Raw genomic sequence first — 144,179 nt, forward strand, 5'->3', positions numbered from 1 at the left:
ATTGATATATCACGTCTCATGCTATAGGAAGGGCCTCATGATTGGAATGGGAAGGAGTTGGATATCACATCTCATGTTATAGGAACGGACTCAGGTTTGGAAGGGGAAGGATTTGGATATCACATCTCAAGTTATAGGACGGGTCTGTGGTTTGGTATTAGAAGCATTGAGATATCATATCTCATGCTATCGGAAGGGTCTGAGGATTGGATTGGGAAGAAATTGGATATCACATCTCATGTTATAGGAAGGGTCTCAGGATTGGAATGGGAAGGACTTGGACATCACATCTCATATTATAGGAAGGGTCTCAGGTTTGGTATTAGAAGCATTGAGATATAACATCTCATGGTATAGGACGGGTCTCAAAATTGGAATGGGAAGGAGTTAGATATCACATCTCATGCTATAGGAATGATCCCAGGTTTGGTATTAAGAGCATTGAGATATCACATCTCATGCTATAGGAACTGTCTCAGGATTGGTAGAAGCATTGAGATATCACATCTCATGCTACAGGAAGGGCCTCATGATTGGAATGGGAAGGAGTTGGATATCACATCTCATGTTATAGGAAGGGACTCAGGTTTGGTATTAGAAGCACTGAGAAATCAGATCTCATCCGTTAGGAAGGGAATCAAGTTTGGTATTTGAAGGAGTGAGATAATAAATCTCATCCTATCGGACGGGTCTCAGGATTGGAATGGGAAGGAGTTGAATATCACATCTCATGCTATAGGAAGGATCTCAGGTTTGGTAGAAGCATTGAGATATCACATATGCTATAGGAAGGGTCTCAGGATTGGAATGGGAAGGAGTTGGATATCATCTCATGCTATAGGAAGGGTCTCAGGATTGGAAAGGGAAGGAGTTGGATATCACATCTCATGCTATAGGAAGGGTCTCAGGTTTGGTAGAAGCATTGAGATATTACATCTCATGCTATAGGAAGGTCCTCATGATTGGAATGGGAGGAGTTGGATATCACATCTCAGGCAATCGGAAGGGACTCAGGATTGGAATGGGAAGGAGTTGGATATCACATCTCATGCTATAGGGAGGGTCTCAGGTTTGGTATCAATAGCATTGAGATATCACTTCTCATGCTATAGGAAGGGTCTCAGGATTGGAATGGGAAGGAGTTGGATATCATCTCATGCTATAGGACGGGTCTCAGGATTGGAATGGGAAGGTGTTGGATATCACATATCATCCTATAGGAAGGGTCTCATGTTTGGAATGGGAAGCATTTGAATATCACATCTCTTGCAATAGGAATGATCCAAGGTTTGGTATTAAGAGCATTGAGATATCACATCTCATGCTATAGGAAGGGTCTCAGGATTGGAACAGGAAGGAGTTGGATATCACATCTCATGCTATAGGAAGGGTCTCAGGCTTGGTAGAAGCATTGAGATATCACATCTCATGCTATAGGAAGGGCCTCATGATTGGAATGGGAGGAGTTGGATATCACATCTCAGGCTATCGGAAGGGACTCAGGATTGGAATGGGAAGGAGTTGGATATCACATCTCATGCTATAGGGAGGGTCTCAGGTTTGGTATTAATAGCATTGAGTTATAGGAAGGGTCTCAGGATTGGAATGGGAAGTAGTTTGATATCACATCTCATGCCATAGGAAGGTCTCAGGTATGGTAGAAGCATTAAGATATCACATCTCATGCTATCGGAAGGGTCTCAGGATTGGATTGGGAAGGAGTTGGATATCCCATCTCATGCTATAGTAAGGGTCACAGGTTGGAATTGGAAGGAGTTGGATATCACATCTCATGCTATCGGAAGGGTCTCAGGATTGGAATGGGAAGGAGTTGGATATCACATCTCATGCTATAGGAAGGGTCTCAGGTTTGGTAGAAGCATTGGGATATCACATCTCATGCTATCGGAAAGGTCTGAGGTTTGGTAGAAGCATTGGGATATCACATCTCATGCTATAGGAAGGGTCTCAGGATTGGATTGGGAAGGAGTTGGATATTGCATCTCAAGTTATAGGACAGTCTCAGGTTTGGTATTAGAAGCATTGAGATATCACATCTCATGATATAGGGCAGTCTCAGGTTTGGTATTAGAAGCATTGAGATATAACATCTCATGATATAGGACGGGTCTCAGGATTGGAATGGGAAGGAGTTAGATATCACATCTCATGCTATAGGAAGGGTCTCAGGTTTGGTAGAAGCATTGGGATATCACATCTCAAGTTATAGGATGCGTCTGTGGTTTGGTATTAGAAGCATCGAGATATCATATCTCATGCTATCGGAAGGGTCTCAGGATTGGATTGGGAAGGATTTGGATATCACATCTCGTTATAGGAAGGGTCTCAGGTTGGTTATTAGAAGCAATGAGATATCACATCTCATGTTATAGGACAGTCTCAGGTTTGGTATTAGAAGCATTGAGATATCACATCTCATGCTATAGGAAGGGTCTCAGGATTGGAACGGGAAGGAGTTGGATATCACATCTCATGCTATAGGAAGGGTCTCAGGCTTGGTAGAAGCATTGAGATATCACATCTCATGCTATAGGAAGGGCCTCATGATTGGAATGGGAGGAGTTGGATATCACATCTCAGGCTATCGGAAGGGACTCAGGATTGGAATGGGAAGGAGTTGGATATCACATCTCATGCTATAGGGAGGGTCTCAGGTTTGGTATTAATAGCATTGAGTTATAGGAAGGGTCTCAGGATTGGAAGGGGAAGTAGTTTGATATCACATCTCATGCCATAGGAAGGTCTCAGGTATGGTAGAAGCATTAAGATATCACATCTCATGCTATCGGAAGGGTCTCAGGTTTGGATTGGGAAGGAGTTGGATATCCCATCTCATGCTATAGTAAGGGTCACAGGTTGGAATTGGAAGGAGTTGGATATCACATCTCATGCTATCGGAAGGGTCTCAGGATTGGAATGGGAAGGAGTTGGATATCACATCTCATGCTATAGGGAGGGTCTCAGGTTTGATATTAGAAGCATTGAGATATCATATCTCATGCTATCGGAAGGGTCTCAGGATTGGATTGGGAAGGAGTTGGATATCACATCTCATGTTATAGGAAGGGTCTCAGGATTGGATGGGAAGAGTTGGATATCACATCTCATGCTATAGGAAGGGTCTCAGGTTTGGTAGAAGCATTGGGATATTACATCTCATGCTATAGGAAGGGTCTCAGGATTGGAATGGGAAGGAGTTGGATATCACATCTCATGATAAAGTAAGGGTCTCAGGTTTGGAAGGTGAAGGATTTGGATATCACATCTCAAGTTATAGGACGGGTCTGTGATTTGCTATTAGAAGCATTGAGATATCATATCTCATGCTATCGGAAGGGTCTCAGTATTGGATTGGGAAGGAGTTGGATATCACATCTCACGTTATAGGAAGGGCTTTAAGATTGGAATGGGAAGGACTTGGATATCACATCTCATGTTATAGGAAGGGTCTCAGGTTTGTTATTAGAAGCATTGAGATATCACATCTCATGTTATAGGACAGTCTCAGGTTGGGTATTAGAAGCATTGAGATATCATATCTCATGGTATAGGACGGGTCTCAGGATTGGAATGGGAAGGAGTTGGATATCACATCTCATGCTATAGGAAGGGTCTCAGGATTGGAATGGGAAGGATTTGGATATCACATCTCTTGCAATAGGAAGGGTCTCATGTTTGATATTAGAAACATAGAGATATCTCATCTCATGGTATAGGAAGGGTCTCAGGATTGGAATGGGAAGTAGTTTGATATCACATCTCATGCCATAGGAAGGTCTCAGGTATGGTAGAAGCATTAAGATATCACATCTCATGCTTTCGGAAGGGTCTCAGGATTGGATTGGGAAGGAGTTGGATATCCCATCTCATGCTATAGTAAGGGTCACAGGTTGGAATTGGAAGGAGTTGGATATCACATCTCATGCTATCGAAAGGGTCTCAGGATTGGAATGGGAAGGAGTTGGATATCACATCTCATGCTATAGGAAGGGTCTCAGGATTGGAATGGGAAGGTGTTGGATATCACATCTCATCCTATAGGAAGGGTCTCAGGTTTGGAATGGGAAGGTGTTGGATATCACATCTCATGCTATAGGAAGGATCTCAGGTTTGGTAAAAGCATTGAGATATCACATATGCTATAGGAAGGGTCTCAGGATTGGAATGGGAAGGAGTTGGATATCATCTCATGCTATAGGAAGGGTCTCAGGATTGGAATGGGAAGGTGTTGGATATCACATCTCATCCTATAGGAAGGGTCTCAGGTTTGGAATGGGAAGCATTTGGATATCACATCTCTTGCAATAGGAATGATCCAAGGTTTGGTATTAAGAGCATTGAGATATCACATCTCATGCTATAGGAAGGGTCTCAGGATTGGAAAGGGAAGGAGTTGGATATCACATCTCATGCTATAGGAAGGGTCTCAGGTTTGGTAGAAGCATTGAGATATCACATCTCATGCTATAGGAAGGGCCTCATGATTGGAATGGGAAGGTGGTGGATATCACATCTCATGTAATAGGAAGGGACTCAGGTTTGGTATTAGAAGCACTGAGATATCAGATCTCATCCTTTAGGAAGGGACTCAAGTTTGGTATTTGAAGGAGTGAGATAATAAATCTCATCCTATCGGAAGGGTCTAAGGATTGGAATGGGAAGGAGTTGAATATCACATCTCATGCTATAGGAAGGATCTCAGGATTGGATGGGAAGGAGTTGGATATCACATTTCATGCTATAGGAAGGGTCTCAGATTTGGTAGAAGCATTGAGATATCACATGTCATGCTATAGGAAGGGCCTCAGGATTGAATGGGAAGGAGTTGGATATCACATTTCATGCTATAGGAAGGGTCTCAGATTTGGTAGAAGCATTAAGATATCACATCTCATGCTATAGGAAGGGCCTCATGATTGGAATGGGAAGGAGTTAGATATCACATCTCATGCTATCGGAAAGGTCTGAGGTTTGGTAGAAGCATTGGGATATCACATCTCATGCTATAGGAAGGGTCTCAGGATTGGATTGGGAAGGAGTTGGATATTGCATCTCAAGTTATAGGACAGTCTCAGGTTTGGTATTAGAAGCATTGAGATATAACATCTCATGATATAGGACAGGTCTCAGGAATGGAATGGAAAGGAGTTGGATATCACATCTGATGCTAAAGGAAGGGTCTCAGGTTTGGAAGGGGAAGGATTTGGATATCACATCTCAAGTCATAGGACGGGTCTGTGGTTTGGTATTAGAAGCATTGAGATATCATATCTCATGCTATCGGAAGGGTCTCAGGATTGGATTGGGAAGGAGTTGGATATCACATCTCAAGTTATAGGAAGGGTCTCAGGTTTGTTATTAGAAGCATTGAGATATCACATCTCATGATATAGGGCAGTCTCAGGTTTGGTATTAGAAGCATTGAGATATAACATCTCATGATATAGGACGGGACTCAGGAATGGAATGGAAAGGAGTTGGATATCACATCTGATGCTAAAGGAAGGGTCTCAGGTTTGGAAGGGGAAGGATTTGGATATCACATCTCAAGTCATAGGACGGGTCTGTGGTTTGGTATTAGAAGCATTGAGATATCATATCTCATGCTATCGGAAGGGTCTCAGGATTGGATTGGGAAAGAGTTGGATATCACATCTCAAGTTATAGGAAGGGTCACAGGTTGGAATTCGAAGGATTTGAATATCACATCTCATGCTATCGGAAGGGTCTCAGGATTGGAATGGGAAGGAGTTGGATATCACATCTCATGCTATAGGGAGGGTCTCAGGTTTTATATTAGAAACATTGAGATATCACATCTCAGGCTATCGGAAGGGATTCAGGATTGGAATGGGAAGGAGTTGGATATCACATCTCATGCTATAGGGAGGGTCTCAGGTTTGGTATTAATAGCATTGAGTTATAGGAAGGGTCTCAGGATTGGAATGGGAAGTAGTTTGATATCACATCTCATGCCATAGGAAGGTCTCAGGTATGGTAGAAGCATTAAGATATCACATCTCATGCTATCGGAAGGGTCTCAGGATTGGATTGGGAAGGAGTTGGATATCCCATCTCATGCTATAGTAAGGGTCACAGGTTGGAATTGGAAGGAGTTGGATATCACATCTCATGCCATAGGAAGGTCTCAGGTTTGGTAGAAGCATTAAGATACCACATCTCATGCTATCGGAAGGGTCTCAGGATTGGATTGGGAAGGAGTTGGATATCCCATCTCATGCTATAGGAAGGGTCACAGGTTGGAATTGGAAGGAGTTGGATATCACATCTCATGCTATCGGAAGGGTCTCAGGTTTGGAATGGGAAGGATTTGGATATCACATCTCTTGCTATAGGAAGGGTGTCAGGTTTTTTATTAGAAACATTGAGATATCACACCTCATGCCATAGGAAGGTCTCAGGTTGGGTAGAAGCATTAAGATATCACATCTCATGCTATCGGAAGGGTCTCAGGATTGGATTGGGAAGGAGTTGGATATCCCATCTCATGCTATAGGAAGGGTCACAGGTTGGAATTCGAAGGAGTTGGATATCACATCTCATGCTATCGGAAGGGTCTCAGGATTGGAATGGGAAGGAGTTGGATATCACATCTCATGCTATAGGGAGGGTCTCAGGTTTTATATTAGAAACATTGAGATATCACATCTAATGCTATCGGAAGGGTGTCAGGATTGGATTGGGAAGGAGTTGGATATCACATCTCATGCAATAGGAAAGGTCTCAGGTTTGGAATGGGAAGGGTTTGGATATCACATCTCTTGCAATAGGAAGGGTCTCAGGTCTGGTATTAGAAACATTGAGATATCACATCTCATGGTATGGGAAGGGTCTCAGGATTGGAATCGGAAGGAGTTGGATATCACATCTCATGTTATAGGAAGGGTCTCAGGTTTTGTATTAGAAGCACTGAGATATCAAATCTCATGCTATATGAAGAGACGCAGGATTGGAATGGGAAGAAGTTGGATATCACATCTCATGCTATAGGAAGGGACTCAGGTTTGGAATGGGAAGGATTTGGATATCACATCTCTTGCAATAGGAAGGGTCTCAGGTTTGGTATTAGAAACATTGAGATATCTCATCTCATGGTATAGGAAGGGTCTCAGGATTGGAATCGGAAGGAGTTGGATATAACATCTCATGTTATAGGAAGGGTCTCAGGTTTGGTATTAGAAGCACTGAGATATCAAATCTCATGCTAAATGAAGGGACGCAGGATTGGAATGGGAAGGAGTTGGATATCACATTGCATGCTATAGGAACGGTCCAACTTTGGTATTAGAAGCATTGAGATAGCACATCTCATGGAAGGGGCTCAGGATTGGAATGGGAAGGAGTTGGATATCACATCGCATGTTATAGGAATGATCGCAGGTTTGGTATTAAGAGCATTGAGATATCACATTTCATGCTATAGGAAGGGTCTCAGGATTGGATCGGGAAGGAGTTGGATATCACATCTCATGCTATAGGAAGGGTCTCAGGTTTGGTAGAAGCATTGATATATCACGTCTCATGCTATAGGAAGGGCCTCATGATTGGAATGGGAAGGAGTTGGATATCACATCTCATGTTATAGGAACGGACTCAGGTTTGGAAGGGGAAGGATTTGGATATCACATCTCAAGTTATAGGACGGGTCTGTGGTTTGGTATTAGAAGCATTGAGATATCATATCTCATGCTATCGGAAGGGTCTGAGGATTGGATTGGGAAGAAATTGGATATCACATCTCATGTTATAGGAAGGGTCTCAGGATTGGAATGGGATGGACTTGGACATCACATCTCATATTATAGGAAGGGTCTCAGGTTTGGTATTAGAAGCATTGAGATATAACATCTCATGGTATAGGACGGGTCTCAAAATTGGAATGGGAAGGAGTTAGATATCACATCTCATGCTATAGGAATGATCCCAGGTTTGGTATTAAGAGCATTGAGATATCACATCTCATGCTATAGGAACTGTCTCAGGATTGGTAGAAGCATTGAGATATCACATCTCATGCTACAGGAAGGGCCTCATGATTGGAATGGGAAGGAGTTGGATATCACATCTCATGTTATAGGAAGGGACTCAGGTTTGGTATTAGAAGCACTGAGATATCAGATCTCATCCGTTAGGAAGGGAATCAAGTTTGGTATTTGAAGGAGTGAGATAATAAATCTCATCCTATCAGACGGGTCTCAGGATTGGAATGGGAAGGAGTTGAATATCACATCTCATGCTATAGGAAGGATCTCAGGTTTGGTAGAAGCATTGAGAAATCACATATGCTATAGGAAGGGTCTCAGGATTGGAATGGGAAGGAGTTGGATATCATCTCATGCTATAGGAAGGGTCTCAGGATTGGAAAGGGAAGGAGTTGGATATCACATCTCATGCTATAGGAAGGGTCTCGGGTTTGGTAGAAGCATTGAGATATCATATCTCATGCTATCGGAAGGGTCTCAGGATTGGATTGGGAAAGAGTTGGATATCACATCTCAAGTTATAGGAAGGGTCTCAGGTTTGTTATTAGAAGCATTGAGATATCACATCTCATGATATAGGGCAGTCTCAGGTTTGGTATTAGAAGCATTGAGATATAACATCTCATGATATAGGACGGGTCTCAGGATTGGAATGGGAAGGAGTTAGATATCACATCTCATGCTATAGGAAGGGTCTCAGGTTTGGTAGAAGCATTGGGATATCACATCTCATGCTATAGGAAGGGTCTCAGGAATGGAATGGAAAGGAGTTGGATATCACATATGATGCTAAAGGAAGGGTCTCAGGTTTGGAAGGGGAGGATTTGGATATCACATCTCAAGTTATAGGACGCATCTGTGGTTTGGTATTAGAAGCATCGAGATATCATATCTCATGCTATCGGAAGGGTCTCAGGATTGGATTGGGAAGGATTTGGATATCACATCTCGTTATAGGAAGGGTCTCAGGTTGGTTATTAGAAGCATTGAGATATCACATCTCATGTTATAGGACAGTCTCAGGTTTGGTATTAGAAGCATTGAGATATCACATCTCATGCTATAGGAAGGGTCTCAGGATTGGAACGGGAAGGAGTTGGATATCACATCTCATGCTATAGGAAGGGTCTCAGGCTTGGTAGAAGCATTGAGATATCACATCTCATGCTATAGGAAGGGCCTCATGATCGGAATGGGAGGAGTTGGATATCACATCTCAGGCTATCGGAAGGGACTCAGGATTGGAATGGGAAGGAGTTGGATATCACATCTCATGCTATAGGGAGGGTCTCAGGTTTGGTATTAATAGCATTGAGTTATAGGAAGGGTCTCAGGATTGGAATGGGAAGTAGTTTGATATCACATCTCATGCCATAGGAAGGTCTCAGGTATGGTAGAAGCATTAAGATATCACATCTCATGCTATCGGAAGGGTCTCAGGATTGGATTGGGAAGGAGTTGGATATCCCATCTCATGCTATAGTAAGGGTCACAGGTTGGAATTGGAAGGAGTTGGATATCACATCTCATGCTATCGGAAGGGTCTCAGGATTGGAATGGGAAGGAGTTGGATATCACATCTCATGCTATAGGGAGGGTCTCAGGTTTGATATTAGAAGCATTGAGATATCATATCTCATGCTATCGGAAGGGTCTCAGGATTGGATTGGGAAGGAGTTGGATATCACATCTCATGTTATAGGAAGGGTCTCAGGATTGGATGGGAAGAGTTGGATATCACATCTCATGCTATAGGAAGGGTCTCAGGTTTGGTAGAAGCATTGGGATATTACATCTCATGCTATAGGAAGGGTCTCAGGATTGGAATGGGAAGGAGTTGGATATCACATCTCATGATAAAGTAAGGGTCTCAGGTTTGGAAGGTGAAGGATTTGGATATCACATCTCAAGTTATAGGACGGGTCTGTGGTTTGCTATTAGAAGCATTGAGATATCATATCTCATGCTATCGGAAGGGTCTCAGGATTGGATTGGGAAGGAGTTGGATATCACATCTCACGTTATAGGAAGGGCCTCAAGATTGGAATGGGAAGGACTTGGATATCACATCTCATGTTATAGGAAGGGTCTCAGGTTTGTTATTAGAAGCATTGAGATATCACATCTCATGTTATAGGACAGTCTCAGGTTGGGTATTAGAAGCATTGAGATATCATATCTCATGGTATAGGACGGGTCTCAGGATTGGAATGGGAAGGAGTTGGATATCACATCTCATGCTATAGGAAGGGTCTCAGGATTGGAATGGGAAGGATTTGGATATCACATCTCTTGCAATAGGAAGGGTCTCATGTTTGATATTAGAAACATAGAGATATCTCATCTCATGGTATAGGAAGGGTCTCAGGATTAGAATGGGAAGTAGTTTGATATCACATCTCATGCCATAGGAAGGTCTCAGGTATGGTAGAAGCATTAAGATATCACATCTCATGCTTTCGGAAGGGTCTCAGGATTGGATTGGGAAGGAGTTGGATATCCCATCTCATGCTATAGTAAGGGTCACAGGTTGGAATTGGAAGGAGTTGGATATCACATCTCATGCTATCGAAAGGGTCTCAGGATTGGAATGGGAAGGAGTTGGATATCACATCTCATGCTATAGGAAGGGTCTCAGGATTGGAATGGGAAGGTGTTGGATATCACATCTCATCCTATAGGAAGGGTCTCAGGTTTGGAATGGGAAGGTGTTGGATATCACATCTCATGCTATAGGAAGGATCTCAGGTTTGGTAAAAGCATTGAGATATCACATATGCTATAGGAAGGGTCTCAGGATTCGAATGGGAAGGAGTTGGATATCATCTCATGCTATAGGAAGGGTCTCAGGATTGGAATGGGAAGGTGTTGGATATCACATCTCATCCTATAGGAAGGGTCTCAGGTTTGGAATGGGAAGCATTTGGATATCACATCTCTTGCAATAGGAATGATCCAAGGTTTGGTATTAAGAGCATTGAGATATCACATCTCATGCTATAGGAAGGGCCTCATGATTGGAATGGGAAGGAGGTGGATATCACATCTCATGTAATAGGAAGGGACTCAGGTTTGGTATTAGAAGCACTGAGATATCAGATCTCATCCTTTAGGAAGGGACTCAAGTTTGGTATTTGAAGGAGTGAGATTATAAATCTCATCCTATCGGAAGGGTCTAAGGATTGGAATGGGAAGGAGTTGAATATCACATCTCATGCTATAGGAAGGATCTCAGGATTGGATGGGAAGGAGTTGGATATCACATTTCATGCTATAGGAAGGGTCTCAGATTTGGTAGAAGCATTGAGATATCACATGTCATGCTATAGGAAGGGCCTCAGGATTGAATGGGAAGGAGTTGGATATCACATTTCATGCTATAGGAAGGGTCTCAGATTTGGTAGAAGCATTGAGATATCACATCTCATGCTATAGGAAGGGCCTCATGATTGGAATGGGAAGGAGTTAGATATCACATCTCATGCTATCGGAAAGGTCTGAGGTTTGGTAGAAGCATTGGGATATCACATCTCATGCTATAGGAAGGGTCTCAGGATTGGATTGGGAAGGAGTTGGATATTGCATCTCAAGTTATAGGACAGTCTCAGGTTTGGTATTAGAAGCATTGAGATATAACATCTCATGATATAGGACAGGTCTCAGGAATGGAATGGAAAGGAGTTGGATATCACATCTGATGCTAAAGGAAGGGTCTCAGGTTTGGAAGGGGAAGGATTTGGATATCACATCTCATGCTATAGGAAGGGTCTCAGGTTTGGTAGAAGCATTGGGATATTACATCTCATGCTATAGGAAGGGTCTCAGGATTGGAATGGGAAGGAGTTGGATATCACATCTCATGATAAAGTAAGGGTCTCAGGTTTGGAAGGTGAAGGATTTGGATATCACATCTCAAGTTATAGGACGGGTCTGTGGTTTGCTATTAGAAGCATTGAGATATCATATCTCATGCTATCGGAAGGGTCTCAGGATTGGATTGGGAAGGAGTTGGATATCACATCTCACGTTATAGGAAGGGCCTCAAGATTGGAATGGGAAGGACTTGGATATCACATCTCATGTTATAGGAAGGATCTCAGGTTTGTTATTAGAAGCATTGAGATATCACATCTCATGTTATAGGACAGTCTCAGGTTGGGTATTAGAAGCATTGAGATATCATATCTCATGGTATAGGACGGGTCTCAGGATTGGAATGGGAAGGAGTTGGATATCACATCTCATGCTATAGGAAGGGTCTCAGGATTGGAATGGGAAGGATTTGGATATCACATCTCTTGCAATAGGAAGGGTCTCATGTTTGATATTAGAAACATAGAGGTATCTCATCTCATGGTATAGGAAGGGTCTCAGGATTAGAATGGGAAGTAGTTTGATATCACATCTCATGCCATAGGAAGGTCTCAGGTATGGTAGAAGCATTAAGATATCACATCTCATGCTTTCGGAAGGGTCTCAGGATTGGATTGGGAAGGAGTTGGATATCCCATCTCATGCTATAGTAAGGGTCACAGGTTGGAATTGGAAGGAGTTGGATATCACATCTCATGCTATCGAAAGGGTCTCAGGATTGGAATGGGAAGGAGTTGGATATCACATCTCATGCTATAGGAAGGGTCTCAGGATTGGAATGGGAAGGTGTTGGATATCACATCTCATCCTATAGGAAGGGTCTCAGGTTTGGAATGGGAAGGTGTTGGATATCACATCTCATGCTATAGGAAGGATCTCAGGTTTGGTAAAAGCATTGAGATATCACATATGCTATAGGAAGGGTCTCAGGATTGGAATGGGAAGGAGTTGGATATCATCTCATGCTATAGGAAGGGTCTCAGGATTGGAATGGGAAGGTGTTGGATATCACATCTCATCCTATAGGAAGGGTCTCAGGTTTGGAATGGGAAGCATTTGGATATCACATCTCTTGCAATAGGAATGATCCAAGGTTTGGTATTAAGAGCATTGAGATATCACATCTCATGCTATAGGAAGGGCCTCATGATTGGAATGGGAAGGAGGTGGATATCACATCTCATGTAATAGGAAGGGACTCAGGTTTGGTATTAGAAGCACTGAGATATCAGATCTCATCCTTTAGGAAGGGACTCAAGTTTGGTATTTGAAGGAGTGAGATAATAAATCTCATCCTATCGGAAGGGTCTAAGGATTGGAATGGGAAGGAGTTGAATATCACATCTCATGCTATAGGAAGGATCTCAGGATTGGATGGGAAGGAGTTGGATATCACATTTCATGCTATAGGAAGGGTCTCAGATTTGGTAGAAGCATTGAGATATCACATGTCATGCTATAGGAAGGGCCTCAGGATTGAATGGGAAGGAGTTGGATATCACATTTCATGCTATAGGAAGGGTCTCAGATTTGGTAGAAGCATTGAGATATCACATCTCATGCTATAGGAAGGGCCTCATGATTGGAATGGGAAGGAGTTAGATATCACATCTCATGCTATCGGAAAGGTCTGAGGTTTGGTAGAAGCATTGGGATATCACATCTCATGCTATAGGAAGGGTCTCAGGATTGGATTGGGAAGGAGTTGGATATTGCATCTCAAGTTATAGGACAGTCTCAGGTTTGGTATTAGAAGCATTGAGATATAACATCTCATGATATAGGACAGGTCTCAGGAATGGAATGGAAAGGAGTTGGATATCACATCTGATGCTAAAGGAAGGGTCTCAGGTTTGGAAGGGGAAGGATTTGGATATCACATCTCATGCTATAGGAAGGGTCTCAGGTTTGGTAGAACCATTGGGATATTACATCTCATGCTATAGGAAGGGTCTCAGGATTGGAATGGGAAGGATTTGGATATCACATCTCTTGCAATAGGAAGGGTCTCATGTTTGATATTAGAAACATAGAGATATCTCATCTCATGGTATAGGAAGGGTCTCAGGATTAGAATGGGAAGTAGTTTGATATCACATCTCATGCCATAGGAAGGTCTCAGGTATGGTAGAAGCATTAAGATATCACATCTCATGCTTTCGGAAGGGTCTCAGGATTGGATTGGGAAGGAGTTGGATATCCCATCTCATGCTATAGTAAGGGTCACAGGTTGGAATTGGAAGGAGTTGGATATCACATCTCATGCTATCGAAAGGGTCTCAGGATTGGAATGGGAAGGAGTTGGATATCACATCTCATGCTATAGGAAGGGTCTCAGGATTGGAATGGGAAGGTGTTGGATATCACATCTCATCCTATAGGAAGGGTCTCAGGTTTGGAATGGGAAGGTGTTGGATATCACATCTCATGCTATAGGAAGGATCTCAGGTTGGTAAAAGCATTGAGATATCACATATGCTATAGGAAGGGTTTCAGGATTGGAATGGGAAGGAGTTGGATATCATCTCATGCTATAGGAAGGGTCTCAGGATTGGAATGGGAAGGTGTTGGATATCACATCTCATCCTATAGGAAGGGTCTCAGGTTTGGAATGGGAAGCATTTGGATATCACATCTCTTGCAATAGGAATGATCCAAGGTTTGGTATTAAGAGCATTGAGATATCACATCTCATGCTATAGGAAGGGCCTCATGATTGGAATGGGAAGGAGGTGGATATCACATCTCATGTAATAGGAAGGGACTCAGGTTTGGTATTAGAAGCACTGAGATATCAGATCTCATCCTTTAGGAAGGGACTCAAGTTTGGTATTTGAAGGAGTGAGATAATAAATCTCATCCTATCGGAAGGGTCTAAGGATTGGAATGGGAAGGAGTTGAATATCACATCTCATGCTATAGGAAGGATCTCAGGATTGGATGGGAAGGAGTTGGATATCACATTTCATGCTATAGGAAGGGTCTCAGATTTGGTAGAAGAATTGAGATATCACATGTCATGCTATAGGAAGGGCCTCAGGATTGAATGGGAAGGAGTTGGATATCACATTTCATGCTATAGGAAGGGTCTCAGATTTGGTAGAAGCATTGAGATATCACATCTCATGCTATTGGAAGGGCCTCATGATTGGAATGGGAAGGAGTTAGATATCACATCTCATGCTATCGGAAAGGTCTGAGGTTTGGTAGAAGCATTGGGATATCACATCTCATGCTATAGGAAGGGTCTCAGGATTGGATTGGGAAGGAGTTGGATATTGCATCTCAAGTTATAGGACAGTCTCAGGTTTGGTATTAGAAGCATTGAGATATAACATCTCATGATATAGGACAGGTCTCAGGAATGGAATGGAAAGGAGTTGGATATCACATCTGATGCTAAAGGAAGGGTCTCAGGTTTGGAAGGGGAAGGATTTGGATATCACATCTCAAGTCATAGGACGGGTCTGTGGTTTGGTATTAGAAGCATTGAGATATCATATCTCATGCTATCGGAAGGGTCTCAGGATTGGATTGGGAAGGAGTTGGATATCACATCTCAAGTTACAGGAAGGGTCTCAGGTTTGTTATTAGAAGCATTGAGATATCACATCTCATGATATAGGGCAGTCTCAGGTTTGGTATTAGAAGCATTGAGATATAACATCTCATGATATAGGACGGGTCTCAGGATTGGAATGGGAAGGAGTTAGATATCACATCTCATGCTATAGGAAGGGTCTCAGGTTTGGTAGAAGCATTGGGATATCACATCTCATGCTATAGGAAGGGTCTCAGGAATGGAATGGAAAGGAGTTGGATATCACATATGATGCTAAAGGAAGGGTCTCATGTTTGGAAGGGGAGGATTTGGATATCACATCTCAAGTTATAGGACGCGTCTGTGGTTTGGTATTAGAAGCATCGAGATATCATATCTCATGCTATCGGAAGGGTCTCAGGATTGGATTGGGAAGGATTTGGATATCACATCTCGTTATAGGAAGGGTCTCAGGTTGGTTATTAGAAGCATTGAGATATCACATCTCATGTTATAGGACAGTCTCAGGTTTGGTATTAGAAGCATTGAGATATCACATCTCATGGTATAGGACAGGTCTCAGGATTGGAATGGGAAGGAGTTGGATATCACATCTCATGCCATAGGAAGGTCTCAGGTTTGGTAGAAGCATTAAGATACCACATCTCATGCTATCGGAAGGGTCTCAGGATTGGATTGGGAAGGAGTTGGATATCCCATCTCATGCTATAGGAAGGGTCACAGGTTGGAATTGGAAGGAGTTGGATATCACATCTCATGCTATCGGAAGGGTCTCAGGTTTGGAATGGGAAGGATTTGGATATCACATCTCTTGCTATAGGAAGGGTGTCAGGTTTTTTATTAGAAACATTGAGATATCACACCTCATGCCATAGGAAGGTCTCAGGTTGGGTAGAAGCATTAAGATATCACATCTCATGCTATCGGAAGGGTCTCAGGATTGGATTGGGAAGGAGTTGGATATCCCATCTCATGCTATAGGAAGGGTCACAGGTTGGAATTCGAAGGAGTTGGATATCACATCTCATGCTATCGGAAGGGTCTCAGGATTGGAATGGGAAGGAGTTGGATATCACATCTCATGCTATAGGGAGGGTCTCAGGTTTTATATTAGAAACATTGAGATATCACATCTAATGCTATCGGAAGGGTGTCAGGATTGGATTGGGAAGGAGTTGGATATCACATCTCATGCAATAGGAAAGGTCTCAGGTTTGGAATGGGAAGGGTTTGGATATCACATCTCTTGCAATAGGAAGGGTCTCAGGTCTGGTATTAGAAACATTGAGATATCACATCTCATGGTATAGGAAGGGTCTCAGGATTGGAATCGGAAGGAGTTGGATATCACATCTCATGTTATAGGAAGGGTCTCAGGTTTTGTATTAGAAGCACTGAGATATCAAATCTCATGCTATATGAAGAGACGCAGGATTGGAATGGGAAGAAGTTGGATATCACATCTCATGCTATAGGAAGGGACTCAGGTTTGGAATGGGAAGGATTTGGATATCACATCTCTTGCAATAGGAAGGGTCTCAGGTTTGGTATTAGAAACATTGAGATATCTCATCTCATGGTATAGGAAGGGTCTCAGGATTGGAATCGGAAGGAGTTGGATATAACATCTCATGTTATAGGAAGGGTCTCAGGTTTGGTATTAGAAGCACTGAGATATCAAATCTCATGCTAAATGAAGGGACGCAGGATTGGAATGGGAAGGAGTTGGATATCACATCGCATGCTATAGGAACGGTCCAACTTTGGTATTAGAAGCATTGAGATAGCACATCTCATGGAAGGGGCTCAGGATTGGAATGGGAAGGAGTTGGATATCACATCTCATGTTATAGGAATGATCGCAGGTTTGGTATTAAGAGCATTGAGATATCACATCTCATGCTATAGGAAGGGTCTCAGGATTGGATCGGGAAGGAGTTGGATATCACATCTCATGCTATAGGAAGGGTCTCAGGTTTGGTAGAAGCATTGATATATCACGTCTCATGCTATAGGAAGGGCCTCATGATTGGAATGGGAAGGAGTTGGATATCACATCTCATGTTATAGGAACGGACTCAGGTTTGGAAGGGGAAGGATTTGGATATCACATCTCAAGTTATAGGACGGGTCTGTGGTTTGGTATTAGAAGCATTGAGATATCATATCTCATGCTATCGGAAGGGTCTGAGGATTGGATTGGGAAGAAATTGGATATCACATCTCATGTTATAGGAAGGGTCTCAGGATTGGAATGGGAAGGACTTGGACATCACATCTCATATTATAGGAAGGGTCTCAGGTTTGGTATTAGAAGCATTGAGATATAACATCTCATGGTATAGGACGGGTCTCAAAATTGGAATGGGAAGGAGTTAGATATCACATCTCATGCTATAGGAATGATCCCAGGTTTGGTATTAAGAGCATTGAGATATCACATCTCATGCTATAGGAACTGTCTCAGGATTGGTAGAAGCATTGAGATATCACATCTCATGCTACAGGAAGGGACTCAGGTTTGGTATTAGAAGCACTGAGATATCAGATTTCATCCGTTAGGAAGGGAATCAAGTTTGGTATTTGAAGGAGTGAGATAATAAATCTCATCCTATCGGACGGGTCTCAGGATTGGAATGGGAAGGAGTTGAATATCACATCTCATGCTTTAGGAAGGATCTCAGGTTTGGTAGAAGCATTGAGATATCACATATGCTATAGGAAGGGTCTCAGGATTGGAATGGGAAGGAGTTGGATATCATCTCATGCTATAGGAAGGGTCTCAGGATTGGAAAGGGAAGGAGTTGGATATCACATCTCATGCTATAGGAAGGGTCTCAGGTTTGGTAGAAGCATTGAGATATCACATCTCATGCTATAGGAAGGTCCTCATGATTGGAATGGGAGGAGTTGGATATCACATCTCAGGCAATCGGAAGGGACTCAGGATTGGAATGGGAAGGAGTTGGATATCACATCTCATGCTATAGGGAGGGTCTCAGGTTTGGTATCAATAGCATTGAGATATCACTTCTCATGCTATAGGAAGGGTCTCAGGATTGGAATGGGAAGGAGTTGGATATCATCTCATGCTATAGGACGGGTCTCAGGATTGGAATGGGAAGGTGTTGGATATCACATCTCATCCTATAGGAAGGGTCTCATGTTTGGAATGGGAAGCATTTGAATATCACATCTCTTGCAATAGGAATGATCCAAGGTTTGGTATTAAGAGCATTGAGATATCACATCTCATGCTATAGGAAGGGTCTCAGGATTGGAACAGGAAGGAGTTGGATATCACATCTCATGCTATAGGAAGGGTCTCAGGCTTGGTAGAAGCATTGAGATATCACATCTCATGCTATAGGAAGGGCCTCATGATTGGAATGGGAGGAGTTGGATATCACATCTCAGGCTATCGGAAGGGATTCAGGATTGGAATGGGAAGGAGTTGGATATCACATCTCATGCTATAGGGAGGGTCTCAGGTTTGGTATTAATAGCATTGAGTTATAGGAAGGGTCTCAGGATTGGAATGGGAAGTAGTTTGATATCACATCTCATGCCATAGGAAGGTCTCAGGTATGGTAGAAGCATTAAGATATCACATCTCATGCTATCGGAAGGGTCTCAGGATTGGATTGGGAAGGAGTTGGATATCCCATCTCATGCTATAGTAAGGGTCACAGGTTGGAATTGGAAGGAGTTGGATATCACATCTCATGCTATCGGAAGGGTCTCAGGATTGGAATGGGAAGGAGTTGGATATCACATCTCATGCTATAGGAAGGGTCTCAGGTTTGGTAGAAGCATTGGGATATCACATCTCATGCTATCGGAAAGGTCTGAGGTTTGGTAGAAGCATTGGGATATCACATCTCATGCTATAGGAAGGGTCTCAGGATTGGATTGGGAAGGAGTTGGATATTGCATCTCAAGTTATAGGACAGTCTCAGGTTTGGTATTAGAAGCATTGAGATATAACATCTCATGATATAGGACGGGACTCAGGAATGGAATGGAAAGGAGTTGGATATCACATCTGATGCTAAAGGAAGGGTCTCAGGTTTGGAAGGGGAAGGATTTGGATATCACATCTCAAGTCATAGGACGGGCCTGTGGTTTGGTATTAGAAGCATTGAGATATCATATCTCATGCTATCGGAAGGGTCTCAGGATTGGATTGGGAAGGAGTTGGATATCACATCTCAAGTTATAGGAAGGGTCTCAGGTTTGTTATTAGAAGCATTGAGATATCACATCTCATGATATAGGGCAGTCTCAGGTTTGGTATTAGAAGCATTGAGATATAACATCTCATGATATAGGACGGGTCTCAGGATTGGAATGGGAAGGAGTTAGATATCACATCTCATGCTATAGGAAGGGTCTCAGGTTTGGTAGAAGCATTGGGATATCACATCTCATGCTATAGGAAGGGTCTCAGGAATGGAATGGAAAGGAGTTGGATATCACATATGATGCTAAAGGAAGGGTCTCAGGTTTGGAAGGGGAGGATTTGGATATCACATCTCAAGTTATAGGACGCATCTGTGGTTTGGTATTAGAAGCATCGAGATATCATATCTCATGCTATCGGAAGGGTCTCAGGATTGGATTGGGAAGGATTTGGATATCACATCTCGTTATAGGAAGGGTCTCAGGTTATTAGAAGCATTGAGATATCACATCTCATGTTATAGGACAGTCTCAGGTTTGGTATTAGAAGCATTGAGATATCACATCTCATGCTATAGGAAGGGTCTCAGGATTGGAACGGGAAGGAGTTGGATATCACATCTCATGCTATAGGAAGGGTCTCAGGCTTGGTAGAAGCATTGAGATATCACATCTCATGCTATAGGAAGGGCCTCATGATTGGAATGGGAGGAGTTGGATATCACATCTCAGGCTATCGGAAGGGACTCAGGATTGGAATGGGAAGGAGTTGGATATCACATCTCATGCTATAGGGAGGGTCTCAGGTTTGGTATTAATAGCATTGAGTTATAGGAAGGGTCTCAGGATTGGAATGGGAAGTAGTTTGATATCACATCTCATGCCATAGGAAGGTCTCAGGTATGGTAGAAGCATTAAGATATCACATCTCATGCTTTCGGAAGGGTCTCAGGATTGGATTGGGAAGGAGTTGGATATCCCATCTCATGCTATAGTAAGGGTCACAGGTTGGAATTGGAAGGAGTTGGATATCACATCTCATGCTATCGAAAGGGTCTCAGGATTGGAATGGGAAGGAGTTGGATATCACATCTCATGCTATAGGAAGGGTCTCAGGATTGGAATGGGAAGGTGTTGGATATCACATCTCATCCTATAGGAAGGGTCTCAGGTTTGGAATGGGAAGGTGTTGGATATCACATCTCATCCTATAGGAAGGATCTCAGGTTTGGTAAAAGCATTGAGATATCACATATGCTATAGGAAGGGTCTCAGGATTGGAATGGGAAGGAGCTGGATATCATCTCATGCTATAGGAAGGGTCTCAGGATTGGAATGGGAAGGTGTTGGATATCACATCTCATCCTATAGGAAGGGTCTCAGGTTTGGAATGGGAAGCATTTGGATATCACATCTCTTGCAATAGGAATGATCCAAGGTTTGGTATTAAGAGCATTGAGATATCACATCTCATGCTATAGGAAGGGCCTCATGATTGGAATGGGAAGGAGGTGGATATCACATCTCATGTAATAGGAAGGGACTCAGGTTTGGTATTAGAAGCACTGAGATATCAAATCTCATCCTTTAGGAAGGGACTCAAGTTTGGTATTTGAAGGAGTGAGATAATAAATCTCATCCTATCGGAAGGGTCTAAGGATTGGAATGGGAAGGAGTTGAATATCACATCTCATGCTATAGGAAGGATCTCAGGATTGGATGGGAAGGAGTTGGATATCACATTTCATGCTATAGGAAGGGTCTCAGATTTGGTAGAAGCATTGAGATATCACATGTCATGCTATAGGAAGGGCCTCAGGATTGAATGGGAAGGAGTTGGATATCACATTTCATGCTATAGGAAGGGTCTCAGATTTGGTAGAAGCATTGAGATATCACATCTCATGCTATAGGAAGGGCCTCATGATTGGAATGGGAAGGAGTTAGATATCACATCTCATGCTATCGGAAAGGTCTGAGGTTTGGTAGAAGCATTGGGATATCACATCTCATGCTATAGGAAGGGTCTCAGGATTGGATTGGGAAGGAGTTGGATATTGCATCTCAAGTTATAGGACAGTCTCAGGTTTGGTATTAGAAGCATTGAGATATAACATCTCATGATATAGGACAGGTCTCAGGAATGGAATGGAAAGGAGTTGGATATCACATCTGATGCTAAAGGAAGGGTCTCAGGTTTGGAAGGGGAAGGATTTGGATATCACATCTCATGCTATAGGAAGGGTCTCAGGTTTGGTAGAAGCATTGGGATATTACATCTCATGCTATCGGAAGGGTCTCAGGATTGGAATGGGAAGGAGTTGGATATCACATCTCATGATAAAGTAAGGGTCTCAGGTTTGGAAGGTGAAGGATTTGGATATCACATCTCAAGTTATAGGACGGGTCTGTGGTTTGCTATTAGAAGCATTGAGATATCATATCTCATGCTATCGGAAGGGTCTCAGGATTGGATTGGGAAGGAGTTGGATATCACATCTCACGTTATAGGAAGGGCCTCAAGATTGGAATGGGAAGGACTTGGATATCACATCTCATGTTATAGGAAGGGTCTCAGGTTTGTTATTAGAAGCATTGAGATATCACATCTCATGTTATAGGACAGTCTCAGGTTGGGTATTAGAAGCATTGAGATATCATATCTCATGGTATAGGACGGGTCTCAGGATTGGAATGGGAAGGAGTTGGATATCACATCTCATAATAATAATAATAATAATAATAATTATTATTGCTATAGGAAGGGTCTCAGGATGCTATAGGAAGGGTCTCAGGATTGGAATGGGAAGGATTTGGATATCACATCTCTTGCAATAGGAAGGGTCTCATGTTTGATATTAGAAACATAGAGATATCTCATCTCATGGTATAGGAAGGGTCTCAGGATTAGAATGGGAAGTAGTTTGATATCACATCTCATGCCATAGGAAGGTCTCAGGTATGGTAGAAGCATTAAGATATCACATCTCATGCTTTCGGAAGGGTCTCAGGATTGGATTGGGAAGGAGTTGGATTTCCCATCTCATGCTATAGTAAGGGTCACAGGTTGGAATTGGAAGGAGTTGGATATCACATCTCATGCTATCGAAAGGGTCTCAGGATTGGAATGGGAAGGAGTTGGATATCACATCTCATGCTATAGGAAGGGTCTCAGGATTGGAATGGGAAGGTGTTGGATATCACATCTCATCCTATAGGAAGGGTCTCAGGTTTGGAATGGGAAGGTGTTGGATATCACATCTCATGCTATAGGAAGGATCTCAGGTTTGGTAAAAGCATTGAGATATCACATATGCTATAGGAAGGGTCTCAGGATTGGAATGGGAAGGAGTTGGATATCATCTCATGCTATAGGAAGGGTCTCAGGATTGGAATGGGAAGGTGTTGGATATCACATCTCATCCTATAGGAAGGGTCTCAGGTTTGGAATGGGAAGCATTTGGATATCACATCTCTTGCAATAGGAATGATCCAAGGTTTGGTATTAAGAGCATTGAGATATCACATCTCATGCTATAGGAAGGGCCTCATGATTGGAATGGGAAGGAGGTGGATATCACATCTCATGTAATAGGAAGGGACTCAGGTTTGGTATTAGAAGCACTGAGATATCAGATCTCATCCTTTAGGAAGGGACTCAAGTTTGGTATTTGAAGGAGTGAGATAATAAATCTCATCCTATCGGAAGGGTCTAAGGATTGGAATGGGAAGGAGTTGAATATCACATCTCATGCTATAGGAAGGATCTCAGGATTGGATGGGAAGGAGTTGGATATCACATTTCATGCTATAGGAAGGGTCCCAGATTTGGTAGAAGCATTGAGATATCACATGTCATGCTATAGGAAGGGCCTCAGGATTGAATGGGAAGGAGTTGGATATCACATTTCATGCTATAGGAAGGGTCTCAGATTTGGTAGAAGCATTGAGATATCACATCTCATGCTATAGGAAGGGCCTCATGATTGGAATGGGAAGGAGTTAGATATCACATCTCATGCTATCGGAAAGGTCTGAGGTTTGGTAGAAGCATTGGGATATCACATCTCATGCTATAGGAAGGGTCTCAGGATTGGATTGGGAAGGAGTTGGATATTGCATCTCAAGTTATAGGACAGTCTCAGGTTTGGTATTAGAAGCATTGAGATATAACATCTCATGATATAGGACAGGTCACAGGAATGGAATGGAAAGGAGTTGGATATCACATCTGATGCTAAAGGAAGGGTCTCAGGTTTGGAAGGGGAAGGATTTGGATATCACATCTCATGCTATAGGAAGGGTCTCAGGTTTGGTAGAAGCATTGGGATATTACATCTCATGCTATAGGAAGGGTCTCAGGATTGGAATGGGAAGGAGTTGGATATCACATCTCATGATAAAGTAAGGGTCTCAGGTTTGGAAGGTGAAGGATTTGGATATCACATCTCAAGTTATAGGACGGGTCTGTGGTTTGCTATTAGAAGCATTGAGATATCATATCTCATGCTATCGGAAGGGTCTCAGGATTGGATTGGGAAGGAGTTGGATATCACATCTCACGTTATAGGAAGGGCCTCAAGATTGGAATGGGAAGGACTTGGATATCACATCTCATGTTATAGGAAGGGTCTCAGGTTTGTTATTAGAAGCATTGAGATATCACATCTCATGTTATAGGACAGTCTCAGGTTGGGTATTAGAAGCATTGAGATATCATATCTCATGGTATAGGACGGGTCTCAGGATTGGAATGGGAAGGAGTTGGATATCACATCTCTTGCAATAGGAAGGGTCTCATGTTTGATATTAGAAACATAGAGATATCTCATCTCATGGTATAGGAAGGGTCTCAGGATTAGAATGGGAAGTAGTTTGATATCACATCTCATGCCATAGGAAGGTCTCAGGTATGGTAGAAGCATTAAGATATCACATCTCATGCTTTCGGAAGGGTCTCAGGATTGGATTGGGAAGGAGTTGGATATCCCATCTCATGCTATAGTAAGGGTCACAGGTTGGAATTGGAAGGAGTTGGATATCACATCTCATGCTATCGAAAGGGTCTCAGGATTGGAATGGGAAGGAGTTGGATATCACATCTCATGCTATAGGAAGGGTCTCAGGATTGGAATGGGAAGGTGTTGGATATCACATCTCATGCTATCGAAAGGGTCTCAGGATTGGAATGGGAAGGAGTTGGATATCACATCTCATGCTATAGGAAGGGTCTCAGGATTGGAATGGGAAGGTGTTGGATATCACATCTCATCCTATAGGAAGGGTCTCAGGTTTGGAATGGGAAGGTGTTGGATATCACATCTCATGCTATAGGAAGGATCTCAGGTTTGGTAAAAGCATTGAGATATCACATATGCTATAGGAAGGGTCTCAGGATTGGAATGGGAAGGAGTTGGATATCATCTCATGCTATAGGAAGGGTCTCAGGATTGGAATGGGAAGGTGTTGGATATCACATCTCATCCTATAGGAAGGGTCTCAGGTTTGGAATGGGAAGCATTTGGATATCACATCTCTTGCAATAGGAATGATCCAAGGTTTGGTATTAAGAGCATTGAGATATCACATCTCATGCTATAGGAAGGGCCTCATGATTGGAATGGGAAGGAGGTGGATATCACATCTCATGTAATAGGAAGGGACTCAGGTTTGGTATTAGAAGCACTGAGATATCAGATCTCATCCTTTAGGAAGGGACTCAAGTTTGGTATTTGAAGGAGTGAGATAATAAATCTCATCCTATCGGAAGGGTCTAAGGATTGGAATGGGAAGGAGTTGAATATCACATCTCATGCTATAGGAAGGATCTCAGGATTGGATGGGAAGGAGTTGGATATCACATTTCATGCTATAGGAAGGGTCTCAGATTTGGTAGAAGCATTGAGATATCACATGTCATGCTATAGGAAGGGCCTCAGGATTGAATGGGAAGGAGTTGGATATCACATTTCATGCTATAGGAAGGGTCTCAGATTTGGTAGAAGCATTGAGATATCACATCTCATGCTATAGGAAGGGCCTCATGATTGGAATGGGAAGGAGTTAGATATCACATCTCATGCTATCGGAAAGGTCTGAGGTTTGGTAGAAGCATTGGGATATCACATCTCATGCTATAGGAAGGGTCTCAGGATTGGATTGGGAAGGAGTTGGATATTGCATCTCAAGTTATAGGACAGTCTCAGGTTTGGTATTAGAAGCATTGAGATATAACATCTCATGATATAGGACAGGTCTCAGGAATGGAATGGAAAGGAGTTGGATATCACATCTGATGCTAAAGGAAGGGTCTCAGGTTTGGAAGGGGAAGGATTTGGATACCACATCTCATGCTATAGGAAGGGTCTCAGGTTTGGTAGAAGCATTGGGATATTACATCTCATGCTATAGGAAGGGTCTCAGGATTGGAATGGGAAGGAGTTGGATATCACATCTCATGATAAAGTAAGGGTCTCAGGTTTGGAAGGTGAAGGATTTGGATATCACATCTCAAGTTATAGGACGGGTCTGTGGTTTGCTATTAGAAGCATTGAGATATCATATCTCATGCTATCGGAAGGGTCTCAGGATTGGATTGGGAAGGAGTTGGATATCACATCTCACGTTATAGGAAGGGCCTCAAGATTGGAATGGGAAGGACTTGGATATCACATCTCATGTTATAGGAAGGGTCTCAGGTTTGTTATTAGAAGCATTGAGATATCACATCTCATGTTATAGGACAGTCTCAGGTTGGGTATTAGAAGCATTGAGATATCATATCTCATGGTATAGGACGGGTCTCAGGATTGGAATGGGAAGGAGTTGGATATCACATCTCATGCTATAGGAAGGGTCTCAGGATTGGAATGGGAAGGATTTGGATATCACATCTCTTGCAATAGGAAGGGTCTCATGTTTGATATTAGAAACATAGAGATATCTCATCTCATGGTATAGGAAGGGTCTCAGGATTAGAATGGGAAGTAGTTTGATATCACATCTCATGCCATAGGAAGGTCTCAGGTATGGTAGAAGCATTAAGATATCACATCTCATGCTTTCGGAAGGGTCTCAGGATTGGATTGGGAAGGAGTTGGATATCCCATCTCATGCTATAGTAAGGGTCACAGGTTGGAATTGGAAGGAGTTGGATATCACATCTCATGCTATCGAAAGGGTCTCAGGATTGGAATGGGAAGGAGTTGGATATCACATCTCATGCTATAGGAAGGGTCTCAGGATTGGAATGGGAAGGTGTTGGATATCACATCTCATCCTATAGGAAGGGTCTCAGGTTTGGAATGGGAAGGTGTTGGATATCACATCTCATGCTATAGGAAGGATCTCAGGTTTGGTAAAAGCATTGAGATATCACATATGCTATAGGAAGGGTCTCAGGATTGGAATGGGAAGGAGTTGGATATCATCTCATGCTATAGGAAGGGTCTCAGGATTGGAATGGGAAGGTGTTGGATATCACATCTCATCCTATAGGAAGGGTCTCAGGTTTGGAATGGGAAGCATTTGGATATCACATCTCTTGCAATAGGAATGATCCAAGGTTTGGTATTAAGAGCATTGAGATATCACATCTCATGCTATAGGAAGGGCCTCATGATTGGAATGGGAAGGAGGTGGATATCACATCTCATGTAATAGGAAGGGACTCAGGTTTGGTATTAGAAGCACTGAGATATCAGATCTCATCCTTTAGGAAGGGACTCAAGTTTGGTATTTGAAGGAGTGAGATAATAAATCTCATCCTATCGGAAGGGTCTAAGGATTGGAATGGGAAGGAGTTGAATATCACATCTCATGCTATAGGAAGGATCTCAGGATTGGATGGGAAGGAGTTGGATATCACATTTCATGCTATAGGAAGGGTCTCAGATTTGGTAGAAGAATTGAGACATCACATGTCATGCTATAGGAAGGGCCTCAGGATTGAATGGGAAGGAGTTGGATATCACATTTCATGCTATAGGAAGGGTCTCAGATTTGGTAGAAGCATTGAGATATCACATCTCATGCTATAGGAAGGGCCTCATGATTGGAATGGGAAGGAGTTAGATATCACATCTCATGCTATCGGAAAGGTCTGAGGTTTGGTAGAAGCATTGGGATATCACATCTCATGCTATAGGAAGGGTCTCAGGATTGGATTGGGAAGGAGTTGGATATTGCATCTCAAGTTATAGGACAGTCTCAGGTTTGGTATTAGAAGCATTGAGATATAACATCTCATGATATAGGACAGGTCTCAGGAATGGAATGGAAAGGAGTTGGATATCACATCTGATGCTAAAGGAAGGGTCTCAGGTTTGGAAGGGGAAGGATTTGGATATCACATCTCAAGTCATAGGACGGGTCTGTGGTTTGGTATTAGAAGCATTGAGATATCATATCTCATGCTATCGGAAGGGTCTCAGGATTGGATTGGGAAGGAGTTGGATATCACATCTCAAGTTACAGGAAGGGTCTCAGGTTTGTTATTAGAAGCATTGAGATATCACATCTCATGATATAGGGCAGTCTCAGGTTTGGTATTAGAAGCATTGAGATATAACATCTCATGATATAGGACGGGTCTCAGGATTGGAATGGGAAGGAGTTAGATATCACATCTCATGCTATAGGAAGGGTCTCAGGTTTGGTAGAAGCATTGGGATATCACATCTCATGCTATAGGAAGGGTCTCAGGAATGGAATGGAAAGGAGTTGGATATCACATATGATGCTAAAGGAAGGGTCTCAGGTTTGGAAGGGGAGGATTTGGATATCACATCTCAAGTTATAGGACGCGTCTGTGGTTTGGTATTAGAAGCATCGAGATATCATATCTCATGCTATCGGAAGGGTCTCAGGATTGGATTGGGAAGGATTTGGATATCACATCTCGTTATAGGAAGGGTCTCAGGTTGGTTATTAGAAGCATTGAGATATCACATCTCATGTTATAGGACAGTCTCAGGTTTGGTATTAGAAGCATTGAGATATCACATCTCATGGTATAGGACAGGTCTCAGGATTGGAATGGGAAGGAGTTGGATATCACATCTCATGCCATAGGAAGGTCTCAGGTTTGGTAGAAGCATTAAGATACCACATCTCATGCTATCGGAAGGGTCTCAGGATTGGATTGGGAAGGAGTTGGATATCCCATCTCATGCTATAGGAAGGGTCACAGGTTGGAATTGGAAGGAGTTGGATATCACATCTCATGCTATCGGAAGGGTCTCAGGTTTGGAATGGGAAGGATTTGGATATCACATCTCTTGCTATAGGAAGGGTGTCAGGTTTTTTATTAGAAACATTGAGATATCACACCTCATGCCATAGGAAGGTCTCAGGTTGGGTAGAAGCATTAAGATATCACATCTCATGCTATCGGAAGGGTCTCAGGATTGGATTGGGAAGGAGTTGGATATCCCATCTCATGCTATAGGAAGGGTCACAGGTTGGAATTCGAAGGAGTTGGATATCACATCTCATGCTATCGGAAGGGTCTCAGGATTGGAATGGGAAGGAGTTGGATATCACATCTCATGCTATAGGGAGGGTCTCAGGTTTTATATTAGAAACATTGAGATATCACATCTAATGCTATCGGAAGGGTGTCAGGATTGGATTGGGAAGGAGTTGGATATCACATCTCATGCAATAGGAAAGGTCTCAGGTTTGGAATGGGAAGGGTTTGGATATCACATCTCTTGCAATAGGAAGGGTCTCAGGTCTGGTATTAGAAACATTGAGATATCACATCTCATGGTATAGGAAGGGTCTCAGGATTGGAATCGGAAGGAGTTGGATATCACATCTCATGTTATAGGAAGGGTCTCAGGTTTTGTATTAGAAGCACTGAGATATCAAATCTCATGCTATATGAAGAGACGCAGGATTGGAATGGGAAGAAGTTGGATATCACATCTCATGCTATAGGAAGGGACTCAGGTTTGGAATGGGAAGGATTTGGATATCACATCTCTTGCAATAGGAAGGGTCTCAGGTTTGGTATTAGAAACATTGAGATATCTCATCTCATGGTATAGGAAGGGTCTCAGGATTGGAATCGGAAGGAGTTGGATATAACATCTCATGTTATAGGAAGGGTCTCAGGTTTGGTATTAGAAGCACTGAGATATCAAATCGCATGCTAAATGAAGGGACGCAGGATTGGAATGGGAAGGAGTTGGATATCACATCGCATGCTATAGGAACGGTCCAACTTTGGTATTAGAAGCATTGAGATAGCACATCTCATGGAAGGGGCTCAGGATTGGAATGGGAAGGAGTTGGATATCACATCTCATGTTATAGGAATGATCGCAGGTTTGGTATTAAGAGCATTGAGATATCACATCTCATGCTATAGGAAGGGTCTCAGGATTGGATCGGGAAGGAGTTGGATATCACATCTCATGCTATAGGAAGGGTCTCAGGTTTGGTAGAAGCATTGATATATCACGTCTCATGCTATAGGAAGGGCCTCATGATTGGAATGGGAAGGAGTTGGATATCACATCTCATGTTATAGGAACGGACTCAGGTTTGGAAGGGGAAGGATTTGGATATCACATCTCAAGTTATAGGACGGGTCTGTGGTTTGGTATTAGAAGCATTGAGATATCATATCTCATGCTATCGGAAGGGTCTGAGGATTGGATTGGGAAGAAATTGGATATCACATCTCATGTTATAGGAAGGTCTCAGGATTGGAATGGGAAGGACTTGGACATCACATCTCATATTATAGGAAGGGTCTCAGGTTTGGTATTAGAAGCATCGAGATATAACATCTCATGGTATAAGCAGGGTCTCAAAATTGGAATGGGAAGGAGTTAGATATCACATCTCATGCTATAGGAATGATCCCAGGTTTGGTATTAAGAGCATTGAGATATCACATCTCATGCTATAGGAACTGTCTCAGGATTGGTAGAAGCATTGAGATATCACATCTCATGCTACAGGAAGGGACTCAGGTTTGGTATTAGAAGCACTGAGATATCAGATTTCATCCGTTAGGAAGGGAATCAAGTTTGGTATTTGAAGGAGTGAGATAATAAATCTCATCCTATCGGACGGGTCTCAGGATTGGAATGGGAAGGAGTTGAATATCACATCTCATGCTATAGGAAGGATCTCAGGTTTGGTAGAAGCATTGAGATATCACATATGCTATAGGAAGGGTCTCAGGATTGGAATGGGAAGGAGTTGGATATCATCTCATGCTATAGGAAGGGTCTCAGGATTGGAAAGGGAAGGAGTTGGATATCACATCTCATGCTATAGGAAGGGTCTCAGGTTTGGTAGAAGCATTGAGATATCACATCTCATGCTATAGGAAGGTCCTCATGATTGGAATGGGAGGAGTTGGATATCACATCTCAGGCAATCGGAAGGGACTCAGGATTGGAATGGGAAGGAGTTGGATATCACATCTCATGCTATAGGGAGGGTCTCAGGTTTGGTATCAATAGCATTGAGATATCACTTCTCATGCTATAGGAAGGGTCTCAGGATTGGAATGGGAAGGAGTTGGATATCATCTCATGCTATAGGACGGGTCTCAGGATTGGAATGGGAAGGTGTTGGATATCACATCTCATCCTATAGGAAGGGTCTCATGTTTGGAATGGGAAGCATTTGAATATCACATCTCTTGCAATAGGAATGATCCAAGGTTTGGTATTAAGAGCATTGAGATATCACATCTCATGCTATAGGAAGGGTCTCAGGATTGGAACAGGAAGGAGTTGGATATCACATCTCATGCTATAGGAAGGGTCTCAGGCTTGGTAGAAGCATTGAGATATCACATCTCATGCTATAGGAAGGGCCTCATGATTGGAATGGGAGGAGTTGGATATCACATCTCAGGCTATCGGAAGGGACTCAGGATTGGAATGGGAAGGAGTTGGATATCACATCTCATGCTATAGGGAGGGTCTCAGGTTTGGTATTAATAGCATTGAGTTATAGGAAGGGTCTCAGGATTGGAATGGGAAGTAGTTTGATATCACATCTCATGCCATAGGAAGGTCTCAGGCATGGTAGAAGCATTAAGATATCACATCTCATGCTATCGGAAGGGTCTCAGGATTGGATTGGGAAGGAGTTGGATATCCCATCTCATGCTATAGTAAGGGTCACAGGTTGGAATTGGAAGGAGTTGGATATCACATCTCATGCTATCGGAAGGGTCTCAGGATTGGAATGGGAAGGAGTTGGATATCACATCTCATGCTATAGGAAGGGTCTCAGGTTTGGTAGAAGCATTGGGATTTCACATCTCATGCTATCGGAAAGGTCTGAGGTTTGGTAGAAGCATTGGGATATCACATCTCATGCTATAGGAAGGGTCTCAGGATTGGATTGGGAAGGAGTTGGATATTGCATCTCAAGTTATAGGACAGTCTCAGGTGTGGTATTAGAAGCATTGAGATATAACATCTCATGAAATAGGACGGGTCTCAGGAATGGAATGGAAAGGAGTTGGATATCACATCTGATGCTAAAGGAAGGGTCTCAGGTTTGGAAGGGGAAGGATTTGGATATCACATCTCAAGTCATAGGACAGGTCTGTGGTTTGGTATTAGAAGCATTGAGATATCATATCTCATGCTATCGGAAGGGTCTCAGGATTGGATTGGGAAGGAAGTGGATATCACATCTCAAGTTATAGGAAGGGTCTCAGGTTTGTTATTAGAAGCATTGAGATATCACATCTCATGATATAGGGCAGTCTCAGGTTTGGTATTAGAAGCATTGAGATATAACATCTCATGATATAGGACGGGTCTCAGGATTGGAATGGGAAGGAGTTAGATATCACATCTCATGCTATAGGAAGGGTCTCAGGTTTGGTAGAAGCATTGGGATATCACATCTCATGCTATAGGAAGGGTCTCAGGAATGGAATGGAAAGGAGTTGGATATCACATATGATGCTAAAGGAAGGGTCTCAGGTTTGGAAGGGGAGGATTTGGATATCACATCTCAAGTTATAGGACGCGTCTGTGGTTTGGTATTAGAAGCATCGAGATATCATATCTCATGCTATCGGAAGGGTCTCAGGATTGGATTGGGAAGGATTTGGATATCACATCTCGTTATAGGAAGGGTCTCAGGTTGGTTATTAGAAGCATTGAGATATCACATCTCATGTTATAGGACAGTCTCAGGTTTGGTATTAGAAGCATTGAGATATCACATCTCATGGTATAGGACAGGTCTCAGGATTGGAATGGGAAGGAGTTGGATATCACATCTCATGCCATAGGAAGGTCTCAGGTTTGGTAGAAGCATTAAGATACCACATCTCATGCTATCGGAAGGGTCTCAGGATTGGATTGGGAAGGAGTTGGATATCCCATCTCATGCTATAGGAAGGGTCACAGGTTGGAATTGGAAGGAGTTGGATATCACATCTCATGCTATCGGAAGGGTCTCAAGTTTGGAATGGGAAGGATTTGGATATCACATCTCTCGCTATAGGAAGGGTGTCAGGTTTTTTATTAGAAACATTGAGATATCACACCTCATGCCATAGGAAGGTCTCAGGTTTGGTAGAAGCATTAAGATATCACATCTCATGCTATCGGAAGGGTCTCAGGATTGGATTGGGAAGGAGTTGGATATCCCATCTCATGCTATAGGAAGGGTCACAGGTTGGAATTCGAAGGAGTTGGATATCACATCTCATGCTATCGGAAGGGTCTCAGGATTGGAATGGGAAGGAGTTGGATATCACATCTCATGCTATAGGGAGGGTCTCAGGTTTTATATTAGAAACATTGAGATATCACATCTAATGCTATCGGAAGGGTGTCAGGATTGGATTGGGAAGGAGTTGGATATCACATCTCATGCAATAGGAAAGGTCTCAGGTTTGGAATGGGAAGGGTTTGGATATCACATCTCTTGCAATAGGAAGGGTCTCAGGTCTGGTATTAGAATTATTGAGATATCACATCTCATGGTATAGGAAGGGTCTCAGGATTGGAATCGGAAGGAGTTGGATATCACATCTCATGTTATAGGAAGGGTCTCAGGTTTTTTATTAGAAGCACTGAGATATCAAATCTCATGCTATATGAAGAGACGCAGGATTGGAATGGGAAGAAGTTGGATATCACATCTCATGCTATAGGAAGGGACTCAGGTTTGGAATGGGAAGGCTTTGGATATCACATCTCTTGCAATAGGAAGGGTCTCAGGTTTGGTATTAGAAACATTGAGATATCTCATTTCATGTTATAGGAAGGGTCTCAGGTTTGGTATTAGAAGCACTGAGATATCAAATCTCATGCTAAATGAAGGGACGCAGGATTGGAATGGGAAGGAGTTGGATATCACATCGCATGCTATAGGAACGGTCCAACTTTGGTATTAGAAGCATTGAGATAGCACATCTCATGGAAGGGGCTCAGGATTGGAATGGGAAGGAGTTGGATATCACATCTCATGTTATAGGAATGATCGCAGGTTTGGTATTAAGAGCATTGAGATATCACATCTCATGCTATAGGAAGGGTCTCAGGATTGGATCGGGAAGGAGTTGGATATCACATCTCATGCTATAGGAAGGGTCTCAGGTTTGGTAGAAGCATTGATATATCACGTCTCATGCTATAGGAAGGGCCTCATGATTGGAATGGGAAGGAGTTGGATATCACATCTCATGTTATAGGAACGGACTCAGGTTTGGAAGGGGAAGGATTTGGATATCACATCTCAAGTCATAGGACGGGTCTGTGGTTTGGTATTAGAAGCATTGAGATATCATATCTCATGCTATCGGAAGGGTCTGAGGATTGGATTGGGAAGAAATTGGATATCACATCTCATGTTATAGGAAGGGTCTCAGGATTGGAATGGGAAGGACTTGGACATCACATCTCATATTATAGGAAGGGTCTCAGGTTTGGTATTAGAAGCATTGAGATATAACATCTCATGGTATAGGACGGGTCTCAAAATTGGAATGGGAAGGAGTTAGATATCACATCTCATGCTATAGGAATGATCCCAGGTTTGGTATTAAGAGCATTGAGATATCACATCTCATGCTATAGGAACTGTCTCAGGATTGGTAGAAGCATTGAGATATCACATCTCATGCTACAGGAAGGGCCTCATGATTGGAATGGGAAGGAGTTGGATATCACATCTCATGTTATAGGAAGGGACTCAGGTTTGGTATTAGAAGCACTGAGATATCAGATCTCATCCGTTAGGAAGGGAATCAAGTTTGGTATTTGAAGGAGTGAGATAATAAATCTCATCCTATCGGACGGGTCTCAGGATTGGAATGGGAAGGAGTTGAATATCACATCTCATGCTATAGGAAGGATCTCAGGTTTGGTAGAAGCATTGAGATATCACATATGCTATAGGAAGGGTCTCAGGATTGGAATGGGAAGGAGTTGGATATCATCTCATGCTATAGGAAGGGTCTCAGGATTGGAAAGGGAAGGAGTTGGATATCACATCTCATGCTATAGGAAGGGTCTCAGGTTTGGTACAAGCATTGAGATATCACATCTCATGCTATAGGAAGGTCCTCATGATTGGAATGGGAGGAGTTGGATATCACATCTCAGGCAATCGGAAGGGACTCAGGATTGGAATGGGAAGGAGTTGGATATCACATCTCATGCTATAGGGAGGGTCTCAGGTTTGGTATGAATAGCATTGAGATATCACTTCTCATGCTATAGGAAGGGTCTCAGGATTGGAATGGGAAGGAGTTGGATATCATCTCATGCTATAGGACGGGTCTCAGGATTGGAATGGGAAGGTGTTGGATATCACATCTCATCCTATAGGATGGGTCTCATGTTTGGAATGGGAAGCATTTGAATATCACATCTCTTGCAATAGGAATGATCCAAGGTTTGGTATTAAGAGCATTGAGATATCACATCTCATGCTATAGGAAGGGTCTCAGGATTGGAACAGGAAGGAGTTGGATATCACATCTCATGCTATAGGAAGGGTCTCAGGCTTGGTAGAAGCATTGAGATATCACATCTCATGCTATAGGAAGTTCCTCATGATTGGAATGGGAGGAGTTGGATATCACATCTCAGGCTATCGGAAGGGACTCAGGATTGGAATGGGAAGGAGTTGGATATCACATCTCATGCTATATGGAGGGTCTCAGGTTTGGTATTAATAGCATTGAGTTATAGGAAGGGTCTCAGGATTGGAATGGGAAGTAGTTTGATATCACATCTCATGCCATAGGAAGGTCTCAGGTATGGTAGAAGCATTAAGATATCACATCTCATGCTATCGGAAGGGTCTCAGGATTGGATTGGGAAGGAGTTGGATATCCCATCTCATGCTATAGTAAGGGTCACAGGTTGGAATTGGAAGGAGTTGGATATCACATCTCATGCTATCGGAAGGGTCTCAGGATTGGAATGGGAAGGAGTTGGATATCACATCTCATGCTATAGGAAGGGTCTCAGGTTTGGTAGAAGCATTGGGATATCACATCTCATGCTATAGGAAGGGTCTCAGGAATGGAATGGAAAGGAGTTGGATATCACATATTATGCTAAAGGAAGGGTCTCAGGTTTGGAAGGGGAGGATTTGGATATCACATCTCAAGTTATAGGACGCGTCTGTGGTTTGGTATTAGAAGCATCGAGATATCATATCTCATGCTATCGGAAGGGTCTCAGGATTGGATTGGGAAGGATTTGGATATCACATCTCGTTATAGGAAGGGTCTCAGGTTGGTTATTAGAAGCATTGAGATATCACATCTCATGTTATAGGACAGTCTCAGGTTTGGTATTAGAAGCATTGAGATATCACATCTCATGGTATAGGACAGGTCTCAGGATTGGAATGGGAAGGAGTTGGATATCACATCTCATGCCATAGGAAGGTCTCAGGTTTGGTAGAAGCATTAAGATACCACATCTCATGCTATCGGAAGGGTCTCAGGATTGGATTGGGAAGGAGTTGGATATCCCATCTCATGCTATAGGAAGGGTCACAGGTTGGAATTGGAAGGAGTTGGATATCACATCTCATGCTATCGAAAGGGTCTCAGGTTTTTTTAATGGGAAGGATTTGGATATCACATCTCTTGCTATAGGAAGGGTGTCAGGTTTTTTATTAGAAACATTGAGATATCACACCTCATGCCATAGGAAGGTCTCAGGTTTGGTAGAAGCATTAAGATATCACATCTCATGCTATCGGATGGGTCTCAGGATTGGATTGGGAAGGAGTTGGATATCCCATCTCATGCTATAGGAAGGGTCACAGGTTGGAATTCGAAGGAGTTGGATATCACATCTCATGCTATCGGAAGGGTCTCAGGATTGGAATGGGAAGGAGTTGGATATCACATCTCATGCTATAGGGAGGGTCTCAGGTTTTATATTAGAAACATTGAGATATCACATCTAATGCTATCGGAAGGGTCTCAGGATTGGATTGGGAAGGAGTTGGATATCACATCTCATGCAATAGGAAAGGTCTCAGGTTTGGAATGGGAAGGGTTTGGATATCACATCTCTTGCAATAGGAAGGGTCTCAGGTTTGGTATTAGAAACATTGAGATATCTCATCTCATGGTATAGGAAGGGTCTCAGGATTGGAATCGGAAGGAGTTGGATATAACATCTCATGTTATAGGAAGGATCTCAGGTTTGGTATTAGAAGCACTGAGATATCAAATCTCATGCTAAATGAAGGGACGCAGGATTGGAATGGGAAGGAGTTGGATATCACATCTCATGCTATAGGAACGGTCCAACTTTGGTATTAGAAGCATTGAGATAGCACATCTCATGGAAGGGGCTCAGGATTGGAATGGGAAGGAGTTGGATATCACATCTCATGTTATAGGAATGATCGCAGGTTTGGTATTAAGAGCATTGAGATATCACATCTCATGCTATAGGAAGGGTCTCAGGATTGGATCGGGAAGGAGTTGGATATCACATCTCATGCTATAGGAAGGGTCTCAGGTTTGGTAGAAGCATTGATATATCACGTCTCATGCTATAGGAAGGTCCTCATGATTGGAATGGGAAGGAGTTGGATATCACATCTCATGTTATAGGAACGGACTCAGGTTTGGAAGGGGAAGGATTTGGATATCACATCTCAAGTTATAGGACGGGTCTGTGGTTTGGTATTAGAAGCATTGAGATATCATATCTCATGCTATCGGAAGGGTCTGAGGATTGGATTGGGAAGAAATTGGATATCACATCTCATGTTATAGGAAGGGTCTCAGGATTGGAATGGGAAGGACTTGGACATCACATCTCATATTATAGGAAGGGTCTCAGGTTTGGTATTAGAGGCATTGAGATATAACATCTCATGGTATAGGATGGGTCTCAAAATTGGAATGGGAAGGAGTTAGATATCACATCTCATGCTATAGGAATGATCTCAGGTTTGGTATTAAGAGCATTGAGATATCACATCTCATGCTATAGGAACTGTCTCAGGATTGGTAGAAGCATTGAGATATCACATCTCATGCTACAGGAAGGGCCTCATGATTGGAATGGGAAGGAGTTGGATATCACATCTCATGTTATAGGAAGGGATTCAGGTTTGGTATTAGAAGCACTGAGATATCAGATCTCATCCGTTAGGAAGGGAATCAAGTTTGGTATTTGAAGGAGTGAGATAATAAATCTCATCCTATCGGACGGGTCTCAGGATTGGAATGGGAAGGAGTTGAATATCACATCTCATGCTATAGGAAGGATCTCAGGTTTGGTAGAAGCATTGAGATATCACATATGCTATAGGAAGGGTCTCAGGATTGGAATGGGAAGGAGTTGGATATCATCTCATGCTATAGGAAGGGTCTCAGGATTGGAATGGGAAGGTGTTGGATATCACATCTCATCCTATAGGAAGGGTCTCAGGTTTGGAATGGGAAGCATTTGGATATCACATCTCTTGCGATAGGAATGATCCAAGGTTTGGTATTAAGAGCATTGAGATATCACATCTCATGCTATAGGAAGGGTCTCAGGATTGGAAAGGGAAGGAGTTGGATATCACATCTCATGCTATAGGAAGGGTCTCAGGTTTGGTAGAAGCATTGAGATATCACATCTCATGCTATAGGAAGGTCCTCATGATTGGAATGGGAAGGAGTTGGATATCACATCTCATGCTATAGGGAGGGTCTCAGGTTTGGTATCAATAGCATTGAGATATCACTTCTCATGCTATAGGAAGGGTCTCAGGATTAGAATGGGAAGGAGTTGGATATCATCTCATGCTATAGGACGGGTCTCAGGATTGGAATGGGAAGGTGTTGGATATCACATCTCATCCTATAGGAAGGGTCTCATGTTTGGAATGGGAAGCATTTGGATATCACATCTCTTGCAATACTAATGATCCAAGGTTTGGTATTAAGAGCATTGAGATATCACATCTCATGCTATAGGAAGGGTCTCAGGATTGGAACGGGAAGGAGTTGGATATCACATCTCATGCTATAGGAAGGGTCTCAGGCTTGGTAGAAGCATTGAGATATCACATCTCATGCTATAGGAAGGGCCTCATGATTGGAATGGGAGGAGTTGGATATCACATCTCAGGCTATCGGAAGGGACTCAGGATTGGAATGGGAAGGAGTTGGATATCACATCTCATGCTATAGGGAGGGTCTCAGGTTTGGTATTAATAGCATTGAGTTATAGGAAGGGTCTCAGGATTGGAATGGGAAGTAGTTTGATATCACATCTCATGCCATAGGAAGGTCTCAGGTATGGTAGAAGCATTAAGATATCACATCTCATGCTATCGGAATGGTCTCAGGATTGGATTGGGAAGGAGTTGGATATCCCATCTCATGCTATAGTAAGGGTCACAGGTTGGAATTGGAAGGAGTTGGATATCACATCTCATGCTATCGGAAGGGTCTCAGGATTGGAATGGGAAGGAGTTGGATATCACATCTCATGCTATAGGGAGGGTCTCAGGTTTGATATTAGAAGCATTGAGATATCATATCTCATGCTATCGGAAGGGTCTCAGGATTGGATTGGGAAGGAGTTGGATATCACATCTCATGTTATAGGAAGGGTCTCAGGATTGGATGGGAAGAGTTGGATATCACATCTCATGCTATAGGAAGGGTCTCAGGTTTGGTAGAAGCATTGGGATATTACATCTCATGCTATAGGAAGGGTCTCAGGATTGGAATGGGAAGGAGTTGGATATCACATCTCATGATAAAGTAAGGGTCTCAGGTTTGGAAGGTGAAGGATTTGGATATCACATCTCAAGTTATAGGACGGGTCTGTGGTTTGCTATTAGAAGCATTGAGATATCATATCTCATGCTATCGGAAGGGTCTCAGGATTGGATTGGGAAGGAGTTGGATATCACATCTCACGTTATAGGAAGGGCCTCAAGATTGGAATGGGAAGGACTTGGATATCACATCTCATGTTATAGGAAGGGTCTCAGGTTTGTTATTAGAAGCATTGAGATATCACATCTCATGTTATAGGACAGTCTCAGGTTGGGTATTAGAAGCATTGAGATATCATATCTCATGGTATAGGACGGGTCTCAGGATTGGAATGGGAAGGAGTTGGATATCACATCTCATGCTATAGGAAGGGTCTCAGGATTGGAATGGGAAGGATTTGGATATCACATCTCTTGCAATAGGAAGGGTCTCATGTTTGATATTAGAAACATTGAGATATCTCATCTCATGGTATAGGAAGGGTCTCAGGATTGGAATGGGAAGTAGTTTGATATCACATCTCATGCCATAGGAAGGTCTCAGGTATGGTAGAAGCATTAAGATATCACATCTCATGCTATCGGAAGGGTCTCAGGATTGGATTGGGAAGGAGTTGGATATCCCATCTCATGCTATAGTAAGGGTCACAGGTTGGAATTGGAAGGAGTTGGATATCACATCTCATGCTATCAGAAGGGTCTCAGGATTGGAAAGGGAAGGAGTTGGATATCACATCTCATGCTATAGGAAGGGTCTCAGGATTGGAATGGGAAGGTGTTGGATATCACATCTCATCCTATAGGAAGGGTCTCAGGTTTGGAATGGGAAGGTGTTGGATATCACATCTCATACTATAGGAAGGATCTCAGGTTTGGTAGAAGCATTGAGATATCACATATGCTATAGGAAGGGTCTCAGGATTGGAATGGGAAGGAGTTGGATATCATCTCATGCTATAGGAAGGGTCTCAGGATTGGAATGGGAAGGTGTTGGATATCACATCTCATCCTATAGGAAGGGTCTCAGGTTTGGAATGGGAAGCATTTGGATATCACATCTCTTGCAATAGGAATGATCCAAGGTTTGGTATTAAGAGCATTGAGATATCACATCTCATGCTATAGGAAGGGTCTCAGGATTGGAAAGGGAAGGAGTTGGATATCACATCTCATGCTATAGGAAGAGTCTCAGGTTTGGTAGAAGCATTGAGATATCACATCTCATGCTATAGGAAGGGCCTCATGATTGGAATGGGAAGGAGTTGGATATCACATCTCATGTAATAGGAAGGGACTCAGGTTTGGTATTAGAAGCACTGAGATATCAGATTTCATCCTTTAGGAAGGGACTCAAGTTTGGTATTTGAAGGAGTGAGATAATAAATCTCATCCTATCGGAAGGGTCTAAGGATTGGAATGGGAAGGAGTTGAATATCACATCTCATGCTATAGGAAGGATCTCAGGATTGGATGGGAAGGAGTTGGATATCACATTTCATGCTATAGGAAGGGTCTCAGATTTGGTAGAAGCATTGAGATATCACATGTCATGCTATAGGAAGGGCCTCAGGATTGAATGGGAAGGAGTTGGATATCACATTTCATGCTATAGGAAGGGTCTCAGATTTGGTAGAAGCATTGAGATATCACATCTCATGCTATAGGAAGGGTCTCATGATTGGAATGGGAAGGAGTTAGATATCACATCTCATGCTATCGGAAAGGTCTGAGGTTTGGTAGAAGCATTGGGATATCACATCTCATGCTATAGGAAGGGTCTCAGGATTGGATTGGGAAGGAGTTGGATATTGCATCTCAAGTTATAGGACAGTCTCAGGTTTGGTATTAGAAGCATTGAGATATAACATCTCATGATATAGGACGGGTCTCAGGAATGGAATGGAAAGGAGTTGGATATCACATCTGATGCTAAAGGAAGGGTCTCAGGTTTGGAAGGGGAAGGATTTGGATATCACATCTCAAGTCATAGGACGGGTCTGTGGTTTGGTATAAGAAGCATTGAGATATCATATCTCATGCTATCGGAAGGGTCTCAGGATTGGATTGGGAAGGAGTTGGATATCACATCTCAAGTTATAGGAAGGGTCTCAGGTTTGTTATTAGAAGCATTGAGATATCACATCTCATGATATAGGGCAGTCTCAGGTTTGGTATTAGAAGCATTGAGATATAACATCTCATGATATAGGACGGGTCTCAGGATTGGAATGGGAAGGAGTTAGATATCACATCTCATGCTATAGGAAGGGTCTCAGGTTTGGTAGAAGCATTGGGATATCACATCTCATGCTATAGGGAGGGTCTCAGGAATGGAATTGAAAGGAGTTGGATATCACATATGATGATAAAGGAAGGGTCTCAGGTTTGGAAGGGGAGGATTTGGATATCACATCTCAAGTTATAGGACGCGTCTGTGGTTTGGTATTAGAAGCATCGAGATATCATATCTCATGCTATCGGAAGGGTCTCAGGATTGGATTGGGAAGGATTTGGATATCACATCTCGTTATAGGAAGGGTCTCAGGTTGGTTATTAGAAGCATTGAGATATCACATCTCATGTTATAGGACAGTCTCAGGTTTGGTATTAGAAGCATTGAGATATCAAATCTCATGGTATAGGACAGGTCTCAGGATTGGAATGGGAAGGAGTTGGATATCACATCTCATGCCATAGGAAGGTCTCTAGTTTGGTAGAAGCATTAAGATACCACATCTCATGCTATCGGAAGGGTCTCAGGATTGGATTGGGAAGGAGTTGGATATCCCATCTCGTGCTATAGGAAGGGTCACAGGTTGGAATTGGAAGAAGTTGGATATCACATCTCATGCTATCGGAAGGGTCTCAGGTTTGGAATGGGAAGGATTTGGATATCACATCTCTTGCTATAGGAAGGGTGTCAGGTTTTTTATTAGAAACATTGAGATATCACACCTCATGCCATAGGAAGGTCTCAGGTTTGGTAGAAGCATTAAGATATCACATCTCATGCTATCGGAAGGGTCTCAGGATTGGATTGGGAAGGAGTTGGATATCCCATCTCATGCTATAGGAAGGGTCACAGGTTGGAATTCGAAGGAGTTGGATATCACATCTCATGCTATCGGAAGGGTCTCAGGATTGGAATGGGAAGGAGTTGGATATCACATCTCATGCTATAGGGAGGGTCTCAGGTTTTATATTAGAAACATTGAGATATCACATCTAATGCTATCGGAAGGGTCTCAGGATTGGATTGGGAAGGAGTTGGATATCACATCTCATGCAATAGGAAAGGTCTCAGGTTTGGAATGGGAAGGGTTTGGATATCACAACTCTTGCAATAGGAAGGGTCTCAGGTCTGGTATTAGAAACATTGAGATATCACATCTCATGGTATAGGAAGGGTCTCAGGATTGGAATCGGAAGGAGTTGGATATCACATCTCATGTTATAGGAAGGGTCTCAGGTTTTGTATTAGAAGCACTGAGATATCAAATCTCATGCTATATGAAGAGACGCAGGATTGGAATGGGAAGAAGTTGGATATCACATCTCATGCTATAGGAAGGGACTCAGGTTTGGAATGGGAAGGATTTGGATATCACATCTCTTGCAATAGGAAGGGTCTCAGGTTTGGTATTAGAAACATTGAGATATCTCATCTCATGGTATAGGAAGGGTCTCAGGATTGGAATCGGAAGGAGTTGGATATAACATCTCATGTTATAGGAAGGGTCTCAGGTTTGGTATTAGAAGCACTGAGATATTAAATCTCATGCTAAATGAAGGGACGCAGGATTGGAATGGGAAGGAGTTGGATATCACATCTCATGCTATAGGAACGGTCCAACTTTGGTATTAGAAGCATTGAGATAGCACATCTCATGGAAGGGGCTCAGGATTGGAATGGGAAGGAGTTGGATATCACATCTCATGTTATAGGAATGATCGCAGGTTTGGTATTAAGAGCATTGAGATATCACATCTCATGCTATAGGAAGGGTCTCAGGGTTGGATCGGGAAGGAGTTGGATATCACATCTCATGCTATAGGAAGGGTCTCAGGTTTGGTAGAAGCATTGATATATCACGTCTCATGCTATAGGAAGGGCCTCATGATTGGAATGGGAAGGAGTTGGATATCACATCTCATGTTATAGGAACGGACTCAGGTTTGGAAGGGGAAGGATTTGGATATCACATCTCAAGTTATAGGACGGGTCTGTGGTTTGGTATTAGAAGCATTGAGATATCATATCTCATGCTATCGGAAGGGCCTGAGGATTGGATTGGGAAGAAATTGGATATCACATCTCATGTTATAGGAAGGGTCTCAGGATTGGAATGGGAAGGACTTGGACATCACATCTCATATTATAGGAAGGGTCTCAGGTTTGGTATTAGAAGCATTGAGATATAACATCTCATGGTATAGGACGGGTCTCAAAATTGGAATGGGAAGGAGTTAGATATCACATCTCATGCTATAGGAATGATCCCAGGTTTGGTATTAAGAGCATTGAGATATCACATCTCATGCTATAGGAACTGTCTCAGGATTGGTAGAAGCATTGAGATATCACATCTCATGCTACAGGAAGGGCCTCATGATTGGAATGGGAAGGAGTTGGATATCACATCTCATGTTATAGGAAGGGACTCAGGTTTGGTATTAGAAGCACTGAGATATCAGATCTCATCCGTTAGGAAGGGAATCAAGTTTGGTATTTGAAGGAGTGAGATAATAAATCTCATCCTATCGGACGGGTCTCCGGATTGGAATGGGAAGGAGTTGAATATCACATCTCATGCTATAGGAAGGATCTCAGGTTTGGTAGAAGCATTGAGATATCACATATGCTATAGGAAGGGTCTCAGGATTGGAATGGGAAGGAGTTGGATATCATCTCATGCTATAGGAAGGGGCTCAGGATTGGAAAGGGAAGGAGTTGGATATCACATCTCATGCTATAGGAAGGGTCTCAGGTTTGGTAGAAGCATTGAGATATCACATCTCATGCTATAGGAAGGTCCTCATGATTGGAATGGGAGGAGTTGGATATCACATCTCAGGCAATCGGAAGGGACTCAGGATTGGAATGGGAAGGAGTTGGATATCACATCTCATGCTATAGGGAGGGTCTCAGGTTTGGTATCAATAGCATTGAGATATCACTTCTCATGCTATAGGAAGGGTCTCAGGATTGGAATGGGAAGGAGTTGGATATCATCTCATGCTATAGGACGGGTCTCAGGATTGGAATGGGAAGGTGTTGGATAGCACATCTCATCCTATAGGAAGGGTCTCATGTTTGGAATGGGAAGCATTTGGATATCACATCTCTTGCAATAGGAATGATCCAAGGTTTGGTATTAAGAGCATTGAGATATCACATCTCATGCTATAGGAAGGGTCTCAGGATTGGAAAGGGAAGGAGTTGGATATCACATCTCATGCTATAGGAAGGGTCTCAGGCTTGGTAGAAGCATTGAGATATCACATCTCATGCTATAGGAAGGGCCTCATGATTGGAATGGGAGGAGTTGGATATCACATCTCAGGCTATCGGAAGGGACTCAGGATTGGAATGGGAAGGAGTTGGATATCACATCTCATGCTATAGGGAGGGTCTCAGGTTTGGTATTAATAGCATTGAGTTATAGGAAGGGTCTCAGGATTGGAATGGGAAGTAGTTTGATATCACATCTCATGCCATAGGAATTTCTCAGGTATGGTAGAAGCATTAAGATATCACATCTCATGCTATCGGAAGGGTCTCAGGATTGGATTGGGAAGGAGTTGGATACCCCATCTCATGCTATAGTAAGGGTCACAGGTTGGAATTGGAAGGAGTTGGATATCACATCTCATGCTATCGGAAGGGTCTCAGGATTGGAATGGGAAGGAGTTGGATATCACATCTCATGATATAGGGAGGGTCTCAGGTTTGATATTAGAAGCATTGAGATATCATATCTCATGCTATCGGAAGGGTCTCAGGATTGGATTGGGAAGGAGTTGGATATCACATCTCATGTTATAGGAAGGGTCTCAGGATTGGATGGGAAGAGTTGGATATCACATCTCATGCTATAGGAAGGGTCTCAGGTTTGGTAGAAGCATTGGGATATCACATCTCATGCTATAGGAAGGGTCTCAGGATTGGAATGGTAAGGAGTTGGATATCACATCTCATGATAAAGGAAGGGTCTCAGGTTTGGAAGGTGAAGGATTTGGATATCACATCTCAAGTTATAGGACGGGTCTGTGGTTTGCTATTAGAAGCATTGAGATATCATATCTCATGCTATCGGAAGGGTCTCAGGATTGGATTGGGAAGGAGTTGGATATCACATCTCACGTTATAGGAAGGGCCTCAAGATTGGAATGGGAAGGACTTGGATATCACATCTCATGTTATAGGAAGGGTCTCAGGTTTGTTATTAGAAGCATTGAGATATCACATCTCATGTTATAGGACAGTCTCAGGTTGGGTATTAGAAGCATTGAGATATCATATCTCATGGTATAGGACGGGTCTCAGGATTGGAATGGGAAGGAGTTGGATATCACATCTCATGCTATAGGAAGGGTCTCAGGATTGGAATGGGAAGTATTTGGATATCACATCTCTTGCAATAGGAAGGGTCTCATGTTTGGTATTAGAAACATTGAGATATCTCATCTCATGGTATAGGAAGGGTCTCAGGATTGGAATCGGAAGGAAATGGATATAACATCTCATGCCATAGGAAGTGTCTCAGGTTTGGTATTAGAAGCACTGAGATCTCAAATCCCATGCTAAATGAAGGGACGCAGGATTGGAATGGGAAGGAGTTGGATATCACATCTCATGGTATAGGAACGGTCCAACTTTGGTATTAGAAGCATTGAGATATCACATCTCATGGAAGGGGCTCAGGACTGGAATGGGAAGGAGTTGGATATCACATCTCGTGTTATAGGAATGATCCCAGGTTTGGTAATAAGAGCATTGAGATATCACATCTCATGCTATAGGAAGGGTCTCAGGATTGGAATGGGAAGGAGTTGGATATCACATCTCATGCTATAGGAAGGGTCTCAGGTTTGGTAGAAGCATTGAGATATCACATCTCATGCTATAGGAAGGGCCTCATGATTGGAATGGGAAGGAGTTGGATATCACATCTCATGTTATAGGAAGGGACTCAGGTTTAGTATTAGAAGCACTGAGATATCAGATCTCATCCTTTAGGAAGGGACTCAAGTTTGGTATTTGAAGGAGTGAGATAATAAATCTCATCCTATCGGAAGGGTCTCAGGATTGGAATGGGAAGGAGTTGAATATCACATCTCATGCTATAGGAAGGATCTCAGGTTTGGTAGAAGCATTGAGATATCACATCTCATGCTATAGGAAGGGTCTCAGGATTGGAATGGGAAGGAGTTGAATATCATCTCATGCTATAGGAAGGGTCTCAGGATTGGATGGGAATAAGTTGGATATCACATTTCATGCTATAGGAAGGGTCTCCGATTTGGTAGAAGCATTGAGATATCACATCTCATGCTATAGGAAGGGCCTCAGGATTGGAATGGGAAGGAGTTGGATATCACATCTCATGCTATAGGAAGGGTCTCAGGTTTGGTAGAAGCATTGAGATATCTCATCTCATGCTATAGGAAGGGCCTCATGATTGGAATGGGAAGGAGTTGGATATCACATCTCATGCTATAGGGAGGGTCTCAGGTTTGGTATTAATAGCATTGAGATATCACTTCTCATGCTATAGGAAGGGTCTCAGGATTGGATGGGAATAAGATGGATATCACATTTCATGCTATAGGAAGGGTCTCAGATTTGGTAGAAGCATTGAGATATCACATCTCATGCTATAGGAAGGGCCTCATGATTGGAATGGGAAGGAGTTGGATATCACATCTCATGCTATCGGAAAGGTCTCAGGTTTGGTAGAAGCATTGGATATCACATCTCATTCTATAGGAAGGGTCTCAGGATTGGAATGGAAGGAGTTGGATATCACATCTCATGTTATAGGAAGGGTCTCAGGATTGGAATGGGAAGGACTTGGACATCACATCTCATGTTATAGGAAGGGTCTCAGGTTTGTTATTAGAAGCATTGAGATATAACATCTCTTGGTTTAAGACGGGTCTCAGGATTGGAATGGGAAGGAGTTTGATGTCACATCTCATGCCTTAGGAAGGTCTCAGGTTTGGTAGAAGCATTAAGATATCACATCTTCTGCTATCGGAAGGGTCTCAGGATTGGATTGGGAAGGAGTTGAATATCCCATCTCATGCTATAGGAAGGGTCACAGGTTGGAATTGGAAGGATTTGGATATCACATCTCATGTTATAGGAAGGGTATCAGGATTGGAATGGGAAGGACTTTGATATCACATCTCGCTATAGGGAGGGTCTCAGGTTTGGTATTAGAAACATTGAGATATCTCATCTCATGGTATAGGAAGGGTCTCAGGATTGGAATCAGAAGGAGTTGGATATAACATCTCATGTTATAGTAAGGGTCTCAGGTTTGGTATTAGAAGCACTGAGATATCAAATCTCATGCTAAATGAAGGGACGCAGGAATGGAATGGGAAGGAGTTGGATATCACATCTCATGCTATAGGAACGGTCCAACTTTGGTATTAGAAGCATTGAGATATCACATCTCATGGAAGGGGCTCAGGATTGGAATGCGAAGGAGTTGGATATCACATCTCATGTTGTAGGAATGATCCCAGGTTTGGTATTAAGAGCATTGAGATATCACATCTCATGCTATAGGAAGGGTCTCGGGATTGGAATGGGAAGGAGTTGGATATCACATCTCATGCTATAGGAAGGGTCTTAGGTTTGGTAGAAGCATTGAGATATCACATCTCATGCTATAGGAAGGGCCTCATGATTGGAATGGGAAGGAGTTGGATATCACATCTCAGGCTATGGGAAGGGTCAAAGGATTGGAATGGGAAGGAGTTGGATATCACATCTCATGCTATAGGGAGGGTCTCACGTTTGGTATTAAAAGCATTGAGATATCACATCTCATGCTATAGGAAGGGTCTCAGGATTGGATGGGAAGGAGTGGATTTCACATTTCATGCTATAGGAAGGGTCTCACGTTTGGTAGAAGCATTGAGATATCACATCTCATGCTATAGGAAGGTCCTCATGATTGGAATGGGAAGGAGTTGGATATCACATCACATGCTATCGGAAAGGTCTCAGGTTTGGTAGAAGCATTGGGATATCACATCTCATGCTATCGGAAGGGTCTCAGGATTGGATTCCTTAAGATAGCATGAGATGTGATATCTCAATGCTTCTAATACCAAACCTGAGACCCTCCCTATAGCGTGAGATGTGATATCAAAGTCCTTCCCATTCCAATCCTGATTCCCTTCCTATAACATGAGATGTTATATCCAACTCCTTCCCAATCCAATCCTGAGACCCTTCCGATAGCATGAGATGTGATATCTCAATGCTTCTAATACCAAACCTGACACCCTCCCTATAGCGTGAGATGTGATATCAAAGTCCTTCCCATTCCAATTCTGATACCCTTCCTATAACATGAGATGTGATATACAACTCCTTCCAATTCCAACCTGTAACCCTTCCTATAGCATGAGATGCGATATCCAACTCCTTCCCAATCCAATCCTGAGACCCTTCCGATAGCATGAGATGTGATATCTTAATGCTTCTAGCAAACCTGAAACCTTCCCATGGCATGAGATGTGATATCAAACTCCTTCCCATTCCAATCCTGAGACCCTTCCTATAGCATGAGATGTGATATCCAACTCCTTCCCATTCCAATCCTGAGACCCGTCCTATACTATGAGATGTTATATCTCAATGCTTCTAATAACAAACCTGAGACTGTCCTATAACATGAGATATGATATCTCAATGCTTCTAATATCAAACCACAGACCCGTCCTATAACTTGAGATGTGATATCCAAATCCTTCCCCTTCCAAACCTGAGACCCTTCCTTTATCATGAGATGTGATATCCAACTCCTTCCCATTCCAATCCTGAGACCCTTCCTATAGCATGAGATGTGATATCTCAATGCTTCTACCAAACCTGAGACCCCTCCTATAGCATGAGATGTGATATCCAACTCTTCCCATCCAATCCTGAGACCCTTCCTATAACATGAGATGTGATATCCAACTCCTTCCCAATCCAATCCTGAGACCCTTCCGATAGCATGAGATATGATATCTCAATGCTTCTAATATCAAACCTGAGACCCTCCCTATAGCATGAGAGGTGATATCCAACTCCTTCCCATTCCAATCCTGAGACCCTTCCCATAGCATGAGATGTGATATCCAACTCCTTCCTATTCCAACCTGTGACCCTTCCTATAGCATGAGATGGGATATCCAACTCCTTCCCAATCCAATCCTGAGACCCTTCCGATAGCATGAGATGTGATATCTTAATGCTTCCACCATACCTGAGACCTTCCTATGGCATGAGATTTGATATCCAACTCCTTCCCATTCCAATCCTGAGACCCGTCCTATACCATGAGATGTGATATCTCAATGCTTCTAATACCAAACCTGAGACTGTCCTATAACATGAGATGTGATATCTCAGTGCTTCTAATAACAAACCTGAGACCCTTCCTATAACATGAGATGTGATATCCAAGTCCTTCCCATTCCAATCCTGAGACCCTTCCTATAGCATGAGATGTGATATCCTAATGCTTCTACCAAACCTGAGACCCTTCCTTTAGCATGATATGTGATATTTAACTCCTTCCCATTCCAATCCTGAGACCCTTCCTATAGCATGAGATGTGATATCTCAATGCTTCTAATATCAAACCTGAGATCCTCCCATTAGCATGAGATGTGATATCCAACTCCTTCCCATTCCAAACTTGAGACCCTTCCTATATCATGAGATATGATATCCAACTCCTTCCCATTCCAATCCTGAGACCCTTCCTATAGCATGAGATATGATATCTCAATGCTTGTAATACAAAACTTGAGACCCTTCCTATAGCATGAGATGTGATATCCAACTCCTTCCCATTCCTATCCTGAGACCCTTCTGATAGCATGAGATGTTATATCTCAATGCTTCTAATACCAAACCTGAGACCCTCCCTATAGCATGAGATGTGATATCAAAGTCCTTCCCATTCCAATCCTGATACCCTTCCTATAACATGAGATGTGATATTCAACTCTTCCCATCCAATCCTGAGACCCTTCCTATAACATGAGATGTGATATCCAACTCCTTCCCAATCCGATCCTGAGACCCTTCCGATATCATGAGATGTGATATCTCAATGCTTCTAATACCAAACCTGAGACCCTCCCTATAGCGTGAGATGTGATATCAAAGTCCTTCCCATTCCAATCCTGATACCCTTCCTATAACATGAGATGTGATATCCAACTCCTTCCAATTCCAACCTGTGACCCTTCCTATAGCATGAGATGCGATATCCAACTCCTTCCCAATCCAATCCTGAGACCCTTCTGATAGCATGAGATGTGATATCTTAATGCTTCTAGCAAACCTGAGACCTTCCCATGGCATGAGATGTGATATCAAACCCCTTCCCATTCCAATCCTGAGACCCTTCCTATAGCCTGAAATGTGATATCCAACTCCTTCCCATTCCAATCCTGAGACCCGTTCTATACTATGAGATGTTATATCTCAATGCTTCTAATACCAAACCTGAGACTGTCCTATAACATGAGATGTGATATCTCAATGCTTCTAATAACAAACCTGAGACCGTTCCTATAACATGAGATGTGATATCCAAATCCTTCCCATTCCAATCCTGAGACCCTTCCTATAGCATGAGATGTGATATCCAACTCCTTCCGATTCCAATCCTGAGACCCGTCCTATACCATGAGATATGATATCTCAATGCCTCTAATACCAAACCTGAGACTGTCCTATAACATGAGATGTGATATCTCAATGCTTCTAATAACAAACCTGAGACCCTTCCTATAACATGAGATGTGATATCCAAGTCCTTCCCATTCCAATCCTGAGACCCTTCCTATAGCATGAGATGTGATATCCTAATGCTTCTACCAAACCTGAGACCCTTCCTTTAGCATGATATGTGATATCCAACTCCTTCCCATTCCAATCCTGAGACCCTTCCTATAGCATGAGATGTGATATCTCAATGCTTCTAATATCAAACCTGAGACCCTCCCATTAGCATGAGATGTGATATCCAACTCCTTCCCATTCCAAACCTGAGACCCTTCCTATATCATGAGATATGATATCCAACTCCTTCCCATTCCAATCCTGAGACCCTTCCTATAGCATGAGATATGATAACTCAATGCTTGTAATACAAAACTTGAGACCCTTCCTATAGCATGAGATGTGATATCCAACTCCTTCCCATTCCTATCCTGAGACCCTTCTGATAGCATGAGATGTGATATCTCAATGCTTCTAATACCAAACCTGAGACCCTCCCTATAGCGTGAGATGTGATATCAAAGTCCTTCCCATTCCAATCCTGATACCCTTCCTATAACATGAGATGTGATATCCAACTCTTCCCATCCAATCCTGAGACCCTTCCTATAACATGAGATGTGATATCCAACTCCTTCCCAATCCAATCCTGAGACCCTTCCGATATCATGAGATGTGATATCTCAATGCTTCTAATACCAAACCTGAGACCCTCCCTATAGCGTGAGATGTGATATGAAAGTCCTTCCCATTCCAATCCTGATACCCTTCCTATAACATGAGATGTGATATCCAACTCCTTCCAATTCCAACCTGTGTCCCTTCCTATAGCATGAGATGGGATATCCAACTCCTTCCCAATCCAATCCTGAGACCCTTCCGATAGCATGAGATGTGATATCTTAATGCTTCTACCATACCTGAGACCTTCCTATGGCATGAGATGTGATATCAAACTCCTTCCCATTCCAATCCTGAGACCTTCCTATAGCATGAGATGTGATATCCAACTCCTTCCCATTCCAATCCTGAGACCCGTCCTATACCATGAGATGTGATATCTCAATGCTTCTAATACCAAACCTGAGACTGTCCTATAACATGAGATGTGATATCTCAATGCTTCTAATAACAAACCTGAGACCCTTCCTATAACATGAGATGTGATATCCAAGTCCTTCCCATTCCAATCCTGAGACCCTTCCTATAGCATGAGATGTGATATCCTAATGCTTCTACCAAACCTGAGACCCTTCCTTTAGCATGATATGTGATATTCAACTCCTTCCCATTCCAATCCTGAGACCCTTCCTATAGCATGAGATGTGATATCTCAATGCTTCTAATATCAAACCTGAGATCCTCCCATTAGCATGAGATGTGATATCCAACTCCTTCCCATTCCAAACTTGAGACCCTTCCTATATCATGAGATATGATATCCAACTCCTTCCCATTCCAATCCTGAGACCCTTCCTATAGCATGAGATATGATATCTCAATGCTTGTAATACAAAACTTGAGACCCTTCCTATAGCATGAGATGTGATATCCAACTCCTTCCCATTCCTATCCTGAGACCCTTCTGATAGCATGAGATGTTATATCTCAATGCTTCTAATACCAAACCTGAGACCCTCCCTATAGCATGAGATGTGATATCAAAGTCCTTCCCATTCCAATCCTGATACCCTTCCTATAACATGAGATGTGATATTCAACTCTTCCCATCCAATCCTGAGACCCTTCCTATAACATGAGATGTGATATCCAACTCCTTCCCAATCCGATCCTGAGACCCTTCCGATATCATGAGATGTGATATCTCAATGCTTCTAATACCAAACCTGAGACCCTCCCTATAGCGTGAGATGTGATATCAAAGTCCTTCCCATTCCAATCCTGATACCCTTCCTATAACATGAGATGTGATATCCAACTCCTTCCAATTCCAACCTGTGACCCTTCCTATAGCATGAGATGCGATATCCAACTCCTTCCCAATCCAATCCTGAGACCCTTCTGATAGCATGAGATGTGATATCTTAATGCTTCTAGCAAACCTGAGACCTTCCCATGGCATGAGATGTGATATCAAACTCCTTCCCATTCCAATCCTGAGACCCTTCCTATAGCCTGAAATGTGATATCCAACTCCTTCCCATTCCAATCCTGAGACCCGTTCTATACTATGAGATGTTATATCTCAATGCTTCTAATACCAAACCTGAGACTGTCCTATAACATGAGATGTGATATCTCAATGCTTCTAATAACAAACCTGAGACCGTTCCTATAACATGAGATGTGATATCCAAATCCTTCCCATTCCAATCCTGAGACCCTTCCTATAGCATGAGATGTGATATCCAACTCCTTCCGATTCCAATCCTGAGACCCGTCCTATACCATGAGATATGATATCTCAATGCCTCTAATACCAAACCTGAGACTGTCCTATAACATGAGATGTGATATCTCAATGCTTCTAATAACAAACCTGAGACCCTTCCTATAACATGAGATGTGATATCCAAGTCCTTCCCATTCCAATCCTGAGACCCTTCCTATAGCATGAGATGTGATATCCTAATGCTTCTACCAAACCTGAGACCCTTCCTTTAGCATGATATGTGATATCCAACTCCTTCCCATTCCAATCCTGAGACCCTTCCTATAGCATGAGATGTGATATCTCAATGCTTCTAATATCAAACCTGAGACCCTCCCATTAGCATGAGATGTGATATCCAACTCCTTCCCATTCCAAACCTGAGACCCTTCCTATATCATGAGATATGATATCCAACTCCTTCCCATTCCAATCCTGAGACCCTTCCTATAGCATGAGATATGATAACTCAATGCTTGTAATACAAAACTTGAGACCCTTCCTATAGCATGAGATGTGATATCCAACTCCTTCCCATTCCTATCCTGAGACCCTTCTGATAGCATGAGATGTGATATCTCAATGCTTCTAATACCAAACCTGAGACCCTCCCTATAGCGTGAGATGTGATATCAAAGTCCTTCCCATTCCAATCCTGATACCCTTCCTATAACATGAGATGTGATATCCAACTCTTCCCATCCAATCCTGAGACCCTTCCTATAACATGAGATGTGATATCCAACTCCTTCCCAATCCAATCCTGAGACCCTTCCGATATCATGAGATGTGATATCTCAATGCTTCTAATACCAAACCTGAGACCCTCCCTATAGCGTGAGATGTGATATGAAAGTCCTTCCCATTCCAATCCTGATACCCTTCCTATAACATGAGATGTGATATCCAACTCCTTCCAATTCCAACCTGTGTCCCTTCCTATAGCATGAGATGCGATATCCAACTCCTTCCCAATCCAATCCTGAGACCCTTCCGATAGCATGAGATGTGATATCTTAATGCTTCTAGCAAACCTGAGACCTTCCCATGGCATGAGATGTGATATCAAACTCCTTCCCATTCCAATCCTGAGACCCTTCCTATAGCATGAGATGTGATATCCAACTCCTTCCCATTCCAATCCTGAGACCCGTCCTATACTATGAGATGTTATATCTCAATGCTTCTAATACCAAACCTGAGACTGTCCTATAACATGAGATGTGATATCTCAATGCTTCTAATAACTAACCTGAGCCCCTTCCTATAACATGAGATGTGATATCCAAGTCCTTCCCATTCCAATCTTCAGACCCTTCCTATAACATGAGATGTGATATCCAAATCCTTCCCAATCCAATCCTGAGACCCTTCCGATAGCATGAGATATGATATCTCAATGCTTCTAATACCAAACCACAGACCCGTCCTATAACTTGGGATGTGATATCCAAATCCTTCACCTTCCAAACCTGAGACCCTTTCTTTATCATGAGATGTGATATCCAACTCCTTTCCATTCCAATCCTGAGACCCTTCCTATAACATGAGATGTGATATCCAACTCCTTCCCAATCCAATCTTCAGACCCTTCCTATAACATGAGATGTGATATTCAACTCCTTCCCAATCCAATCCTGAGACCCTTCCGATAGCATGAGATGTGATATCCAACTCCTTCCAATTCCAACCTGTGACCCTTCCTATAGCATGAGATATGATACCCAACCCCTTCCCATTCCAATCCTGAGACCCTTCCTGTAACATGAGATGTGATATCCAACTCCTTCCCAATCCAATCCTGAGACCCTTCCGATATCATGAGATGTGATATCTCAATGCTTCTAATATCAAACCTGAGACCCTCCCTATAGCATGAGATGTGATATCCAACTCCTTCCCATTCCAATCCTGAGACCCTTCCGATAGCATGAGATGTGATATCCAACTCCTTCCAATTCCAACCTGTGACCCTTCCTATAGCATGAGATATGATATCCAACTCCTTCCCATTCCAAACCTGAGACCCTTCCTGTAACATGAGATGTGATATCCAACTCCTTCCCAATCCAATCCTGAGACCCTTCCGATAGCATGAGATATGATATCTCAATGCTTCTAATAACAAACCTGAGACCCTTCCTATAACATGAGATGTGATATCCAAATCCTTCCCATTCCAATCCTGAGACCCTTCCTATAACATGAGATGTGATATCCAACTCCTTCCCAATCCAATCCTGAGACCCTTCCGATAGCATGAGATGTGATATCTCAATGCTTCTAATACCAAACCACAGACCCGTCCTATAAATTGAGATGTGATATCCAAATCCTTCCCCTTCCAAACCGGAGACCCTTCCTTTAGCATGAGATGTGATATCCAACTCCTTCCCATTCCAATCCTGAGACCCTTCCTATAACATTGAAATATCACTTCTCATGCTATAGGAAGAGTCTCAGGATTGGATTGGGAAGGAGTTGGATATCACGTCTCATGTTATAGGAAAGGTCTCAGGTTTGGTAATAGAAACATTGAGATATCAAATCTCATGCTATAGGAAGGGACGCAGGATTGGAATTGGACGGAGTTTTATATCACATCTCATGCTATAGGAAGGATCCAGGTTTGGTATTAGAAGCATTGAGATATCACATCTCATGCTATACGAAGGGTCTCAGATTTGGAATGGGACGGAGTTGGATATCCCATCTCATGTTATAGGACGGGTCTCAGGTTTGGTATTAGAAGCATTGAGATATGACATTGCATGCTGTAGGAAGGGTCTCAGGTTTGGAATGGGAAGGAATTGGATATCACATCTCATGCTATAGGAAGGGTCTCAGGTTTCGTATTAGAATCATTGAGATATCAAGTCTCATGGTATAGGAAGGGTCTCATAATTGGAATGGGAAGGAGTTGGATATCACATCTCAAGCTATAGGAAGGGTCTCAGGATTGGAATGGGAAGGAGTTTGATATCACATCTCATGCCATAGTATGGGTCTCAGGTTTGGTAGAAGCATTGAGATATCACATCTCATGCTATCGGAACGGTCTCAGGATTGGATTTGGATGGAGTTGGATATCCCATCTCATGCTATAGGAAGGGTCTCAGGTTGGAATGGGAAGGAGTTGGATATCACATCTCATGCTATAGGAAGGGTCTCAGGTTTGGAAATGGAAGGAGTTGGATATCACATCTCATGCTATAGGGAGGGTCTCAGGTTTGGAAGGGGATTTGGATATCACATCTCATGTTATAGAAAGGATCTCAGGTTTGGTATTAGAAGCATTGAGATATCACATCTCATGGTATCGGATGAGTCTCAGGATTGGAATGGGAAGGAGTTGGATATCACATCTCATGCTATAGGAAGGGTCTCAGGTTTGGAACTGGAAGGAGTTGGATATCACATCTCATGTTATAGGAAGCGTCTCAGGTTTGGTATAAGCATTGAGATATCACATCTCTGCTATCAGAAGTATCTCAGGATTGGAATGGGAAGGAGTTGGATATCCCATCTCATGTTATAGGACGGGTCTCTGGTTTGGTATTAGAATCATTGAGATATCACATCGCATGCTGTAGGAAGGGTCTAAGGATTGGAATGGGAAGGACCTGGATATCACATCTCATTCTATAGGTAGGGTCTCAGGATTGGAATGGGAAGGAGTTTGATATCACATCTCATGCCATAGTATGGGTCTCAGGTTTGGTAGAAGCATTGGGATATCACATCTCATGCTATCGGAAGGGTATCAGGATTGGATTTGGAAGGAGTTGGATATCCCATCTCATGCTATAGGAAGGGTCTAAGGTTGGAATGGGAAGGAGTTGGATATCACATCTCATGTTATAGGAAGGGTCTCAGGATTGGAATGGGAAGGACTTGGATATCACATCTCATGCTATAGGAAGGCTCTCAGGTTTGGAAATGGAAGGAGTTGGATAGCACATTTCATGTTAGAGGTAGGATCTCAGGTTTGGTATTAGAGGCATTGAGATATCACATCTCATGCTATCAGAAGGGTCTCAGGCTTGGAATGGGAAGGAGTTGGATATCACATCTCATGCTAAAGGGAGGGTCTCAGGTTTGGAAGGGGAAGGATTTGGATATCACATCTCATGTTATAGGAAGGGTCTCAGGATTGGAATGGGAAGGATTTGGATATCACATCTCTTGCTATAGGAAGGGTCTCAGGTTTTTTATTAGAAATATTGAGATATCACATCTCATGCTATAGGAAGGGTTTCAGGATTGGAATGGGAAGGATTTGGATATCACATCTCATGCTAAAGGAAGGGTCTCAGGTTTGGAAGGGGAAGGATTTGGATATCATATCTCATGTTATAGGACGGGTCCCAGGTTTGGTATTAGAAGCATTGAGATATCACATCTCATGGTATAGGAAGGGTCTCAGGATTGGAATGGGAAGGAGTTGGATATCACATCTCATCCAATAGGAAGGGTCTCAGGTTTGGAATGGGAAGGAATTGGATATCACATCTCATGTTATAGAAAGGGTCTCAGGATTGTAATGGGAAGGATTTGGATATCAGATCTCTTGCTATAGGAAGGGTCTCAGGTTTTTTATTAGAAACAATGAGATATCACATCTCATGCTATAGGAAGGGTTTCAGGATTGGAATGGGAAGGATTTGGATATCACATCTCATGCTAAAGGAAGGGTCTCAGGTTTGGAAGGGAAGGATTTGGATAACATATTTCATGTTAAAGGACGGGTCCAGGTTTGGTATTAGAAGCATTGAGATATCACATCTCATGGTATAGGAAGGGTCTCAGGATTGGAATGGGAAGGAGTTGGATATCCCTTCTCATTCTATAGGAAGGGTCTCAGGTTGGAATGGGAAGGAGTTTCATATCACATCTCATGTTATAGGAAGGGTCTCAGGATTCAAATGGGAAGGATTTGGATATCACATCTCATGTTATAGAAAGGGTCTCAGGATTGGAATGGGAAGGATTTGGATATCACATCTCTTTCAATAGGAAGGGTCTCAGGTTTTTTATTAGAAATATTGAGATATCACATCTCATGCTATAGGAAGGGTTTCAGGATTGGAATGGGAAGGATTTGGATATCACATCTCATGCTAAAGGAAGGGTCTCAGGTTTGGAAGGGGAAGGATTTGGATATCATATCTCATGTTATAGGACGGGTCCCAGGTTTGGTATTAGAAGCATTGAGATATCACATCTCATGGTATAGGAAGGGTCTCAGGATTGGAATGGGAAGGAGTTGGATAGCACATCTCATCCAATAGGAAGGGTCTCAGGTTTGGAATGGGAAGGAATTGGATATCACATCTCATGTTATAGAAAGGGTCTCAGGATTGTAATGGGAAGGATTTGGATATCAGATCTCTTGCTATAGGAAGGGTCTCAGGTTTTTTATTAGAAACAATGAGATATCACATCTCATGCTATAGGAAGGGTTTCAGGATTGGAATGGGAAGGATTTGGATATCACATCTCATGCTAAAGGAAGGGTCTCAGGTTTGGAAGGGAAGGATTTGGATAACATATTTCATGTTATAGGACGGGTCCAGGTTTGGTATTAGAAGCATTGAGATATCACATCTCATGGTATAGGAAGGGTCTCAGGATTGGAATGGGAAGGAGTTGGATATCCCTTCTCATTCTATAGGAAGGGTCTCAGGTTGGAATGGGAAGGAGTTTCATATCACATCTCATGTTATAGGAAGGGTCTCAGGATTCAAATGGGAAGGATTTGGATATCACATCTCATGTTATAGAAAGGGTCTCAGGATTGGAATGGGAAGGATTTGGATATCACATCTCTTGCAATAGGAAGGGTCTCAGGTTTTTTATTATAAACATTGAGATATCACATCTCATGCTATAGGAAGGGTTTCAGGATTGGAATGGGAAGGAGTTGGATATCACATCTCATGTTATAGAAAGGGTCTCAGGATTGGAATGGGAAGGATTTGGATATCACATCTCATGCTATAGGATGGGTCTCAGGTTTTTTATTAGAAGCATTGAGATATCACATCTCATGCTATCGGATGGGTCTCAGGATTGGAATGGGAAGGAGTTGGATATCACATCTCATGCTATAGGAAGGGTCTCAGGTTTGGAACTGGAAGGAGTTGGATATCACATCTCATGTTATAGGAAGCGTCTCAGGTTTGGTATAATCATTGAGATATCATATCTGTGCTATTGGAAGTGTCTAAGGATTGGAATGGGAAGGAGTTGGATATCACATCTCATGCTATAGGTAGGCTCTCAGGTTTGGAAAGGGAAGGAGTTGGATATCACATTTCATGTTAGAGGAAGGATCTCAGGTTTGGTATTAGAGGCATTGAGATATCACATCTCATGCTATAGGAAATGTCTCAGGTTTGGTATAAGCATTGGGATATCACATCTCATGCTATAGGAAGGGTCTCGGGTTGGAATGGGAAGGAGTTGGATATCACATCTCAAGCCATAGGAAGGGTCTCAGATTTGGTATTAGAAGCATTGAGATATCAAGTCTCATGGTATAGGAAGGGTCTCAGAATTGGAATGGGAAGGAGTTGGGTATCACATCTCAAGCTATAGGAAGGGTCTCAGGTTTGGTATTAGAAGCATTGAGATATCACATCTCATGCTATCGGAAGGGTCTCAGGATTGGAATGGGAAGGACTTGGATATCCCATCTCATGTTATTGGACGGGTCTCAGGTGTGGTATTAGAAGCATTGAGATATCACATTGCATGCTGTAGGAAGGGTCTCAGGTTTGGAATGGGAAGGAATTGGATATCACATCTCATGTCATAGGAAGGATCTCAGGTTTGCTATTAGAAGCATTGAGATATCACATCTCATGCTATAGGAATGGTCTCAGGATTGGAATGAGAAGGAGTTGGATATTACATTCTTGCTATAGGATGGGTCTCAGGTTTGGAACGGGAAGGAGTTGGATATCACATCTCATGCTTTAAGAAGGGTCTCAGTTTTGGTATTAGAAGCATTGAGATATCACATCTCATGCTATAGGAAGGGTCTCAGGTTTGGTATTACAAGCATTGTGATATTACATCTCCTGCTATAGGAAGGGTCTCAGGATTGGATTGGGAAGGAGTCGGATATCACAGCTCACGCTATAGGAAGGGTCTCAGGTTTGGAATGGGAAGGATTTGTATATCACATCTCTTGCTATAGGAAGGGCCTCAGGTTTGGTATGAGAAACATTGAGATATCACATCTCATGGTATAGGAAGGATCTCAGGATTGGAATAGGAAGGAGTTGGATATCACATCTCATGTTATAGGAAGGATATCAGGTTTGGTATTAGAAGCATTGAGATATCACATCTCATGCTATAGGAAGGGTCTCAGGATTGGAATGGGAAGGAGTTGGATATCCCATCTCATGCTATAGGAAGGGTCTCAGGTTTGGTATTAGAAGCATTGAGATGTCACGTCTCATGCTATAGGAAGGGTCTCAGGATTGGAATAGGAAGGAGTTGGATATCACATCTCATGCTATATGAAGGGACTCAGGTGTGGTATTACAAGCATTGTGATATTACATTCCATGCTATAGGAAGGGTCTCAGGATTGGATTGGGAAGGAGTCGGATATCACATCTCATGCTATAGGAAGGGTCTCAGGTTTGGAATGGGAAGGAGTTGGATTCACATCTCATGTTATAGGAAGGATCTCAGGTTTGGTATTAGAAGCATTGAGATATCACATATCATGCTATGGGAAGGGTCTCAGGATTGGAATGGGAAAGAGTTGGATATCACATCTCATGCTAAAGGAAAGGTCTCGGGTTTGGAAGGGGAAGGATTTGGATCTCACATATGTATTAGGGCGGGTCTCAGGTTTGGTATTAGAAGCATTGAGATATCACATCTCATGGTATAGGAAGGGTCTCGGGATTGGAATGGGAAGGAGTTGGATAGTCCATCTCAAGCTATCTCAGGATTGGAATGGGAAGGAGTTTGATATCACATCTCAAGCTATAGGAAGGGTCTCAGGTTTGGAAAGGGAATGATTTGGATTTCACATCTCATGTTATAGGATGGTTCTCATGTTTGGTTTTAGAAGCATTGAGATATCACATATGCTATAGGAAGGGTCTCAGGTTTGGAATGGGAAGGAGTTGGGTATCACATCTCATGTTATAGGAAGGATCTCAGGTTTGGTATTAGAAGCATTGAGATATCACATTGCATGCTGTATGAAGGGTCTCAGGTTTGGAATGGGAAGGAATTGGATATCACATCTCATGTCATAGGAAGGATCTCAGGTTTGGTATTAGAAGCATTGAGATATCACATCACATGCTATAGGAATGGTCTCAGGATTGGAATGGGAAGGAGTTGGATATTACATTCTTGCTACAGGAAGGGTCTCATGTTTGGAATGGGAAGGAGTTGGATATCACATATGCCATAGGAAGTGTCTCAGGTTTGGAACGGGAACGAGTTGGGTATCACATCTCATATTATAGGAAGGGTCTCAGGTTTGGTATAAGCATTGAGATATCACATCTCTGCTATCAGAAGTGTCTCAGGATTGGAATGGGAAGGAGTTGGATATCCCATCTCATGCTATAGGAAGAGTCTCAGGTTTGGTATTAGAAGCATTGAGATGTCACGTCTCATGCTATAGGAAGGGTCTCAGGATTGGAATAGGAAGGAGTTGGATATCACATCTCATGCTATATGAAGGGACTCAGGTTTGGTATTACAAGCATTGTGATATTACATCTCTTGCTATAGGAAGTGTTAAGACGGATTTCTGAACTCTGTCCTGGTGGCGCAGAAGTTCAGAAGGCCAACCTAATTACTTGGAACAGGGTAACCTCTGGACGAGCCAGACCAATCAAGGTAGCGATCGCGGCGGTCAAGACTAGGTCTCAAGAGGGGTGAGGGTGACTGAAAGCCCGCAATGAGCACACAAAGCAAGAGCGCTTACAAACTACTCCAAACAGGTGTTATATCAAAAATATAAGCACATTTATTTTAAGGCCTTTAAAACAACGACCGTAGCGAGAAAATCACAATATCACAATATTAAACGAACACATACCATATCAACACAATATATATACAAATACACAGTCGCAAGCGTTTAAAGCACGAAATATGTAGTCCACCTGAAAGGGAAGGAAAACAGGCAGTGCGATAATGCTTTAGACTTAGTTCGCCTTCATAGGCACCTAACTAGAAGGAAGTCCGAGCCCTGCGAAGAGTGGAGCCTTGTGCTCAAAGTACCTGCACGTGCTGGTGCCAACGGGCAAAAGGAGAAGCTCTTCGGAGGAAGTCAGGCAGTTCGGGTTAGTGCACAACAGAAGAAGAACAGGTTCTGCGACTCAAGCGCAGCCTCCACAGCGAGTAGAAGCAAAGCGCGAGTATGGACGAAAAGGGTGCTGTTTTTACACAGCGGGGAAAAGCAATGGGCTACTGCAGGAGGGCAACCAGATCCTAGCTATACTACTCACCGGTCCCCGAAGCAAGCAGACCCAGGCTTCTCCACGTTAGTTTCAGCAGCTGGCAGGTTCAGAAGAGCAGGGAACGCCTCGTAGTCGTGTAGAGCAAAAAGACGTCCCAATCGAAGAAACCTGCACAGTTTGTTGCCGCAGCAGGACAACGGAGCGGCCGTGCGTATCTGAGTCAAAAGTACACTCCTCCCTTCAGACCTGGGAACGCCAAGTGCACGAAGCGTGGGAGAGTGACAAGGACTCGAGATACTGCACAACCTGGAGGCGGTTACAGAGCAAGACTCCCTTGTAAGCTGGTCAGTCAACTGGATGGCCCAGAGACGCTTCTGAAGGCTTACTTGGCAGGAGATGATGAAGATGCCGGGAATAGCTGTTCCTGCTATTCCAATAGGTCGAAGCACCAGTACAGGCCTTCTGGTTCGATCAAAGGAGGAAAGGGTTTCACAGGACGACAGCAGTGCAAAGGAGGATTCCTTCAGCGGGTCACCAGCGATTCCTCGGTCCAGCCTGGTGGTTGCAGGATACTTGGCTCCTGTATTCCTTCGTTCGTGAGAACTCAGGAGATCGACATGGTAGTGGTGTTTCCAGCCCCCTCTTAAACACGGTTCCCTTCGCGCCAAAACGAAGGGGAGCCAATGGGAGATCCGCTCATCAACACACATACCATACGTGGACCAATCACGGACCACGGCGGTCCCAGGCATTCACACCACCCTAAACTCTCTGGCACCCAGGATGTGTATTGGGACCAGACATCCCAGCCCACACCCTGGAGGCACACAAACGACATGTAGAAGCCCGCGAAAGCATCCGTCTTTCGCGGGAAAGTACATGCCCAAATAAGGAAGGCCCCGGGTCGTTCGACCTGGGGAAGGTGAAGGGAGCAAGACGGTCAGTGGACAGGACAAAGGAGCCTCGTGGTCTGGCCATTTTGGGGAGCCAGGCCACCATTTTGGGTTCAGTGCAAAAACGTGCTCAGAACGCCAAAAGGAGCTCAAAATATACAAAACGATCGCTGCCACCATTCCAGTCCCTGAATGACTTGCACCGATCAAATACCATCCTAAACGAGTATCTAGGCCCTGTAGAAGGCTAGAGACCCAAGAGAACTGTAACTTAGCTTACAGTGCCCTCTTGTGTCATGTTGCACTAAAGCTGCAACACGATAAAAGAAACTACGGGAAACAGCGTTCCCCGGTACTGACTGTCTTAAGGGCATGTCAGTTTCCCCGTAAGAAAGGAGCGAAAGCCCAGAGGAGTGCGGCAGAAGGCTGCACTTCTCTGGCAAAGTCAAGAACAAGGTGAAAAACAACAGCAAAAAGTTTAGGGGTTGCCACATGGAAGGAAAATTACCTATAATTACGAAATCTTTCCTAACACTCGCCCCTCCCAGACTATGGACAGGGGGAACTAATCCACCCCTGGATGAGTCTCTTGTTCAGGTCGGTTAAACATTCTGGACAACCCATCAGCATTGCTATGTTGGACACCTGGCCTATGCTCAATAGTGAAGTCGAAGCCTTGTAGACTTATGGACCACCTAAGCAACTTTGGATTCTCCCCCTTCATGTTCATTAGCCACTTTAACGGCTTATGGTCAGTTTGCACAGTGAAGTGGGTCCCATAGAGGTAGGGCCTCAGCTTCCTTAGGGCCCACACAACAGAGAAACATTCTTTCTCTACCGTGGACCATCTGAGCTCTCTGTCCTTAAGCTGGCGACTAATAAAACCGATAGGGTGTTCCTTACCATTCTCATCTACTTGTGATAGTGCAGCTCCTATCCCAGTGTCAGAGGCGTCCGTCTGCACGATAAAAGGTCTTTGATAATCAGGGGCCCTGAGGACAGGGGCCTGGCACAAGGAGTCTTTCAAGCCATTGAAGGCCTTCTCACACTCGTCAGTCCAAGTTACCTTCTTGGGTTTCTTCGGAGTTGTGAGGGCAGTCAGAGGAGCAGCTATGGTGCCATAGTCTGCCATAAAATTGCGATAATACCCCGTGAGTCCTAAGAAGCCTCTCACTTGGGTTTGCGTAGTGGGGGTAGGCCAGTCTTGTACTGCTTGTACTTTACTGGGAAGAGGCTGTATCCTCCCTCCACCTACTTCATGTCCAAGTTAAACCACTGAGCCTTGTCCAATCTGGCATTTACTAGCCTTTATGGTCAGGTGTGCTTTCTGAAGAGCCTGGAGCACAATCCCGAGGTGTTTCACATGGTCTTCCCAGGTGGCACTGAAAACTGCTATATCGTCCAGATATGCAAGACAGAATTCGTCCAACCCATTCAACACATGATTCACAAGCCTCTGGAAAGTGGCAGGTGCATTCTTCAACCCGAACGGCATTACCCGTAATTGGTAAAGGCCGTCTGGCGTAGAAAATGCTGTCTTCTCCTTGGCATGTTCTGCTAAAGCTATTTGCCAATAGCCAGCAGTGAGGTCAAACGTGCTGAGGTACTTGGAGGCACCCAAAGTATCCACCAGCTCATCTGTTCGAGGCAAGGGGTGTGCATCTGTCTTGGTGACAGCATTCAGAGGCCTGTAATCCACGCAGAACCTCAATTCAGAAGTGCCTGCCTTTGGAACCAAAACCACAGGGCTGGACCAAGGACTACTAGAGGGTTCAATCACCCCAAGGTCTAACATCTTGTTGACCTCGGTCTTAATATAAGACCGTACTTTATCTGACATCCGGTATCCCCTACTTTTGGTAGGTACACTGTCTCCTGTGTCAATGTTATGTTTGCACCAAGGTGTCAAACCAGGGGACTGTGAAAACAGGGGGGAAAACTGCCTAAGCAAACTTTTCACCTCAGCCTGCTGATCAGAAGTCAGGTGAGGGGCCACACGGACACCCTCAAAGGAGCTATCTGAAGGACCGCTTTGGAACAGGTCGGGGAGAGGTTCAGACTCCTCTTCCTCAACGTCTGAAGCCAGTAGCAGTGCTGCGATTTCGACTCTTGGGACGAAAGCCTTCAGCCTATTCACGTGAAACACTTTTGGAGCCTGTCCAGGCCTTCCAAGGTCCACTAAATAGTTCACCTCACCCAGGGGCTCCACCACTGTGTAAGGGCCTGACCATTTGTCCTGTAAAGCTCGAGGCCTTATGGGATTCATGATCAGGACTTGCTGACCAGGTGTAAAGTTGATGAGGGAAGCTTTCTGGTCGTACCAATGTTTCACCAGCGCTTGCCCTGCCTTCAATTTATCACTAGCCAAGCCCATCAGAAGTACCATCCGTTTTCTGAGCCCTAGCACATAATCAACTACATTGGTAGTAACAGGGGGAGTGGGCATCTCCCATCCCTCTTTGACGATGGCTAAGGGTCCCCGTACGGGATGACCGAACAGAAGTTCGAAGGGGCTGAAGCCAACACCCTCCTGTGGTACCTCTCGGTAGGCAAACAGTAAACATGGTAAAAGAAGATCCCATTTTCTTCTCTGGGGCTCCTCCAGAGCCCCAATCATGCTCTTTAACGTTCTGTTGAAACGTTCCACCAGACCATTGGTCTGGGGGTGGTATGCAGAAGAGAACTTGTAGGTGACCCCACATTCTTTCCACATAGCCTGCATATACTTCGACATAAAGTTGCTGCCACGATCTGACACAACTTCTTTAGGGAAGCCAACCCTAGTAAATATGCCGAGTAAAGCTTTTGCAACTGACTTGGCAGTTACAGTTTTCAATGGGATGGCCTCAGGATACCTGGTTGCATGGTCGACCAGCACCAGGATAAACCTATTGCCCGAGGATGTTTGCGGGTCAAGGGGACCAACGATGTCGATCCCTACCCTTTCAAATGGTACCCCCACAACTGGGAGCGGTACCAACGGAGCTTGGATTGTCGCGCCAACCTTACCAGACAACTGGCAGGAGGCACAACTCCTGCAGTGACTTTCTACTTGCACCCCCATCTTGGGCCAGTAGAAGTGCATGGATAACCTTTGCTTGGTCCTCTTCATACCAAGGTGACCAGCAAGGGGAACTTCATGCGCCAACTGCAGGAGGAAGGGTCTAACAGCAAGGGGAACCACCAACCTCCTATGGTCTCCTTCTGTAGACTCTGTGGGCTCACTATACAGGAGTCCACCTTCCCAATAAATCCTATGCGTCCCAGGAGGTTCACCCTCAAGCTGGGAGCAGGCCTGTCTCCTTAGGCCTTCCAGAGATGGGCACTCACGTTGGCCTTTACTGAATTCGTCCCTATCAGGACCTCCTTCAACTAACAAGTCTTTTAGTTCAGGATGATCGTTGGGGTCGAATACTTCGGGCATCGCCACTTCCTCGTCAGGCCCGGGCGATTGACCAACTTCCTCCACCGCAGTGGTAGGCGAGCTCGGGGGAATATTCTCTTTCCCTCGTCGTGACTTGTTGACTCCTTTCGCCTTGGGTTTCCCCTTCGGCTGGGGCGGCGTATTGGACTTGGCCAATGCTTCCCGTGCTTGAGACCGTGTGTAGGGTCTTTCGGCAGTGTCTCCTACGAGCCCTAAAGCTCTGAGATCATTACCTAACAAGACCTTTCCCGGGACGTTTCTCTGAATGCTCACTGGAATCCTGACTGCTGTACCATTTAAAGTAAGATTTACAGGTATAACGGGAAACATACGGAGGGGGCCGTCAGCCAACTTAGTGGGCATCAGAGTAGCTCTGGCAACTTCCTCTGAGTCTACCAAGGTAGAATCCACTACAGTGCGACTGCACCCACTATCCCTAAGAGCTGGAGTATCTACTCCATTGATCAGCACACTGTCTTTAAAGTAGTGCTTGGTATTATCCGGAATCCTAGCATAAGCCTCTGTGACTTTAGGCTCCCAGGAACCCAGGGACACTAAAACTACCTCAGCCTCTATCCCGCTGGGAAATGAGTCTGAGGAGAAGGATGCTCCTGTAATCTCTCCTTCCTCGTAGGAGGAGAAGGCCAGATTAGCGGAGTGGACCCCCAAAGGTCTAACCTTACACCGGGAATCCCCCTTCACGTGGTCAGTTGCTCCACAAGCAAAACAAGATCCATTGGGTCTGTTTACATAGGGAGGCTTATTGTAACCAGAGTTCTGTTTCGGAGGCGGACCTCCACTACCCTGTGATTTCTCTTGTGTCTTACCCTTGTTTTTCTTTTTGTGGCCCTTATGGGAAGAAGATTTAGCAGATTCTCCACCCTCCATATCTTTGGACTTTTTCCCTTCCTCCTGCTTACCAGGATGAGTTTTGTCCTTATGGGACACTCGATGTGACACCCATAAGTCTGCTGCAATGGCCAGCTTCTTAGGATCTATCTCCTTCGAATCGGCCAAATGCTGCTTAAGCTCCGGGGAAGAAGAAGCAAAAATGTGTTCCAGCATGACAAGATTTATCATGCCTTCGAAGGTAGAAACCTTATAACCTTCGACCCAGCCAGTTAAGTTTTTCAAGGATTCAGTAACATAAGATACCCAAGTACCACCTTCCTTTTTCTTATACTCTCTAAAACGTTTCAAATATTGGGCCGGAGTCTTCCCAAACTTTAAAATGAGAGTTTGCTTTAACATTGCGAAATCAGCTCACTCAGCCTTCGACATCTCCATAATGGCACTACAGCCAGAATGGGGCAGTCTGCTGAGTAACCACGCAATCTTATCAGCATTGTCAACTTTTTGAACTTCGCATGCATACTCAAACGCATTCAGCCAGTCCATAATGTCATTCCGTTCTTCATACACACTGAGCAGATCTTTTGGAAACCGTGGATGAGAGGAGGCCCCAGACCCATGTCCAGGACCCTTGGACCCATTTGCAACCTGAAGCTTGGCCAGTTCCAACTGGTGATCCCTGTCTTTTTGTTTTTCTCCCTGTTCGATTTTTAGTTTGGCTATGCTGAATTCGAGCTCCTGCTGCCTAAACCGCAGCTCTTGCTTCTTGAATTCAAGCATAGCCTCCCCATCAGCACTGGCAGAGGAAACATTAGACATCTCGTCCTCCCTGTCCTCGTGGTCGCGATGGATCAGTGCGGCGGCAGAACCGTCGGTTCTGCCAGTGAGAGCAGCCCCACCACCTTCCGCACTGTCCTCAGAAGTAATAGCGTCAAGCTGCGCTTCTTGCCACGCCACGATTCTTTGGATCATTTCCAATTTTGTGCCTTGAGAGGAAACACCTCTCTCCGCACACATCTTTTTCAGCGTTTCTGATTTGGAAGCATTTAAAGTTAACAACGTACTTGTTTCCATACTGTGTGATAGGACTATGGCCTTTTTAAAGTTATACTACAACAATTCACTACGTGTACTGGTTGGAATAACCTGAAATGCCTTTGTTTGTGCGCAACACTGGATACCTTCAGTCGTATCCCACCGCTGTACACCAATTTGTTAAGACGGATTTCTGAACTCTGTCCTGGTGGCGCAGAAGTTCAGAAGGCCAACCTAATTACTTGGAACAGGGTAACCTCTGGACGAGCCAGACCAATCAAGGTAGCGATCACGGCGGTCAAGACTAGGTCTCAAGAGGGGTGAGGGTGACTGAAAGCCCGCAATGAGCACACAAAGCAAGAGCGCTTACAAACTACTCCAAACAGGTGTTATATCAAAAATATAAGCACATTTATTTTAAGGCCTTTAAAACAACGACCGTAGCGAGAAAATCACAATATCACAATATTAAACCAACACATACCATATCAACACAATATATATACAAATACACAGTCGCAAGCGTTTAAAGCACGAAATATGTAGTCCACCTGAAAGGGAAGGAAAACAGGCAGTGCGATAATGCTTTAGACTTAGTTCGCCTTCATAGGCACCTAACTAGAAGGAAGTCCGAGCCCTGCGAAGAGTGGAGCCTTGTGCTCAAAGTACCTGCACGTACTGGTGCCAACGGGCAAAAGGAGAAGCTCTTCGGAGGAAGTCAGGCAGTTCGGGTTAGTGCACAACAGAAGAAGAACAGGTTCCGCGACTCAAGCGCAGCCTCCACAGCGAGTAGAAGCAAAGCGCGAGTACGGACGAAAAGGGTGCTGTTTTTACACAGCGGGGAAAAGCAATGGGCTACTGCAGGAGGGCGACCAGATCCTAGCTATACTACTCACCGGTCCCCGAAGCAAGCAGACCCAGGCTTCTCCACGTTAGTTTCAGCAGCTGGCAGGTTCAGAAGAGCAGGGAACGCCTCGTAGTCGTGTAGAGCAGAAAGACGTCCCAATCGAAGAAACCTGCACAGTTTGTTGCCGCAGCAGGACAACGGAGCGGCCGTGCGTATCTGAGTCAAAAGTACACTCCTCCCTTCAGACCTGGGAACGCCAAGTGCACGAAGCGTGGGAGAGTGACAAGGACTCGAGATACTGCACAACCTGGCGGCGGTTACAGAGCAAGACTCCCTTGTAAGCTGGTCAGTCAACTGGATGGCCCAGAGACGCTTCCGAAGGCTTACTTGGCAGGAGATGATGAAGATGCCGGGAATAGCTGTTCCTGCTATTCCAATAGGTCGAAGCACCAGTACAGGCCTTCTGGTTCGATCAAAGGAGGAAAGGGTTTCACAGGACGACAGCAGTGCAAAGGAGGATTCCTTCAGCGGGTCACCAGCGATTCCTCGGTCCAGCCTCGTGGTTGCAGGATACTTGGCTCCTGTATTCCTTCGTTCGTGAGAACTCAGGAGATCGACATGGTAGTGGTTTTTCCAGCCCCCTCTTATCCACGGTTCCCTTCACGCCAAAACGGAGGGGAGCCAATGGGAGATCCGCTCATCAACACACATACCATACGTGGACCAATCACGGACCACGGCGGTCCCAGGCATTCACACCACCCTAGACTCTCTGGCACCCATGATGTGTATTGGGACCAGACATCCCAGCCCACACCCTGGAGGCACACAAACGACATGTAGAAGCCCGCGAAAGCATCCGTGTTTCGCGGGAAAGTACATGCCCAAATAAGGAAGGCCCCGGGTCGTTCGACCTGGGGAAGGTGAAGGGAGCAAGACGGTCAGTGGACAGGACAAAGGAGCCTCGTGGTCTGGCCATTTTGGGGAGCCAGGCCACCATTTTGGGTTCAGTGCAAAAACGTGCTCAGAACGCCAAAAGGAGCTCAAAATATACAAAACGATCGCTGCCACCATTCCAGTCCCTGAATGACTTGCACCGATCAAATACCATCCTAAACGAGTATCTAGGGCCTGTAGAAGGCTAGAGACCCAAGAGAACTGTAACTTAGCTTACAGTGCCCTCTTGTGTCATGTTGCACTAAAGCTGCAACACGATAAAAGAAACTACGGGAAACAGCGTTCCCCGGTACTGACTGTCTTAAGGGCATGTCAGTTTCCCCGTAAGAAAGGAGCGAAAGCCCAGAGGAGTGCGGCAGAAGGCTGCACTTCTCTGGCAAAGTCAAGAACAAGGTGAAAAACAACAGCAAAAAGTTTAGGGGTTGCCACATGGAAGGAAAATTACCTATAATTACGAAATCTTTCCTAACAGGAAGGGCCTCAGGATTGGATTGGGAAGGAGTCAGATATCACATCTCATGCTATAGGAAGGGTCTTAGTTTTGGAATGGGAAGGATTTGTATATCACATCTTGCTATAGGAAGGGCCTCAGTTTTGGTATGAGAAACATTGAGATATCACATCTCATGGTATAGGAAGGATCTCAGGATTGTAATGGGAAGGAGTTGGATATCACATCTCATGTTATAGGAAGGATATCAGGTTTGGTATTAGAAGCATTGAGATATCACATCTCATGCTATAGGAAGGGTCTCAGGATTGGAATGGGAAGGAGTTGGAAATCACATCTCATGCTATAGGAAGGGTCTCAGATTTGGTAGAAGCATTGAGATATCACATCTCATGCTATAGACAGGGTCTCAGGATTGGAATGGGAAGGAGCAGTATATGACATCTCATGTCATAGGAAGGGTCTCAGGATTGGAATGGGAAGGAGTTGGAAATTCCATCTCATGCTATAGGAAGGGTCTCAGATTTGGTAGAAGCATTGAGATATCACAACTCATGCTATAGACAGGATCTCAGGATTGGAATGGGAAGGAGTTGGATATCACATCTCATGCTAAAGGAAGGGTCTCAGGCTTGGAAGGGGAAGGATTAGGATATTACATCTCATGTTATAGGACGGGTCTCAGGTTTAGTATTAGAAGCATTGAGATATCACATCTCATGGTATAGGAAGGGTCTCAGGATTGGATTGGAAAGGAGTTGGATATCCCGTCTCATGCTATAGGAAGGGTCTCAGGTTTGGTATTAGCAGCATTGAGATATCACATCTCATGCTATAGGAAGGGTCTCAGGATTGGAATGGGAAGGAGTTGGATAGCACATCTCAGGCTATAGGAAGGGTCTCAGGTTTCGTATTAGAAGCATTGAAATATCAAGTCTCATGGTATAGGAAGGGTCTCAGAATTGGAATTTGAAGGAGTTGGATATCACATCTCAAGCTATAGGAAGGGTCTCAGGATTGGAATGGGAAGGAGTTTGATATCACATCTCATGCAATAGTATGGGTCTCAGGTTTGGTAGAAGCATTGAGATATCACATCTCATGCTATCGGAACGGTCTCAGGATTGGATTTGGAAGGAGTTGGATATCACATCTCATGCTATAGGAAGGCTCTCAGGTTTGGAAAGGGAAGGAGTTGGATATCACATCTCAGGCTATCGGAAGGGTCTCAGGATTGGAATGGGAAGGAGTTGGATATCACATCTCATGCTATAGGGAGGGTCTCAGGTTTAGTATTATTAGCATTGAGATATCACTTCTCATGCTATGGGAAGGGTCTCAGGATTGGATGGGAATAAATTGGATATCACATTTCATGCTATAGGAAGGGTCTCAGATTTGGTATAAGCATTGAGATATCACATCTCTGCTATCAGAAGTGTCTCAGGATTGGAATGGGAAGGAGTTGGATATCCCATCTCATGTTATAGGACGGGTCTCTGGTTTGGTATTAGAATCATTGAGATATCACATCGCATGCTGTAGGAAGGGTCTAAGGATTGGAATGGGAAGGACCTGGATATCACATCTCATTCTATAGGTAGGGTCTCAGGATTGGAATGGGAAGGAGTTTGATATCACATCTCATGCCATAGGACGGGTCTGTGGTTTGGTATTAGAAGCATTGAGATATCACATCTCATGCTATAGGGAGGGTCTCAGGTTTGGTATTAATAGCATTGAGATATTACTTCTCATGCTATAGGAAGGGTCTCAGGATTGGATGGGAATAAGATGGATATCACATTTCATGCTATAGGAAGGGTCTCAGATTTGGAAGAAGCATTGAGATATCACATCTCATGCTATAGGAAGGGCCTCATGATTGGAATGGGAAGGAGTTGGATATCACATCTCATGCTATCGGAAAGGTCTCAGGTTTGGTAGAAGCATTGGATATCACATCTCATTCTATAGGAAGGGTCTCAGGATTGGAATGGAAGGAGTTGGATATCACATCTCATGTTATAGGAAGGGTCTCAGGATTGGAATGGGAAGGACTTGGACATCACATCTCATGTTATAGGAAGGGTCTCAGGTTTGTTATTAGAAGCATTGAGATATAACATCTCTTGGTTTAAGACGGGTCTCAGGATTGGAATGGGAAGGAGTTTGATATCACATCTCATGCCTTAGGAAGGTCTCAGGTTTGGTAGAAGCATTAAGATATCACATCTTCTGCTATCGGAAGGGTCTCAGGATTGGATTGGGAAGGAGTTGAATATCCCATCTCATGCTCTAGGAAGGGTCACAGGTTGGAATTGGAAGGATTTGGATATCACATCTCATGTTATAGGAAGGGTATCAGGATTGGAATGGGAAGGACTTTGATATCACATCTCGCTATAGGGAGGGTCTCAGGTTTGGTATTAGAAGCATTGAGATATCACAACTCATGCTATAGACAGGGTCTCAGGATTGGAATGGGAAGGAGTTGGATATCACATCTCATGCTAAAGGAAGGGTCTCAGGCTTGGAAGGGGAAGGATTAGGATATTACATCTCATGTTATAGGACGGGTCTCAGGTTTAGTATTAGAAGCATTGAGATATCACATCTCATGGTATAGGAAGGGTCTCAGGATTGGATTGGAAAGGAGTTGGATATCCCGTCTCATGCTATAGGAAGGGTCTCAGGTTTGGTATTAGCAGCATTGAGATATCACATCTCATGCTATAGGAACGGTCTCAGGATTGGAATGGGAAGGAGTTGGATAGCACATCTCAGGCTATAGGAAGGGTCTCAGGTTTCGTATTAGAAGCATTGAAATATCAAGTCTCATGGTATAGGAAGGGTCTCAGAATTGGAATTTGAAGGAGTTGGATATCACATCTCAAGCTATAGGAAGGGTCTCAGGATTGGAATGGGAAGGAGTTTGATATCACATCTCATGCAATAGTATGGGTCTCAGGTTTGGTAGAAGCATTGAGATATCACATCTCATGCTATCGGAACGGTCTCAGGATTGGATTTGGAAGGAGTTGGATATCACATCTCATGCTATAGGAAGGCTCTCAGGTTTGGAAAGGGAAGGAGTTGGATATCACATCTCAGGCTATCGGAAGGGTCTCAGGATTGGAATGGGAAGGAGTTGGATATCACATCTCATGCTATAGGGAGGGTCTCAGGTTTAGTATTATTAGCATTGAGATATCACTTCTCATGCTATGGGAAGGGTCTCAGGATTGGATGGGAATAAGTTGGATATCACATTTCATGCTATAGGAAGGGTCTCAGATTTGGTATAAGCATTGAGATATCACATCTCTGCTATCAGAAGTGTCTCAGGATTGGAATGGGAAGGAGTTGGATATCCCATCTCATGTTATAGGACGGGTCTCTGGTTTGGTATTAGAATCATTGAGATATCATATCGCATGCTGTAGGAAGGGTCTAAGGATTGGAATGGGAAGGACCTGGATATCACATCTCATTCTATAGGTAGGGTCTCAGGATTGGAATGGGAAGGAGTTTGATATCACATCTCATGCCATAGGACGGGTCTGTGGTTTGGTATTAGAAGCATTGAGATATCACATCTCATGCTATAGGGAGGGTCTCAGGTTTGGTATTAATAGCATTGAGATATCACTTCTCATGCTATAGGAAGGGTCTCAGGATTGGATGGGAATAAGATGGATATCACATTTCATGCTATAGGAAGGGTCTCAGATTTGGAAGAAGCATTGAGATATCACATCTCATGCTATAGGAAGGGCCTCATGATTGGAATGGGAAGGAGTTGGATATCACATCTCATGCTATCGGAAAGGTCTCAGGTTTGGTAGAAGCATTGGATATCACATCTCATTCTATAGGAAGGGTCTCAGGATTGGAATGGAAGGAGTTGGATATCACATCTCATGTTATAGGAAGGGTCTCAGGATTGGAATGGGAAGGACTTGGACATCACATCTCATGTTATAGGAAGGGTCTCAGGTTTGTTATTAGAAGCATTGAGATATAACATCTCTTGGTTTAAGACGGGTCTCAGGATTGGAATGGGAAGGAGTTTGATATCACATCTCATGCCTTAGGAAGGTCTCAGGTTTGGTAGAAGCATTAAGATATCACATCTTCTGCTATCGGAAGGGTCTCAGGATTGGATTGGGAAGGAGTTGAATATCCCATCTCATGCTATAGGAAGGGTCACAGGTTGGAATTGGAAGGATTTGGATATCACATCTCATGTTATAGGAAGGGTATCAGGATTGGAATGGGAAGGACTTTGATATCACATCTCGCTATAGGGAGGGTCTCAGGTTTGGTATTAGAAGCATTGAGATATCACATCTCATGCTATAGGAAGGGTCTCAGGATTGGAATGGGAAGTCGTTGGATATCACATCTCATGTTATAGGAATGATCTCAGGTTTGGTATTAGAAACATTGAGATATCTCATCTCATGGTATAGGAAGGGTCTCAGGTTGGAATGGGAAGGAGTTGGATATAACATCTCATGTTATAGTAAGGGTCTCAGGTTTGGTAGTAGAAGCACTGAGATATCAAATCTCATGCTAAATGAAGGGACGCAAGATTGGAATGGGAAGGAGTTGGATATCACATCTCATGCTATAGGAACGGTCCAACTTTGGTATTAGAAGCATTGAGATATCACATCTCATGGAAGGGGCTCAGGATTGGAATGGGAAGGAGTTGGATATCACATTTCATGTTATAGGAATGATCCCAGCTTTGGTATTAAGAGCATTGAGATATCACATCTCATGCTATAGGAAAGGTCTCGGGATTGGAATGGGAAGGAGTTGGATATCACATATCATGCTATAGGAAGGGTCTCAGGTTTGGTAGAAGCATTGAGATATCTCATCTCATGCTATAGGAAGGGCCTCATGATTGGAATGGGAAAGAGTTGGATATCACATCTCATGCTATAGGGAGGGTCTCAGGTTTAGTATTATTAGCATTGAGATATCACTTCTCATGCTATAGGAAGGGTCACAGGATTGGATGGGAATAAGTTGGATATCACATTTCATGCTATAGGAAGGGTCTCAGATTTGGTAGAAGCATTGAGATATCACATCTCATGCTATAGGAAGGGCCTCATGATTGGAATGGGAAGGAGTTGGATATCACATCTCATGCTATCGGAAAGGTCTCAGGTTTGGTAGAAGCATTGGGATATCACATCTCATGCTATATGAAGGGTCTCAGGATTGGAATGGGAAGGAGTTGAATATCACATCTCATGCTAAAGGACAGGTCTCAGGTTTGGAAGGGGAAGGATTTGGATATCACATCTCAAGTTATAGGACGGGTCTGTGGTTTGGTATTAGAAGCATTGAGATATCACATCTCATGCTATAGGGAGGGTCTCAGGTTTGGTATTAATAGCATTGAGATATCACTTCTCATGCTATAGGAAGGGTCTCAGGATTGGATGGGAATAAGATGGATATCACATTTCATGCTATAGGAAGGGTCTCAGATTTGGTAGAAGCATTGAGATATCACATCTCATGCTATAGGAAGGGCCTCATGATTGGAATGGGAAGGAGTTGGATATCACATCTCATGCTATCGGAAAGGTCTCAGGTTTGGTAGAAGCATTGGGATATCACATCTCATGCTATAGGAAGGGTCTCAGGATTGGAATGGAAGGAGTTGGATATCACATCTCATGTTATAGGAAGGGTCTCAGGATTGGAATGGGAAGGACTTGGACATCACATCTCATGTTATAGGAAGGGTCTCAGGTTTGTTATTAGAAGCATTGAGATATAACATCTCTTGGTTTAAGACGGGTCTCAGGATTGGAATGGGAAGGAGTTTGATATCACATCTCATGCCTTAGGAAGGTCTCAGGTTTGGTAGAAGCATTAAGATATCACATCTTCAGCTATCGGAAGGGTCTCAGGATTGGATTGGGTAGGAGTTGGATATCCCATCTCATGCTATAGGAAGGGTCACAGGTTGGAATTGGAAGGATTTGGATATCACATCTCGTGTTATAGGAAGGGTATCAGGATTGGAATGGGAAGGACTTTGATATCACATCTCGCTATAGGGAGGGTCTCAGGTTTGGTATTAGAAGCATTGAGATATCACATCTCATGCTAATGGAAGGGTCTCAGGATTGGAATGGGAAGGTGTTGCTTATCATATCTCATGATATAGGAAGGGTCTCAGGTTTGGAATGGGAAGTCGTTGGATATCACATCTCATGTTATAGGAATGATCTCAGGTTTGGTTTTAGAAACATTGAGATATCTCATCTCATGGTATAGGAAGGGTCTCAGGATTGGAATCGGAAGGAGTTGGATATAACATCTCATGTTATAGTAAGGGTCTCAGGTTTGGTATTAGAAGCACTGAGATATCAAATCTCATGCTAAATGAAGGGACGCAGGATTGGAATGGGAAGGAGTTGGATATCACATCTCATGCTATAGGAACGGTCCAACTTTGGTATTAGAAGCATTGAGATATCACATCTCATGGAAGGGGCTCAGGATTGGAATGCGAAGGAGTTGGATATCACATCTCATGTTATAGGAATGATCCCAGGTTTGGTATTAAGAGCATTGAGATATCACATCTCATGCTATAGGAAGGGTCTCGGGATTGGAATGGGAAGGAGTTGGATATCACATCTCATGCTATAGGAAGGGTCTCAGGTTTGGTAGAAGCATTGAGATATCACATCTCATGCTATAGGAAGGGCCTCATGATTGGAATGGGAAGGAGTTGGATATCACATCTCAGGCTATGGGAAGGGTCAAAGGATTGGAATGGGAAGGAGTTGGATATCACATCTCATGCTATAGGGAGGGTCTCACGTTTGGTATTAAAAGCATTGAGATATCACATCTCATGCTATAGGAAGGGCCTCAGGATTGGATGGGAAGGAGTGGATTTCACATTTCATGCTATAGGAAGGGTCTCACGTTTGGTAGAAGCATTGAGATATCACATCTCATGCTATAGGAAGGTCCTCATGATTGGAATGAGAAGGAGTTGGATATCACATCACATGCTATCGGAAAGGTCTCAGGTTTGGTAGAAGCATTGGGATATCACATCTCATGCTATCGGAAGGGTCTCAGGATTGGATTCCTTAAGATAGCATGAGATGTGATATCTCAATGCTTCTAATACCAAACCTGAGACCCTCCCTATAGCGTGAGATGTGATATCAAAGTCCTTCCCATTCCAATTCTGATACCCTTCCTATAACATGAGATGAGATATACAACTCCTTCCAATTCCAACCTGTAACCCTTCCTATAGCATGAGATGCGATATCCAACTCCTTCCCAATCCAATCCTGAGACCCTTCCGATAGCATGAGATGTGATATCTTAATGCTTCTAGCAAACCTGAAACCTTCCCATGGCATGAGATGTGATATCAAACTCCTTCCCATTCCAATCCTGAGACCCTTCCTATAGCATGAGATGTGATATCCAACTCCTTCCCATTCCAATCCTGAGACCTGTCCTGTACTATGAGATGTTATATCTCAATGCTTCTAATAACAAACCTGAGACTGTCCTATAACATGAGATATGATATCTCAATGCTTCTAATACCAAACCACAGACCCGTCCTATAACTTGAGATGTGATATCCAAATCCTTCCCCTTCCAAACCTGAGACCCTTCCTTTATCATGAGATGTGATATCCAACTCCTTCCCATTCCAATCCTGAGACCCTTCCTATAGCATGAGATGTGATATCTCAATGCTTCTACCAAACCTGAGACCCCTCCTATAGCATGAGATGTGATATCCAACTCTTCCCATCCAATCCTGAGACCCTTCCTATAACATGAGATGTGATATCCAACTCCTTCCCAATCCAATCCTGAGACCCTTCCGATAGCATGAGATATGATATCTCAATGCTTCTAATATCAAACCTGAGACCCTCCCTATAGCATGAGAGGTGATATCCAACTCCTTCCCATTCCAATCCTGAGACCCTTCCGATAGCATGAGATGTGATATCCAACTCCTTCCAATTCCAACCTGTGACCCTTCCTATAGCATGAGATGGGATATCCAACTCCTTCCCAATCCAATCCTGAGACCCTTCCGATAGCATGAGATGTGATATCCTAATGCTTCTACCAAACCTGAGACCCTTCCTTTAGCATGATATGTGATATTCAACTCCTTCCCATTCCAATCCTGAGACCCTTCCTATAGCATGAGATGTGATATCTCAATGCTTCTAATATCAAACCTGAGACCCTCCCATTAGCATGAGATGTGATAGCCAACTCCTTCCCATTCCAAACTTGAGACCCTTCCTATATCATGAGATATGATATCCAACTCCTTCCCATTCCAATCCTGAGACCCTTCCTATAGCATGAGATATGATATCTCAATGCTTGTAATACAAAACTTGAGACCCTTCCTATAGCATGAGATGTGATATCCAACTCCTTCCCATTCCTATCCTGAGACCCTTCTGATAGCATGAGATGTTATATCTCAATGCTTCTAATACCAAACCTGAGACCCTCTCTATAGCGTGAGATGTGATATCAAAGTCCTTCCCATTCCAATCCTGATACCCTTCCTATAACATGAGATGTGATATTCAACTCTTCCCATCCAATCCTGAGACCCTTCCTATAACATGAGATGTGATATCCAACTCCTTCCCAATCCGATCCTGAGACCCTTCCGATATCATGAGATGTGATATCTCAATGCTTCTAATACCAAACCTGAGACCCTCCCTATAGCGTGAGATGTGATATCAAAGTCCTTCCCATTCCAATCCTGATACCCTTCCTATAACATGAGATGTGATATCCAACTCCTTCCAATTCCAACCTGTGACCCTTCCTATAGCATGAGATGCGATATCCAACTCCTTCCCAATCCAATCCTGAGACCCTTCTGATAGCATGAGATGTGATATCTTAATGCTTCTAGCAAACCTGAGACCTTCCCATGGCATGAGATGTGATATCAAACTCCTTCCCATTCCAATCCTGAGACCCTTCCTATAGCCTGAAATGTGATATCCAACTCCTTCCCATTCCAATCCTGAGACCCGTTCTATACTATGAGATGTTATATCTCAATGCTTCTAATACCAAACCTGAGACTGTCCTATAACATGAGATGTGATATCTCAATGCTTCTAATAACAAACCTGAGACCCTTCCTATAACATGAGATGTGATATCCAAATCCTTCCCATTCCAATCCTGAGACCCTTCCTATAGCATGAGATGTGATATCCAACTCCTTCCGATTCCAATCCTGAGACCCGTCCTATACCATGAGATATGATATCTCAATGCCTCTAATACCAAACCTGAGACTGTCCTTTAACATGAGATGTGATATCTCAATGCTTCTAATAACAAACCTGAGACCCTTCCTATAACATGAGATGTGATATCCAAGTCCTTCCCATTCCAATCCTGAGACCCTTCCTATAGCATGAGATGTGATATCCTAATGCTTCTACCAAACCTGAGACCCTTCCTTTAGCATGATATGTGATATCCAATTCCTTCCCATTCCAATCCTGAGACCCTTCCTATAGCATGAGATGTGATATCTCAATGCTTCTAATATCAAACCTGAGACCCTCCCATTAGCATGAGATGTGTTATCCAACTCCTTCCGATTCCAAACCTGAGACCCTTCCTATATCATGAGATATGATATCCAACTCCTTCCCATTCCAATCCTGAGACCCTTCCTATAGCATGAGATATGATATCTCAATGCTTGTAATACAAAACTTGAGACCCTTCCTATAGCATGAGATGTGATATCCAACTCCTTCCCATTCCTATCCTGAGACCCTTCTGATAGCATGAGATGTGATATCTCAATGCTTCTAATACCAAACCTGAGACCCTCCCTATAGCGTGAGATGTGATATCAAAGTCCTTCCCATTCCAATCCTGATATCCTTCCTATAACATGAGATGTGATATCCAACTCTTCCCATCCAATCCTGAGACCCTTCCTATAACATGAGATGTGATATCCAACTCCTTCCCAATCCAATCCTGAGACCCTTCCGATATCATGAGATGTGATATCTCAATGCTTCTAATACCAAACCTGAGACCCTCCCTATAGCGTGAGATGTGATATGAAAGTCCTTCCCATTCCAATCCTGATACCCTTCCTATAACATGAGATGTGATATCCAACTCCTTCCAATTCCAACCTGTGTCCCTTCCTATAGCATGAGATGCGATATCCAACTCCTTCCCAATCCAATCCTGAGACCCTTCCGATAGCATGAGATGTGATATCTTAATGCTTCTAGCAAACCTGAGACCTTCCCATGGCATGAGATGTGATATCAAACTCCTTCCCATTCCAATCCTGAGATCCTTCCTATAGCATGAGATGTGATATCCAACTCCTTCCCATTCCAATCCTGAGACCCGTCCTATACTATGAGATGTTATATCTCAATGCTTCTAATACCAAACCTGAGACTGTCCTATAACATGAGATGTGATATCTCAATGCTTCTAATAACTAACCTGAGCCCCTTCCTATAACATGAGATGTGATATCCAAGTCCTTCCCATTCCAATCTTCAGACCCTTCCTATAACATGAGATGTGATATCCAAATCCTTCCCAATCCAATCCTGAGACCCTTCCGATAGCATGAGATATGATATCTCAATGCTTCTAATACCAAACCACAGACCCGTCCTATAACTAGGGATGTGATATCCAAATCCTTCCCCTTCCAAACCTGAGACCCTTTCTTTATCATGAGATGTGATATCCAACTCCTTTCCATTCCAATCCTGAGACCCTTCCTATAACATGAGATGTGATATCCAACTCCTTCCCAATCCAATCTTGAGACCCTTCCTATAACATGAGATGTGATATTCAACTCCTTCCCAATCCAATCCTGAGACCCTTCCGATAGCATGAGATGTGATATCCAACTCCTTCCAATTCCAACCTGTGACCCTTCCTATAGCATGAGATATGATACCCAACCCCTTCCCATTCCAATCCTGAGACCCTTCCTGTAACATGAGATGTGATATCCAACTCCTTCCCAATCCAATCCTGAGACCCTTCCGATAGCATGAGATGTGATATCCCAATGCTTCTACCAAACCTGAGACCCTTCCTATAGCATGAGATGTGATATCCAACACTTCCCATCCAATCCTGAGACCCTTCCTATAACATAAGATGTGATATCCAACTCCTTCCCAATCCAATCCTGAGACCCTTCCGATAGCATGAGATATGATATCTCAATGCTTCTAATATCAAACCTGAGACCCTCCCTATAGCATAAGATGTGATATCCAACTCCTTCCCATTCCAATCCTGAGACCCTTCCGATAGCATGAGATGTGATATCCAACTCCTTCCAATTCCAACCTGTGACCCTTCCTATAGCATGAGATATGATATCCAACTCCTTCCCATTCCAATCCTGAGACCCTTCCTGTAACATGAGATGTGATATCCAACTCCTTCCCAATCCAATCCTGAGACCCTTCCGATAGCATGAGATATGATATCTCAATGCTTCTAATAACAAACCTGAGACCCTTCCTATAACATGAGATGTGATATCCAAATCCTTCCCATTCCAATCCTGAGACCCTTCCTATAACATGAGATGTGATATCCAACTCCTTCCCAATCCAATCCTGAGACCCTTCCGATAGCATGAGATGTGATATCTCAATGCTTCTAATACCAAACCACAGACCCGTCCTATAAATTGAGATGTGATATCCAAATCCTTCCCCTTCCAAACCGGAGACCCTTCCTTTAGCATGAGATGTGATATCCAACTCCTTCCCATTCCAATCCTGAGACCCTTCCTATAGCATGAGATGTGATATCCTAATGCTTCTACCAAACCTGAGACCCTTCCTATAGCATTGAAATATCACTTCTCATGCTATAGGAAGAGTCTCAGGATTGGATTGGGAAGGAGTTGGATATCACGTCTCATGTTATAGGAAAGGTCTCAGGTTTGGTAATAGAAACATTGAGATATCAAATCTCATGCTATAGGAAGGGACGCAGGATTGGAATGGGACGGAGTTTTATATCACATCTCATGCTATAGGAAGGATCCAGGTTTGGTATTAGAAGCATTGAGATATCACATCTCATGCTATACGAAGGGTCTCAGATTTGGAATGGGACGGAGTTGGATATCCCATCTCATGTTATAGGACGGGTCTCAGGTTTGGTATTAGAAGCATTGAGATATGACATCGCATGCTGTAGGAAGGGTCTCAGGTTTGGAATGGGAAGGAATTGGATATCACATCTCATGCTATAGGAAGAGTCTCAGGTTTCGTATTAGAATCATTGAGATATCAAGTCTCATGGTATAGGAAGGGTCTCAGAATTGGAATGGGAAGGAGTTGGATATCACATCTCAAGCTATAGGAAGGGTCTCAGGATTGGAATGGGAAGGAGTTTGATATCACATCTCATGCCATAGTATGGGTCTCAGGTTTGGTAGAAGCATTGAGATATCACATCTCATGCTATCGGAACGGTCTCAGGATTGGATTTGGATGGAGTTGGATATCCCATCTCATGCTATAGGAAGGGTCTCAGGTTGGAATGGGAAGGAGTTGTATATCACATCTCATGCTATAGGAAGGGTCTCAGGTTTGGAAATGGAAGGAGTTGGATATCACATCTCATGCTATAGGGAGGGTCTCAGGTTTGGAAGGGGATTTGGATATCACATCTCATGTTATAGAAAGGATCTCAGGTTTGGTATTAGAAGCATTGAGATATTACATCTCATGGTATCGGATGAGTCTCAGGATTGGAATGGGAAGGAGTTGGATATCACATCTCATGCTATAGGAAGGGTCTCAGGTTTGGAACTGGAAGGAGTTGGATATCACATCTCATGTTATAGGAAGCGTCTCAGGTTTGGTATAAGCATTGAGATATCACATCTCTGCTATCAGAAGTGTCTCAGGATTGGAATGGGAAGGAGTTGGATATCCCATCTCATGTTATAGGACGGGTCTCTGGTTTGGTATTAGAATCATTGAGATATCACATCGCATGCTGTAGGAAGGGTCTAAGGATTGGAATGGGAAGGACCTGGATATCACATCTCATTCTATAGGTAGAGTCTCAGGATTGGAATGGGAAGGAGTTTGATATCACATCTCATGCCATAGTATGGGTCTCAGGTTTGGTAGAAGCATTGGGATATCACATCTCATGCTATCGGAAGGGTATCAGGATTGGATTTGGAAGGAGTTGGATATCCCATCTCATGCTATAGGAAGGGTCTCAGGTTGGAATGGGAAGGAGTTGGATATCACATCTCATGTTATAGGAAGGGTCTCAGGATTGGAATGGGAAGGACTTGGATATCACATCTCATGCTATAGGAAGGCTCTCAGGTTTGGAAATGGAAGGAGTTGGATAGCACATTTCATGTTAGAGGTAGGATCTCAGGTTTGGTATTAGAGGCATTGAGATATCACATCTCATGCTATCAGAAGGGTCTCAGGCTTGGAATGGGAAGGAGTTGGATATCACATCTCATGCTAAAGGGAGGGTCTCAGGTTTGGAAGGGGAAGGATTTGGATATCACATCTCATGTTATAGGAAGGGTCTCAGGATTGGAATGGGAAGGATTTGGATATCACATCTCTTGCTATAGGAAGGGTCTCAGGTTTTTTATTAGAAATATTGAGATATCACATCTCATGCTATAGGAAGGGTTTCAGGATTGGAATGGGAAGGATTTGGATATCACATCTCATGCTAAAGGAAGGGTCTCAGGTTTGGAAGGGGAAGGATTTGGATATCATATCTCATGTTATAGGACGGGTCCCAGGTTTGGTATTAGAAGCATTGAGATATCACATCTCATGGTATAGGAAGGGTCTCAGGATTGGAATGGGAAGGAGTTGGATATGACATCTCATCCAATAGGAAGGGTCTCAGGTTTGGAATGGGAAGGAATTGGATATCACATCTCATGTTATAGAAAGGGTCTCAGGATTGTAATGGGAAGGATTTGGATATCAGATCTCTTGCTATAGGAAGGGTCTCAGGTTTTTTATTAGAAACAATGAGATATCACATCTTATGCTATAGGAAGGGTTTCAGGATTGGAATGGGAAGGATTTGGATATCACATCTCATGCTAATGGAAGGGTCTCAGGTTTGGAAGGGAAGGATTTGGATAACATATTTCATGTTATAGGACGGGTCCAGGTTTGGTATTAGAAGCATTGAGATATCACATCTCATGGTATAGGAAGGGTCTCAGGATTGGAATGGGAAGGAGTTGGATATCCCTTCTCATGCTATAGGAAGGGTCTCAGGTTGGAATGGGAAGGAGTTTCATATCACATCTCATGTTATAGGAAGGGTCTCAGGATTCAAATGGGAAGGATTTGGATATCACATCTCTTGCAATAGGAAGGGTCTCAGGTTTTTTATTAGAAACATTGAGATATCACATCTCATGCTATAGGAAGGGTTTCAGGATTGGAATGGGAAGGAGTTGGATATCACATCTCATGTTATAGAAAGGGTCTCAGGATTGGAATGGGAAGGGTTTGGATATCACATCTCATGCTATAGGATGGGTCTCAGGTTTTTTATTAGAAGCATTGAGATATCACATCTCATGCTATCGGATGGGTCTCAGGATTGGAATGGGAAGGAGTTGGATATCACATCTCATGCTATAGGAAGGGTCTCAGGTTTGGAACTGGAAGGAGTTGGATATCACATCTCATGTTATAGGAAGCGTCTCAGGTTTGGTATAAGCATTGAGATATCATATCTGTGCTATTGGAAGTGTCTAAGGATTGGAATGGGAAGGAGTTGGATATCACATCTCATGCTATAGGTAGGCTCTCAGGTTTGGAAAGGGAAGGAGTTGGATATCACATTTCATGTTAGAGGAAGGATCTCAGGTTTGGTATTAGAGGCGTTGAGATATCAAATCTCATGCTATAGGAAATGTCTCAGGTTTGGTATAAGCATTGGGATATCACATCTCATGCTATAGGAAGGGTCTCAGGTTGGAATGGGAAGGAGTTGGATATCACATCTCAAGCCATAGGAAGGGTCTCAGGTTGGTATAAGCATTGAGATATCACATTTCTGCTATCAGAAGGGTCTCAGGATTGGAATGGGAAGGAGTTGGATATCCCATCTCCTGTTATAGGAAGGGTCTCAGGTTTGGTATTAGAAGCATTGAGATATCACATCTCATGCTATCGGAAGGGTCTCAGGATTGGAATGGGAAGGACTTGGATATCCCATCTCATGTTAGTGGACGGGTCTCAGGTGTGGTATTAGAAGCATTGAGATATCACATTGCATGCTGTAGGAAGGGTCTCAGGTTTGGAATGGGAAGGAATTGGATATCACATCTCATGTCATAGGAAGGATCTCAGGTTTGCTATTAGAAGCATTGAGATATCACATCTCATGCTATAGGAATGGTCTCAGGATTGGAATGAGAAGGAGTTGGATATTACATTCTTGCTATAGGATGGGTCTCAGGTTTGGAACGGGAAGGAGTTGGATATCACATCTCATGCTTTAAGAAGGGTCTCAGTTTTGGTATTAGAAGCATTGAGATATCACATCTCATGCTATAGAAAGGGTCTCAGGTTTGGTATTACAAGCATTGTGATATTACATCTCCTGCTATAGGAAGGGTCTCAGGATTGGATTGGGAAGGAGTCGGATATCACAGCTCACGCTATAGGAAGGGTCTCAGGTTTGGAATGGGAAGGATTTGTATATCACATCTCTTGCTATAGGAAGGGCCTCAGGTTTGGTATGAGAAACATTGAGATATCACATCTCATGGTATAGGAAGGATCTCAGGATTGGAATAGGAAGGAGTTGGATATCACATCTCATGTTATAGGAAGGATATCAGGTTTGGTATTAGAAGCATTGAGATATCACATCTCATGCTATAGGAAGGGTCTCAGGATTGGAATGGGAAGGAGTTGGAGATCCCATCTCATGCTATAGGAAGGGTCTCAGGTTTGGTATTAGAAGCATTGAGATGTCACGTCTCATGCTATAGGAAGGGTCTCAGGATTGGAATAGGAAGGAGTTGGATATCACATCTCATGCTATATGAAGGGACTCAGGTGTGGTATTACAAGCATTGTGATATTACATTCCATGCTATAGGAAGGGTCTCAGGATTGGATTGGGAAGGAGTCGGATATCACATCTCATGCTATAGGAAGGGTCTCAGGTTTGGAATGGGAAGCAGTTGGATTCACATCTCATGTTATAGGAAGGATCTCAGGTTTGGTTTTAGAAGCATTGAGATATCACATATCATGCTATGGGAAGGGTCTCAGGATTGGAATGGGAAAGAGTTGGATATCACATCTCATGCTAAAGGAAAGGTCTCGGGTTTGGAAGGGGAAGGATTTGGATCTCACATATGTATTAGGGCGGGTCTCAGGTTTGGTATTAGAAGCATTGAGATATCACATCTCATGGTATAGGAAGGGTCTCGGGATTGGAATGGGAATGATTTGGATTTCACATCTCAAGCTATAGGAAGGGTCTCAGGTTTGGAAAGGGAATGATTTGGATTTCACATCTCATGTTATAGGATGGTTCTCATGTTTGGTTTTAGAAGCATTGAGATATCACATATGCTATAGGAAGGGTCTCAGGTTTGGAATGGGAAGGAGTTGGGTATCACATCTCATGTTATAGGAAGGATCTCAGGTTTGGTATTAGAAGCATTGAGATATCACATCGCATGCTGTAGGAAGGGTCTCAGGTTTGGAATGGGAAGGAATTGGATATCACATCTCATGTCATAGGAAGGATCTCAGGTTTGGTATTAGAAGCATTGAGATATCACATCACATGCTATAGGAATGGTCTCAGGATTGGAATGGGAAGGAGTTGGATATTACATTCTTGCTATACGAAGGGTCTCATGTTTGGAATGGGAAGGAGTTGGATATCACATATGCCATAGGAAGTGTCTCAGGTTTGGAACGGGAACGAGTTGGGTATCACATCTCATATTATAGGAAGGGTCTCAGGTTTGGTATAAGCATTGAGATATCACATCTCTGCTATCAGAAGTGTCTCAGGATTGGAATGGGAAGGAGTTGGATATCCCATCTCATGCTATAGGAAGGGTCTCAGGTTTGGTATTAGAAGCATTGAGATGTCACGTCTCATGCTATAGGAAGGGTCTCAGGATTGGAATAGGAAGGAGTTGGATATTACATCTCATGCTATATGAAGGGACTCAGGTTTGGTATTACAAGCATTGTGATATTACATCTCTTGCTATAGGAAGTGTTAAGACGGATTTCTGAACTCTGTCCTGGTGGCGCAGAAGTTCAGAAGGCCAACCTAATTACTTGGAACAGGGTAACCTCTGGACGAGCCAGACCAATCAAGGTAGCGATCGCGGCAGTCAAGACTAGGTCTCAAGAGGGGTGAGGGTGACTGAAAGCCCGCAAGAGCGCTTACAAACTACTCCAAACAGGTGTTATATCAAAAATATTAGCACATTTATTTTAAGGCCTTTAAAACAACGACCGTAGCGAGAAAATCACAATATCACAATATTAAACCAACACATACCATATCAACACAATATATATACAAATACACAGTCGCAAGCGTTTAAAGCACGAAATATGTAGTCCACCTGAAAGGGAAGGAAAACAGGCAGTGCGATAATGCTTTAGACTTAGTTCGCCTTCATAGGCACCTAACTAGATGGAAGTCCGAGCCCTGCGAAGAGTGGAGCCTTGTGCTCAAAGTACCTGCACGTGCTGGTGCCAACGGGCAAAAGGAGAAGCTCTTCGGAGGAAGTCAGGCAGTTCGGGTTAGTGCACAACAGAAGAAGAACAGGTTCCGCGACTCAAGCGCAGCCTCCACAGCGAGTAGAAGCAAAGCGCGAGTATGGACGAAAAGGGTGCTGTTTTTACACAGCGGGGAAAAGCAATGGGCTACTGCAGGAAGGCGACCAGATCCTAGCTATACTACTCACCGGTCCCCGAAGCAAGCAGACCCAGGCTTCTCCACGTTAGTTTCAGCAGCTGGCAGGTTCAGAAGAGCAGGGAACGCCTCGTAGTCGTGTAGACCAAAAAGACGTCCCAATCGAAGAAACCTGCACAGTTTTTTGCCGCAGCAGGACAACGGAGCGGCCGTGCGTATCTGAGTCAAAAGTACACTCCTCCCTTCAGACCTGGGAACGCCAAGTGCACGAAGCGTGGGAGAGTGACAAGGACTCGAGATACTGCACAACCTGGCGGCGGTTACAGAGCAAGACTCCCTTGTAAGCTGGTCAGTCAACTGGATGGCCCAGAGACGCTTCCGAAGGCTTACTTGGCAGGAGATGATGAAGATGCCGGGAATAGCTGTTCCTGCTATTCCAATAGGTCGAAGCACCAGTACAGGCCTTCTGGTTCGATCAAAGGAGGACAGGGTTTCACAGGACGACAGCAGTGCAAAGGAGGATTCCTTCAGCGGGTCACCAGCGATTCCTCGGTCCAGCCTCGTGGTTGCAGGATACTTGGCTCCTGTATTCCTTCGTTCGTGAGAACTCAGGAGATCGACATGGTAGTGGTGTTTCCAGCCCCCTCTTAAACACGGTTCCCTTCGCGCCAAAACGGAGGGGAGCCAATGGGAGATCCGCTCATCAACACACATACCATACGTGGACCAATCACGGACCACGGCGGTCCCAGGCATTCACACCACCCTAGACTCTCTGGCACCCAGGATGTGTATTGGGACCAGACATCCCAGCCCACACCCTGGAGGCACACAAACGACATGTAGAAGCCCGCGAAAGCATCCGTGTTTCGCGGGAAAGTACATGCCCAAATAAGGAAGGCCCCGGGTCGTTCGACCTGGGGAAGGTGAAGGGAGCAAGACGGTCAGTGGACAGGACAAAGGAGCCTCGTGGTCTGGCCATTTTGGGGAGCCAGGCCACCATTTTGGGTTCAGTGCAAAAACGTGCTCAGAACGCCAAAAGGAGCTCAAAATATACAAAACGATCGCTGCCACCATTCCAGTCCCTGAATGACTTGCACCGATCAAATACCATCCTAAACGAGTATCTAGGGCCTGTAGAAGGCTAGAGACCCAAGAGAACTGTAACTTAGCTTACAGTGCCCTCTTGTGTCATGTTGCACTAAAGCTGCAACACGATAAAAGAAACTACGGGAAACAGCGTTCCCCGGTACTGACTGTCTTAAGGGCATGTCAGTTTCCCCGTAAGAAAGGAGCGAAAGCCCAGAGGAGTGCGGCAGAAGGCTGCACTTCTCTGGCAAAGTCAAGAACAAGGTGAAAAACAACAGCAAAAAGTTTAGGGGTTGCCACATGGAAGGAAAATTACCTATAATTACGAAATCTTTCCTAACACTCGCCCCTCCCAGACTATGGACAGGGGGAACTAATCCACCCCTGGATGAGTCTCTTGTTCAGGTCGGTTAAACATTCTGGACAACCCATCAGCATTGCTATGTTGGACACCTGGCCTATGCTCAATAGTGAAGTCGAAGCCTTGTAGACTTATGGACCACCTAAGCAACTTTGGATTCTCCCCCTTCATGTTCATTAGCCACTTTAACGGCTTATGGTCAGTTTGCACAGTGAAGTGGGTCCCATAGAGGTAGGGCCTCAGCTTCCTTAGGGCCCACACAACAGAGAAACATTCTTTCTCTACCGTGGACCATCTGAGCTCTCTGTCCTTAAGCTGGCGACTAATAAAACCGATAGGGTGTTCCTTACCCTTCTCATCTACTTGTGATAGTACAGCTCCTATCCCAGTGTCAGAGGCGTCCGTCTGCACGATAAAAGGTCTTTGATAATCAGGGGCCCTGAGGACAGGGGCCTGGCACAAGGAGTCTTTCAAGCCATTGAAGGCCTTCTCACACTCGTCAGTCCAAGTTACCTTCTTGGGTTTCTTCGGAGTTGTGAGGGCAGTCAGAGGAGCAGCTATGGTGCCATAGTCTGCCATAAAATTGCGATAATACCCCGTGAGTCCTAAGAAGGCTCTCACTTGGGTTTGCGTAGTGGGGGTAGGCCAGTCTTGTACTGCTTGTACTTTACTGGGAAGAGGCTGTATCCTCCCTCCACCTACTTCATGTCCAAGGTAAACCACTGAGCCTTGTCCAATCTGGCATTTACTAGCCTTTATGGTCAGGTGTGCTTTCTGAAGAGCCTGGAGCACAATCCCGAGGTGTTTCACATGGTCTTCCCAGGTGGCACTGAAAACTGCTATATCGTCCAGATATGCAAGACAGAATTTGTCCAACCCATTCAACACATGATTCACAAGAATCTGGAAAGTGGCGTGTGCATTCTTCAACCCGAACGGCATTACCCGTAATTGGTAAAGGCCGTCTGGCGTAGAAAATGCTGTCTTCTCCTTGGCATGTTCTGCTAAAGCTATTTGCCAATAGCCAGCAGTGAGGTCAAACGTGCTGAGGTACTTGGAGGCACCCAAAGTATCCACCAGCTCATCTGTTCGAGGCAAGGGGTGTGCATCTGTCTTGGTGACAGCATTCAGAGCCCTGTAATCCACGCAGAACCTCAATTCAGAAGTGCCTGCCTTTGGAACCAAAACCACAGGGCTGGACCAAGGACTACTAGAGGGTTCAATCACCCCAAGGTCTAACATCTTGTTGACCTCGGTCTTAATATAAGACCGTACTTTATCTGACATCCGGTATCCCCTACTTTTGGTAGGTACACTGTCTCCTGTGTCAATGTTATGTTTGCACCAAGGTGTCAAACCAGGGGACTGTGAAAACAGGGGGGAAAACTGCCTAAGCAAACTTTTCACCTCAGCCTGCTGATCAGAAGTCAGGTGAGGGGCCACACGGACACCCTCAAAGGAGCTATCTGAAGGACCGCTTTGGAACAGGTCGGGGAGAGGTTCAGACTCCTCTTCCTCAACGTCTGAAGCCAGTAGCAGTGCTGCGATTTCGACTCTTGGGACGAAAGCCTTCAGCCTATTCACGTGAAACACTTTTGGAGCCTGTCCAGGCCTTCCAAGGTCCACTAAATAGTTCACCTCACCCAGGGGCTCCACCACTGTGTAAGGGCCTGACCATTTGTCCTGTAAAGCTCGAGGCCTTATGGGATTCATGATCAGGACTTGCTGACCAGATGTAAAGTTGATGAGGGAAGCTTTCTGGTCGTACCAATGTTTCACCAGCGCTTGCCCTGCCTTCAATTTATCACTAGCCAAGCCCATCAGAAGTACCATCCGTTTTCTGAGCCCTAGCACATAATCAACTACATTGGTAGTAACAGGGGGAGTGGGCATCTCCCATCCCTCTTTGACGATGGCTAAGGGTCCCCGTACGGGATGACCGAACAGAAGTTCGAAGGGGCTGAAGCCAACACCCTCCTGTGGTACCTCTCGGTAGGCAAACAGTAAACATGGTAAAAGAAGATCCCATTTTCTTCTCTGGGGCTCCTCCAGAGCCCCAATCATGCTCTTTAACGTTCTGTTGAAACGTTCCACCAGACCATTGGTCTGGGGGTGGTATGCAGAAGAGAACTTGTAGGTGACCCCACATTCTTTCCACATAGCCTGCATATACTTCGACATAAAGTTGCTGCCACGATCTGACACAACTTCTTTAGGGAAGCCAACCCTAGTAAATATGCCGAGTAAAGCTTTTGCAACTGACTTGGCAGTTACAGTTTTCAATGGGATGGCCTCAGGATACCTGGTTGCATGGTCGACCAGCACCAGGATAAACCTATTGCCCGAGGATGTTTGCGGGTCAAGGGGACCAACGATGTCGATCCCTACCCTTTCAAATGGTACCCCCACAACTGGGAGCGGTACCAACGGAGCTTGGATTGTCGCGCCAACCTTACCAGACAACTGGCAGGAGGCACAACTCCTGCAGTGACTTTCTACTTGCACCCCCATCTTGGGCCAGTAGAAGTGCATGGATAACCTTTGCTTGGTCCTCTTCATACCAAGGTGACCAGCAAGGGGAACTTCATGCGCCAACTGCAGGAGGAAGGGTCTAACAGCAAGGGGAACCACCAACCTCCTATGGTCTCCTTCTGTAGACTCTGTGGGCTCACTATACAGGAGTCCACCTTCCCAATAAATCCTATGCGTCCAAGGAGGTTCACCCTCAAGCTGGGAGCAGGCCTGTCTCCTTAGGCCTTCCAGAGATGGGCACTCACGTTGGCCTTTACTGAATTCGTCCCTATCAGGACCTCCTTCAACTAACAAGTCTTTTAGTTCAGGATGATCGTTGGGGTCGAATACTTCAGGCATCGCCACTTCCTCGTCAGGCCCGGGCGATTGACCAACTTCCTCCACCGCAGTGGTAGGCGAGCTCGGGGGAATATTCTCTTTCCCTCGTCGTGACTTGTTGACTCCTTTCGCCTTGGGTTTCCCCTTCGGCTGGGGCGGCGTATTGGACTTGGCCAATGCTGCCCGTGCTTGAGACCGTGTGTAGGGTCTTTCGGCAGTGTCTCCTACGAGCCCTAAAGCTCTGAGATCATTACCTAACAAGACCTTTCCCGGGACGTTTCTCTGAATGCTCACTGGAATCCTGACTGCTGTACCATTTAAAGTAAGATTTACAGGTATAACGGGAAACATACGGAGGGGGCCGTCAGCCAACTTAGTGGGCATCAGAGTAGCTCTGGCAACTTCCTCTGAGTCTACCAAGGTAGAATCCACTACAGTGCGACTGCACCCACTATCCCTAAGAGCTGGAGTATCTACTCCATTGATCAGCACACTGTCTTTAAAGTAGTGCTTGGTATTATCCGGAATCCTAGCATAAGCCTCTGCGACTTTAGGCTCCCAGGAACCCAGGGACACTAAAACTACCTCAGCCTCTATCCCGCTGGGAAATGAGTCTGAGGAGAAGGATGCTCCTGTAATCTCTCCTTCCTCGTAGGAGGAGAAGGCCAGATTAGCGGAGTGGACCCCCAAAGGTCTAACCTTACACCGGGAATCCCCCTTCACGTGGTCAGTTGCTCCACAAGCAAAACAAGATCCATTGGGTCTGTTTACATAGGGAGACTTATTGTAACCAGAGTTCTGTTTCGGAGGCGGACCTCCACTACCCTGTGAGTTCTCTTGTGTCTTACCCTTGTTTTTCTTTTTGTGGCCCTTATGGGAAGAAGATTTAGCAGATTCTCCACCCTCCATATCTTTGGACTTTTTCCCTTCCTCCTGCTTACCAGGATGAGTTTTGTCCTTATGGGACACTCGATGTGACACCCATAAGTCTGCTGCAATGGCCAGCTTCTTAGGATCTATCTCCTTCGAATCGGCCAAATGCTGCTTAAGCTCCGGGGAAGAAGAAGCAAAAATGTGTTCCAGCATGACAAGATTTATCATGCCTTCGAAGGTAGAAACCTTATAACCTTCGACCCAGCCAGTTAAGTTTTTCAAGGATTCAGTAACATAAGATACCCAAGTACCACCTTCCTTTTTCTTATACTCTCTAAAACGTTTCAAATATTGGGCCGGAGTCTTCCCAAACTTTAAAATGAGAGTTTGCTTTAACATTGCGAAATCAGCTCACTCAGCCTTCGACATCTCCATAATGGCACTACAGCCAGAATGGGGCAGTCTGCTGAGTAACCACGCAATCTTATCAGCATTGTCAACTTTTTGAACTTCGCATGCATACTCAAACGCATTCAGCCAGTCCATAATGTCATTCCGTTCTTCATACACACTGAGCAGATATTTTGGAAACCGTGGATGAGAGGAGGCCCCAGACCCATGTCCAGGACCCTTGGACCCATTTGCAACCTGAAGCTTGGCCAGTTCCAACTGGTGATCCCTGTCTTTTTGTTTTTCTGCCTGTTCGATTTTTAGTTTGGCTATGCTGAATTCGAGCTCCTGCTGCCTAAACCGCAGCTCTTGCTTCTTGAATTCAAGCATAGCCTCCCCATCAGCACTGGCAGAGGAAACATTAGACATCTCGTCCTCCCTGTCCTCGTGGTCGCGATGGATCAGTTCGGCGGCAGAACCGTCGGTTCTGCCAGTGAGAGCAGCCCCACCACCTTCCGCACTGTCCTCAGAAGTAATAGCGTCAAGCTGCGCTTCTTGCCACGCCACGATTCTTTGGATCATTTCCAATTTTGTGCCTTGAGAGGAAACACCTCTCTCCGCACACATCTTTTTCAGCGTTTCTGATTTGGAAGCATTTAAAGTTAACAACGTACTTGTTTCCATACTGTGTGATAGGACTATGGCCTTTTTAAAGTTATACTACAACAATTCACTACGTGTACTGGTTGGAATAACCTGAAATGCCTTTGTTTGTGCGCAACACTGGATACCTTCAGTCGTATCCCACCGCTGTACACCAATTTGTTAAGACGGATTTCTGAACTCTGTCCTGGTGGCGCAGAAGTTCAGAAGGCCAACCTAATTACTTGGAACAGGGTAACCTCTGGACGAGCCAGACCAATCAAGGTAGCGATCGCGGCGGTCAAGACTAGGTCTCAAGAGGGGTGAGGGTGACTGAAAGCCCGCAATGAGCACACAAAGCAAGAGCGCTTACAAACTACTCCAAACAGGTGTTATATCAAAAATATAAGCACATTTATTTTAAGGCCTTTAAAACAACGACCGTAGCGAGAAAACCACAATATCACAATATTAAACCAACACATACCATATCAACACAATATATATACAAATACACAGTCGCAAGCGTTTAAAGCACCAAATATGTAGTCCACCTGAAAGGGAAGGAAAACAGGCAGTGCGATAATGCTTTAGACTTAGTTCGCCTTCATAGGCACCTAACTAGATGGAAGTCCGAGCCCTGCGAAGAGTGGAGCCTTGTGCTCAAAGTACCTGCACGTGCTGGTGCCAACGGGCAAAAGGAGAAGCTCTTCGGAGGAAGTCAGGCAGTTCGGGTTAGTGCACAACAGAAGAAGAACAGGTTCCGCGACTCAAGCGCAGCCTCCACAGCGAGTAGAAGCAAAGCGCGAGTACGGACGAAAAGGGTGCTGTTTTTACACAGCGGGGAAAAGCAATGGGCTACTGCAGGAGGGCGACCAGATCCTAGCTATACTACTCACCGGTCCCCGAAGCAAGCAGACCCAGGCTTCTCCACGTTAGTTTCAGCAGCTGGCAGGTTCAGAAGAGCAGGGAACGCCTCGTAGTCGTCTAGAGCAAAAAGACGTCCCAATCGAAGAAACCTGCACAGTTTGTTGCCGCAGCAGGACAACGGAGCGGCCGTGCGTATCTGAGTCAAAAGTACACTCCTCCCTTCAGACCTGGGAACGCCAAGTGCACGAAGCGTGGGAGAGTGACAAGGACTCGAGATACTGCACAACCTGGCGGCGGTTACAGAGCAAGACTCCCTTGTAAGCTGGTCAGTCAACTGGATGGCCCAGAGACGCTTCCGAAGGCTTACTTGGCAGGAGATGATGAAGATGCCGGGAATAGCTGTTCCTGCTATTCCAATAGGTCGAAGCACCAGTACAGGCCTTCTGGTTCGATCAAAGGAGGAAAGGGTTTCACAGGACGACAGCAGTGCAAAGGAGGATTCCTTCAGCGGGTCACCAGCGATTCCTCGGTCCAGCCTCGTGGTTGCAGGATACTTGGCTCCTGTATTCCTTCGTTCGTGAGAACTCAGGAGATCGACATGGTAGTGGTTTTTCCAGCCCCCTCTTATCCACGGTTCCCTTCACGCCAAAACGGAGGGGAGCCAATGGGAGATCCGCTCATCAACACACATACCATACGTGGACCAATCACGGACCACGGCGGTCCCAGGCATTCACACCACCCTAGACTCTCTGGCACCCAGGATGTGTATTGGGACCAGACATCCCAGCCCACACCCTGGAGGCACACAAACGACATGTAGAAGCCCGCGAAAGCATCCGTGTTTCGCGGGAAAGTACATGCCCAAATAAGGAAGGCCCCGGGTCGTTCGACCTGGGGAAGGTGAAGGGAGCAAGACGGTCAGTGGACAGGACAAAGGAGCCTCGTGGTCTGGCCATTTTGGGGAGCCAGGCCACCATTTTGGGTTCAGTGCAAAAACGTGCTCAGAACGCCAAAAGGAGCTCAAAATATACAAAACGATCGCTGCCACCATTCCAGTCCCTGAATGACTTGCACCGATCAAATACCATCCTAAACGAGTATCTAGGGCCTGTAGAAGGCTAGAGACCCAAGAGAACTGTAACTTAGCTTACAGTGCCCTCTTGTGTCATGTTGCACTAAAGCTGCAACACGATAAAAGAAACTACGGGAAACAGCGTTCCCCGGTACTGACTGTCTTAAGGGCATGTCAGTTTCCCCGTAAGAAAGGAGCGAAAGCCCAGAGGAGTGCGGCAGAAGGCTGCACTTCTCTGGCAAAGTCAAGAACAAGGTGAAAAACAACAGCAAAAAGTTTAGGGGTTGCCACATGGAAGGAAAATTACCTATAATTACGAAATCTTTCCTAACAGGAAGGGCCTCAGGATTGGATTGGGAAGGAGTCAGATATCACATCTCATGCTATAGGAAGGGTCTCAGGTTTGGAATGGGAAGGATTTGTATATCACATCTTGCTATAGGAAGGGCCTCAGGTTTGGTATGAGAAACATTGAGATATCACATCTCATGGTATAGGAAGGATCTCAGGATTTTAATGGGAAGGAGTTGGATATCACATCTCATGTTATAGGAAGGATATCAGGTTTGGTATTAGAAGCATTGAGATATCACATCTCATGCTATAGGAAGGGTCTCAGGATTGGAATGGGAAGGAGTTGGAAATCACATCTCATGCTATAGGAAGGGTCTCAAATTTGGTAGAAGCATTGAGATATCACATCTCATGCTATAGACAGGGTCTCAGGATTGGAATGGGAAGGAGCAGTATATGACATCTCATGTCATAGGAAGGGTCTCAGGATTGGAATGGGAAGGAGTTGGAAATTCCATCTCATGCTATAGGAAGGGTCTCAGATTTGGTAGAAGCATTGAGATATCACAACTCATGCTATAGACAGGGTCTCAGGATTGGAATGGGAAGGAGTTGGATATCACATCTCATGCTAAAGGAAGGGTTTCAGGCTTGGAAGGGGAAGGATTAGGATATTACATCTCATGTTATAGGACGGGTCTCAGGTTTAGTATTAGAAGCATTGAGATATCACATCTCATGGTATAGGAAGGGTCTCAGGATTGGATTGGAAAGGAGTTGGATATCCCGTCTCATGCTATAGGAAGGGTCTCAGGTTTGGTATTAGCAGCATTGAGATATCACATCTCATGCTATAGGAAGGGTCTCAGGATTGGAATGGGAAGGAGTTGGATAGCACATCTCAGGCTATAGGAAGGGTCTCAGGTTTCGTATTAGAAGCATTGACATATCAAGTCTCATGGTATAGGAAGGGTCTCAGAATTGGAATTTGAAGGAGTTGGATATCACATCTCAAGCTATAGGAAGGGTCTCAGGATTGGAATGGGAAGGAGTTTGATATCACATCTCATGCCATAGTATGGGTCTCAGGTTTGGTAGAAGCATTGAGATATCACATCTCATGCTATCGGAACGGTCTCAGGATTGGATTTGGAAGGAGTTGGATATCACATCTCATGCTATAGGAAGGCTCTCAGGTTTGGAAAGGGAAGGAGTTGGATATCACATCTCAGGCTATCGGAAGGGTCTCAGGATTGGAATGGGAAGGAGTTGGATATCACATCTCATGCTATAGGGAGGGTCTCAGGTTTAGTATTATTAGCATTGAGATATCACTTCTCATGCTATGGGAAGGGTCTCAGGATTGGATGGGAATAAGTTGGATATCACATTTCATGCTATAGGAAGGGTCTCAGATTTGGTATAAGCATTGAGATATCACATCTCTGCTATCAGAAGTGTCTCAGGATTGGAATGGGAAGGAGTTGGATATCCCATCTCATGTTATAGGACGGGTCTCTGGTTTGGTATTAGAATCATTGAGATATCACATCGCATGCTGTAGGAAGGGTCTAAGGATTGGAATGGGAAGGACCTGGATATCACATCTCATTCTATAGGTAGGGTCTCAGGATTGGAATGGGAAGGAGTTTGATATCACATCTCATGCCATAGGACGGGTCTGTGGTTTGGTATTAGAAGCATTGAGATATCACATCTCATGCTATAGGGAGGGTCTCAGGTTTGGTATTAATAGCATTGAGATATCACTTCTCATGCTATAGGAAGGGTCTCAGGATTGGATGGGAATAAGATGGATATCACATTTCATGCTATAGGAAGGGTCTCAGATTTGGTAGAAGCATTGAGATATCACATCTCATGCTATAGGAAGGGCCTCATGATTGGAATGGGAAGGAGTTGGATATCACATCTCATGCTATCGGAAAGGTCTCAGGTTTGGTAGAAGCATTGGATATCACATCTCATTCTATAGGAAGGGTCTCAGGATTGGAATGGAAGGAGTTGGATATCACATCTCATGTTATAGGAAGGGTCTCAGGATTGGAATGGGAAGGACTTGGACATCACATCTCATGTTATAGGAAGGGTCTCAGGTTTGTTATTAGAAGCATTGAGATATAACATCTCTTGGTTTAAGACGGGTCTCAGGATTGGAATGGGAAGGAGTTTGATATCACATCTTATGCCTTAGGAAGGTCTCAGGTTTGGTAGAAGCATTAAGATATCACATCTTCTGCTATCGGAAGGGTCTCAGGATTGGATTGGGAAGGAGTTGAATATCCCATCTCATGCTATAGGAAGGGTCACAGGTTGGAATTGGAAGGATTTGGATATCACATCTCATGTTATAGGAAGGGTATCAGGATTGGAATGGGAAGGACTTTGATATCACATCTCGCTATAGGGAGGGTCTCAGGTTTGGTATTAGAAGCATTGAGATATCACATCTCATGCTATAGGAAGGGTCTCAGGATTGGAATGGGAAGTCGTTGGATATCACATCTCATGTTATAGGAATGATCTCAGGTTTGGTATTAGAAACATTGAGATATCTCATCTCATGGTATAGGAAGGGTCTCAGGTTGGAATGGGAAGGAGTTGGATATAACATCTCATGTTATAGTAAGGGTCTCAGGTTTGGTATTAGAAGCACTGAGATATCAAATCTCATGCTAAATGAAGGGACGCAAGATTGGAATGGGAAGGAGTTGGATTTCACATCTCATGCTATAGGAACGGTCCAACTTTGGTATTAGAAGCATTGAGATATCACATCTCATGGAAGGGGCTCAGGATTGGAATGGGAAGGAGTTGGATATCACATCTCATGTTATAGGAATGATCCCAGGTTTGGTATTAAGAGCATTGAGATATCACATCTCATGCTATAGGAAAGGTCTCGGGATTGGAATGGGAAGGAGTTGGATATCACATCTCATGCTATAGGAAGGGTCTCAGGTTTGGTAGAAGCATTGAGATATCTCATCTCATGCTATAGGAAGGGCCTCATGATTGGAATGGGAAGGAGTTGGATATCACATCTCAGGCTATCGGAAGGGTCTCAGGATTGGAATGGGAAGGAGTTGGATATCACATCTCATGCTATAGGGAGGGTCTCAGGTTTAGTATTATTAGCATTGAGATATCACTTCTCATGCTATAGGAAGGGTCACAGGATTGGATGGGAATAAGTTGGATATCACATTTCATGCTATAGGAAGGGTCTCAGATTTGGTAGAAGCATTGGGATATCACATCTCATGCTATATGAAGGGTCTCAGGATTGGAATGGGAAGGAGTTGAATATCACATCTCATGCTAAAGGACAGGTCTCAGGTTTGGAAGGGGAAGGATTTGGATATCACATCTCAAGTTATAGGACGGGTCTGTGGTTTGGTATTAGAAGCATTGAGATATCACATCTCATGCTATAGGGAGGGTCTCAGGTTTGGTATTAATAGCATTGAGATATCACTTCTCATGCTATAGGAAGGGTCTCAGGATTGGATGGGAATAAGATGGATATCACATTTCATGCTATAGGAAGGGTCTCAGATTTGGTAGAAGCATTGAGATATCACATCTCATGCTATAGGAAGGGCCTCATGATTGGAATGGGAAGGAGTTGGATATCACATCTCATGCTATCGGAAAGGTCTCAGGTTTGGTAGAAGCATTGGGATATCACATCTCATGCTATAGGAAGGGTCTCAGGATTGGAATGGAAGGAGTTGGATATCACATCTCATGTTATAGGAAGGGTCTCAGGATTGGAATGGGAAGGACTTGAACATCACATCTCATGTTATAGGAAGGGTCTCAGGTTTGTTATTAGAAGCATTGAGATATAACATCTCTTGGTTTAAGACGGGTCTCAGGATTGGAATGGGAAGGAGTTTGATATCACATCTCATGCCTTAGGAAGGTCTCAGGTTTGGTAGAAGCATTAAGATATCACATCTTCTGCTATCGGAAGGGTCTCAGGATTGGATTGGGTAGGAGTTGGATATCCCATCTCATGCTATGGGAAGGGTCACAGGTTGGAATTGGAAGGATTTGGATATCACATCTCATGTTATAGGAAGGGTATCAGGATTGGAATGGGAAGGACTTTGATATCACATCTCGCTATAGGGAGGGTCTCAGGTTTGGTATTAGAAGCATTGAGATATCACATCTCATGCTAATGGAAGGGTCTCAGGATTGGAATGGGAAGGTGTTGCTTATCATATCTCATGATATAGGAAGGGTCTCAGGTTTGGAATGGGAAGTCGTTGGATATCACATCTCATGTTATAGGAATGATCTCAGGTTTGGTATTAGAAACATTGAGATATCTCATCTCATGGTATAGGAAGGGTCTCAGGATTGGAAACGGAAGGAGTTGGATATAACATCTCATGTTATAGTAAGGGTCTCAGGTTTGGTATTAGAAGCACTGAGATATCAAATCTCATGCTAAATGAAGGGACGCAGGATTGGAATGGGAAGGAGTTGGATATCACATCTCATGCTATAGGAACGGTCCAACTTTGGTATTAGAAGCATTGAGATATCACATCTCATGGAAGGGGCTCAGGATTGGAATGCGAAGGAGTTGGATATCACATCTCATGTTATAGGAATGATCCCAGGTTTGGTATTAAGAGCATTGAGATATCACATCTCATGCTATAGGAAGGGTCTCGGGATTGGAATGGGAAGGAGTTGGATATCACATCTCATGCTATAGGAAGGGTCTCAGGTTTGGTAGAAGCATTGAGATATCAAATCTCATGCTATAGGAAGGGCCTCATGATTGGAATGGGAAGGAGTTGGATATCACATCTCAGGCTATGGGAAGGGTCAAAGGATTGGAATGGGAAGGAGTTGGATATCACATCTCATGCTATAGGGAGGGTCTCACGTTTGGTATTAAAAGCATTGAGATATCACATCTCATGCTATAGGAAGGGTCTCAGGATTGGATGGGAAGGAGTGGATTTCACATTTCATGCTATAGGAAGGGTCTCACGTTTGGTAGAAGCATTGAGATATCACATCTCATGCTATAGGAAGGTCCTCATGATTGGAATGGGAAGGAGTTGGATATCACATCACATGCTATCGGAAAGGTCTCAGGTTTGGTAGAAGCATTGGGATATCACATATCAGGATTGGATTCCTTAAGATAGCATGAGATGTGATATCTCAATGCTTCAAATACCAAACCTGAGACCCTCCCTATAGCGTGAAATGTGATATCAAAGTCCTTCCCATTCCAATCCTGATTCCCTTCCTATAAAATGAGATGTGATATCCAACTCTTCCCATCCAATCCTGAGACCCTTCCTATAACATGAGATGTTATATCCAACTCCTTCCCAATCCAATCCTGAGACCCTTCCGATAGCATGAGATGTGATATCTCAATGCTTCTAATACCAAACCTGACACCCTCCCTATAGCGTGAGATGTGATATCAAAGTCCTTCCCATTCCAATTCTGATACCCTTCCTATAACATGAGATGTGATATACAACTCCTTCCAATTCCAACCTGTAACCCTTCCTATAGCATGAGATGCGATATCCAACTCCTTCCCAATCCAATCCTGAGACCCTTCCGATAGCATGAGATGTGATATCTTAATGCTTCTAGCAAACCTGAAACCTTCCCATGGCATGAGATGTGATATCAAACTCCTTCCCATTCCAATCCTGTGACCCTTCCTATAGCATGAGATGTGATATCCAACTCCTTCCCATTCCAATCCTGAGACCCGTCCTATACTATGAGATGTTATATCTCAATGCTTCTAATAACAAACCTGAGACTGTCCTATAACATGAGATATGATATCTCAATGCTTCTAATACCAAACCACAGACCCGTCCTATAACTTGAGATATGATATCCAAATCCTTCCCCTTCCAAACCTGAGACCCTTCCTTTATCATGAGATGTGATATCCAACTCCTTCCCATTCCAATCCTGAGACCCTTCCTATAGCATGAGATGTGATATCTCAATGCTTCTACCAAACCTGAGACCCCTCCTATAGCATGAGATGTGATATCCAACTCTTCCCATCCAATCCTGAGACCCTTCCTATAACATGAGATGTGATATCCAACTCCTTCCCAATCCAATCCTGAGACCCTTCCGATAGCATGAGATATGATATCTCAATGCTTCTAATATCAAACCTGAGACCCTCCCTATAGCATGAGAGGTGATATCCAACTCCTTCCCATTCCAATCCTGAGACTCTTCCAATAGCATGAGATGTGATATCCAACTCCTTCCAATTCCAACCTGTGACCCTTCCTATAGCATGAGATGGGATATCCAACTCCTTCCCAATCCAATCCTGAGACCCTTCCGATAGCATGAGATGTGATATCTTAATGCTTCTACCATACCTGAGACCTTCCTATGGCATGAGATGTGATATCAAACTCCTTCCCATTCCAATCCTGAGACCCTTCCTATAGCATGAGATGTGATATCCAACTCCTTCCCATTCCAATCCTGAGACCCGTCCTATACCATGAGATGTGATATCTCAATGCTTCTAATACCAAACCTGATACTGTCCTATAACATGAGATGTGATATCTCAATGCTTCTAATAACAAACCTGAGACCCTTCCTATAACATGAGATGTGATATCCAAATCCTTCCCATTCCAATCCTGAGACCCTTCCTATAGCATGAGATTTGATATCCAACTCCTTCCCATTCCAATCCTGAGACCCGTCCTATACCATGAGATATGATATCTCAATGCTTCTAATACCAAACCTGAGACTGTCCTATAACGTGAGATGTGATATCTCAATGCTTCTAATAACAAACCTGAGACCCTTCCTATAACATGAGATGTGATATCCAAGTCCTTCCCATTCCAATCCTGAGACCCTTCCTATAGCATGAGATGTGATATCCTAATGCTTCTACCAAACCTGAGACCCTTCCTTTAGCATGATATGTGATATTCAACTCCTTCCCATTCCAATCCTGAGACCCTTCCTATAGCATGAGATGTGATATCTCAATGCTTCTAATATCAAACCTGAGACCCTCCCATTAGCATGAGATGTGATATCCAACTCCTTCCCATTCCAAACTTGAGACCCTTCCTATATCATGAGATATGATATCCAACTCCTTCCCATTCCAATCCTGAGACCCTTCCTATAGCATGAGATATGATATCTCAATGCTTGTAATACAAAACTTGAGACCCTTCCTATAGCATGAGATGTGATATCCAACTCCTTCCCATTCCTATCCTGAGACCCTTCTGATAGCATGAGATGTTATATCTCAATGCTTCTAATACCAAACCTGAGACCCTCCCTATAGCGTGAGATGTGATATCAAAGTCCTTCCCATTCCAATCCTGATACCCTTCCTATAACATGAGATGTGATATCCAACTCTTCCCATCCAATCCTGATACCCTTCCTATAACATGAGATGTGATATCCAACTCCTTCCAATTCCAACCTGTGACCCTTCCTATAGCATGAGATGCGATATCCAACTCCTTCCCAATCCAATCCTGAGACCCTTCTGATAGCATGAGATGTGATATCTTAATGCTTCTAGCAAACCTGAGACCTTCCCATGGCATGAGATGTGATATCAAACTCCTTCCCATTCCAATCCTGAGACCCTTCCTATAGCCTGAAATGTGATATCCAACTCCTTCCCATTCCAATCCTGAAACCCGTTCTATACTATGAGATGTTATATCTCAATGCTTCTAATACCAAACCTGAGACTGTCCTATAACATGAGATGTGATATCTCAATGCTTCTAATAACAAACCTGAGACCCTTCCTATAACATGAGATGTGATATCCAAATCCTTCCCATTCCAATCCTGAGACCCTTCCTATAGCGTGAGATGTGATATCCAACTCCTTCCGATTCCAATCCTGAGACCCGTCCTATACCATGAGATATGATATCTCAATGCCTCTAATACCAAACCTGAGACTCATGATATAGGAAGGGTCTCAGGTTTGGAATGGGAAGGAGTTGGATATCACACCTCATGCTAATGGGAGGGTCTCAGGTTTGATATTAGAAGCATTGAGATATCACATCTCATGCTATAGGAAGGGTCTCAGGATTGGAATGGGAAGGAGTTGGATATCACATATCATGCTAAAGGAAGGGTCTCAGGTTTGGTAGAAGCATTAGGATATCACATCTCATGCTATAGGAAGGGTCTCAGGATTGTAATGGGAAGGATTTGGATATCAGATCTCTTGCTATAGGAAGGGTCTCAGGTTTTTTATTAGAAACATTGAGATATCACATCTCATGCTATAGGAAGGGTTTCAGGATTGGAATGTGAAGGATTTGGATATCACATCTCATGCTAAAGGAAGGGTCTCAGGTTGGAATGGGAAGGAGTTTCATATCACATCTCATGTTATAGGAAGTGTCTCAGGATTCAAATGGGAAGGATTTGGATATCACATCTCTTGCAATAGGAAGGGTCTCAGGTTTTTTATTAGAAACATTGAGATATCACATCTCATGCTATAGGAAGGGTTTCAGGATTGGAATGGGAAGGAGTTGGATATCACATCTCATGTTATAGAAAGGGTCTCAGGATTGGAATGGGAAGGATTTGGATATCACATCTCATGCTATAGGATGGGTCTCAGGATTGGAATGGGAAGGAGTTGGATATCACATCTCATGCTATAGGAAGGGTCTCAGGTTTGGAACTGGAAGGAGTTGGATATCACATCTCATGTTATAGGAAGCGTCTCAGGTTTGGTATAAGCATTGAGATGTCATATCTGTGCTATTGGAAGTGTCTAAGGATTGGAATGGGAAGGAGTTGGATATCACATCTCATGCTATAGGTAGGCTCTCAGGTTTGGAAAGGGAAGGAGTTGGATATCACATTTCATGTTAGAGGAAGGATCTCAGGTTTGGTATTAGAGGCATTGAGATATCACATCTCATGCTATAGGAAATGTCTCAGGTTTGGTATAAGCATTGGGATATCACATCTCATGCTATAGGAAGGGTCTCAGGTTGGAATGGGAAGGAGTTGGATATCACATCTCAAGCCATAGGAAGGGTCTCAGATTTGGTATTAGAAGCATTGAGATATCAAGTCTCATGGTATAGGAAGGGTCTCAGAATTGGAATGGGAAGGAGTTGGGTATCACATCTCAAGCTATAGGAAGGGTCTCAGGATTGGAATGGGAAGGAGTTGTATATGACATCTCATGCCATAGTACGGGTCTCAGGTTGGTATAAGCATTGAGATATCACATTTCTGCTATCAGAAGTGCTATCAGAAGGGTCTCAGGATTGGAATGGGAAGGAGTTGGATATCCCATCTCCTGTTATAGGAAGGGTCTCAGGTTTGGTATTAGAAGCATTGAGATATCACATCTCATGCTATCGGAAGGGTCTCAGGATTGGAATGGGAAGGACTTGGATATCCCATCTCATGTTATTGGACGGGTCTCAGGTGTGGTATTAGAAGCATTGAGATATCACATCTCATGCTGTAGGAAGGGTCTCAGGTTTGGAATGGGAAGGAATTGGATATCACATCTCATGTCATAGGAAGGATCTCAGGTTTGCTATTAGAAGCATTGAGACATCACATCTCATGCTATAGGAATGGTCTCAGGATTGGAATGAGAAGGAGTTGGATATTACATTCTTGCTATAGGATGGGTCTCAGGTTTGGAACGGGAAGGAGTTGGATATCACATCTCATGCTTTAAGAAGGGTCTCAGTTTTGGTATTAGAAGCATTGAGATATCACATCTCATGTTATAGGAAGGGTCTCAGGTTTGGTATTACAAGCATTGTGATATTACATCTCCTGCTATAGGAAGGGTCTCAGGATTGGATTGGGAAGGAGTCGGATATCACAGCTGACGCTATAGGAAGGGTCTCAGGTTTGGAATGGGAAGGATTTGTATATCACATCTCTTGCTATAGGAAGGGCCTCAGGTTTGGTATGAGAAACATTGAGATATCACATCTCATGGTATAGGAAGGATCTCAGGATTGGAATAGGAAGGAGTTGGATATCACATCTCATGTTATAGGAAGGATATCAGGTTTGGTATTAGAAGCATTGAGATATCACATCTCATGCTATAGGAAGGGTCTCAGGATTGGAATGGGAAGGAGTTGGATATCCCATCTCATGCTATAGGAAGGGTCTCAGGTTTGGTATTAGAAGCATTGAGATGTCACGTCTCATGCTATAGGAAGGGTCTCAGGATTGGAATAGGAAGGAGTTGGATATCACATCTCATGCTATATGAAGGGACTCAGGTGTGGTATTACAAGCATTGTGATATTACATTCCATGCTATAGGAAGGGTCTCAGGATTGGATTGGGAAGGAGTCGGATATCACATCTCATGCTATAGGAAGGGTCTCAGGTTTGGAATGGGAAGGAGTTGGATTCACATCTCATGTTATAGGAAGGATCTCAGGTTTGGTATTAGAAGCATTGAGATATCACATATCATGCTATGGGAAGGGTCGCAGGATTGGAATGGGAAAGAGTTGGATATCACATCTCATGCTAAAGGAAAGGTCTCGGGTTTGGAAGGGGAAGGATTTGGATCTCACATATGTATTAGGGCGGGTCTCAGGTTTGGTATTAGAAGCATTGAGATATCTCATCTCATGGTATAGGAAGGGTCTCGGGATTGGAATGGGAAGGAGTTGGATAGTCCATCTCAAGCTATCTCAGGATTGGAATGGGAAGGAGTTTGATATCACATCTCAAGCTATAGGAAGGGTCTCAGGTTTGGAAAGGGAATGATTTGGATTTCACATCTCATGTTATAGGATGGTTCTCATGTTTGGTTTTAGAAGCATTGAGATATCACATATGCTATAGGAAGGGTCTCAGGTTTGGAATGGGAAGGAGTTGGGTATCACATCTCATGTTATAGGAAGGATCTCAGGTTTGGTATTAGAAGTATTGAGATATCACATCGCATGCTGTAGGAAGGGTCTCAGGTTTGGAATGGGAAGGAATTGGATATCACATCTCATGTCATAGGAAGGATCTCAGGTTTGGTATTAGAAGCATTGAGATATCACATCACATGCTATAGGAATGGTCTCAGGATTGGAATGGGAAGGAGTTGGATATTACATTCTTGCTATAGGAAGGGTCTCATGTTTGGAATGGGAAGGAGTTGGATATCACATATGCCATAGGAAGTGTTTCAGGTTTGGAACGGGAACGAGTTGGGTATCACATCTCATATTATAGGAAGGGTCTCAGGTTTGGTATAAGCATTGAGATATCACATCTCTGCTATCAGAAGTGTCTCAGGATTGGAATGGGAAGGAGTTGGATATCCCATCTCATGCTATAGGAAGGGTCTCAGGTTTGGTATTAGAAGCATTGAGATGTCACGTCTCATGCTATAGGAAGGGTCTCAGGATTGGAATAGGAAGGAGTTGGATATCACATCTCATGCTATATGAAGGGACTCAGGTTTGGTATTACAAGCATTGTGATATTACATCTCTTGCTATAGGAAGTGTTAAGACGGATTTCTGAACTCTGTCCTGGTGGCGCAGAAGTTCAGAAGGCCAACCTAATTACTTGGAACAGGGTAACCTCTGGACGAGCCAGACCAATCAAGGTAGCGATCGCGGCAGTCAAGACTAGGTCTCAAGAGGGGTGAGGGTGACTGAAAGCCCGCAATGAGCACACAAAGCAAGAGCGCTTACAAACTACTCCAAACAGGTGTTATATCAAAAATATAAGCACATTTATTTTAAGGCCTTTAAAACAACGACCGTAGCGAGAAAATCACAATATCAAAATATTAAACCAACACATACCATATCAACACAATATATATACAAATACACAGTCGCAAGCGTTTAAAGCACGAAATATGTAGTCCACCTGAAAGGGAAGGAAAACAGGCAGTGCGATAATGCTTTAGACTTAGTTCGCCTTCATAGGCACCTAACTAGATGGAAGTCCGAGCCCTGCGAAGAGTGGAGCCTTGTGCTCAAAGTACCTGCACGTGCTGGTGCCAACGGGCAAAAGGAGAAGCTCTTCGGAGGAAGTCAGGCAGTTCGGGTTAGTGCACAACAGAAGAAGAACAGGTTCCGCGACTCAAGCACAGCCTCCACAGCGAGTAGAAGCAAAGCGCGAGTACGGACGAAAAGGGTGCTGTTTTTACACAGCGGGGAAAAGCAATGGGCTACTGCAGGAGGGCGACCAGATCCTAGCTATACTACTCACCGGTCCCCGAAGCAAGCAGACCCAGGCTTCTCCACGTTAGTTTCAGCAGCTGGCAGGTTCAGAAGAGCAGGGAACGCCTCGTAGTCGTGTAGAGCAAAAAGACGTCCCAATCGAAGAAACCTGCACAGTTTGTTGCCGCAGCAGGACAACGGAGCGGCCGTGCGTATCTGAGTCAAAAGTACACTCCTCCCTTCAGACCTGGGAACGCCAAGTGCACAAAGCGTGGGAGAGTGACAAGGACTTGAGATACTGCACAACCTGGCGGCGGTTACAGAGCAAGACTCCCTTGTAAGCTGGTCAGTCAACTGGATGGCCCAGAGATGCTTCCGAAGGCTTACTTGGCAGGAGATGAAGAAGATGCCGGGAATAGCTGTTCCTGCTATTCCAATAGGTCGAAGCACCAGTACAGGCCTTCTGGTTCGATCAAAGGAGGAAAGGGTTTCACAGGACGACAGCAGTGCAAAGGAGGATTCCTTCAGCGGGTCACCAGCGATTCCTCGGTCCAGCCTGGTGGTTGCAGGATACTTGGCTCCTGTATTCCTTCGTTCGTGAGAACTCAGGAGATCGACATGGTAGTGGTGTTTCCAGCCCCCTCTTAAACACGGTTCCCTTCGCGCCAAAACGGAGGGGAGCCAATGGGAGATCCGCTCATCAACACACATACCATACGTGGACCAATCACGGACCACGGCGGTCCCAGGCATTCACACCACCCTAGACTCTCTGGCACCCAGGATGTGTATTGGGACCAGACATCCCAGCCCACACCCTGGAGGCACACAAACGACATGTAGAAGCCCGCGAAAGCATCCGTGTTTCGCGGGAAAGTAGATGCCCAAATAAGGAAGGCCCCGGGTCGTTCGACCTGGGGAAGGTGAAGGGAGCAAGACGGTCAGTGGACAGGACAAAGGAGCCTCGTGGTCTGGCCATTTTGGGGAGCCAGGCCACCATTTTGGGTTCAGTGCAAAAACGTGCTCAGAACGCCAAAAGGAGCTCAAAATATACAAAACGATCGCTGCCACCATTCCAGTCCCTGAATGACTTGCACCGATCAAATACCATCCTAAACGAGTATCTAGGGCCTGTAGAAGGCTAGAGACCCAAGAGAACTGTAACTTAGCTTACAGTGCCCTCTTGTGTCATGTTGCACTAAAGCTGCAACACGATAAAAGAAACTACGGGAAACAGCGTTCCCCGGTACTGACTGTCTTAAGGGCATGTCAGTTTCCCCGTAAGAAAGGAGCGAAAGCCCAGAGGAGTGCGGCAGAAGGCTGCACTTCTCTGGCAAAGTCAAGAACAAGGTGAAAAACAACAGCAAAAAGTTTAGGGGTTGCCACATGGAAGGAAAATTACCTATAATTACGGAATCTTTCCTAACACTCGCCCCTCCCAGACTATGGACAGGGGGAACTAATCCACCCCTGGATGAGTCTCTTGTTCAGGTCGGTTAAACCCATCAGCATTGCTATGTTGGACACCTGGCCTATGCTCAATAGTGAAGTCGAAGCCTTGTAGACTTATGGACCACCTAAGCAACTTTGGATTCTCCCCCTTCATGTTCATTAGCCACTTTAACGGCTTATGGTCAGTTTGCACAGTGAAGTGGGTCCCATAGAGGTAGGGCCTCAGCTTCCTTAGGGCCCACACAACAGAGAAACATTCTTTCTCTACCGTGGACCATCTGAGCTCTCTGTCCTTAAGCTGGCGACTAATAAAACCGATAGGGTGTTCCTTACCCTTCTCATCTACTTGTGATAGTACAGCTCCTATCCCAGTGTCAGAGGCGTCCGTCTGCACGATAAAAGGTCTTTGATAATCAGGGGCCCTGAGGACAGGGGCCTGGCACAAGGAGTCTTTCAAGCCATTGAAGGCCTTCTCACACTCGTCAGTCCAAGTTACCTTCTTGGGTTTCTTCGGAGTTGTGAGGGCAGTCAGAGGAGCAGCTATGGTGCCATAGTCTGCCATAAAATTGCGATAATACCCCGTGAGTCCTAAGAAGGCTCTCACTTGGGTTTGCGTAGTGGGGGTAGGCCAGTCTTGTACTGCTTGTACTTTACTGGGAAGAGGCTGTATCCTCCCTCCACCTACTTCATGTCCAAGGTAAACCACTGAGCCTTGTCCAATCTGGCATTTACTAGCCTTTATGGTCAGGTGTGCTTTCTGAAGAGCCTGGAGCACAATCCCGAGGTGTTTCACATGGTCTTCCCAGGTGGCACTGAAAACTGCTATATCGTCCAGATATGCAAGACAGAATTCGTCCAACCCATTCAACACATGATTCACAAGCCTCTGGAAAGTGGCAGGTGCATTCTTCAACCCGAACGGCATTACCCGGAATTGGTAAAGGCCGTCTGGCGTAGAAAATGCTGTCTTCTCCTTGGCATGTTCTGCTAAAGCTATTTGCCAATAGCCAGCAGTGAGGTCAAACGTGCTGAGGTACTTGGAGGCACCCAAAGTATCCACCAGCTCATCTGTTCGAGGCAAGGGGTGTGCATCTGTCTTGGTGACAGCATTCAGAGCCCTGTAATCCACGCAGAACCTCAATTCAGAAGTGCCTGCCTTTGGAACCAAAACCACAGGGCTGGACCAAGGACTACTAGAGGGTTCAATCACCCAAAGGTCTAACATCTTGTTGACCTCGGTCTTAATATAAGACCGTACTTTATCTGACATCCGGTATCCCCTACTTTTGGTAGGTACACTGTCTCCTGTGTCAATGTTATCCTTACTAGATGGAAGTCGGAGCCCTGCGAAGAGTGGAGCCTTGTGCTCAAAGTACCTGCACGCGCTAGTGCCAACGGGCAAAAGGAGAAGCTCTTCGAAGGAAGTCAGGCAGTTCAGTTCAGTGCACAAAAGAAGAAGAACAGGTTCCGTGACTCAAGCGCAGCCTCCACAGTGGGCAGAAGCAGAGCGCGAGTACGGACAAGGGTGCTGTTTTACACAGCGGGGAAAAGCAATGGGCTCCTGCAGGAGGGCGACCAGATCCTAGCTATGCTACTCACCGGTCCCCGATGCAAGCAGACCCAGGCTTCTCCGCGTCAGTTTCAGCAGCTGGCAGGTTCAGAAGAGCAGGGAACGCCTCGTCGTCGTGTTGAGTAAAAAGACGTCCCAATCGAAGAAACCCGCACAGTTTTGTCACCACAGCAGGGCAACGGAGCGGCCGTGTGTATCTGAGCCAAATGTACACTACTCACTTCAGACCTGGGAACGCCAAGTGTACGAAGCGTGTGAGAGTGACAAGGACTCGAAATACTACGCAACCTGGCGGCGGTTACAGAGCAAGACTCCCGTGTAAGCTGGTCAGTCAACTGGATGGCCCAGAGACGCTTCCGAAGGCTTACTGGCAGGAGTTGGTGAAGATGCCGAGAATAGCTGTTCCCGCTATTCCAAGGGTCGAAGTACCAGTACAGGCCTTCTGGTTCGATCAAAGGTGAAAAGGGTTTCACACGGCGACAGCAGTGCAAAGGAGGAGTCCTTCAGCGGGTCACCAGCGATTCCTCGGTCCAGCCTCTTGGTTGCAGGATACTTGGCTCCTGTATTCCTTCATTCGTGAGAACTCAGGAGATCGACATGGTAGGGGTGTTTCCAGCCCCCTCTTATCCACGGTTCCCTTCGCGCCAAAACGGAGGGGACCCAATGGGAGATCCGCTCATCAACACTCACACCATTCGTGGACCAATCACGGACCACGGTGGTCCCAGGCATTCACACCACCCTAGACTCTCTGGCACCCAGGATGTGTATTGGGACCAGACATCCCAGCCCACATCCTGGAGGCACACATACGACATGTAGAAGCCCGCGAAAGCATCCTTGTTTCGCGGGAAAGTAGATGCCCAAATAAGGAAGGCCCCGGGTCGGCTCGACCCGGGGAAGGTGAAGGGAGCAAGACGGTCAGCGGACAGGACAAAGGAGCCTCGTGGTCTGGCCATTTTGGGAGCCAGGCCACCATTTTGGGTTAAGCGCGAGAAACGCGCTTAGAACGCCAAAAGGAGCTCAAAACACAAGAAAACGATTGCTGCCACCATTCTCGTCCCTGAATTACTTGCACCGATCAAATACAATCCTAAACGAGTATCTAGGGCCTGTAGAAGGCTAGAGACCCAAGAGAGCTGTAACTTAGCTTACAGTGCCCTCTTGTGTCATGTTGCACTAAAGCCGCAACATGATAAAAGAAACTACGGGAAACAGCGTTCCCCGGTACTGACTGTCTTAAGGGCATGTCAGTTTCCCCGTAAGAAAGGAGCGAAAGCCCAGAGGAGTGCGGCAGAAGGCTGCACTTCTCTGGCAAAGTCAAGAACAAGGTGAAAAACAACAGCAAAAAGTTTAGGGGTTGTCACATGGAAGGAAAATTACCTACAATTACGAAATCTTTCCTAACACTCGCCCCTCCCAGACTATGGACAGGGGGAACTAATCCACCCCTGGATGAGTCTCTTGTTCAGGTCGGTTAAACATTCTGGACAACCCATCAGCATTGCTATGTTGGACACCTGGCCTATGCTCAATAGTGAAGTCGAAGCCTTGTAGACTTATGGACCACCTAAGCAACTTTGGATTCTCCCCCTTCATGTTCATTAGCCACTTTAACGGCTTATGGTCAGTTTGCACAGTGAAGTGGGTCCCATAGAGGTAGGGCCTCAGCTTCCTTAGGGCCCACACAACAGAGAAACATTCTTTCTCTACCGTGGACCATCTGAGCTCTCTGTCCTTAAGCTGGCGACTAATAAAACCGATAAGGTGTTCCTTACCCTTCTCATCTACTTGTGATAGTACAGCTCCTATCCCAGTGTCAGAGGCGTCCGTCTGCACGATAAAAGGTCTTTGATAATCAGGGGCCCTGAGGACAGGGGCCTGGCACAAGGAGTCTTTTAAGCCATTGAAGGCCTTCTCACACTCGTCGGTCCAAGTTACCTTCTTGGGTTTCTTCGGAGTTGTGAGGGCAGTCAGAGGGGCAGCTATGGTGCCATAGTCTGCCACAAAATTGCGGTAATACCCCGTGAGTCCTAAGAAGGCTCTCACTTGGGTTTGCGTAGTGGGGGTAGGCCAGTCTTGTACTGCTTGTACTTTACTGGGAAGAGGCTGTATCCTCCCTCCACCTACTTCATGTCCAAGGTAAACCACTGAGCCTTGTCCAATCTGGCATTTACTAGCCTTTATGGTCAGGTGTGCTTTCTGAAGAGCCTGGAGCACAATCCCGAGGTGTTTCACATGGTCTTCCCAGGTGGCACTGAAAACTGCTATATCGTCCAGATATGCAAGACAGAATTCGTCCAACCCATTCAACACATGATTCACAAGCCTCTGGAAAGTGGCAGGTGCATTCTTCAACCCGAACGGCATTACCCGGAATTGGTAAAGGCCGTCTGGCGTAGAAAATGCTGTCTTCTCCTTGGCATGTTCTGCTAAAGCTATTTGCCAATAGCCAGCAGTGAGGTCAAACGTGCTGAGGTACTTGGAGGCACCCAAAGTATCCACCAGCTCATCTGTTCGAGGCAAGGGGTGTGCATCTGTCTTGGTGACAGCATTCAGAGCCCTGTAATCCACGCAGAACCTCAATTCAGAAGTGCCTGCCTTTGGAACCAAAACCACAGGGCTGGACCAAGGACTACTAGAGGGTTCAATCACCCAAAGTTCTAACATCTTGTTGACCTCGGTCTTAATATAAGACCGTACTTTGTCTGACATCCTGTATCCCCTACTTTTGGTAGGTACACTGTCTCCTGTGTCAATGTTATGTTTGCACCAAGGTGTCAAACCAGGCGACTGTGAAAACAGGGGGGAAAACTGCCTAAGCAAACTTTTCACCTCAGCCTGCTGATCAGAAGTCAGGTGAGGGGCCACTCGGACACCCTCAAAGGAGCTATCTGAAGGACCGCTTTGGAACAGGTCGGGGAGAGGTTCAGACTCCTCTTCCTCAACGTCTGAAGCCAGTAGCAGTGCTGCGATTTCGACTCTTGGGACGAAAGCCTTCAGCCTATTCACGTGAAACACTTTTGGAGCCTGTCCAGGCCTTCCAAGGTCCACTAAATAGTTAACCTCACCCAGGGGCTCCACCACTGTGTAAGGGCCTGACCATTTGTCCTGTAAAGCTCGAGGCCTTATGGGATTCTTGATCAGGACTTGCTGACCAGGTGTAAAGTTGATGAGGGAAGCTTTCTGGTCGTACCAATGTTTCACCAGCGCTTGCCCTGCCTTCAATTTATCACTAGCCAAGCCCATCAGAAGTACCATCCGTTTTCTGAGCCCTAGCACATAATCAACTACGTTGGTAGTAACAGGGGGAGTGGGCATCTCCCATCCCTCTTTGACGATGGCTAAGGGTCCCCGTACGGGATGACCGAACAGAAGTTCGAAGGGGCTGAAGCCAACACCCTCCTGTGGTACCTCTCGGTAGGCAAACAGTAAGCATGGTAACAGAAGATCCCATTTCTTCTCTGAGGCTCCTCCAGCGCCCCAATCATGCTCTTTAACGTTCTGTTGAAACGTTCCACCAGACCATTGGTCTGGGGGTGGTATGCAGAAGAGAACTTGTAGGTGACCCCACATTCTTTCCACATAGCCTGCATATACTTCGACATAAAGTTGCTGCCACGATCTGACACAACTTCTTTAGGGAAGCCAACCCTAGTAAATATGCCGAGCAAAGCTTTTGCAACTGACTTGGCAGTTACAGTTTTCAATGGGATGGCCTCAGGATACCTGGTTGCATGGTCGAGCAGCACCAGGATAAACCTATTGCCCGAGGATGTTTGCAGGTCAAGGGGACCAACGATGTCGATCCCTACCCTTTCAAATGGTACCCCCACAACTGGGAGCGGTACCAACGGAGCTTGGATTGTCGCGCCAACCTTACCAGACAACTGGCAGGAGGCACAACTCCTGCAGTGACTTTCTACTTGCACCCCCATCTTGGGCCAGTAGAAGTGCATGGATAACCTTTGCTTGGTCCTCTTCATACCAAGGTGACCAGCAAGGGGAACTTCATGCGCCAACTGCAGGAGGAAGGGCCTAACAGCAAGGGGAACCACCAACCTCCTATGGTCTCCTTCTGTAGACTCTGTGGGCTCACTATACAGGAGTCCACCTTCCCAATAAATCCTATGCTTCCCAGGAGGTTCACCCTCAAGCTGGGAGCAGGCCTGTCTCCTTAGGCCTTCCAGAGATGGGCACTCACGTTGGCCTTTACTGAATTCGTCCCTATCAGGACCTCCTTCAACTAACAAGTCTTTTAGTTCAGGATGATCGTTGGGGTCGAATACTTCAGGCATCGCCACCTCCTCGTCATGCCCGGACGATTGACCAACTTCCTCCACCGCAGTGGTAGGCGAGCTCGGGGGAATATTCTCTTTCCCTCGTCGTGACTTGTCGACTCCTTTCGCCTTGGGTTTCCCCTTCGGCTGGGGCGGCGTATTGGACTTGGCCAATGCTGCCCGTGCTTGAGACCGTGTGTAGGGTCTTTCGGCAGTGTCTCCTATGAGCCCTAAAGCTCTGAGATCATTACCTAACAAGACCTTTCCCGGGACGTTTCTCTGAATGCTCACTGGAATCCTGACTGCTGTACCATTTAAAGTAAGATTTACAGGTATTACTGGAAACATACGGAGGGGGCCGTCAGCCAACTTAGTGGGCATCAGAGTAGCTCTGGCAACTTCCTCTGAGTCTACCAAGGTAGAATCCACTACAGTGCGACTGCACCCACTATCCCTAAGAGCTGGAGTATCTACTCCATTGATCAGCACACTGTCTTTAAAGTAGTGCTTGGTATTATCCGGAATCCTAGCATAAGCCTCTGCGACTTTAGGCTCCCAGGAACCCAGGGACACTAAAACTACCTCAGCCTCTATTCCGCTGGGAAATGAGTCTGAGGAGAAGGATGCTCCTGTAATCTCTTCTTCCTCGTAGGAGGAGAAGGCCAGATTAGCGGAGTGGACCCCCAAAGGTCTAACCTTACAACGGGGATCCCCCTTCACGTGGTCAGTTGCTCCACAAGCAAAACAAGATCCATTGGGTCTGTTTACATAGGGAGGCTTATTGTAACCAGAGTTCTGTTTCGGAGGCTGACCTCCACTACCCTGTGAGTTCTCTTGTGTCTTACCCTTGTTTTTCTTTTTGTGGCCCTTATGGGAAGAAGATTTAGCAGATTCTCCACCCTCCATATCTTTGGACTTTCTCCCTTCCTCCTGCTTACCAGGATGAGTTGTGTCCTTATGGGACACTCGATGTGACACCCATAAGTCTGCTGCAATGGCCAGCTTCTTAGGATCTATCTCCTTCGAATCGGCCAAATGCTGCTTAAGCTCCGGGGAAGAAGAAGCAAAAAGGTGTTCCAGCATGACAAGATTTATCATGCCTTCGAAGGTAGAAACCTTATAACCTTCGACCCAGCCAGTTAAGTTTTTCAAGGATTCAGTGACATAAGATACCCAAGTACCACCTTCCTTTTTCTTATACTCTCTAAAACGCTTCAAATATTGGGCCGGAGTCTTCCCAAACTTTAAAATGAGAGTTTGCTTTAACAATGCGAAATCAGCTCGCTCAGCCTTCGACATTTCCATAATGGCACTACAGCCAGAATGGGGCAGTCTGCCGAGTAACCAGGCAATCTTATCAGCATTGTCAACTTGTTGAACTTCGCATGCATACTCAAACGCATTCAGCCAGTCCATAATGTCATTCCTTTCTTCATACACACTGAGCAGATCTTTCGGAAACCGTGGATGAGAGGAGGCCCCAGACCCATGTCCAGGACCCTTGGACCCATTTGCAACCTGAAGCTTGGCCAGTTCCAACTGGTGATCCCTGTCCTTTTGTTTTTCTGCCTGTTCGATTTTTAGTTTGGCTATGCTGAATTCAAGCTCCTTCTGCCTAAACCGCAGCTCTTGCTTCTTGAATTCAAGCATAGCCTCCCCATCAGCACTGGCAGAGGAAACATTAGACATCTGGTCCTCCCTGTCCTCGTGGTCACGATGGAACAGTGCGGCGGCAGAACCGTCGGTTCTACCAGTGAGAGCAGCCCCACCACCTTCCGCATTGTCCTCAGAAGTTATAGCGTCAAGCTGCGCTTCTTGCCACGCCACGATTCTTTGGATCATTTCCAATTTCGTGCCTTGAGAGGAAACACCTCTCTCCGCACACATCTTCTTCAATGTTTCTGATTTGGAAGCATTTAAAGTTAACAAGGTATGTGTTTCCATACTGTTAGATAGGACTATGGCCTTTTTAAAGTTATACTACAACAATTCACTACGTGTCCTGGTTGGAATAACCTGAAATGCCTTAGTTCGTGCGCAACACTGTATACCTTCAGTCGTATCCCACCGCTGTACACCAATTTGTTAAGACGGATTTCTGAACTCTGTCCTGGCGGCGCAGAAGTTCAGAAGGCCAACCTAATTACTTGGAACAGGGTAACCTCTGGACGAGCCAGACCAATCAAGGTAGCGATCGCGGCGGTCAAGACTAGGTCTCAAGAGGGGTGAGGGTGACTGAAAGCCCGCAATGAGCACACAAAGCAAGATCACTTACAAACTACTCCAAACAGGTGTTATATAAAAAATATATACACATTTATTTTAAGGCCTTTAAAACAACGACCGTAGCGAGAAAATCACAATATCACTATATTAAACCAACACATACCATATCAACCCAATATATATACAAATACGACAGTCGCAAGCGTTATATGCACAAAATGTGTAGTCCACCTGAAAGGGAAGGAAAACAGGCAGTGCGATACAATGCTTTAGACTCAGTTCGCCTTCAGAGACACCTAACTAGATGGAAGTCCGAGCCCTGCGAAGAGTGGAGCCTTGTGCTCAAAGTACCTGCACGCGCTGGTGCCAATGGGCAAAAGGAGAAGCTCTTCGAAGGAAGTCAGGCAGTTCAGTTCAGTGCACAAAAGAAGAAGAACAGGTTCCGTGACTCAAGCGCAGCCTCCACAGTGGGCAGAAGCAGAGCGCGAGTACGGACAAGGGTGCTGTTTTACACAGCGGGGAAAAGCAATGGGCTCCTGCAGGAGGGCGACCAGATCCTAGATATGCTACTCACCGGTCCCCGATGCAAGCAGACCCAGGCTTCTCCGCGTCAGTTTCAGCAGCTGGCAGGTTCAGAAGAGCAGGGAACGCCTCGTCGTCGTGTTGAGTAAAAAGACGTCCCAATCGAAGAAACCCGCACAGTTTTGTCACCACAGCAGGGCAACGGAGTGGCCGTGTGTATCTGAGCCAAATGTACACTACTCACTTCAGATCTGGGAACGCCAAGTGTACGAAGCGTGTGAGAGTGACAAGGACGCGAAATACTGCACAACCTGGCGGCGGTTACAGAGCAAGACTCCCGTGTAAGCTGGTCAGTCAACTGGATGGCCCAGAGACGCTTCCGAAGGCTTACTGGCAGGAGTTGGTGAAGATGCCGAGAATAGCTGTTCCCGCTATTCCAAGGGTCGAAGTACCAGTACAGGCCTCCTGGTTCGATCAAAGGTGAAAAGGGTTTCACAAGGCGACAGCAGTGCAAAGGAGGAGTCCTTCAGCGGGTCACCAGCAATTCCTCGGTCCAGCCTCTTGGTTGCAGGATACTTGGCTCCTGTATTCCTTCGTTCGTGAGAACTCAGGAGATCGACATGGTAGTGGTGTTTCCAGCCCCCTCTTATCCACGGTTCCCTTCGCGCCAAAACGGAGGGACCCAATGGGAGATCCGCTCATCAACACTCACACCATTCGTGGACCAATCACGGACCACGGTGGTCCCAGGCATTCACACCACCCTAGACTCTCTGGCACCCAGGATGTGTATTGGGACCAGACATCCCAGCCCACATCCTGGAGGCACACATACGACATGTAGAAGCCCGCGAAAGCATCCTTGTTTCACGGGAAAGTAGATGCCCAAATAAGGAAGGCCCCGGGTCGGCTCGACCCGGGGAAGGTGAAGGGAGCAAGACGGTCAGCGGACAGGACAAAGGAGCCTCGTGGTCTGGCCATTTTGGGAGCCAGGCCACCATTTTGGGTTAAGCACGAGAAACGCGCTTAGAACGCCAAAAGGAGCTCAAAACACAAGAAAACGATTGCTGCCACCATTCTCGTCCCTGAATTACTTGCACCGATCAAATACAATCCTAAACGAGTATCTAGGGCCTGTAGAAGGCTAGAGACCCAAGAGAGCTGTAACTTAGCTTACAGTGCCCTCTTGTGTCATGTTGCACTAAAGCCGCAACATGATAAAAGAAACTACGGGAAACAGCGTTCCCCGGTACTGACTGTCTTAAGGGCATGTCAGTTTCCCCGTAAGAAAGGAGCGAAAGCCCAGAGGAGTGCGGCAGAAGGCTGCACTTCTCTGGCAAAGTCAAGAACAAGGTGAAAAACAACAGCAAAAAGTTTAGGGGTTGTCACATGGAAGGAAAATTACCTACAATTACGAAATCTTTCCTAACACATATCATGCTATAGGAAGGGTCTCAGGATTGGAATGGGAAGGAGTTGGATATCACATCTCATGCTAAAGGAAAGGTCTCGGGTTTGGAAGGGGAAGGATTTGGATCTCACATATGTATTAGGACGTGTCTCAGGTTTGGTATTAGTAGCATTGAGATATCACATCTCATGGTATAGGAAGGGTCTCGGGATTGGAATGGGAAGGAGTTGGATAGCACATCTCAAGCTATCTCAGGATTGGAATGGGAAGGAGTTTGATATCACATCTCAAGCTATAGGAAGGGTCTCAGGTTTGGAAAGGGAATGATTTGGATTTCACATCTCATGTTATAGGAAGGAACTCAGGTTTGGTATTGGAAGCATTGAGATGTCACATCTCATGCTATAGGAAGGGTCTCAGGATTGGAATGGGAAGGAGTTGGATATCACATCTCATGTTATAGGAAGGAACTCAGGTTTGGTATTGGAAGCATTGAGATATCACATCTCATGCTATAGGAAGGGTCTCAGGATTGGAATGGGAAGGAGTTGGATATCCCATCTCATGCTATAGGAAGGGTCTCAGGTTGGAATGGGAAAGAGTTGGATATCACATCTCATGCTATAGGAAGGGTCTCAGGTTTGGTATTAGAAGCATTGAGATATCAAGTCTCATGGTATAGGAAGGGTCTCAGAATTGGAATGGGAAGGAGTTGGGTATCACATCTCAAGCTATAGGAAGGGTCTCAGGATTGGAATGGGAAGGAGTTGGATATCACATCTCATGTTATAGGAAGGAACTCAGGTTTGGTATTGGAAGCATTGAGATATCACATCTCATGCTATAGGAAGGGTCTCAGGATTGGAATGGGAAGGAGTTGGATATCCCATCTCATGCTATAGGAAGGGTCTCAGGTTGGAATGGGAAAGAGTTGGATATCACATCTCATGCTATAGGAAGGGTCTCAGGTTTGGTATTAGAAGCATTGAGATATCAAGTCTCATGGTATAGGAAGGGTCTCAGAATTGGAATGGGATGGAGTTGGGTATCACATCTCAAGCTATAGGAAGGGTCTCAGGATTGGAATGGGAAGGAGTTGTATATGACATCTCATGGCATAGGAAAGGTCTCAGGTTTGGTATAAGCATTGAGATATCACATCTCTGCTATCAGAAGGGTCTCAGGATTGGAATGGGAAGGAGTTGGATATCCCATCTCATGTTATAGGAAGGATATCAGGTTTGGTATTAGAAGCATTGAGATATCACATCTCATGCTATAGGAAGGGTCTCAGGATTGGAATGGGAAGGAGTTGGATATCACATCTCATGCTATAGGAAGGGTCTCAGGTTTGGTAGAAAGAAGCATTGAGATATCACATCTCATGCTATAGGAATGGTCTCAGGATTGGAATGAGAAGGAGTTGGATATTACATTCTTGCTATAGGATATGTCTCAGGTTTGGAATGGGAAGGAGTTGGATATCACATGTGCTATAGGAAGGGCCTCAGGTTTGGAACGGGAAGGAGTTGGATATCACATCTCATGCTTTAAGAAGGGTCTAAGTTTTGGTATTAGAAGCATTGAGATATCACATCTCATGCTATAGGAAGGGTCTCAGGTTTGGTATTACAAGCATTGTGATATTACATCTCATGCTATAGGAAGGGTCTCAGGATTGGATTGGGAAGGAGTCGGATATCACAGCTCATGCTATAGGAAGGGTCTAAGGTTTGGAATGGGAAGGATTTGTATATCACATCTCTTGCTATAGGAAGGGCCTCAGGTTTGGTATGAGAAACATTGAGATATCACATCTCATGGTATAGGAAGGATCTCAGGATTGGAATAGGAAGGAGTTGGATATCACATCTCATGTTATAGGAAGGATATCAGGTTTGGTATTAGAAGCATTGAGATATCACATCTCATGCTATAGGAAGGGTCTCAGGATTGGAATGGGAAGGAGTTGGATATCACATCTCATGCCATAGGAAGGGTCTCAGGTTTGGTAGAAAGAAGCATTGAGATATCACATCTCATGCTATAGGAAGGGTCTCAGGATTGGAATGGGAAGGAGAAGTGAATGACATCTCATGCCATAGGAAGGGTTTCAGGTTTGGTATAAGCATTGAGATATCACATCTCTGCTATCGGAAGGGTCTCGGGATTGGAATGGGAAGGAGTTGGATATCCCATCTCATGCTATAGGAAGGGTCTCAGGTTTGGTATTAGAAGCATTGAGATGTCACGTCTCATGCTATAGGAAGGGTCTCAGGATTGGAATAGGAAGGAGTTGGATATCACATCTCATGCTATATGAAGGGACTCAGGTGTGGTATTACAAGCATTGTGATATTACATCTCATGCTATAGGAAGTTTCTCAGGATTGGATTGGGAAGGAGTCGGATATCACATCTCATGCTATAGGAAGGGTCTCAGGTTTGGAATGGGAAGGATTTGTATATCACATCTCTTGCTATAGGAAGGGCCTCAGGTTTGGTATGAGAAACATTGAGATATCACATCTCATGGTATAGGAAGGATCTCAGGATTGGAATGGGAAGGAGTTGGATATCCCATCTCATGTTATAGGAAGGATATCAGGTTTGGTATTAGAAGCATTGAGATATCACATCTCATGCTATAGGAAGGGTCTCAGGATTGGAATGGGAAGGAGTTGGATATCACATCTCATGCTATAGGAAGGGTCTCAGGTTTGGTAGAAGCATTGAGATATCACATCTCATGCTATAGGAAGGGTCTCAGGATTGGAATGGGAAGTAGTAGTATATGACATCTCATGTCATAGGAAGGGTCTCAGGTTTGGTATAAGCATTGATATATCACATATCTGCCATCGGAATGGTCTCGGGATTGGAATGGGAAGGAGTTGGATATCCTATCTCATGTTATAGGAAGGGTCTCAGGTTTCACATTAGAAGCATTGAGATATCACATCTCATGTTATAGGAAGGGTCTCAGGATTGGAATGGGAAGGAGTTGGAAATCACATCTCATGCTAAAGGAAGGGTCTCAGGCTTGGAAGGGGAAGGATTAGGATATTACATCTCATGTTATAGGACGGGTCTCAGGTTTAGTATTAGAAGCATTGAGATATCACATCTCATGGTATAGGAAGGGTCTCAGGATTGGATTGGGAAGGAGTTGGATATCCCATCTCATGCTATAGGAAGGGTCTCAGGTTTGGTATTAGAAGCATTGAGATATCACATCTCATGCTATAGGAAGGGTCTCAGGTTTCGTATTTGAAGCATTGAGATGTCAAGTCTCATGGTATAGGAAGTGTCTCAGAATTGGAATGGGAAGGAGTTGGATATCACATCTCAAGCTATAGGAAGGGTCTCAGGATTGGAATGGGAAGGAGTTTTTTTTATCACATCTCATGCCATAGTATGGGTCTCAGGTTTGGTAGAAGCATTGAGATTTCACATCTCATGCTATCGGAAGGGTCTCAGGATTGGAATGGGAAGGAGTTGGATATCACATCTCATGTTATAGGAAGGGTCTCAGGATTGGAATGGGAAGGACTTGGATATCACATCTCATGCTATAGGAAAGCTCTCAGGATGGAAAGGGAAGGAGTTGGATATCACATTTCATGTTAGAGGAAGGATCTCAGGTTTGGTATTAGAGGCATTGAGATATCACATCTCATGCTATCGGAAGGGTCTCAGGATTGGAATGGGAAGGAGTTGGATATCACATCTCATGCTATAGGAAGGGTCTCAGGTTTGGAACTGGAAGGAGTTGGATATCACATCTCATGAGATCCTTCCTATGGCAGGTTTGGTAGAGAAACGTGAGATGTGATATCCAAATCCGTCCACTTCCAAACCTCAGACCCTCCCTTTAGCATGAGATGTGATATCCAACTCCTTCCCATTCCAAACCTGAGACCCTTCCTATAGCTTGAGATGTGATATCAAACTCCTTCCCATTCCAATCCTGAGATAGCTTGAGATGTGCTATCCATTCCAATCCTGAGACCCTTCCTATAACATGAGATGTCATATCCAATTCCTTCCCAATCCAATCCTGAGACCCTTCCAATAGCATGAAATATGATATCTCAATGCTTCTAATACCAAACCACAGACCCGTCCTATAACTTGAGATGTGATATCCAAATCCTTCCCCTTCCAAACCTGAGTCCGTTCCTATAACATGAGATGTGATATCCAACTCCTTCCCATTCCAATCATGAGGCCCTTCCTATAGCATGAGATGTGATATCTCAATGCTTCTACAAAACCTGAGACCCTTCCTATAGCATGAGATGTGATATCCAACACCTTCCCGAACCAATCCTGAGACCATTCCTATAGCATGAGATGTGATATCTCAATGCTCTTTATACCAAACCTGCGATCATTCCTATAACATGAGATGTGCTATCCAACTCCTTCCCATTCCAATCCTGAGCCCCTTCCATGAGATGTGCTATCTCAATGCTTCTAATACCAAAGTTGGACCGTTCCTATAGCATGAGATGTGATATCCAACTCCTTCCCATTCCAATCCTGCGTCCCTTCATTTAGCATGAGATTTGATATCTCAGTGCTTCTAATACCAAACCTGAGACCCTTCCTATAACATGAGATGTCATATCCAACTCCTTCCGATTCCAATCCTGAGACCCTTCCTATACCATGAGATGAAATATCTCAATGTTTCTAATACCAAACCTGAGACCCTTCCTATTGCAAGAGATGTGATATCCAAATCCTTCCCATTCCAAACCTGAGTCCCTTCCTATAGCATGAGATGTGATATCCAACTTCTTCCCATTCCAATCCTGCGTCTCTTCATATAGCATGATATTTGATATCTCAGTGCTTCTAATACAAAACCTGAGACCCTTCCTATAACATGAGATGTGATATCCAACTCCTTCCGATTCCAATCCTGAGACCCTTCCTATACCATGAGATGTGATATCTCAATGTTTCTAATACCAGACCTGAGACCCTTCCTATTGCAAGAGATGTGATATCCAAACCCTTCCCATTCCAAACCTGAGACCTTTCCTATTGCATGAGATGTGATATCCAACTCCTTCGAATTCCAACCTGTGACCCTTCCTATAGCATGAGATGGGATATCCAACTCCTTCCCAATCCAATCCTGAGACCCTTCCGATAGCACGAGATGTGATATCTTAATGCTTCTACCAAACCTGAGACCTTCCTTATAGGAAGCGTCTCAGGTTTGGTATAAGCATTGAGATATCATATCTCTGCTATTGGAAGTGTCTGAGGATTGGAATGGGAAGGAGTTGGATATCACATCTCATGCTATAGGTAGGCTCTCAGGTTTGGAAAGGGAAGGAGTTGGATATCACATTTCATGTTAGAGGAAGGATCTCAGTTTTGGTATTAGAGGCATTGAGATATCACATCTCATGCTATAGGAAGGGTCTCAGGATTGGAATGGGAAGGAGTTGGATATCACATCTCATGCTATAGGAAGGGTCTCAGGTTTGGTATAAGCATTGAGATATCACATCGCATGCTGTAGGAAAGGTCTAAGGATTGGAATGGGAAGTTCTTGGATATCACATCTCATGCTATAGGTAGGCTCTCAGATTTGGAAAGGGAAGGAGTTGGATATCACATTTCATGTTAGAGGAAGGATCTCAGGTTTGGTATTAGAGGCATTGAGATATCAAATCACATGCTATAGGAAGGGTCTCAGGATCGGAATGGGAACTAGTTGGATATCACATCTCATGCTATAGGAAGGGTCTCAGGTTTGGTATAAGCATTGAGATATCACATCTCATGCTATAGCAAGGGTCTCAGGATTGGAATGGGAAGGAGTTGGATATCACATCTCATGCTATAGGAAGGGCCTCAGGTTTGGTAGAAGCATTGAGATATCACATCTCATGCTATAGGAAGGGCCTCATGATTGGAATGGGAAGGAGTTGGATATCACATCTCATGTAATAGGAAGGGACTCAGGTTTGGTATTAGAAGCACTGAGATATCAGATCTCATTCTTTAGGAAGGGACTCAAGTTTGGTATTTGAAGGAGTGAGATAATAAATCTCATCCTATCGGAAGGGTCTAAGGATTGGAATGGGAAGGAGTTGAATATCACATCTCATGCTATAGGAAGGGCCTCAGGATTGGATGGGAAGGAGTTGGATATCACATTTCATGCTATAGGAAGGGTCTCAGATTTGGTAGAAGCATTGAGATATCACATCTCATGCTATAGGAAGGGCCTCATGATTGGAATGGGAAGGAGTTAGATATCACATCTCATGCTATCGGAAAGGTCTCAGGTTTGGTAGAAGCATTGGGATATCACATCTCATGCTATAGGAAGGGTCTCAGGATTGGATTGGGAAGGAGTTGGATATCACATCTCAAGTTATAGGACAGTCTCAGGTTTGGTATTAGAAGCATTGAGATATAACATCTCATGATATAGGACGGGCCTCAGGAATGGAATGGAAAGGAGTTGGATATCACATCTGATGCTAAAGGAAGGGTCTCAGGTTTGGAAGGGGAAGGATTTGGATATCACATCTCAAGTCATAGGACGGGTCTGTGGTTTGGTATTAGAAGCATTGGGATATCATATCTCATGCTATCGGAAGGGTCTCAGGATTGGATTGGGAAGGAGTTGGATATCACATCTCAAGTTATAGGAAGGGTCTCAGGTTTGTTATTAGAAGCATTGAGATATCACATCTCATGCTATAGGAAGGGCCTCATGATTGGAATGGGAAGGAGTTAGATATCACATCTCATGCTATAGGAAGGGTCTCAGGATTGGATCGGGAAGGAGTTGGATATCACATCTCATGCTATAGGAAGGGCCTCAGGTTTGGTAGAAAAATTGAGATATCACATCTCATGCTATAGGAAGGGCCTCATGATTGGAATGGGAAGGAGTTGGATATCACATCTCATGTAATAGGAAGGGACTCAGGTTTGGTATTAGAAGCACTGAGATATCAGATCTCATCCTTTAGGAAGGGACTCAAGTTTGGTATTTGAAGGAGTGAGATAATAAATCTCATCCTATCGGAAGGGTCTAAGGATTGGAATGGGAAGGAGTTGAATATCACATCTCATGCTATAGGAAGGATCTCAGGATTGGATGGGAAGGAGTTGGATATCACATTTCATGCTATAGAAAGGGTCTCAGATTTGGTAGAAGCATTGAGATATCACATGTCATGCTATAGGAAGGGCCTCAGGATTGAATGGGAAGGAGTTGGATATCACATTTCATGCTATAGGAAGGGTCTCAGATTTGGTAGAAGCATTGAGATATCACATCTCATGCTATAGGAAGGGCCACATGATTGGAATGGGAAGGAGTTAGATATCACATCTCATGCTATCGGAAAGGTCTCAGGTTTGGTAGAAGCATTGGGATATCACATCTCATGCTATAGGAAGGGTCTCAGGATTGGATTGGGAAGGAGTTGGATATTGCATCTCAAGTTATAGGACAGTCTCAGGTTTGGTATTAGAAGCATTGAGATATAACATCTCATGATATAGGACGGGTCTCAGGAATGGAATGGAAAGGAGTTGGATATCACATCTGATGCTAAAGGAAGGGTCTCAGGTTTGGAAGGGGAAGGATTTGGATATCACATCTCAAGTCATAGGACGGGTCTGTGGTTTGGTATTAGAAGCATTGAGATATCATATCTCATGCTATCGGAAGGGTCTCAGGATTGGATTGGGAAGGAGTTGGATATCACATCTCAAGTTATAGGAAGGGTCTCAGGTTTGTTATTAGAAGCATTGAGATATCACATCTCATGATATAGGACAGTCTCAGGTTTGGTATTAGAAGCATTGAGATATAACATCTCATGATATAGGATGGGTCTCAGGATTGGAATGGGAAGGAGTTAGATATCACATCTCATGCTATAGGAAGGGTCTCAGGTTTGGTAGAAGCATTGGGATATCACATCTCATGCTATAGGAAGGGTCTCAGGAATGGAATGGAAAGGAGTTGGATATCACATCTGATGCTAAAGGAAGGGTCTCAGGTTTGGAAGGGGAAGGATTTGGATATCACATCTCAAGTTATAGGACGCGTCTGTGGTTTGGTATTAGAAGCATTGAGATATCATATCTCATGCTATCGGAAGGGTCTCATGATTGGATTGGGAAGGATTTGGATATCACATCTCGTTATAGGAAGGGTCTCAGGTTGGTTATTAGAAGCATTGAGATATCACATCTCATGTTATAGGACAGTCTCAGGTTTGGTATTAGAAGCATTGAGATATCACATCTCATGGTATAGGACAGGTCTCAGGATTGGAATGGGAAGGAGTTGGATATCACATCTCATGCCATAGGAAGGTCTCAGGTTTGGTAGAAGCATTAAGATACCACATCTCATGCTATCGGAAGGGTCTCAGGATTGGATTGGGAAGGAGTTGGATATCCCATCTCATGCTATAGGAAGGGTCACAGGTTGGAATTGGAAGGAGTTGGATATCACTTCTCATGCTATCGGAAGGGTCTCAGGTTTGGAATGGGAAGGATTTGGATATCACATCTCTTGCTATAGGAAGGGTGTCAGGTTTTTTATTAGAAACATTGAGATATCACACCTCATGCCATAGGAAGGTCTCAGGTTTGGTAGAAGCATTAAGATATCACATCTCATGCTATCGGAAGGGTCTCAGGATTGGATTGGGAAGGAGTTGGATATCCCATCTCATGCTATAGGAAGGGTCACAGGTTGGAATTCGAAGGAGTTGGATATCACATCTCATGCTATCGGAAGGGTCTCAGGATTGGAATGGGAAGGTGTTGGATATCACATCTCATGCTATAGGGAGGGTCTCAGGTTTTATATTAGAAACATTGAGATATCACATCTAATGCTATCGGAAGGGTCTCAGGATTGGATTGGGAAGGAGTTGGATATCACATCTCATGCAATAGGAAAGGTCTCAGGTTTGGAATGGGAAGGGTTTGGATATCACATCTCTTGCAATAGGAAGGGTCTCAGGTCTGGTATTAGAAACATTGAGATATCACATCTCATGGTATAGGAAGGGTCTCAGGATTGGAATCGGAAGGAGTTGGATATCACATCTCATGTTATAGGAAGGGTCTCAGGTTTTGTATTAGAAGCACTGAGATATCAAATCTCATGCTATATGAAGAGACGCAGGATTGGAATGGGAAGAAGTTGGATATCACATCTCATGCTATAGGAAGGGACTCAGGTTTGGAATGCGAAGGATTTGGATATCACATTGCTTGCAATAGGAAGGGTCTCAGGTTTGGTATTAGAAACATTGAGATATCTCATCTCATGCTATCGGAAGGGTCTCAGGATTGGAATGGGAAGGTGTTGGATATCACATCTCATGCTACATGGAGGGACTCATGTTTGGTATTACAAGCATTGTGATATTACATCTCATGCTATAGGAAGGGTCTCAGGATTGGATTGGGAAGGAGTCGGATATCACATCTCATGCTATAGGAAGGGTCTCAGGTTTGGAATGGGAAGGATCTGTATATCACATCTTGCTATAGGAAGGGCCTCAGGTTTGGTATGAGAAACATTGACATATCACATCTCATGGTATAGGAAGGTTCTCAGGATTGGAATGGGAAGGAGTTGGATATCCCATCTCATGTTATAGGAAGGATATCAGGTTTGGTATTAGAAGCATTGAGATATCACATCTCATGCTATAGGAAGGGTCTCAGGATTGGAATGGGAAGGAGTTGGATATCACATCTCATGCTATAGGAAGGGTCTCAGGTTTGGTAGAAGCATTGAGATATCACATCTCATGCTATAGGCAGGGTCTCAGGATTGGAATGGGAAGGAGTAGTATATGACATCTCATGTCATGGGAAGGGTCTCAGGTTTGGTATAAGCATTGATATATCACATCTCTGCTATCGGAAGGGTCTCGGGATTGGAATGGGAAGGAGTTGGATATCCCATCTCATGTTATAGGAAGGGTCTCAGGTTTGGTATTAGAAGCATTGAGATATAATATCTCATGTTATAGGAAGGGTCTCAGGATTGGAATGGGAAGGACTTGGATATCACATCTCATGCTATAGGGAGGGTCTCAGGTTTGATATTAGAAGCATTGAGATATCACATCTCATGCTATCGGAAGGGTCTCAGGATTGGAATGGGAAGGAGTTGGATATCACATCTCATGCTAAAGGAAGCGTCTCAGGCTTGGAAGGGGAAGGATTAGGATATTACATCTCATGTTATAGGACGGGTCTCAGGTTTAGTATTAGAAGAATTGAGATATCACATCTCATGGTATAGGAAGGGTCTCAGGATTGGAATGGGAAGGAGTTTGATATCACATCTCATGCCATAGGAAGGGTCTCAAGTTTGGTAGAAGCATTGAGATAGCACATCTCATGCTATCGGAAGGGTCTCAGGATTGGATTGTGAAGGAGTTGGATATCCCATCTCATGCTATAGGAAGGGTCTCAGGTTTGGTATTAGAAGCATTGAGATATCACATCTCATGCTATAGGAAGGGTCTCAGGATTGGAATGGGAAGGAGTTGGATATCACATCTCATGCTATAGGAAGGGTCTCAGGTTTCGTATTAGAAGCATTGAGATATCAAGTCTCATGGTATAGGAAGGGTCTCAGAATTGGAATGGGAAGGAGTTTGATATCACATCTCATGCCATAATATGGGTCTCGGGTTTGGTAGAAGCATTGAGATATCACATCTCATGCTATCGGAACGGTCTCAGGATTGGATTTGGATGGAGTTGGATATCCCATCTCATGCTATAGGAAGGGTCTCAGGTTGGAATGGGAAGGAGTTGGATATCAAATCTCATTTTATAGGAAGGGTCTCAGGATTGGAATGGGAAGGACTTGGATATCACATCTCATGCTATAGGAAGGCTCTCAGGTTTGGAATGGGAAGGACTTGTATATCACATCTTGCTTTAGGAAGGGCCTCAGGTTTGGTATGAGAAACATTGACATATCACATCTCATGGTATAGGAAGGATCTCAGGATTGGAATGGGAAGGAGTTGGATATCCCATCTCATGTTATAGGAAGGGTATCAGGTTTGGTATTAGAAGCATTGAGATATCACATCTCATGCTATAGGAAGGGTCTCAGGATTGGAATGGGAAGGAGTTGGATATCACATCTCATGCTATAGGAAGGGTCTCAGGTTTGGTAGAAGCATTGAGATATCACATCTCATGCTATAGGCAGGGTCTCAGGATTGGAATGGGAAGAAGTAGTATATGACATCTCATGTCATAGGAAGGGTCTCAGGTTTGGTATAAGCATTGATATATCACATCTCTGCTATCAGAAGGGTCTCGGGATTGGAATGGGAAGGAGTTGGATATCCCATCTCATGTTATAGGAAGGGTCTCAGGTTTGGTATTAGAAGCATTGAGATATAACATCTCATGTTATAGGAAGGGTCTCAGGATTGGAATGGGAAGGACTTGGATATCACATCTCATGCTATAGGGAGGTCTCAGGTTTGATATTAGAAGCATTGAGATATCACATCTCATGCTATCGGAAGGGTCTCAGGATTGGAATGGGAAGGAGTTTTATATCACATCTCATGCCATAGGAAGGGTCTCAGGTTTGGTAGAAGCATTGAGATATCACATCTCATGCTATCGGAAGGGTCTCAGGATTGGATTGGGAAGGAGTTGGATATCCCATCTCATGCTATAGGAAGGGTCTCAGGTTTGGTATTAGAAGCATTGAGATATCACATCTCATGCTATAGGAAGGGTCTCAGGATTGGAATGGGAAGGAGTTGGATATCACATCTCATGCTATAGGAAGGGTCTCAGGTTTCGTATTAGAAGCTTTGAGATATCAAGTCTCATGGTATAGGAAGGGTCTCAGAATTGGAATGGGAAGGAGTTGGATATCACATCTCAAGCTATAGGAAGGGTCTCAGGATTGGAATGGGAAGGAGTTTGATATCACATCTCATGCCATAGTATGGGTCTCAGGTTTGGTAGAAGCATTGAGATATCACATCTCATGCTATCGGAACGGTCTCAGGATTGGATTTGGATGGAGTTGGATAGCCCATCTCATGCTATAGGAAGGTTCTCAGGTTGGAATGGGAAGGAGTTGGATATCACATCTCATGTTATAGGGAGGGTCTCAGGATTGGAATGGGAAGGACTTGGATATCACATCTCATGCTATAGGAAGGCTCTCAGGTTTGGAAAGGGAAGGAGTTGGATATCACATTTCATATTAGAGGAAGGATCTCAGGTTTGGTATTTGAGGCATTGAGATATCACATCTCATGCTATCGGAAGGGTCTCAGGATTGGAATGGGAAGGAGTTGGATATGATATGATATGATATGATATGATATGGCATTTGTAACGCGCCTATACACAAGTGTTTCAAGGTGCGACGAGGCAGGGATGGGTGAACAGGGGGAGGACAGACAACAATCCTACTAGGCCAGGTGTCATTCAGACCGCGCAAGTGCAGGGGTAGGGGGAAGGGAAAAGTGCAGTACAAGGTAAGTAGAATAGAAATAAATAGATAAATAAATAAATAGGGCCAGCTGGTGGCAAGTGCAAGGTAAGTGCAGACAAGTGCTGGGAAGGGGGGGCTGTAGGGATACAGAGACAATCCCGCTGTGTAGGGGTTGCCAGAGAGGCAGTGCAAGTGGAGAGTGGCTGGGCCCAGGACCGAGGTCGGTGAGAGTGGCCAAGTTTCAGATTCAGTGCAGAATTTAGTGAAGAATTTAGCAGGGGAGAGGGAGAGAAAAAGCAGAAGCAAAGAGGAAGGTTTTGAGGTGCTTCCGGAACCGGAGATGGTTCTCCTCAAGTTTCAGGGAGGCAGGAAGGCTGTTCCAGAGGGAGGCTCCTGCCGCGGAGAGAGATCTACCCCCAGCTCGTAGCTTCGAGAAGCGGCTGACCCTGAGGGAGTTGGAGACGGATGAGCGAAGGGCTCGGGAAGGAAGATATTTAGGAAGAGAGAGTTGCAGGTATTTAGGCCCCAGGCCCCAGAAGGCCTTGTGGACAATGCAGAGGGTTTTGAACATAATCCTCGCAGCCACTGGGAGCCAGTGTAGAGATTTCAGTCCTGGAGAGATACGGTCCCTGGGCTTGAGGCCAAGGACAAGTCTCGCAGTTCTGTTCTGGATGAGTTGCAGAGGGCGGAGAGTGGAGGCAGGCAGATTAAGATAGAGACTGTTACAGTAGTCCAGCTTCGAGAGAACCAGGGCTCGGGAGACAGTGAGCTTCTGGGGGAAGGAGAGGAAGGGAAGAATACCTCTAAGGAGGTGCAGCTGGTAGTGTGACTTCTTAGAGACGTCAGATATATGAGGAGAGAAGGAGAGTGTGGAGTCAAAGATGACCCCGAGGTTTTTTGCCTTGCAGGTAGGAGCAGGAAGAGGCCCAAGAGAGGCTGGCCAGAGAGCTGCAGGGAAGGAGGGAGTGGGTGTGCCGATGAGTAGAATCTCAGTCTTACTAGCATTAAGGCGGAGGTCGTTGGCACCACACCATTCCTGGATAGCAGACAGACAGTCAGAGATGAGGGCAGGAGAAGAGGAGGCCGAGGGTAGCCTGAAAATGAGCTGGGTATTGTCCGCATAGCACTGAAAGTTGGGGCAGAGGGCGGCGATGCGGTGGGCAAGAAGTGCCAGATACTGGTTGGTCACATCTCATGCTATAAGAAGGGTCTCAGGTTTGGAACTGGAAGGAGTTGGATATCACATCTCATGCTATAGGGAGGGTCTCAGGTTTGGAAGGGGATTTGGATATCACATCTCATGTTGTAGGAAGGATCTCAGGTTTGGTATTAGAAGCATTGAGATATCACATCTCATGCTATAGGATGGGTCTCAGGATTGGAATGGGAAGGAGTTTTATATCACATCTCATGCTATCGGAAGTGTCTCAGGATTGGAATGGGAAGGAGTTGGATATCACATCTCATGCTATAGGAAGGGTCTCAGGTTTGGAACTGGAAGGAGTTGGATATCACATCTCATGTTATAGGAAGCGTCTCAGGTTTGGTATAAGCATTGAGATATCATATCTCTGCTATCGGAAGTGTCTCAGGATTGGAATGGGAAGGAGTTGGATATCCCATCTCATGTTATAGGACGGGTCTCAGGTTTGGTATTAGAATCATTGAGATATCACATCGCATGCTGTAGGAAGGGTCTAAGGATTGGAATGGGAAGGACTTGGATATCACATCTCATGCTATAGGTAGGCTCTCAGGTTTGGAAAGGGAAGGAGTTGGATATCACATTTCATGTTAGAGGAAGGATCTCAGGTTTGGTATTAGAGGCATTGAGATATCACATCTCATGCTATAGGAAGGGTCTCAGGATTGAAATGGGAAGGAGTTGGATATCACATCTCATGCTATAGGAAGGGTCTCAGGTTTGGCATAAGCATTGAGATATCACATCTAATGCTATAGGAAGGGTCTCAGGATTGGAATGGGAAGGAGTTGATTATCACATCTCAAGCTATAGGAAGGGTCTCAGGATTGGAATGGAAAGGAGTTTGATATCACATCTCATGCCATAGTATGGGTCTCAGGTTTGGTAGAAGCATTGGGATATCACATCTCATGCTATCGGGAGGGTATCAGGATTGGATTTGGAAGGAGTTGGATATCCCATCTCATTCTATAGGAAGGGTCTCAGGTTGGAATGGGAAGGAGTTGTATATCACATCTCATGCTATAGGAAGGGTCTCAGGATTGGAATGGGAAGGACTTGGATATCACATCTCATGCTATAGGAAGGCTCTCAGGTTTGGAAAGGGAAGGAGTTGGATATCACATTTCATGTTAAAGGTAGGATCTCAGGTTTGGTATTAGAGGCATTGAGATATCACATCTTATGCTATCAAAAGGGTCTCAGGCTTGGAATGGGAAGGAATTGGATATCACATCTCATGCTAAAGGGAGGGTCTCAGGTTTGGAAGGGGAAGGATTTGGATATCACATCTCATGTTATAGGAAGGATCTCAGGTTTGGTATTAGAAGCATTGAGATATCACATCTCTTGCTATCGGAAGGGTCTCAGGATTGGAATGGGAAGGAGTTGGATATCACATCTCATGTTATAGGAAGGAACTCAGGTTTGGTATTGGAAGCATTGAGATATCACATCTCATGCTATAGGAAGGGTCTCATGATTGGAATGGGAAGGAGTTGCATTTCACATCTCATGCTATAGGAAGGATCTCAGGTTTGGTATTAGAAGCATTGAGATTTCACATCTCATGCTATCAGAAGGATCTCAGGTTTGGTATTAGAAGCATTGAGATATCACATCTCATGCTATCAGAAGGGTCTCAGGATTGGAATGGGAAGGAGCCGGATATCACATCTCATGCTAAAGGGAGGGTCTCAGGTTTGGAAGTGGACGGATTTGATTATCACATCTCATGTTTTAGAAAGGATCTCAGGTTTGGTATTAGAAGCATTGAGATATCACATCTCATGCTATCGGAAGGATCTCAGGTTTGGTATTAGAAGCATTGAGATATCACATCTCATGCTATCAGAAGGGTCTCAGGATTGGAATGGGAAGGAGTCGGATACCACATCTCATGCTAAAGGGAGGGTCTCAGGTTTGGAAGTGGAAGGATTTGGATATCACATCTCATGTTATAGGAAGGATCTCAGGTTTGGTATTAGAAGCATTGAGATTTCACATCTCATGCTATAGGAAGGGTCCAAGGATTGGAATGGGAAGGAGTTGGATATCACATCTCATGCTAAAGGAAGGGTCTCAGTTTTGGTAGAAGCATTGAGATATCACATCTCATGCTATAGGAAGGGTCTCAGGATTGGAATGGGAAGGAGTTGGATATCACGTCTCATGCTATAAGGAGGATCTCAGTTTTGATATTAGAAGCATTGAGATATCACATCTCATGCTATCTATCGGAAGGGTCTCAGGATTGGAATGGGAAGGAGCTGGATATCACATCTCATGCTAAAGGAAAGGTCTCAGGTTTGGAAGGGGAAGGATTTGGATATCACATCTCATGTTATAGGACAGGTCTCAGGTTTGGTATTAGAAGCATTGAGATATCACACTTCATGGTATAGGAAGGGTTTCAGGATTGGAATGGGGAGGAGTTGGATATCATATCTCATGCTATAGGAAGGGTCTCAGGATTGGAATGGGAAGGAGTTTGATATCAAATCTCATGCCATAGGAAGGGTCTCAGGTTTGGTATTAGAAGCATTGAGATATCACATCTCATGCTATAGAAAGTGTCTGAGGGTTGGAATGGGAAGGAGTTGGATATCACATCTCATGCTATAGGAAGGGTCTCTGGTTTGGTGGAAGCATTGAGATATCACATCTCATGCTATAGGAAGAGTCTCAGGATTGGAATGGGAAGGAGTTGGATATCACGTCTCATGTTATAGGAAGGGTCTCAGGTTTGGTATTAGAAGCATTGAGATATCACATCTCATGCTATAGAAAGTGTCTGAGGATTGGAATGGGAAGGAGTTGGATATCACATCTCATGCTATAGGAAGGGTCTCAGGTTTGGTAGAAGCATTGAGATATCACTTCTCATGCTATAGGAAGAGTCTCAGGATTGGAATGGGAAGGAGTTGGATATCACGTCTCATGTTATAGGAAAGGTCTCAGGTTTGGCAGTAGAAACATTGAGATATCAAATCTCATGCTATAGGAAGGGACACAGGATCGGAATGGGACAGAGTTTTATATCACATCTCATGCTATAGGAAGGATCCAGGTTTGGTATTAGAAGCATTGAGATATCACATCTCATGCTATACGAAGGGTCTCAGATTTGGAATGGGAAGGAGTTGGATATCCCATCTCATGTTATAGGACGGGTCTCAGGTTTGGTATTGGAAGCATTGAGATATGACATCGCATGCTGTAGGAAGGGTCTCAGGTTTGGAATGGGAAGGAATTGGATATCACATCTCATGCTATAGGAAGGGTCTCAGGTTTCGTATTAGAAGCATTGAGATATCAAGTCTCATGGTATAGGAAGGGTCTCAGAATTGGAATGGGAAGGAGTTGGATATCACATCTCAAGCTATAGGAAGGGTCTCAGGATTGCAATGGGAAGGAGTTTGATATCACATCTCATGCCATAGTATGGGTCTCAGGTTTGGTAGAAGCATTGAGATATCACATCTCATGCTATCGGAACGGTCTCAGGATTGGAATGGGAAGGAGTTGGATATCACGTCTCATGCTATAAGGAGGATCTCAGTTTTGATATTAGAAGCATTGAGATATCACATCTCATGCTATCTATCGGAAGGGTCTCAGGATTGGAATGGGAAGGAGCTGGATATCACATCTCATGCTAAAGGAAAGGTCTCAGGTTTGGAAGGGGAAGGATTTGGATATCACATCTCATGCTATAGGACAGGTCTCAGGTTTGGTATTAGAAGCATTGAGATATCACACTTCATGGTATAGGAAGGGTTTCAGGATTGGAATGGGGAGGAGTTGGATATCATATCTCATGCTATAGGAAGGGTCTCAGGATTGGAATGGGAAGGAGTTTGATATCAAATCTCATGCCATAGGAAGGGTCTCAGGTTTGGTATTAGAAGCATTGAGATATCACATCTCATGCTATAGAAAGTGTCTGAGGGTTGGAATGGGAAGGAGTTGGATATCACATCTCATGCTATAGGAAGGGTCTCTGGTTTGGTGGAAGCATTGAGATATCACATCTCATGCTATAGGAAGAGTCTCAGGATTGGAATGGGAAGGAGTTGGATATCACGTCTCATGTTATAGGAAGGGTCTCAGGTTTGGTATTAGAAGCATTGAGATATCACATCTCATGCTATAGAAAGTGTCTGAGGATTGGAATGGGAAGGAGTTGGATATCACATCTCATGCTATAGGAAGGGTCTCAGGTTTGGTAGAAGCATTGAGATATCACTTCTCATGCTATAGGAAGAGTCTCAGGATTGGAATGGGAAGGAGTTTGATATCACATCTCATGCCATAGTATGGGTCTCAGGTTTGGTAGAAGCATTGAGATATCACATCTCATGCTATCGGAACGGTCTCAGGATTGGATTTGGATGGAGTTGGATATCCCATCTCATGCTATAGGAAGGGTCTCAGGTTGGAATGGGAAGGAGTTGGATATCACATAACCTGAGACTCTCCCTTTAGCATGAGATGTGATATCCGATCCTTCCCATTCCAATCCTGAGACCCTTCTGATAGCATGAGATGTGATATCTCAATGCTTCTAATACCAAACCTGAGATCCTTCCGATAGCATGAGATGTGATATCTCAATGCTTCTAATACCAAACCTGAGATCCTTCCTATAGCATGAGATGTGATATCCAACTCCTTCCCGTTCCAATCCTGAGACCCTTCCTATAGCATGAGATGTGATATCTCAATGCTTCCAATACCAAACCTGAGTTCCTTAATATAACATGAGATGTGATATCCAACTCCTTCCCATTCCAAACCTGAGACCCTTCCGATAGCATGAGATGTGATATCTCAATGCTTCTAAAACCAAACATGAGAACCATCCTATAACATGAGATGTGAAATCCAAATCATTCCCTTTCCAAACCTGAGACCCTTCCTATAGCTTGAGATGTGATATCAAACTCCTTCCCATTCCAATCCTGAGATAGCTTGAGATGTGCTATCCAACTCCTTCCCATTCCAATCCCGAGACCCTTCCTATACCATGAGATGTGATATCTTAATGCTTCTAATACCAAACCTGAGACCCGTCCTAATACATATGTGAGATTCAAATCCTTCCCCTTCCAAACCCGAGACCTTTCCTTTAGCATGAGATGTGATATCCAAATCCTTCCCATTCCAATCCTGAGACCCTTCCTATAGCATGATATGTGATATCTCAATGCTTCTAATACCAAACCTGAGATCCTTCCTATAACATGAGATGTGTATCCAACTCCTTCCCATTCCAAACCTGAGACCCTTCCTATAGCATGAGATGTGATATCCGACTCCTTCCCAATCCAATCCTGAGACCCTTCCTATAGCATGAGATGTAATATCACCATGCTTGTAATACCACACCTGAGTCCCTTCATATAGCATGAGATGTGATATCCAACTCCTTCCTATTCCAATCCTGAGACCCTTCCTATAGCATGAGACGTGACATCTCAATGCTTCTAATACCAAACCTGAGACCCTTCCTATAGCATGAGATGGGATATCCAACTCCTTCCCATTCCAATCACGAGACCCTTCCGATAGCAGAGATGTGATATCTCAATGCTTATACCAAACCTGAGATCCTTCCTATAACATGAGATGTGTATCCAACTCCTTCCCATTCCAAACCTGAGACCCTTCCTATAGCATGAGATGTGATATCCGACTCCTTCCCAATCTAATCCTGAGACCCTTCCTATAGCATGCGATGTAATATCACAATGCTTGTAATACCACACCTGAGTCCCTTCATATAGCATGAGATGTGATATCCAACTCCTTCCTATTCCAAGCCTGAGACCCTTCCTATAGCATGAGACGTGACATCTCAATGCTTCTAATACCAAACCTGAGACCCTTCCTATAGCATGAGATGGGATATCCAACTCCTTCCCATTCCAATCCTGAGACCCTTCCTATAGCATGAGATGTAATATCACAATGCTTGTAATACCACACCTGAGTCCCTTCATATAGCATGAGATGTGATATCCAACTCCTTCCTATTCCAATCCTCAGACCCTTCCTATAGCATGAGACGTGACATCTGAATGCTTCTAATACCAAACCTGAGACCCTTCCTATAGCATGAGATGGGATATCCAACTCCTTCCCATTCCAATCCCGAGACCCTTCCGATAGCAGAGATGTGATATCTCAATGCTTATACCAAACCTGAGACCCTTCCTAAGGCATGAGATGTCATATACTTCTCCTTAGAAACATTGAGATATCACATCTCATGCTATAGGAAGGGTCTCAGGATTGGAATGGGAAGGAGTTGGATATCCCTTCTCATGCTATAGGAAGGGTCTCAGGTTTGGAAGGGGAAGGATTTGGATATCATATCTCATGTTATCGGACGGGTCCCAGGTTTGGTATTAGAAGCATTGAGATATCACATCTTATGCTATAGGAAGGGTCTCAGGATTGGAATGGGAAGGAGTTGGATATCCCTTCTCATGCTATAGGAAGGGTCTCAGGTTTGGAAGGGGAAGGATTTGGATATCATATCTCATGTTATAGGACGGGTCCCAGGTTTGGTATTAGAAGCATTGAGATATCACATCTCATGCTAAAGGAAGGGTCTCAGGTTTGATAGAAGCATTGAGATATCACATATCATGCTATAGGAAGGGTCTCAGGATTGGAATGGGAAGGAGTTGGATATCCCTTCTCATGCTATAGGAAGGGTCTCAGGTTTGGAAGGGGAAGGATTTGGATATCATATCTCATGTTATAGGACGGGTCCCAGGTTTGGTATTAGAAGCATTGAGATATCACATCTCATGCTAAAGGAAGGGTCTCAGGTTTGATAGAAGCATTGAGATATCACATATCATGCTATCGGAAGGGTCTCAGGATTGGAATGGGAAGGAGTTGGATATCACATCTCAAGCTATCTCAGGATTGGAATGGGAAGGAGTTTGATATGACATCTCAAGCTATAGGAAGGGTCTCAGGTTTGGAAAGGGAAGGATTTGGATTTCACATATGTTATAGGATGGTTCTCAGGTTTGGTTTTAGAAGCATTAAGATATCACATCTCATGCTATAGGAAGGGTCTCAGGTTTGGAATGGGAAGGATTTGGATTTCACAAATGTTATAGGATGGTTCTCAGGTTTGGTTTTAGAAGCATTAAGATATCACATCTCATGTTATAGGAAGCGTCTCAGGTTTGGTATAAGCATTGAGATATCATATCTCTGCTATCGGAAGTGTCTCAGGATTGGAATGGGAAGGAGTTGGATATCCCATCTCATGTTATAGGACGGGTCTCAGGTTTGGTATTAGAATCATTGAGATATCACATCGCATGCTGTAGGAAGGGTATACGGATTGGAATGGGAAGGACTTGGATATCACATCTCATGCTATAGGTAGGCTCTCAGGTTTGGAAAGGGAAGGAGTTGGATATCACATTTCATGTTAGAGGAAGGATCTCAGGTTTGGTATTAGAGGCATTGAGATATCACATCTCATGCTATAGGAAGGGTCTCAGGATTGAAATGGGAAGGAGTTGGATATCACATCTCATGCTACAGGAAGGGTCTCAGGTTTGGTATAAGCATTGAGATATCACATCTCATGCTATAGGAAGGGTCTCAGGATTGGAATGGGAAGGAGTTGGATATCACATCTCAAGCTATAGGAAGGGTCTCAGGATTGGAATGGAAAGGAGTTTGATATCACATCTCATGCCATAGTATGGGTCTCAGGTTTGGTAGAAGCATTGGGATATCACATCTCATGCTATCGGGAGGGTATCAGGATTGGATTTGGAAGGAGTTGGATATCCCATCTCATTCTATAGGAAGGGTCTCAGGTTGGAATGAGAAGAAGTTGTATATCACATCTCATGTTATAGGAAGGGTCTCAGGATTGGAATGGGAAGGACTTGGATATCACATCTCATGCTATAGGAAGGCTCTCAGGTTTGGAAAGGGAAGGAGTTGGATATTGTTAGGAAAGATTTCGTAATTGTAGGGAATTTTCCTTCCATGTGGCAACCCCTAAACTTTTTGC

The sequence above is a fragment of the Ambystoma mexicanum genome, unplaced genomic scaffold, assembly GCF_040938575.1.
Source record: "Ambystoma mexicanum isolate Mex_15411 unplaced genomic scaffold, UKY_AmexF1_1 Mex_scaf3, whole genome shotgun sequence".
Taxonomy (NCBI): Eukaryota; Metazoa; Chordata; class Amphibia; order Caudata; family Ambystomatidae; genus Ambystoma; species Ambystoma mexicanum.